The sequence below is a fragment of the Python bivittatus genome, unplaced genomic scaffold (genome assembly GCF_059951505.1).
Source record: "Python bivittatus isolate LINGU-HERP-01145 unplaced genomic scaffold, Pbiv_v1 ctg000080_np1212, whole genome shotgun sequence".
Lineage (NCBI taxonomy): Eukaryota > Metazoa > Chordata > Lepidosauria > Squamata > Pythonidae > Python > Python bivittatus.
The window spans coordinates 27986848-28100282 of NW_028277035.1; the positions used below are offsets into that span (position 1 = coordinate 27986848).

Below are 113435 nucleotides of genomic sequence, written 5' to 3' on the forward strand. Positions count from 1 at the left end.
GCACAGATGATGACCACCTATATAGCACCTTTGAAACTCTCCTCCCAAGAGGTTTTCTTGTGTTCTTTTCAGTGCTAGGTGATTTTTGCTCCTTTACTTTTTCAGGCCTTTTAGTTGTTTGCATTTACTCTGAACTATATTTCTTCTATTTGTTTTATTATTGATATTATTCTTGGTTGTACATCAATAATTTACATAAATGTGATGCCCAAATGACTGCACTTAGTCTGACATTCTAATCTTAGTGATAATAGTCTGTTATTGTAGGTCCTTCAAAGTGAAGAGAAGTCCACACAACCAAGACCAGGAGGAAAAAAGCCTTATTGTCAGACAATAGAAACATTCCTTGGTTTCTTTGGAAATTGAAATTCTAGAGAGGTTGAAGGAGATGGAAGTTGATGCCAGCTGGAAATTAAGAACAAAGTAGATGGTGACTGGGTAGCAACAGTTTTAAAAGTGTCCAGTTCCAAGTGGATTTCCATGGAACTCAGAAAAATTGGCCATGTTTTAACCAAGCCATGAAGTTTATGCCTCTTCCTACCAAATTCTGTTGCTCTTCATATTTTTACTACATCAGTCACCCTATCCACAAAACAAGTAAGAAAAGCTGATCATGTAATTCAGGACCATAAATTACTTTTCTTCAGTCAGTTCCTATAGATACTTTTCTGCCACATGACCCATGTTAAACACAGTATCTGACTAAGAGAAATATAACAGTTACTTAATTCACCTGAGGAAATTAAACTTTTCATAATAGATGGAACACCAATTATTATCATCATCATTATCACTACCACCGCCACCTAAATAATTTAAGTAGTACTTCAGTGTAAAACTATTAAGGAGGGAAAAATGGAATAACTGAGCAATGCTTTTTTTTCTGTCTGGAAGCACTAAATGTCCTGATATCAATAGACAGTTTTCTCTTATCTTACTGAATTTTGGTCTTGTTAGAGTTAAGCACTGTCTAGTGGTGTCCACTAGCAAGCCACAATGATGCCAAAATAACATGTATTTTTATTTCAGTCCAGAAACATGAAAAGAAAATATTACAAACACAACAATAAACAACAAGATGCAAAAAGGAAATTGTAAAATTTAAAATACAGAAGCAGAATTGAACTTAATGCTATGGATCAACTTCATATCACCTGCAATATCATTTGTTTCCTAACAAACCCAATCTCTGGTTTAACTTTAAATTGTATAAATTGTGGTAAGTATACAATTCCATACTCACACAAATGTTGTGATTACATATTTGCGTCTGAAAGTCTGATACAAGGATATAAGCTGAGGAACTTGCGTGATTACATCATCATGCACATGTCATTATTTGCTCCCTTCTTCCCCCTGTAGAATGGCCATGAGCATCCAAGCAAGTCAAGGAGAGGAAATAAACAGTTGTGCATGGATATGTCATCACACAAATGCAGCGGTTTACACACTTGCATTAGATGTTGGGGTGAAAGTACCAAAGTACCACCATTTGCTTGATGATGTCACTATATGTGTGTCATTGTTTTGGCAATGTCTTACTATTTCAATGGTTAGCTTGACATACTGATTTTAATAAAAGTATTTTCAGAACCAAATCTTAAATATTTATGTCACCAGCTTCTTCTAGCAATGAATTTACATCAAGAATGGGCAGTCTGTGATTCCAGAGTGCACATGAACCCACCAACTGCCTTTGTGCACATCTTGGTGTTCTCTTGAAGCCCAAATTTCAGTAGCTAACTTGCTGAAAAATCAGTGCTGTAATTCCTTTCCAATTGGAGGCTGACAATATATTAACACTTTGCTGTTATGGCACTGCAAACATACAGAGGAGTTAATCTGTGTAGAAGAGTCAGCTGTGTGGAATTTCTGGGAAAGATTATTTTTCAGCATTGGGTTAGCTATCATCGATAGGCAGATGATATTCAGTTGTACATCTTATCCCTGGGCTGAAAAGATTGCTGTCCTTGGAGGCTGTTAAGGTCTGGGTAGGGAGATCCAGCTCAGGCTGAACCCCAGCAAGATAAAATGGCTGTAGGTTCAGAAGCCATCTGACTCCATCAAATTTTCATCGCTAGTTCTAGAAAAGTTGTGCTCCCTTGTATCAAGCCGGTTCATAATTTGAAGTCCTTCTGGGCTCATGGCTCTTGCTTGAAATGAACTTCCTTGCTTGTTTTGTGCAACACAAAGTGGGGTAGAAAGCTGTTTAAATTGGGGAAATTGACATTGTCATGAGCCTGTTTTATGGTTTTAACTTTTAAAATTGCATATTCTTTTACATTTTGAATCTTGTACATCTTATTTTATAGTAAATCCCAATTTAGGACTATTTTTAATGGAAAGAGGGCTAAAATGATTATAAATGAATAAAAAATAAAATCATTATTCCTTTAGGGGCTTAAATGTAAACCTAACTAAATAAGTATGTCATTTACCAGGTTGAAAATATTACGTTGATAATTGGCAATGGGAGAAAAATTATGCATATTGGCAGTTCAAGCTCTGCTAAACCAGAAATGAAAAGTAACCATAAGAAATATTTCAAAATTATTATTACTGCATTTCCTTAATAGATCACTAAATTACAACTTGAACACTATAATGAGACAAAATGTCTCCTGTCATATTCCATCTAATTTCTAAATATGCTGCTCAGGTTGAACAGAAATATTTCGAATATATCACCAAATTGTAACACACATACTTTTTCTTGAAACAAAATGCTCCAGTTGCAAACTCAGATGGCAAATGTACTGTAATGTGTTTTCAAGTCAAATTAAAAACACATCATATTGTGTCAGAGACTTTTAAAATACAAATTGAACTCACTGATCTATTTCACACATCAAACTAAGCCAAGGACTGTTTATTAAATAAACTACAAATAACTAGGTTCATACAATATGCTTGGTCCAAACCATATAATCTATTTTTCAGCTTAGCATGTTGTGTGAACCCAGTCATTTTTTTCACTTTATGTAGATTCCACTAAATTGTAATCTGAAGGTTTCCAGAATCCATTGTACGATGACACTTTTCCGATCATGTTGTTCTGACCAGTCCCACTTAGTTTACCTCTAAATTATATTTAGGAAACAGGACTAAAGCAATTTAGTAGCTGGGAATCAAAATTATTTATATTAGCATCCTAGTTCTGTTTAAGTCTGAGCAAGTAATTGGCAATGGAATTTCCCAAAGTTATGTAGCTGCTTAAAATGGCAACAGCTATATTTAAAATTGTGGTGGTTTCTTAGCTTCCTGATTAAGACCTTTTAAAAAGGCAAGCAAGACAACGACTCAGACAGGAAAAAAAATAATTATTATATTATTATTTCTGAAATTTATATCATGCTCCTGGTGGCCAATAGGAATTCCCCAAACAGCAGCAGGAAGATCAGATAGCTAATCTACAAACATTAAGAAAATTTGTTAGCTCTTATTCAACTGGGGTAAGCAAAAGTTCATGTATGAGCGGCGATGGAAAACCAACATTTAAAATACTATCACAGACTATGTTAATTTTTAATGTGTTTTTATTTATGGAGCACTTGAGCAAATACTGAAGTCCCGTGTAGAAGATCTATCTTCCTTTCTCATTAATTCCAGTTGAGGCAATGGAATCTCTAAACTGGTACCTAGATTCAACAAGGGGTTAAAGATGACCAGTAAATTGAAACATCATTCCAGTAATATGGAGATATGAGGTAGGTGGTTCATCACAGGTATAATGTTCAATATGTCCCAGATGGGATTGAACCCAACGCCCCCACCCCCACCCCCAAAGATCAAGTTCATTCTATTCTAGGTTACTTCTGCATCTAAAGTGTAAGATACCCAAATAGCCCCTCTACCAAGGAATCCCTTTTAGCAACTCAGGCTAACATACTAGCTGTAGCTTTTCTTGGATGGAAGTAACCCTGGCCACAGTTTTGTACGTTTTCTTAAAATGACTGCTACTCAGTGTCATGTGTTTAATTATCATTTAATGTAATTTATTCCACTTTTCTGCTTACAAAGCATTCAATATATGAAGCTGTTTTGGAAGACTAGTCAGAAACTTAAATTAACTGGATCCGACATAAGCCTAGTTGCTCCATTCCACTCCAGCTGATGATCCTAGCAATTAGTGTTTAGTGTCACATTGCCCCTTATACAAGAGGTGACATGTCCTGCATGTATTGAAAGAATTTCATTACCTTCCCGTCCATATCTGATGACCCTTCAAAGTGCTGGCAATTACCTTTAAAACCTTATACAGCTTAGAGCTAAGCTATCCGAAAGAAGTCTGCTCCATAGCAATCTGTCCTTGCACTGATGCTATCTGTTGGCAGACAGGCAGTCCTGTCCTCATTTTATATTGCTCGGTCATCCAATACAGCAGAACAGTACTAATTAAGGACACCCACTCCAGAACTAAAATTTCCATTGTGACTCTGAGTTACTTTTGGGCTTACACCAAAATAGACATGCTTTACTTTGTCCCGTCTGTTACTACAAAACATGGACTCTTTTTCCAAATCTAAAACCAACTTTAACTGGGACCAAGGCCCCTTTTGTTCTGGTTTCTGTTGCAATCGTCCCCAATGTCATCTAGCTACTGTTGTTAGAGGACTATTGTCAGTCTAATTTAGATTGAAAGCATCTCACAGTGGGGATCCTTCCCCTTGCATTTTAACTTCTAGTCTCTGTTGCCAAGCTCAATAAAAAGGTGCAACAGAAGTAAGAGATAAAATAGTCATGAAGAGGAAGTGACAGCACAATGTTTTTTAAAAGGATGCAAGAACAAGGTGGGAAATTAGATAATAATTACAGGAAAGCTTTCCCAGCAACATCTGGAATGACTGAGCACTTCACATTATATTGTTTCCTGGCAACTAATGAAAATGCAGAATGCTGGCAGGATTGAATAATATTCTCAATATCTTGGTTAGAACCTATCTGGCTGCCATGCAAGTTAAACCTTTCCTACAGCATTTAGCTCCAATGTGCCAACACTTTGCAGCACTGATACTTGGTTACACGGAAGTAAGTTGATTTTATTCAGTGGGGCTGATCTCAAGTAAGTGTGTGTACATTTACAGCCTTCTTCTCTCTGTATTAAGTAGTTTGGGTGTATCAATTAAACATAAGCTTAAATAAGGAAGACAAAAACTTACCTAGTTTTAATTATAACTTAGTTGTATTTATTTGATCAATTTCTTAGTTTTCTCTCAAGTCCATAATTATCCCAAGGTAGTATTCAGAATTAAATGCAATACAGAACACATGCAGGCATTGTACTGTATTACTGCTAATTTCATTTCAGCACCTTTCCTTCTGGTAATTAACCTTTTTTCCATTAGTCCATTAGAATCTCCTTACATGGTGACACCAACATCATAAAACATGCATTGTGACAAGCTCCACCTTTTTGTGCCTGCATTGCAGATTCACACACAAATATATAACAGAATTTGCATTGTAACACCACAACACAATTTCCTCACTTCCCCCACACTCAACACACATCTATGTCTCCATGCAGGAGGAAAATTCACATGCTAAATTCTGTGAGGCTCTTTGAAAAAAAAAAGTCTGCACCCTTAACACCACAAAGTTGAAGATGTTGGCAACAATGAAGGCAATCTCTCTGTGTGGTGCTGGAAAAAATGTATCTTAATAAAGTCTCCAGAGCTTTATTAAGTGACATTTCCAGCAAGGGCTCTAAAGTTTCTATGTGATAGGCATAAATTAACAGACCAGTGTCCTGCTGTAATGCCTTTTTGTACTAAGAAAAGCTGGATTTCTGCCTGGGGTCCTGATGTTGAAAGAACAGGAAAAAATGGCAGGCCTATTATCCATTGCAAGAGCCAGTTTGGTGCAGTGGTTAAGGCACCAGGCTAGAAACCAGGAGGCCATGAGTTCTAGTCCTGCCTTAGGCACAAAGCCAGCTGGGTGACCTTGGGCCAGTCCCTCTCTCTCAGCCCTAGGAAGGAAGCAATGACAAATCACTACTGAAAAACCTTGCCAAGAAAACTCCAAGGACTAGTCCAGGCAGTTGCCAGGAGTCAAAAACTGACTTGAAGGCACACGTGTGCATGCGCACACACACACAGCATCCAGTAGAAGATTGTTGCTATATCCTTAAGTAGGGTAACTAGTATTGTACCTATAACTGATTATACACCATCAAGTCAGTATCAGTTCTTGACCACCACATAGATAGACCTCCAGGATGATCTGTCCCCAACTTCTTTTTCCTTTCACATTTCCTAGCATTGTAAACCCTAACCCTAATCCTGCACAGTATGAAATGATGCCTTTGCCGTTGTCACTAAACTGATCATCCACCTTCAGCATCTTCCTATATCACTGCTGCCTGATAAAAGTTCCGCCTTGCTTTAGTTGGGTGGTTGGGATGACCTTCATGCCTTGGATGACTCTCCTGGAAATACAGACTCTTGGCATACACTTCCGGCGTTCTTTGTTCTACTCTCCAAGGAGTATGCCCCCCCCCTCCCGCCATGGTAGCAGGGCTGGAGGGGGATCCTAGGAGCAAATATTTAGCAGCAGTGAGAGGGAAAGCAACTTGCTGTGAGCTCCCTAGCCTAGAGTGCCAGGCCTTAACATTCACACAAAAAATAACCAGCTCATTCACTAATTAATTTTTAAAAATATTTCCAATTCAAAACAATCTACCTTCTTTGGTGGTATTTTTTATTCTTTTCAGTTGTGAAAATAAAACTCCTTAATTTTTTTTTTAAGTCTCCTTTGAATCAAGCTCAACTCCTAATGACTTCATGGAGAGGTCTATGTAGTTCTTCAGGCAACAGTACAGAAATACTTCCCCACTGTTTTCTTCTGGGATGTTTCTGGGACTTCCCAACTTGACCTGTTTCCTCCTTTTAAAAACTTTACTTTCTCCACTAGAGAAAGGTCTTCTGTTCAACATGATGGATTTCTTGGTGGATTGTTTCTTCTCTTCTCTTCTCTTCTCTTCTCTTCTCTTCTCTTCTCTTCTCTTCTCTTCTCTTCTCTTCTCTTCTCTTCTCTTCCCTTCCCTTCCCTTCCCTTCCCTTCCCTTCCCTTCCCTTCCCTTCCCTTCCCTTCCCTTCTCATGCCTTCAAGTCAGTGTTAACTGCCTGGACAGGTCCCTGCAGTTTTTCTGGCAGCATTTCCAGAAGTGATTTGCCATTGCTTTCTTCTTCCTAGGGCTGAGGGAGATTGACTGGCCCAGGGTCACTCAGCTGGTTTTGTGTCTAGAATTCCTGGTCTCCCAGTTTCTAGCCATGACACCAAACTAGCTCTCTTTTCTTGGTGGACTGAATCCCAAATCCCTGACCAACAGGACACAATGAGGTATCTCTCATAGCCTCCCAACCTTTTTATGCGCATTGAAGGAAAACGCAAGAAGTATGCACTAGCAGTTCTAACTATGTCATTAAAGGATGGCAGGTATTGCTGTTTAATTAATGCCGAGAACCATGGTATGATCTTGCATGTGAGATACTTAGAGATGAAGTTGTCCAAGTACTGTATGAAGTGAAGAGCATTCTCCCCTACAGGGTCTCCAATCTGGCACCTCCAGAAGCATTAGGATGAAAACTCTTCAATTACCAGCTTTCTGGCGGGAAAACCTGGAAATGGTGGTCCTAACATTTCTGGAAGGTACTAGGTTGGGAAAACAGCTCTACATGAAGAGTACTGCTCAGCAACAAGTCCCTATGACACACCCCTTTATACAGAAGCTAATTCACATTGCCAATAAAGGTTGTGTTTATTTAAATAAAATAACACAGCAATTCTCAATGCAGTTAAAAGAACTAAAGTTAGAAACACATTCCTCTGATTACAGCACTTCCTGGCACCTGCCTCTGGCTGAGATTTGTTCTGGCGTAGAGGAATGAAAACAAAGGAAAACACAAAACTGACTTGATAAACGAGAGGGATATAAAAGGAGAGTGGATTTGTGGCTTTCACCAACAATTCGAAGAGAAGCGAAGGCAATTGTTGTTTCAGGTGTCCTTCTGGGAGGCTGCTTTCTTAGAATCTGGAAAGAGTGCATGTTCTTCAGAAAAGCATGTCAACAGAAAAAGCACCCGTGTATCATCTCATCTCCATCCTCTTGTCCTTCCGGAAGGCACTACAGTTCCAGGGAAAGAAATCCAGAGGGTAAAAAGAAAGTGAGATGAAAAGACTTTGCTCTACCACATATGTTCTGAAGCACTGGACTAACTGATTAAATTATGTTATTTAGCTTGCCTCCTAACTAAGAGAGGGAGTGGGTGTTTAGGGCTAAATAATTACATCATCAATAAATACATCAAACACTGAGATTCCCACTGAGATGCCCATCATACCAATGTGCCTGTACATATTTTGCCAGGCATATCCCTGCCACGCCTGACTGACTGACTGACAGACAGGTACCTGGATGGATGGATGGATGGATGGATGGATGGATGGATGGATGGATGGATGGATGATAGAGACAGAGACACAGTCAGACAGGCTTTAGCAGTAGGAATTAAAAGCTAGCATGCTTCGAAGCAAAGTAACAATTCTGAACATTGTAAGCATGCCTACAAAATAAAGATTGCAGGTCTATGCAGTCCAGTGCTATGTGTACCCACCTGCCAAGGAACAGACAAAGGTAAATGGTGGAGAGGGTTAGAAAGCATCCTGGGGAGCTAATCAGGTTATGGTGAGCAACCTCATCAGTTTGCCTTTGGGGAAATTAATATTATATGATGTGCTACTCTTTCCATAGCAGCCCTTGTCTGGGGATATGCCTAACATCCTTCGACATCAAGCACTCTTCATGTCCATAGATCCAGAATTAGTGAAAGAATCCATGGCAGCAGTACTACAAACACACCTGACCTAGCCAAATACACTAAGATCAAAATAACCAGAATCATGGATCTCATCAAACTCTGCCTCACTACCTACTTTCAGTTTAATGGACAGATATACCAATAAATCAGAGGAACACCCACGGGATCACCACTCTTGGGACTCATAGCAGAGACTCTAATGCAGCATCAGAAACTATAGTACTCCCACACATACAACCAAAAGTATAGATCCAGTATGTAGACAACACCATCATAATAAAAAAGGAACAATTGGAGAAGACACATGAAATAATCAGCTACATCTTCAAAGGAATAAAATTCACAAGGGAAGAAGAAGACAACAACTCCTTCCTGGATATCCTCATCAGCAGAGGAAACGATGGCAAATTAGAAATGCAAGTCTATCGAAAAACAACCCACGCTAACCAAGTGCTCCATTACCACAGTAACAATGCAACCTCCCACAAGAGGAGCTGTGTAAGAATATTATTCAGACTAACACAAATGCACTGCAGCAACCCGGAACACCAGAAAAAGGAAACAGGCTGCCTATACAACATCTTCCAACAAAATGGATACCCACGCAACTTTATCAAAAAGTGCCTGACCACTCTACCCACTGCAGCACAGCCAACACAAGCTATGAAAAGGATAACACTACCATACATCAGAAACAACCAACAGACTATTACAACCACACAGCATCACTGCAGCACACAAACCAACTAAAGCCCTCCAAAGCACCTTAAATAAACCAAAAGACCCAGTAGCCCAAAAAGAAAAAACAGGAGTCATCTATAACATACACCATAAGGACTGTAACAGCCACTAGGTAGGACAAATAGGCAGCAGACCAGCAGAGCACATCCATGAACACCAACTAGCAGTCAGAAGACCCAGTGAAAACTCCTTAATCTCACAACACGTGGACAGATTCAACCACAGTTTCAAGTGGGAAGCTGTGAGCATCCTAGACCAAGCCAGATCCAAAAACACTAGGGAATTCCTGGAAGCTCAGAGAAATCAGCCATCAACAGACACATAGAAATAAACCATATTTACACACCATTCAAAAGAGACAACAAAAAGCTAAGAAGGAAATAAAAACATCAGAATACACCCCCTCCAGCAGCCAACACCCAGATAAGCAGGGATTAACACCAGACAAACCATCCAGCAAAAAACAATGTCCTAATCAAGAAAGTACCAAGGAGAAAACCACACCCACACCAACACTGGCAGGGCAAGCCACTGTATATAAACAGGGAGAAAACCCCACACTCACTCACACTGATGATGTTACCTAGTTGGGTAATGAAACATCTGCGAGCAAACATCCAAGCCCAGAGACCATCAAGGACCCCACAGTTCAACCCTGAGCTACAGATTTTCTCTTCTATTGGATATGCCTGACATGCTATGAATGTTCTTGAGGTGCCCACACTTCAATTATAATAGTTTAAATGCAAGTGGAAATGCAATACTACAGAATATGTTATTTTAGAGAATCTTCTTTCCATGCTGTACTGATTAAGGTGTTGGTATGGGGACATTTTAATAAAAAATACTGCTTTGCATTAGTCTGTTTTAACTTATTTTTATTTTAACTTATTTTTACTTGGTTTTCTGTAAAGTAATTATTTTGTTTCTTGTAAACTGTTTCCAAATTTTCTATTATGAGGCACAAAAATCATAAGAGTGCAAGGATGTTGTTCCACAGGGCAGGTGCTTACCCAAACACCTTCAATAGGATTTTCATGCTCCAACACTTTTTCTTTATATACAGTGCACCACCCTAACCCTTACTGTTGGGTCTTTTTTTTTTTTTAATAAGCTGTAGCCTTCTGTGCTATGTGCTTATCATGTGTACCATCCAACTAAGTTTCAGAGATGGCTATCACATTATATTTGTCTTCCTGAGTTTGGATCTCTAGTTCTCCCTGTTTATTTCCTGTACTCTGTGCATTGGTGTAGAAACATCTGAGAGTTTGAATGGCACCAACTGCTGGCCTCTGTGTTGAAGGTTTCTTGCAACATTTCAAGTCCTCACCCAGGCCCCCCACTTTTCCCCTTATGGTCTGCTTTCTTGTCCCCAGTGCTTGGCTGCATATTTGGTTCTGGATTATTGTCATCCTCCCTCTTTTGTTAATGTCCTCCTGAAGAGACTGACAATGTGTCTTCCAAACACCAGTTTCCCAGCTTTGTAAGTTGTAGCCTCTCTTTTCTTAGAGGTCCTTTGTGAGAGTAGCATTGGCCATTGTCCTAGAATCCAAACCATTCTCAGCAATGCCATCTTCATAACCAGTTGTTGATTTTCAGTATCCTGCTTTCTATTCTTCTGCTGTGACCCTCAACTGGAAGGTTGGATGAAAAAAACTACTTGTGTTCCCAGTTCCTTCACCTTCCTGCCTAAGATCTCAAAACTCCAGAGATTTTTTCAAAGTAATTTCTGGTCCTGTCATTCATCCTTACGTGGATTAAGAGGAAAGGATAATTGTCAGCAAGACTGAACAGTAATCTTTCAGTCACAACATGGAGATAGGCACCAGGAAGAAAATGCACCTCCTGAAGCCTCATATAGAGTCTGCACATAGTCACTGTGGGGACTCTCAGTGGGAAACCACACACCAACATACCCTTCATAATTTTGAAAGTGATTCTTAGGTTTCTTTGATCCATGGAGGCCCAAGTATGACCCTCAGTGTTCCATGGCAAGGTTTGCTCTGGTGGCTGTCTATTACCTTCTAAAGGGACAGCCTGCTAACTCTTTCTGAGCCCCACTGACACCAACCGCATTCTGATCCTTTTGCTTTTTTGGGTCACATGTTTTCACATGTTAGCCTGGTCAAAAAGAGTTTTTCCTGTTCTCTGTTGTTCTCTTCTCTTCTCTGTCCCTCCTGGGAAGCTTCAGCTGTCCTGTCATAGAATCCAAACCAACCATTCCAGCTGAGAAGAATGGGCCAATATCTGGCAGAGGTACAATATCTTTCACGAATGAAAGGTCCTTCTGAACACTGTCATCTGATTTATGCCAATTCTCCCCTTACTTCTTAATCTTTCAGACTCCATTCCTCCAGATATGCCATTGACTCAAGAAAAATTATCAAACAGTATAGGATATCAAATCAAATCAAAAATTATGATCATAGATCAGAAAACAGTATAGGATAATGCACAGAGATGAAGAAAGATCCCTTGACCCAAGCTTTTATCCATTACAGGTAGTTCTCACATTCATTCAACGTCCATTCGAAGTTACAATGGTGCTGAATGAATGGTAGTTACAACCAGTCCTCGAAGTTACAGCCACTGCAGTGCCCCCATGATCATGTGATCAAAATTTGGGTGCTGGCAGCCCACCTGCATTTAGGACCACAGTATGCACTTCAGCTCCCCCCACCCACCTATCCCCCCCCCCATCTCTGCCCTTTGGGCTGCTCTGCACTCCACTGCCCTGGCTGCCCTGCAGTCTGCCACACCTGCTGCCCCTGCCACCCCTAACTGACCTTAATTGTCTTCTTCCTCCTGCTGCTGATGAGGCACGCCCAGCTGAGGCAGCTACTGGCCCTTCACAAGGCCATGCAAGGCCTCCCCAAGGAGGAGACAGGTGGGTGGGGGACGTTGAAGCACATGCTGTGGTCATAAATGCAGGTGGGCTGCCAGCAACCAAATTTTGATCATGTGACCACTGAATAAATGGCTATTTTTCTGTCCAAAGACTGGTGGATAGTACTTTAATACAGCTGTCTGGAAAACCTGGAAGAAACCAGATGCTAGAAGTCAAACTCTTATCTATCAGTTTGGTATCTTTTTATCCTGTTTCTCTGAGATTTTGGAAGGATAAAATATCATTTTGTTTCTACAAACCAAAAATCCAGCCTGCCCTTGACTTCAACACTCTGATTGTGATGCAAGAATACCAATTACAGCCTCATCGATTCTTTTTTGTTTAGAAAAGAATATCTTACATACATATGCTGGACTTGAGTCCTTGATGAAGTTCTGGGAGAAGCAACTTCAGCCCAAATAGGACATTCCAGGACCAACACTGTGAATCTTTTGTGTATTTGTTGTTTCAGGTGTCCAGTATCACGGCTCCCATTGGGAAGAGGAAGTGTCCCATGTCACACTGTTTTGTCCTCTAGTACTATAATATCAAAGGATCAGCTCAATAATTCCTGTGATCAGTGGATGGTGGTTTAGTTACTCTCCAATCATATCCCATCCCACCCCCAGCTGTTATGACTCTGAATGTGCCTGGCTGCCAAACATGGAACAAGATAAGGCTTTATTTAAGAAGTTTCTTTGATTTGGGGGAAAGGGGGAGGGAAGGAGGAAGGGAAAGAAAGAAAGAAAGAAAGAAAGAAAGAAAGAAAGAAAGAAAGAAAGAAAGAAAGAAAGAAAGAAAGAAAGAAAGAAAGAAAGCAAGCAAGCAAGCAAGCAAGCAAGCAAGCGGGAAGGAAGGAAGGAAGGAAGGAAGGAAGGAAGGAAGGAAGGAAGGAAGGAAGGAAGGAAGGAAGGAAGGAAGGAAGGAAGGAAGGAAGGCAGGCAGGCAGGCAGGCAGGCAGGCAGGCAGGCAGGCTTTCTATTGAAAAGTTAACCCAACTTTGATGCCTGTCAAGAGGAAGGATGATAAAAATGAACAATGCAGGAGTCTGAAAAGTAATAATTCATAAAAAAGAATCAGTAGCATTGCTGTGTAGTGATATAATTTTAGTTCCTTTCATGTGAACACCAAAAAAACATAACTCCCATCTACCACACACATTTTTGTTTCTTGGTATATTGTCCTTGCAACTGAGAAATAGGTGCCTGAGCCAGGAAACTGTGTAAATTGTTTGTGTTGATGTAAAAGCATATGAAAAAGGCTTTCTACACATGCCCACATACAAACACCCCAATATAATATGTGCCTGGAAGAGAGAGAGTCCTTGTCAACAGTCTCCTGTGGGAACAGAGCACAGACCTCCAGACGCCACTGTTACCTCTCCTTCAGGAACAGACAGGATCAGGAAGGAAACAAGGATGGTTATCTGGCCAGCTCCCTAGAAAGGCTTGAGCTTGACATTATCTACATCTACTTTACTCCATGGATCCATAGAGCCTCCTGGCAGGATTTTGTGCTCTGGTTCTTGGTCATTCAATACAAGATGCCATCATAGGGCTTCAAATACAATGAAGAGTGGCCTGAATATGGTAGGTTAAAGGTAGAGTCTGTAGGTGCATTTTATTTATTTCATTTATATCCCACCTTTCCTCCAAGGATCTCAAGGTGATGTACAGAGTTCTTCCAACCTCCTCCATTTTATTTTCACAACAGCCCCGCAAGATAGGTTAGGCTGAGAAACTTGCCCAAAGTATTGGACAACAATTGCCATTAACCCTAGCCAGCGTGTTGTCTGGCATGATGAAAGTTATAATCCTTCATATCGGGAGGCCACCATAGTGAAGACAGCTAGCATATAGCCCTAATCATTTCATTTAAACTCTGTAATGTGGAGACTCCGGTTTACTTTATTTTTAACAATAGAAACCAGTAGCAAAAGTTCCAAAATCTAAATGCCTCATCAGTGAATGAGGAAATGCAAATTAAATGCTCACTGTAGTCAGTGAGCCACTAATGACCCAACACAATTGAAGACAGATTAAAAAAAATCTAGCCTGATTGACAACAGATGTCTATTTTTTGGAAATACTTCTAAACTTACTACATTGTAATATATCCCAAGTTCGTGCAGTTAAATTTAACAAAATCTGCTTAGTTAAAATTCAGTCCCCCATTTCAAAAAAACAAATACTCTGTAACATCATAACAGTTACACTCTTCACAGTCATAAGAGCTTTAATCCTTCAGCCTCTTCAATCTCGGTTGTCTCATCAAAGTCTATTTGCGACTAACTGCCAGAGGTCATTCACCATCCTTTGGCTGAAGCCATATGACATTTTTCAGGAACACAGGAACCAAGCTCTTCTTCACAGCTATGTTAACGTGCCTTCCCCTATTCCTTGAGCCAAATGAAAAGTGTAAATTGCACTGCCACAATGCCCAACGATGGCCCTAAGGCAGAAGGCTAGTGCTGCCCTTACATAGTTAAGGTGGGGCAAGTTAAGGAAAGCAATTGGTAGAATTCCCTGGCTTCCCTTCACTTCCCTCCCACCAAGTAACTCTAATTGCTAGGTAACATAGGCCAGAAGAGGGGAGGAGTTTTGACAGAGTTTCATCGTCTGTCAAAATATGCTCCGGTTTTACACAATGGATGCATTTAAAGAAAAGTGTGAAATCTATGTTAGAAGTAGCTCAACAATCCAACAGCATCAGATGGGCCAAGCAACACCACCCTCCAGTAATGTTATTATGCAATGCAGCTGTTATTGAAGTGATAAATCGGTGATATAAATGGTATTTTTGAGAAGAGGAGCTCTTTGGCTACAAAAATGGGTAGATTCAGAAGGAAATTATATTGGATAGGACAGGGTGGGAAAAAAATCAGCTCCAGGCAGAGTGTTAGCACTGTCTTATGGAAGGGGAGGTATTCCTTTTCCCATCCTTTAATGAATGCTTTCCTTAAAATTTAAAACATAGGCACCCTTCTCCTCCCACAACCCTCACTGCATTTTAAAGGCATCTCCTATAATTATAAAATGAGAATAAGAATAATAAAACTTGTATGCCATCCAACTCGCAACAACTCTGGGTGGCTTGGAGGTAGGAGAAAAGGTTGTGGGGGTTGCAAGCTTTAAAGTAAAAGTCACAATGTCCTGTCATTCAAACAGATTTGAAAAATAGTTTGTGCATAGAACTAGTTGGTGTTCAGGGAGAAGAAATCATTACCAGCAGTAGCAGGAATAGTAGCACATTGGAATGGAGCTGGTCATTCACATCCTTTCCGTAGCCAATTTCACGGGGGGCTCTTTTGCTGCAGTCTGGACTGGGGATCTGTGTGAAGATTGTTTGGTAGCACCCTAATTAAAAAAGAGGATGAAATGTTATCTGCCACCTTCCCCATCAACCTTCAGAAGGTATGGGGAAGGGGTGACAGCTCCCATGCAAGTATACACACACACACACACACACACAAACACTAGAGAATACCAGTCCTGTTTCGTTGTATTTTAAAGACAGTTCTCCACTCTTTCAAAAAGGGGATGATCTTGTTTTTATAAGGAGCCCACAAAACACCCAAAGGATTCTTTGGAAAGTGCCAGTCAGGCATGAGATGAGAATGTGCCTCCACAGAAGCCTAGTGCCCAGTCTTCCCCAAATGGTCATGGAGGGCCGGGGTCAGGGACTGGAGGAAAGACCCTTCCTCAGTGCTAAAAATAACCCTTGGGAGCTAGGCAGAGCCCAGCCCCTAGCTGCTTCATCACAGAGACTGTACAGCAAGACTTGTGTCAGGAAATGGGAAAACACAACTTCACAACTGGAACAGCTAAGAACAAATCTGGGTGAAAATGATATCATGAGGACATGTCCTTCAAGAGTAGTTAGCGAGGCAACTTGGTGCTGTGGTTAGCCGGACATGAGGACATGACTGTAGGAATGAGAGCAAGCGGGTCTCCAGGATTTCAGACAGGCATCATGTTTCCCAGCTCTATCTAGAGATCCCAGACATTGAATTTAGGATCATTTGCAAGCACAAGCCAGGCCATTGTGCATACAAATATAAGATTTTTTAACATGAAAAATGGGGATTAATGGGGATCATGCACTACATAGCTGTAGTCTAATTAAAAATGCAAATAAAGGGTTAAAAGCTTGAATAGGAGAGAAACACACATTCGTATACAAAAACCCCCTTGTTAATTTTTTAAAATTCTATTTTGGTATTACCAGTAAACCCAATACTTGGAGAACTGATATGACCAAACAACTCCTAACCAGTGCTGCTCATATGAACATCCTCCCCACTTTTTTTCTTATTCTTGCAGAAGGAGTCCTCGTGGAACAAAATACCATCTTAGATGCAGCTCCCAGAAATTTGCAAGAAAACCTAAGAAGTTTAGTATTACAGTGTTTGGAATAATTAGGTACCAACCCCTTCAGAAACCAGGGTAGCTACCGGACCCCTTTACAGTGCCAAAAGCTTGCTACAGATGTTGTGCTTCATCTCCCAGCCATCATGAAGGAATTCAGGGAGCTGAGCTTTACCACATCTGAAAGGTCAGTAATCAAGAATATGCTGATAATCACCCATCCCACTTAGAACGGGAAGTGATTGGAAAAGACCTGTCCATGATTGCGTATGTGCATAGTGTTAGAGAAAGAAAATGGCTGTTTGCATGACACACCGAATCACAAGCTGGCCAACTCACGTTTAAATCCAGTGCCTTGTGCAAACCCAGAAAACAGAATTAATTCAGCATGTAGCACAAATACAGAGAAAGATATGTAGTTCCCATTGCTATTTCTCATGATAGGGTCCAGCCAGCCTACCAACAACTTCATTTGCTTTGTGCAGATAGTTGCCCCAAGCCCCAAACTCTGAGTTTAGATTTAGGTTATTTCTTTTCCTGGTGAGAAAATGCCCTAGTGAGAGAAAGCTGCTCATCTCAGACCTGGACATTTGGCAAGGTTACATGTATTTAAAATCATTCCACTTAGCGAACTGTTAAGGACACAGCTAGACCAAAGCAGAATTTGAACATGATGGACAGGAAAATTAAGCAAGCTGATCTTTGGGATTTAAAGCCCACTTAAACTCCTGATTTTCCTCCTTTGGACTTTGTGCAGCTGCTTCATTTCACACCCCAAGAATTCATCTTCCTGCTTTCTGACAGCCAGGTGCAACTGCTTTGGAGCCTCTTGGCTGTGTGGGCCCAGCCCGAAGTGAGTTAGTGTTCAAAAGACTTGCACGCTGCAAAGGACGTTAGGTCACATTACAAGTGGCACAAATCTCTGAAGCTCCCAAGCAAAGAGCTGTAAGTGAAAACACATATATCTGTCAGCTTGGAACAGCACTCCTGTAGCTCTGTGTACAAAACCTTGCGGAAACTATGTCAGGGAGCTGCTTCAAGGGTCAGATGTAATCAGCGGAGTTTGAAAGAAACCAAACTTACTGCTGTTTCCCATCCAGAAGGAGGAAGCCTCAGAGGAGTTTATGAACTTCAGCCTCGATTCAAAGGCTGTGAACCTCTACATCCACCAGGGCCAGAAACACTCATTAGTGTAAGAGACCCCAACTTGTTGAAGCAACTGAGGCTATTTGACCATTTAATTCCCCAAATGACTGTCATGGTGGATAAGGTCAATCACAAAACACTTGGGCTACCAAATCTGAATTGCAAAAATCCAGATGATCACTAGATAACTAAAGAGTTAGGCTCTAGTGGTCATCCAGATTTTTGCAGTCCAGATCTGGTCCAAGTGCAAAGCACCAGTTTACCTGAAGGTGAACTGATGGGGTTGGTCCTGGCCATGCTCTCCAGGCCTCCAAAACACTTTTTCTCCACCCACAGCTTCCTTTGGCTTTTTATTTCCAGGTGGATTGCAAACTGCATGGAAGGCCTCCATGGACAGAGGAAACTTCCTCTTACAGACTGTTAGCCTTTCTATGAAGAGGAGGAGGAGGATACAGAATGGAGCTAGCAAAGTATTCCTATGCTCTGACCTTGTATTTGATCAGTGCCACCAAGAGGCTCAAGCCTAAGGGCATTTGTGCACTTTTTGCCTGGTCTATTGCCAGTATGGGCCACTCACCACTTCCTGAGTGCAGGACAGATGACATCATCCTACTCTCACTCCCAGCCCATTGCAAATGCACCCCACGCCCATGTTCTCCAGCTTCAACTCAAATCTTGTTTTCCAACCCAGGCTGTCTTAAGCCCTTCAGAGCAGGAAGTCTCCAGTGCTTCATTCCATTCTATAGCATCCCCAGCTCTGATTGGCTACAATGCCTAGCATACCCCCTCCCCTCCAAGCTGGTTGCTGCTCCAGACAGCCATTTCATCCTGGGCTATCAGGCTGCTATTGCATGTTTTATGATCTTGCAGTTGATCCAATGATGGCCATAGAACTATCATCAACATTGGAGGCTCAGGCTCATCGAATCTTTATATTCCCCTTTCCATTTCTGCCTGGGCTAGTTGTTGCATGCTTTCCTTGCTTTCCTATCCCCTGCCCGCAATACTACAAAGCTTCCCTTCCCTTCATTTTTCTACATCTTTAAGCTGCAAAGTAGAAACCTTGCTAATTTGTTTCTGTGAAGCTGAACTATCAGTTCTTCCTACAGAGGAACTAGGGTCTGCATTAGTATCAAAGGGGATAATATGGGAAGGGAGTGCAAAGGCATCCGTGTGTCCCAAATATCTGGGAAAGCATAAGAAAGGTACAGGGTCAAGCGAAGAAGGAACATCCCTAAAAGAAATTGCAGACACAGGTCGACCAATCCAGGAGCCACCCAGGAAGGATTGCCTTTTCTGCATGAATGGGAAGGTCAAAAAAGCAGATATAATGGTATGGAGTGGAAGATGGAATGACCTTGGGAGATAGGAGAAAGAGCCGCAGACTGGACAACCAGCATATAAAAGATTTCTCAGCCCACAGAAGGAAAGAAGGTGTGGGAAGCATTTCAGAAGAGATCCTCTCTTGTTTGCCAGAGAGTAAAAGGAGAGGAAGGGAGAAATACTTTCAGTCTTGCAAGTTTCTGTGAATGTAACCTTTCGATAAAGATACAGTTAGTACTCACAGTTGTGCTTCTTGTCTGGACTGCCTTGAAGGGCTGACAGCAGGGGAATGACCCATCAAACCTTTCATAGTCCAAACTGAGCACAACCCAGCCGGGTTGCCAACCCTCTGCAGTCCAGACTGGATTGTCTGAGGTTGGCTTAAGAAACTGATGGAAACAGCAGGGGAGACAAGCAGCTTAGACTGCCATGCAGAATTGGCCTAAATGTATTTTTCAAGACTTGCTTTGCAGTCAATAGGTGGTAAGATCATTATTTGCATAGACAGCCATGGGAGTCGGGGGAGAGGTGGCAAGTGACAAAACTTCTGTTGTGATGTCAAAATACAAAACTTGTGACTGAGGTACTCCTGTCTGGCATTGGGACATAAAAATGAGAGGTCAGGTTTTCATTGTAACAATTTGATGCACTTTTCATCATTTTTTTCATCATCGTGGTTAGTAGTAGCGGATACCTTATGATCATTTTACAACTCTGACAAATCAGGAGAGGGAATATATGCATATGTATTTTTGAAGCATCTTAGGAAATCCAATATAACTCCATGTCTGTACTCTTTTATTTACTTTTCTGTTATGCTAATGAACTTTGTTTCATGTAATATATAACAAACAAAAAACAACTAATCTGCAAATAACCCTGAACTGTTATTGACTGAGGCTGAAAACAAAATAGTAAAAGTCTAAAAGATCCACTTCTGTTCTACACAATAATTCTCTATTTACATGTTGAAATTAAGACAGATTTTACTAATTTCAAACCCAGAAACGTCCTAGATGATTTGTAAAGACTTTTTAAAAGAATACACTGACACTACAATTTCAAAAACATTGTTTATGATCAAGAACCCAGCTTCTTCTCCTTATTCCAAACATCCTCCAGTGATTTCTTTATTTCTTCTATTCAAGCTTAGTGTGACCAAATATTTGGAAATGTCTACTTTTCCTCTCAGTCTCCTGAACAGTTCCTGAGGGTGGGAAATTATCTCATCATATAAACTTTGAACATGTTGAAAATCTAACACAGATTGTAACAGTTTACAGGGTAAATACCAAAGACTAAACTATTTTACTGAAATTAATGTCAATTACTGAAATATTTAAGACAGTGATGCACTAGTTAGTTTAGCACATGCATAACCTTTCAAACCAGTGTGTGGGTGTGTGTTCTAAACAGAAGAAATGAAGCCAACTAATTTAATCCTTGTTAACAGACAGGATTTTCTTTTTCCTCATCAAACCTGGTGCTGATGTCAGTAACTGATTTCTGGGGTGGGGGAGGGCAGTCTGAAAAAAGTAATTAGACTTCAAGAATTTTGTTTTGTATACTGGAAGATCTTTTTGAGTTCATGATCTTTCCACATAAAATGCACTCCTGGTTATCCCAAGCTTGTTTTATTACAGTTGTATAATTTGGCCCCAGATATGCAGGAGAGATGGAAGAATTTTGTTGCTGTGATTGTTAAACAATAGGAATCATAAATCTGCTGCAAATCATCCAGAGATTTCCCAGACAACTTTTGACTGTTTTAAAAAGTAAGATTCAAATTTGGGGCAGGTGTGTGTGTGTGTGTGTGTGTGTGTGAGAGAGAGAGAGAGAGAGAGAGAGTGCAGCTAAAGGGGAGAGATATGGTATGCTCAGTTATGGTAAAACATCTCAGAAGGAGGCAACGTCAAATCATTTGTATACTGTTGCCAAAGAAAACTCTTTGGATATGTCTGTATAGTTTCTAGAAATCGAGCACAATTCAAGGGAGTCTTTAGCTGGATCTGTTCACCTTGATATATGTAGGCCATGAGGTGAGACCATGGGGCAAGGCACGCTAGGATTCTCAGTTGGCCATCCCTGCACATTAACACTGCCTTCAGTAGCAAAAAACCCAAGAATATATTTTACTCCGTTAAGCCTGAGGAGAATCCCCTTCCAGCACAGCAAGCTCTGTTCTAAGGGAAGTGCAGCATAGCAAGCATAGCATTGCATTCCATTAAGTCATCCACCGAATGATTGGACACTGGTGTCCTTCTGTATGTGCTCCCTACGTGCTCATCAGAGCAACTTTGAAGAGTATGCCCAGGAGTGCAAAAGAAGAGAACAAGGGAAACTCCTGCTGCATGACTGGAAGTCCACAGTTTATGCATCCCATATCTTTCCTGTGGGCCTCCTAGCCTTCCTCACTTTTGATGGAGTTTGGATACACGCAATGTGTGAATATATGTGTGAGAGAGAAGGCTGGGGAAAGCATGTGTGCTGTCCAGATGGGCAGCCAACACCAAGAGAGAGCAAGCCCAAGCCCAAAGGCAACAGAATGTGGAGCTCTCTTAGGTCAGGTTCTGGGAAGTGCTTTGGCAGAGAAGACCCGGCGGCACACAGAGCTGCTCTCTCAACCTTTCAAGCTATGGCCTTCATTCAAGGTACCCTTAACAAACCAGGCAATATAATCCAGCCCTTTCCTTAAAAGGCACTGCCCCCAGTTTGGCAGTCATCAAGCAGGCCATAAAATGAACTGATGCTTGAGGTCTGTGTCAGGTTAAATAAACAGCTAAAGGAGAAGTGCCATTTCTTGCCCCCTCCCTCCTCTATCCCACGCCCTTGCACAGAAGTCTTTCAGGTTCCTTCTGCTTTCTCTGGGGATAGAGACTGGGTTCCAAGTGAAAAGCTGCAGCCTTGGTAGACCACCAAGCAGGCAGTACCATCAGAACATCCCCTGAGTTCAAAAAAGCAGCAGGAAGCCGGTGTATAAAATTGAAAGTTGGCTCCTGAGGTTCAGAAGCACCCTGTCCAGATAAGGAAAATGGGCAAAGGTACATCTTCAGCAACATTTCTTTGAAGGCAGCCCCTCCCAGGCTGTTTGTTTTCCACGTGATGGTGCCTTGTTTTGGTTTTGGTTTTCAGCTGTTTCAACTTAGCCTCAGTCATTCTTGTTTGTCGCTTGGGTTGTCAGGCATACTGACCAAGCTCCTTATTCAGACCTACCATCTGTGGCATTTGGTTCCAGATCATGCAGCCCGCTAACTGTTCTAGGATGGAATCAGATGCTTTTCACAGATGCTTTCCAACTGTTCAGATAAGAAGATTGTCACATTTGACTGAGTTCTTGCAAACAGTCATTCCTATTGCAAGTAATATCACTCAGGATTATTCAGGTGGCTCTTTGAATATGGCCATTGGGTACTAAAAGGATAAAAGAATGGAACGGCCATTTGGGATAATACTTTGAAGTCCCATTAAGAAGTAGCACAGCATTCCACTCCAACACATCAATTGACTTCTAATTTTCAGCAACAATCCCTTCTCAGTACTGAACAATTCGCTAACCCTACCATCTAATTCTCATTCATGCTTTGTTTCCATTTCGATTCCATCAAATTATCTAATTCAGCAAACAACCCTTGCATCCATACACACACAAAGCATTCCACAATTCAAGTGTCTTCATTTTAACATACGCTTTCCCTCAATCGACAAACATACAATAAATTTGCTTTCTCACTTTCATACATGACTTGCTGAGGAGCAACTTCTCATCTGCACATACCGCCTAGCATAAAGCTGAATTGCGCTTCCCAAATTTTGCTCATTGGCACTCTCATATTCCTTTAATCAGAATACTGCCAAACACCTTCTCTTGACACACTTAACCAACAACCCCCTTATAGCTTTAGCATTCACTCTTGCTACTTTTCTGTTTGTATAAGGGAACCCTAATGGTATTCTTCCAATCATCAGGCCCAGATAAATCTTCAAGCACACGCTAACCAACTTGTGGAGCTAGTGCATAAGCAAGTCACATTCATATTTTAATATTTCTCCAATCACACCATCTACACTTGTAGTCTTACCATTTTTCAACATTCTCATGGCAATTTTGGCACTAACATTGATAGCACTGCTTTCAGTTCCACATTTCAACATACTACTATTGTTCTCATGCAGATCTCTAAAATTCTCTTTCTGTCATTCCCTCACTTCAGTTTCATCCCTAATAATTTAATCAGTTTTCTTTTTAGTTCTATTCATTCTGCTGGAGGCTCCTTGTTTGGGCCTCTTCACCTACTTCTCCAACTTCCAAAGTGTTTTTTTGTTTCCATCAAAAACGCTCTGTATTTTCTCTGCCTCTTTTACTCCTAAACATTCCTTATACTCTTTGCCTATATTTCCAACTTCCTTTTTTTCTCTATACATATTATACATTTTTCGCTCAACCTCATGTTTTGCAGCAATAATGTCCTTATATGTATTTTTTCATCCATAGCTTTTATCACTTCATCATTCCACCAAGCTTCCTTTTTGATCCTTTCATTACTGTACAACAAATCCACATATTTCTAAGGCACTGTGTAACATAATTCTTTTCACCCTGTTCCATTCAGCTTTTACATCCTCTTCCCTTAGATCGATTTTTCTTTCATTTTGTTGGGACCTTTTCATGTAAAATAACTTCTTGCAGCCCAGCTTACACTCTCATTTCTTTCACTTTTTACTTGTCTATTTCTTGCAAAATCCACACTTGACATTACTAAAAAAATATTCTGTTCCATTTTCAGAACTTCTCATAATCATTGTATACTTCACTAATTGTGTCAATCTCTCACCATTAGCAAACAAATCAATCACACTTTTAAGATTTATATTCATTCTTTTGCCATATGTACATATTAATTATACCTAAACCACACACTTGAAACAAACCGATATTTTTCTAAGTAGTTATTCATCTAAGTGCCATCATTCTCATTCATTCTGTGGTCTCCAATTGGCCTAAACCTGTTTTTCTGTGCTCTCTCATCTTGTTCTCCCCCATTTATCTATGCCACTTACCAAAATGCTTTTTTTCATCTGGATCACATTCATTCAAAACATTATACAATTTTTTCCAAAATTCATCTCTGGTTCTTCCTATTCACGGGAGCGTAATATACAATGATCACCAGCTATTTTCATAACAACCTAAATGACACAAATTACTTTCTGACATAATTATTTCATTTATAATTAAACCTTCACTTCCCTGCATATATTCATCAGCAGCAATCTTCAAGATGAGACCTTCATTCAGATATCTTTCCCACACACATTTTTCTTTCATTTCATTTCATTTGTTAATGAATGCTTTTTACTATTTACTCTTACATTCCAAACCACAGTCTTCTGTATGGTATTCACATAATGCTTTTTAGTAAGATAAATAAAATGTAAATTAGCTTAGGGCCTTAGTCATATTTATATTATATGTTTCATTCCATACTAACATTAAGGATAGTACGTGTTAGTTTGGGCACATTTTGGCCAGTATGCCACAAACAAAACCAAGGCCCAATTTTACCCCAAGTGTTCATCATTGTATTATGAGAAAACAGAAACAAATCCAGCATGCAGAAACTTTCTTTGATCCTAAAGCACAATTTGGTAATTGCATCTTCCACTCCGTATTCCCTCCAGGTGTCCAGACAAATGCAGGATACAAGTATCTGCCCCCATAGGGCCACCTCTAGGCTAAGACCAAGCAGCTATCAGCCTAGGGGAACCATGACTTGGGGGGGGGGCACCAAAATTGAAAAGACTTCTGAAAAACCCAGTAAAAAAGCAAAAAGTAGTAACAGCACACTCCTTGAGCCAGCGTGCCTGCTTGAGGGTTAAATATAATTAAGAAACAAGACGGTGCCTTTTTGAAATTCCTAACAAAATCAGAAGATGAGCCAAACCAATGGGGGTGCCAAAATATGACTTTGCCTAGGATGCCAAAATATCTAGAGCCAGCCCTGCATTCCCAACTTGAGTCCTTTCCGTTGTTTCCCATTAACCCCCACCAGCATAGCCCAATAATCAGGGATGAAGGAAATGAAGATTAAAACAACTGGGGTGACCCAGATTTGGGAAGGTTCCTAACTCTTTACACATGCTAATTCAGTGATGAATATGTTTGGTGGGTCAAGGGATTTGGGACATGGCAATTCTGCCCACATCCAGTCAATGACACTGGAATGTATTTGGTCAAGAACCACAGAGGAGGAATGAAATTGAAAAGTGATGTGGACCGTTGGACCAAGAAGAATTAAAAAAAAACATGTTTCAGCCATCTCCCAAATCAGCATTTTTGCTTAGTATAAATGTATATCACATCACATATATTTGGACCATGGTTTCTCTGTTAAGGATATAATTGAGGCCAAGGATAAAGTGAGTCAAAGGATGACTGGATATCCATGCATACACCAAAAATATCTAAAAGTTGGAATCTGAAGAACGGTAACAAAGATGCACGGCTCATAGTCTGCAAATCTCTTCTCCAGTTTCTAGGGACCAGGTGGCTTGCACTGTGTGTAGCTTGATGTAGCTCTTTTCATCCCTGGGATTAACGGGATTGATCTGGACCAGGTAAAATATGTATGGCCAACCCAGACTTCCATTGATAGCATCCCTTGATAATACATTAGAGAAAAAAAAATAATGAAAAGTCCAGTTGAATCTGCAATCCAATTTGCAATTTTAAGTAACTTGTGGTCCTGTTTCATTATTGTTAAAATAAAAGGTAAAAGGGGCCAGCCCCCCGTAAAATTGCTTCATAAAGGAACAGCAAACAGTCAAAGGACGTTCTTTGATCCTCCCTGCAGAGAGCACACCATGAAGCATCTGTTAAGATGTTAATCCGATTTAAAGCCAGCTTTTGAATAGTTTAAAAGAGGAAATGCCAGCTTCTTATTTCCCACTCAGCAGGGATGGGGGGAAAGCTTGTATTCTCCCCTCCTATAAGTTAGCAGTGGATAGATCCAAGGCCAGTCATTACTATATCTATGCTGAAATGTGTTCCAACAGCCAAGTATGTGTATTTTTCAGGAATCCATCCTTTGAAACTAAAGCACCTAACAGAGGTGAAATGGGGAAATCCTTTTTGAAATACCATGACTCATACGAAGGAGAAATGTGGATAAGAAGGCTGTGAATCACAGTAGTTGAGATATGTTGTTCTGAAGCATTGTTGCCAAATAAATCCTTGTTCAACCCCATTATTTACTTTATAAACTGAACCAGTTTACTCAAGACAAAGTAAACAGCCTACTTTGGGGTTGTGTGGCTTTGTTTACATTCAGACAACTGCCTTTCTGTATCAGTTACCCTAAATGTCACACCAGAAGTCAGGTAAATTAATTGGCACAACAACACTATGCACGTTTGCTCAGAAATAAATTACGCTGCACTCAAGTGAGGCTGCTCCCAGGTATGGATACCTACAGTAGGACACACACAAGTTTCAGAGTTCAATAGTGTCGATAGTCTTTTCCAACAAAGAAAGAGATTTGTGGAAGCTTACATATTAGTATATTCATTGTTGCCTATGCCTGGATCTGAGTTTCTATGGTCAGCAGAATTAAGTGATATCACTTAATGGATTGTATTAAATTATTAAATCAGGAAAGAATAGCCTGTGGCCAGCATTTGCATGGGCTCTTGCACAATAACAACATATATACACACAAAGTGGCAGGCCAAGTAGAAAGAGAGGCTGATCCTTTTGCCTTGATATGTTCATTTCCTAGATATATGCACTTCTGGTATGAGAGATTTAGATATATGGTTTCACCTCTACAGTGTACAGTCTGGAAAAAAGCAATAACATTTGATTGTAAAAAACCATTTCCAGAAGGAATTACAGTAATCCTACCTGAACTTGCTTTCCTCTTCCTGTCCTTTCTCTTAGCCTGTCATTCCATCTTTTAATTTCTGCTTACCTTGTCTCCTTTATTTTTCTAATGGGCCTAGCGCGTAAGCCTCTGTGAAGCAATCATATTGAATTACTTTTCCTGCATAGACTTTTCTGACATAGATGCTGGAATTCATTGAATGACGCGATGTGCCACATAAGGACCAAAGAAGCACCCTCTCTATTCATTAGCACCAGCAGTTGTCGTTTCAGGTCTTAATATGTCCAGCAAGCTCCTCACTCCTGTTTTCAAACTGAACATGAGCCAGATAAACATGCGGGCACGTGTGTATGCAGACGCAGACAGATATCTGATTCTCATAAAGACAAATGAAGATACTTTTATAAAATGAAGATCCTGTTTTTTAAAAAAATGGAACAACCGTGTGTATGTTTCTTTGAAAAGGTCAGTTGGACACCACCCCTTCACCCCCTCACCGTTTATTTTTATTGCTTTTATCCAAGGACTAAAGTGTTAGCAGAAGCTGCTAATACCTCCAAGTAACACTTTGTGACAGGAAAGACATAAATTATCAATTAACACCCCCTGCCCAAAGCACAGCTGCTAGAAACAGCTGTGATAAAATGCAGGTCCCCCTTTCCTGGTGAGGTAAGAACAGGATCTGGCGTGAATATGCTTGCTCACTCCCACTGGACGCAAGACCTCGGAAGACGCTGTTATTTGATAACTTACGTACCACCAAAGAAATGAATACGAAATGGAGGGGCGGAGGTGGAAGGGACGAAACTGAACCTGCAGGGTCACTTTCCCTCTCTGTGTACTTCATTCCCACGAGGAGGGCCCTTTTCTAACAAACAGGACAGGAATGCTCGAGTGCAAAAACTATCACTTGGGATTCATGTATCTCAAATAGCCTTCTGGTGATGCAAATCCTAGAACTCACAAAGGGCTCATGGAGAAAATTCACTCTGATGTCACCTCACAGACCCCCAATCCCCTATTTGCAGCCCTGGGAATTCTCTCACAGCTATTTTGAGACAAGAAATAAATGAAAGATGTGATATAAATGTAAAATAGGCTTTTAAAAAGTAAATGCTTCACGTGGAACTCAACTTCTGGTGATGCCATGCACACATCCATATAATTTTCTTCACACCTTTATGGAACGGGGTTTCTGTGATCTTCTTCCATGATGTTTATTCCACTTTGCAGCTTCTAGCATATTGCCCTGGTATTTTCTGATGTCTCCCATCTGGATCTTTCCCTGCTTAGCTTTCCAGGTTAAGACAAGTGAAAATAGGTACTGTTCCTTAGCTTATTATGATTGTTATTAAACGTATTAATACATTAAACTTAATAAGTTAATAAAATATCACAAAATGTGTAATCTGCATATGCACACAGAGACATACACACATGGGGAAAAAAAGGAAGTCCAAGCTCAGTTTTGTACCTGAGTTGACCCCACCTACTTTGTGTCATGACCCCAATCAATGAGCCTTTCTCTAAAACCATTATATGCAATTCCCAGCTCTTAAGGTGTGTTAACATTAATGTGAAGAGAGGATTGTGCAAAGATGGAAATATGAAATTAGGCCTACAGTACCTGGGCTGAGTTAGGGCTCCCAATTCCCATAAGCTGGGAGCATATATACATTTGAAAAGAAATAACCAGGCACATAGGAAAACAAGCCTTGCATGGATTCTACAAAGGTAATTCCTGCTTCTCTAATGATCTGGAGTTTTTAGAGTGTCACATGGATATACAGTGGGGCAAAAAAGTATTTAGTCAGCCACCAATTGTGCAAGTTCTCCCACTTAAAAAGATGAGAGAGGCCTGTAATTTTCATCATAGGTATACCTCAACTATGAGAGAAAAAATGGGGGGAAAAATCCAGAAAATCACATTGTCTGATTTTTAAAGAATTTATTTGCAGATCATGGTGGAAAATAAGTATTTGGTCAATATCAAAAGTTCATCTCAATACTTTGTTATACATCCTTTGTTGGCAATGACAGAGGTCAATTGTTGCTGGTATTTTGGCCCATTCCTCCATGCAGATCTCCTCTAGAGCAGTGATGTTTTGGGGCTGTCGCTGGGCAACATGGACTTTCAACTCCCTCCAAAGGTTTTCCATGGGGTTGAGATCTGGAGACTGGCTAGGCCACTCCAGGACCTTGAAATGCTTCTTACGAAGCCACTCCTTCATTGCCCGGGCGGTGTGTTTGGGATCATTGTCATGCTGAAAGACCCAGCCACGTTTCATCTTCAATGCCCTTGCTGATGGAAGGAGGTGTTCACTCAAAATCTCACGATACATTGCCCCATTCATTCTTTCCTTTACATGGATCAGTCGTCCTGATCCCTTTGCAGAAAAACAGCCCCAAAGCATGATGTTTCCACCCCCATGCTTCACAGTAGGTATGGTGTTCTTTGGATGCAACTCAGCATTCTCTCTCCTCCAAACACAGCGAGTTGAGTTTAGACCAAAACGTTCTACTTTGGTTTCATCTGACCATATGACATTCTCCCAATCCTCTTCTGGATCATCCAAATGCTCTCTAGCAAACCTCAGACGGGCCCAGACATGTACTGGCTTAAGCAGGGGGACACGTCTGGCACTGCAGGATTTGAGTCCCTGGCGGCATAGTGTGTTACTGATGGTAGCCTTTGTTACTTTGGTCCCAGCTCTCTGCAGGTCATTCACTAGGTCCCCCTGTGTGGTTCTGGGATTTTTGCTCACCGTTCTTGTGATCATTTTGACCCCACGGGGTGAGATCTTGCGTGGAGCCCCAGATCGAGGGAGATTATCAGTGGTCTTGTATGTCTTCCATTTTCTAATTATTGCTCCCACAGTTGATTTCTTCACACCAAGCTGCTTGCCTATTGCAGATTCAGTCTTCCCAGCCTGGTACAGGTCTACAATTTTGTTTCAGGTGTCCTTTGACAGCTCTTTGGTCTTGGCCATAGTGGAATTTGGAGTGTGACTGTTTGAGGTTGTGGACAGGGGTCTTTTATACTGATAACAAGGTCAAACAGGTGCCATTACTACAGGTAACGAGTGGAGGACAGAGGAGCCTCTTAAAGAAGTAGTTACAGGTCTGTGAGAGCCAGACATCTTGCTTGTTTGTAGGTGACCAAATACTTATTTTCCACCATGATTTGCAAATAAATTCTTTACAAATCAGACAATGTGATTTTCTGGATTTTTTTTCTCATTTTGTCTCTCATAGTTGAGGTACACCTATGATGAAAATTACAGGCCTCTCTCATCTTTTTAAGTGGGAGAACTTGCACAATTGGTGGCTGACTAAATACTTTTTTGCCCCACTGTAGATAGAGATGATCCTGTCATCACTGCACCTAGGATCTTCAAAAAGCGTTTGACAAAGTTCCTCATCAAAAATTCCTAAGTAAACTTAGTAGTCATGTGATAGGAGACCCTGATCTTTTATTGATTGCTAATTGGTTAAAAAACAGAAATAATTAGACAATCTTCTTAATGAAGGGAAGAAAGAAGTAGAGTCTCTCAGGGATCTATGTTGGGACCAGTGTTTTTTAAAGTGTTCATAAATTATCTTGACTTAGAGGTAAAAGCAGTGAGACGGCCAAGTTTGCAAATAATCTCAAATTGTTCAAGTTGGTGAAAACCAAAAGTAATTGTGAAAAGTTCCAAAAGACTTTCTTTAAACTGGGTAAATGGCAAATGTAGTTCAATTTAAGAACGTGTAAATTGATAACATCAAGGCAAATAAACTGAATTTGACATATACACTTGAGTTTTAGGTGCCTGTAATGGGAAAAGATCTTGGAATCTATTGTGAATGGGCCTGTGTGCCAGATTGCAATGCAGACTCAGATTCACAATCCACATCCCCAAGAGCAAGAGAAAGCTTTTTGTCAGGTACCCAGCTCCTCCCCCTACAGAATATAGGAAAAGGTTTTGTCTTTATTAAGTGGGAACAGAAAGAGAAGTTCATAGAGAGAAGGTGGGGAAAGGAGAGGGCTTTTATAAAAATCTAAACTTTTTTATATTACAGAGTTCAATGCAATAATTCAGATTAAAGCATCTGTGACAGATAACTGTCTAGCCTCACCTATCTAGTGAATGAGAAAACTGCCACCTTTCTGGATAACCGGTTCCACTGGCTAATAGTTTTTCCTGTAACAGAAATCCATGGTTCCATGTCCTGCACTCTGGGATAATGGAGTATCATATTCCTTTCTGATATCTGAAGAACGCTACCATCTCCCCCACCACCCCACTTTTGTCATCAAGGCTAGATATTCCAAGTGCCTTTAATCTTCATAGGACTTATTTTCTAGCCCTGCAATAATCTTTATTGTCCTTCTCTGAACCTTTTCCAGTTTGTCTGAATCCTTCCTAAATTATGGTGCCTAAAACTAGATGCAACACTTGAGTTGGAGATCTTAAAAAATGCATAATAAAATGGAAACATTACTTCCCGTTATTTGGAAACTATACTTCTGTTGATAAAGGCTAAAAGCACCTCTCTGCTATTCATTAAAGCAGCAACAACCTGCTCTACTTTAAAAATCACTTTAATGTGCAGCTTTTTAAGACAGCCTCATCTTTTTTTCAGACTTGTGTGGATTATTAGTAGCAAAGAAGTCCTATATGCTTGCAACAGTAATGCCTGTTTTTATTCACTTATTTTAATTGTTGTATGCTGCCCAGAGTCATGGCTATATAAATGTGATGTATGTATGTATTTATGTATAAATAAATAAATACAGGTCTGAAACACATCTTCTGAATTATTTTTGAATCATATGCATATTCCTTCCAGAAGACTCATGATTACATATATGCAAAAAGAAAAGAGGGGAGGGGGTTCAAGTGACAAAATCCATAAGAGCCATCAACCTCAAAACTATTGAACTGCAATTTCCATCATCCTCATGTTGGTTACTCTGGGCAAAGATTGATCAATGCAATTCCAAAAGCTCTGCTATTTATTTGCTAGAATACAGTGTGTAACTCCCCCCCCCCTTTTTTTGTGTGTGTGTTTTAGAAAAAAAACTGTACATTCTTACCAACAGTAAGACTCTGGGGAACATATGCACTTAATATGGATCTTTCAGCTTGGGTTTTGCAGACTACGCATTCCAGACCCTAACCTAAAGGTCTCTGCAAATCATTGCAAGATCAGTTTGCAGCAGATCTTCTAAGGAATCATCAACACTGCCTCTCTCTCCATTCACAGCTTCTACCCTAAACAACTGTTTTACAGAATATCTACAACCAGATCATCCCTTGCACTCAATTAGCAAAAAAATTGCCATACTACCATAGGGTATGGCTATACAACTATAGGCAATAGGTGCTAGCAATTCTTTCTATCTCAAAGAGATCTGTAGCATCAGGACAGTTCTTTTTTTCTAATGTCCTAACCAGTGGCGGGATTTCCTTTTTCTCATTCTGTTCTATAGCTTTGATGTTAGGAACACCTAAAATTATTCCACTATTTTCAGTGATGCAGAGCAGCTGAAGCAATCAAGAATATTTCCTGTTCCGAAAATGGCACATTTCAGCCATACTGTAAACATTTATGTTACATTTGAAGGTGCCTAAAGCAGTAACCCTTGGTCTGATTTTGCATGCGGTCTTGCCTGAGAACCCTCTGAATATCAGAAGTAGGGTCCTCCAGATGGTGCTGAACTACAACTCCCAGCATATCTCACTATTTGCCATGCTCACTGGGATATAGGAATTGTAGTTCAGCAACATCTGGAAGATCATACATTCCTTACCTTTGTTGCATATAAAACCATGGCTGCCTCCATGATGAAAGAAACTGGAGTAGAAATAAACAAATCTGTTTCCAGTTTGCATTATGTAGCTACATCTTCTCAAAAGTAAGTCCTATTGGGTCCACAGGAATTTACTCCCAGTACCAGCAGGAATATAACCGCAACCTTAAGTTGCCTTCCCAAGCATATTTCACGAATCATGGCTCTTGAATATGCTTGGATTTGCAATATTAAACACTGCAAGTTCCTATAATATCAGCATTGGATCAAAACATAGGGATAAAGAAAAAGAAAAAAAGACTTTCAAGAATAGACATTCCTCTTCAAGGGGGAAGGTTAAAAATGTCCCAAAAACCACATCCAGACTCTAGAATTTTAAAGATTTAACAAGTCTCTTGCTAAGATCTTACCTACAACTGAGAGAACTAGAAAACATCTTAGGGAGGAAAAAAAGCTAACATTGAGAGATTAAGCTTCCTCTGGGCCCAAAAAAGCAGCATTTTGCTACTACATTTGAACATTGGTGCATTTACCTGAATTCATGTCTGACTGCGGCTTGATCATTTTATCAAGAGTGCTGCTAAACTCATCAGGAAGTTGCACTCACAAATATAGATATTAAAAAATGCCAATCTCAATGGTTGTGTAAATCAGGATAAGTATGTAAATTATCCTAGAGTTGCATAATCAATTATTCTGAGAAAAGAGGTATCCAACTACTATATGGGTACATTCATAACCAATTAACAGATTGTCATCCTTTAATATCTGTGTTGCAATTCAATTTCCTGCCTATGGTTTAGCACCATTGTTTGGCTGGAGAGTCAAATCTGCAATTCCTTATTGAAATGTAGGACCTATCTCCAAAATATAAGCAGGGTCAAGCGTGGTAATCACTTGGATAGGAGAGCCCCAGGAAATGCCAGGACTGGAGACTAGACTGGGGATTGAAAAAACAACCTGGAAGAAATCAGTGGCAAACTACTCCCATACTGTTGCCAAGAAAACTACAGAGATTACAGGGTTACCCTGTAACTACAGGGTTACCCTGAAGTAACCCAGACTACCTTATATGCACCCCACAGCTAGAGCCCCAGAATACACTTGCAGGCATAAAAGAACATAAATGTAGTGAGCAACCCTATGCCTATTTATTCAATGTCCTACTACATTCAGTGCAACTTATTTCTAGCAAAATATACACAGGTGTGCCTTAATTTTGACTAAATTTGCACAGGACTGGACAGCTGAGAACTGCTGACTGTCTTGCATTCAGTAACCTAAACATGCTTATATGGAAGCCAGTGTTATCAGCCAGGCTTATGTATGCCTCCATGTGGGCTGGGGAATACAAAGGGATTTTCATAATATGCCTGATTCTTCTCTGGCTTAACTTATTTGAGCTGCATAACATGGACATCTGTTATACATCTAGAGGACAGTAAGAACATATTTGGTATTTGCCATCTTTTTATTCAAAACAATCATAACATACTATATATATACATATACATATATTGTACATATACATCTCAAATTCCAACAAGTAACAAAATCAATCAATCAATTGCATCCGGCACTAATCATTGCAGATGCTTGTCCAAGAATCCACTGGCATTAAATCCTATGGTCAAGACTGAGTCCAATAATAGATTAAATATCCAGTTCTTCTATTTTCTTTTGGGTTTTTTCCTTGTTTTGGCAGTTATCTTGTTCCCTGACTTCATGTGGCAGATTTTCCTTCTCCATTTATCAACAGGCACAAGAGCTATTTCTATGCTTCTGTCAGAAGGAAATCCACCACACGATATATTCACAATCTGTTCTACAAGCTTCTTTCTTCCTAATAGCATAAACAGGACTTGTTTTAATTTCCCATTCAAAATTGGTGGGGCTACTGCAGTATTAGGCTTGCTTTTGTTAATCTCAAATTAAAAATATGAATAGTACTCACACTTGAGTTCTCTGTCATAAGATGATAAACCCAAACTGATTATCAGTTTAGATACATGAAATCGGGGGAGGGGGGGGCACTATGAGTGAAAAAGAGTGAGTCTTTCATTTTGTAGCTGTAGTAACTTAATCAAGGCTGCTATGTTAAAAAGAAAAGAGGGGCAAGACTTCATCTTCTGAAATACAGTGACATCAGCCCCAGCACACTATTTAGAAAGAGGCACTTAGAGGGCTCTCTAACAACTGAAATTATTATTGGAAAGAAGTGTTGGATTCCAGGGATTTCCTGAAGGATCTCAGCTAGAAAAGGGATTAAAAGATGAGCAAAAGGTACAGATAATGGTCTTTTTTTTTTTTTAGATTTTTTAACCCACCTTTATTATTTTTATAAATAACTCAAAGCGGCAAACATACCTAATATTCCTTTCTCCTATTTTCCCCACAATAACCCTGTGAGGTGAGTTGGGCTGAGTGAGAGTGAGTGGCCCAAAGTCACCCAACCAGCTTTGGCAGGACTGGAACTCACCATCTCCTGGTTTCTAGCCTGGTGCCTTAACCACTACACCAAACTGGCTCTTTTCTTTAATTTTAACAATGCACCATCAATTATTTATTAATAAATAACTTCATTTTGAGAAAAAATAGCAACATTTCAAGCTGAAGTTGCTTGTATTAATAATCATAGACCTATAAGCCCTAAATAATTCCTAAATAAATGAACAGTGTTCATATTAAATATTTAGATACATTATTAAATACTGCAGCCAAGTTCCTGAAGGAATATTTTTAAAGACCAACAAACCAATAAACGAACACAAAAATTTCAAATCCAAGCCCCTGTGTAGACCTAAAGAAACAAGATGGATTTTGCCCCACGGTGCCTTCTTCTCTCTTTCATAAAGGATACCATCGGCTGTATAACCTTTCAAACGATTTCAGCGCCATTCCTTCCCGGCAGAAAAACTCACACACTGTAGTGACCCCCGCCCTCTCCTCACTCTCCCCCCATCCCCCAGTGCGTTGTGCCGGATCTGGGCGGTCGGTCTTTACAAGGTGTCGAGGACAGCTGTGTTAATCTACGGTAGCCAAGAATCAGAGTCTGGCAGCGGCGTTTCCGACTAACAATTTCGTGAGTTTATGCCTTTTACTAAAATGCGTTACTGTCGTCGGAAAAGGCGCTACCAGTTTGTTTAGAAGATGTAAAGCGACCTACACACCCCGGCCCAGCAAACAGCACACAAAACGGGAGCGGAGGGGGCCCGCCGGTCTGGGGTTGGGGTTCAAAGAGCGAGGGGAGCACTCGGGAGCCTCACGGCAGCCCAGCAGCCGAGGCGCAGAAAGCCGCTGGCCGAGCGAACTTCCCCGGGCTGAACCCGGCGCAGGCGCTCTTGGGCTGCGGGGGTGGCGCAGGCGGAAGCGAAGGAGGCAGACGGTTGGGATGTTTAGAGGAAATTTACACTCATTTCCTCTCTGTGGTTTGGTTACAAATCAACAACATCCTGTTCTTTTGTGAGGCTCGGCGGCGTCTGCCAGACGGATGGCTGCAGTCCCTTAAAGCTGCAGCAGCGGCGGCGACGGCGGCGCTGCAACCGGCTGGGCCGGGGGCGGCGGAGGAGCCCTCGGCGCCCACGTGGTGCTGCTCCCTGGGCCGGCTTACAGGTCGGGAGGGGATCCAAAGACCGAGTAGGAAAGGGAGCGACCCGCTCTCGCTTGCGCCCGCACCCTCGGAACGCACGCCCGAGCCGTCTTGCGGAGGCGCGAGGCGCTGGCTGGCGGAACTCGCCGGGCGAGCGGGGGCTGCAGCCCTGTTCGCACCCTTTAGCTGGGAATCGGCGCCGTTGGCTTTACTTATGTGTAGCTCCTGAGCAACCCTGCGTAAGACCGGGCTGCTTCGGGAGCGAGGGTCTAGCCCGCCAGTATTGACAAGAAAGGAAGCCCCCCTGGGTTGAAGGGATGTAATCGCATCTCCAAACCAGGTGCGTGACAGCTGACCCGGCACTAAGTTTTTATCCGTTTATTCAACCGGTTCGCTTAGCCGTTTCCTGGAGGTATGAGGATGGGACGAGCGCCCACCACTTTCCCGGCACTCTCCTTACAGCCCCGTTTAGAGTTCAGAAATAAACTCATCTGTTAAATAGAGCTTGTTTATAATAAGTTCTGCGTTTTTAGCTTGCATGGATTAAATCCATTTGAAATCCGTGTCTGGGTGGTGGTGGGTTTTTTTTAATGTAAACCTGCCTACAATCCAGTTATTGCCATTTGAACATGGCATGGCCTACATCGATAGGGATTACTCAGCAAAAGTAAGAAAAATACCAGCTGTAGATCAAATGGAAGGAACTTTCCCCAAAATACTCAGTGAGGACTGAGCCTGTTTAATGGCCCTAGAATTCTGAAATATCTTCCTGGAAAAAAACAAGAACGAAACAAGGGGTGAGGGAGCTAGAGACCGAAATGATATACTGGTATGTCAGTCAGAAGTACAATGGAATGGAATATCCAACAGTGCTGGCTTGTTGGGATCCTGATCAGAAGCCCTTGATTACGGCAATATTAAGTGACAGGACTCACTTTAAAATCCTAATTTGAAATACAGCAGATGGGGGTTAGATATATGTTGAGGATATTTTAATCTGAATTCCTGCACTAAAAAGGGGGGTGGAATGGATGACTGAAATGGCCCCTTCCAAATTTGCAGTTCTCTCTATCTTCTAGTTGCAGAGCATGGAAAAGTTGTGCTATGTAAAACACACACATGCACACAGAACGTACTTTTTTTGCAAGTTTTCTAATGTCAGACTGAACTGTATTCTAACTTCTGGGTTAACATGGATCCCCATTTTACCAATTTTTGTGGAACTAACTTCTAAAGAAATCTTACCTGAATTGCAACTTTACTGGCCACGTTCCCCTAACCATGATTACTTAGAAAGTGCCTGTTGTTTCCCATTCTTACTCTCATGTTTATTTTAAAATGTTGAAGAAATCTAGAACAGAAGGGGAGGAAAGGTTAAAACTGTTTTTATGGTAGTTTTTTAAAAAAGCTTTCAATATATTTGGACTTCTTTATATCCTCTTGGCTAATTGCACACCACAGATGAACATTGGTGATAAAAGCCTGAAGGATAAATTCTAACCTAAAATGTATTGAGTTCTTTCCAGAAGTTGGTTTGTAGTGAAATGTATTCCCCTTCTGCACTTCTTAATCTATAGCAGTGTTTCTCAACCTTGGCAACTTGAAGATGTGTGGACTTCAGCTCCTAGAAGTCCACACGTCTTCAGGCTGCCAAGGCTGAGAAACACTGATCTATAGGAACCAGGGAAACATGGGAGATGAAAAAGAACACAATTCAGCAGGCATGAAAAATTGAAGAATGACAGTCCAAGGGAAATACAAGGAGCAGACTGAACTTTTCCATCTCATGTAATTTTGCCCAATGAAACTCATCTCATTGCATTTTGCCCAATGAAACTGAATGGCAGTGGAGTCCTATGCAAAATGGCCTCCTGGAATACTTCATTCATTTACAGAATCACCATCACGCAGTATGGAGATGACAGCTAACTTTGATTCTCTTTAAAAGAAAAGGATACTTTTTATTGAGGAAGAGCTATTGATGGCTCCTAGACATCAAGCTTAATGGGACTCGAAGGCTCAGAAGTAGAATCAGGCCAGTTTCTGAAAAGCAATTGTCTGACTCATCTTCCCAGAAACTACAAGTGAGAAATAGAACTCCTCTTCAGGCCATAAGACTTTTTTTTTTAATTTCAGCATTCATATTTATATCTCATCCGAAAGTAGCTCCCCATATATTTTATCTTTAACCCTATAGGGCTTGGAGTTAGAAGTTACAACTAGTCCTAAATCTCCTATGAGTTTCTGGCTGATTTAGGATGGTTGGAAATTATGGGAGCTACAATATAACCATCTAGTGAACAGCTTTTGGGGAAAGGCTAATCTAACCACTTTCTATACAACAATAACTCTAAGACAGTACCTCTAAACTCGAACAAAACTCATAATGGCCCAGAAAATATTTTGGAAATATTGTTTCTAGGGTCCTGCAGTCAAGAGTTAGCAGAAAATCCTACTAAATGTCTCTTGAGTATTAAAATAAAAATTCTCAATGAGATTTCCATTTTCTAATCAAGTAGATTATTAAACACTAATTCAGAACAATTTACAAACACCTCACCATGTTGCTTCTCTCTTTGGGAATATGTTAGTCATTACGGAAAGGTGATTTACAGTATTTGTACTACCTGATCCATCATATCTGCAAAGGATACAGTGGCTAGGATCTAAGGAAGGCACTTCAGCTATAACCATGTGCTGCTCTGAAAGCTTGTTTTTCAAAGAGCAGCTTTTTCTGTCCATGGATAGCTGCTTCTGAAACTGAAAAGACTTTCAAAAGCAATTTGCTATGTGACCTGAAAGCATCTTTCCATGCCCCCCCCAAAAAAAAATCCCTGAAGAAAAATTCCCTCTGGGTGTCCCAAACTCTTAGGCATTGCTAAAGTAGTTATTTAAATGCCATCAGTGTAGCACCTTAAAAACTGACAAAAGTCTATACCACAGTCCCTCTAATGGATTGTTTCTATGCAAAGTTAGTTCCACCTTCACTCACCAATTTCAATATATTTATTTCAGAAAATGTAATCAAAGAGGTTAAACTTGCCCTAAGTCTGCATAGGAAGATGGGACTGTCTTTTACCACTCCACCCTTTTCACCCAAGGGTTTCCACGGTCTGCTTAGATTCCAGCTGCACGAGTTAAATAAAGTCTCCTCCACATTTAATACCAGCACACACAAAGGATGTATTTATTTACAGTCTTTTTTTTTTTCTCTGTCTCTTGGCTGGGCCTTGGGCATTCACTGTAAATATCAAAGTTATTGCTGTTCACCAAAAATACTAGAGAAAGGTACAACATTGACAAGCATGGGAGAAGAAAAAAGATACCGATGGCTCGTCAGGCCTGATATTACGACTGTGTTATTTCTAATCTGCACAATAGCCGAAGGGCCTGCATTCCGAGCCGATTAGAAAGTAACTTGCAACACAAAGACGGTCTTTAAAAAATGGAAGAAAAAGAGCAAAACAATAAAAGGCACAGGAAAAATATGAAACGTGTAAATCCACTGTTCCGGTGTGGAATGGGCACTTAAAAACAAACCACAGAAATTCTGGGGAGGGGGAGGGAGAATGTCTTCAGTCAGCCCTAAGAAAACATGAACAGTAGTTCCCAGGTGCATCGGCCTGGTGCTGCATTCCATAAGCAGAGCCCCACAATGATGGGGGCACCCACCAGCAGGATCTTGAAAGATGACCACAGGCCCAGGGAGGAGAATTCCCTAAAACAGGGTTTCACAACCTTGGCAACTTTAAGACATGTGGACTTCAACTCCCAGAATTCCCCAGCCGGCATATGAATTCTGGGAGTTGAAGTCCACGTGTCTTAAAGTTGCCAAGGTTGAAAAACCCTGCCTTAAGATATCGCCTGGGTCTAGCCTGGGCAATTAGAGGGATAATAATTAGAGGCAATCTGAGTAAGGCATACTTGTGCATAGCCATAGTGTAAATACACCGAATCCAGTAGAATGTCGTTCCAGGTGAGCACAGGAAGGAGCTGCTAGAGCTGCAGACTGCTACACTGTACATTCCTAGTATCTAGTTTTGCAACTACCGTCATAAATTAGCAGTTGAAGAGTCCCACAAGGGGAAGCACTTCAGTCAGCAGAAACACCCCAGTAGATTTATCTCTGATTTGAAAAGGTTCCTGTTTCTCATTTCCAGAGGGGCAGCTATATTAGCCAGTTGCAGGAAAAGCAGCAAAGAGTTTTATGGCATCTTGAAGATTAACACATTTATTAGGGTGTCAGCTGTCATGGGCTACGGTATGCTTATCTTTCATCAAATAAAGGCTCATGCTGTAATGAAAATGCTCATCTTTATGGTGCCACAAGACTCTAGTGTTTTTGCTGCTGCGGACTAACAAGTTTCTCTCCACTTTTTTTTTTAAAATAATTGAATGCTTTTAAGGATTCTCTTAACTGCTGCATTTCTTAATGTTGTGGTTTCATTGTAAGTTGCCTCAACCATTCAACAGAAGGCTGGACAATTCAGAAGTATGTAAGATAAATAACTGACAGAAACATACAACTTTTTACCTGTGTTTTTTTTTTAATCCTTTTCTGCTAGCTTCTAAAATCCAAAAATAGTCAGATATCTAGCATAGGAATCATAGACTTAGAAACTCAAGGAAAAGAGCTGACTTGTTCCAGTTTACGTTTTGCCAAATAAGTGTCTTGCCCATTCTATAAAAATGCCATCTCACAGTCTATGGACCATTTATTGGTATGCATCAGCTTCAGATCATATGTAACCCAGTTTGATCTACCCCAGTCAGTCAAATGAAAGATGGGTCTGCTTTAGAAATTCCCATATTCCCCAATGAATACTGTAACATGTTGTCCCTGGACTATGTAGACTTTCTGTCTGGCATGGAAACTACCACAGCAATAACAGACTGCCCTTTTCCGTGCCTGCATTTCTCTGTTTCTGCCATGTTCAAGACAACTAACTCAAGCAATCAAGATTCAAGTTCCCATTTGGTCAAGGAACTCACTGAATAATTTTGAGATCATCATGCTCTCCTGGCCTAACCTACTTGGCAGGTTAGGCGCTGTGAGGACAAAATATGAAAAGGTCATCGTATAAGCCACTTTAAGAAAGCTGAAATATAAAATAAATAAATAAATAAAATGGAACCCATTGCGGGAGCATCATTTGGCTTCTATTCAAGTTACATGCATATTCAGGAGACATATGGGAAACAGCAAAAAATAATTTCCTGTGAATTTTTCTTGGAGACAGGCTTTTGATTCTTTAGAACAAAGTGCTGAATAACAGAAATAATACAATATGTTGTGTAAACTAGATAAGCTTACAGAAAACAGAACAAGAAATAGTTATCATAGACTCAGTTTCAATTATACTGTTCTAACTGATAGATTGTAATGGCTAAGCAACCAGTCTGATTTCTGGACCATTGAGACTAATTATTAGGTATAAGTCAGGCAATAAAATGACACCACCTCATTGAAAATAATCTTAACAACTGCACTGGCTTGATGGCAACCACTTGTTCAAAAATCAGGGTGCTTTCCTCAAGTTCACAGAGTAAAAATAAAATTACTGATTTACTAGAATGAGCTGGCGATACATCTGTTTATAGATAAAGATGATTCTGGCTTTGTCTGCAAATCATTTATTTTGTAAGCCATACACTGCATTCTATTTTGACTTAAATCAAAAAGCATACATTTGATCCACTGAACTGTGAAATTCCATCCAGGAAATGTCCATTTACCGATAAAGCATTGATTTAACCATTGGTTCCAGTAGAAATTAGCTTGGAAAATATTCCAAACTCATTGTCACTGTCCCCTAAATATCAGTTTCAGTTGTGCTCCTTGTCATGTGCTATGCTAAAGAAATGATTTCTTCTCCTAACTGGAGAAATAGAGATGGAAGCTGCAAGTGGTATGAAAATAATATCCAGGAAAGCATCAGCTCCATCCATCAATAGCTACCTGTGGGCATTCTGGACATCAGCTGTTGTCAGACTGTGTTGCTCAGTACCTGTGTTGCCATTTACTACACAAAGGTGAAAATAGTGAATCTGGATCATTGCGCAACAATAAGCAGGTGATTTAATTCATTCATTCAGAATCTGAATTTCCTTGAAACAGAACTGAATTGGTGAAAGTAGTAGATGCAATAATTGCTATAATCTCTCAATGGGACATACTGACTGACAACCTTGGTCAGACTTTCATCAGATCCACAGCCTTTACAGACATGAAGTATAGAAATGAAGATATGAAGGGCAAGAAGTGCCATTTTATCCACAATCATTCAGTTCCTGGACTCAGTGTGCTCAAATATCTTGATGGCGTAGAGCCTCTTAGGTCATGATTTCCTAGGCACAATGTGATGGGGTACAGATTTTGCTGAAGGCCTTTAGACACAAAACCATGGAGGAGGAATCAGCTTCAACTCAACCATAGCAAGACAAAATGGCTCTGGGTTTTTAGCCTCCCTGATTCTGGTTAGGTATTGTCTTTAACTCTTGCCAGGGTTGCACTCCCCCAGACAGAGCTGGTGTGCAATCTGGGAGTCCTCCTGGACACATAGCTCCTGATCGAGGAGCAGGTAACAGTTGTCACTAGGGGAGCCTTTGCACAGATATATCTTGTGTGCCAGTTTTATCCATTCCTGGACCAGGAGGCCTTGCTTACAGTCACTCATGCCCTGGTCATTTCCCAGCTGGATTACTGCAATGTGCTCTACATGGGGCTGCCCTTGAAGACCATCCAGAAATTAAAGCTGGTCCAGAATGTGGCAGCACATACAGTTCTGGGCTCCCACAGTTTGTCCATGTTATACCACTGCTGTGTGAGCTGTAGTGGCTTCCATTTTCTTTCTAGATGTCATTCAAGGTGCTGGCTATCACCTTTAAAGGCCTGAATGGCACAGGGCCAGGTTGTCTGTGGGACCACCTCTTCTCAAGGTATCTGCTCATTCCACTACTTCTGATAGGGTGGGCACGCTCCAGGTTCCTTCTCTCAAATGTTGCCATCTAGTGGGACTGAGGTAGTGTTCTCCTACCTTTTGAAACACCTTACCCGCTGAGATCTTCAAAAGCTGTGAAGACCTAACTTTTCCCAGAAGCATTGGGATAGTGTGAGGCTGGAGCCCAGAAAGGGTTTTTTTGTGGATGTGCAAAGATATGTGGCAGTTGGAAGCATTGAGAGTTTTCTGGATTCGTATTTATGTTTTTATTGCTTTTATTGTTTGTGAACTGCCCAGGGTTATGTTACATAAGATGGATGGCTATATAAATCAAATAAATAAACAAATAAAGTATCAATGTCCTTGATACACTGAGACTGTACAAAATGGAAGTGAAGGGCACATTCAGTTATGATTAAATATGAGAAAATAGGTTACCAGGACTTTAAACCTATCTTCACAACCTTGCATTCTAGCTGACATGAATAATAATTTCAAACAGTAGCAAGAACGTGAGTATTCAGTACTTTGATCACAAACTGAAGACTGCCCTATGCCTGAACACTGTGATGACTTGGAGGACAGGACAGCTCCCTCAATCCACACAGGGCTTTTGCCCCATGAAGTGACAGTTGAAGGTTGGATCATTGTATTACTTTCTTAGCATGCAGTATGAAACTGCATCAGAACATGGAGGGAGACTTAATGGAATGTCTACACTCAAAATCATAGCCATTTAACCAACCTGCTCCTGTAACAGATGGATTCTTACAAATATGCAACAGTTCCCCTGTATTGGAAGGGTCTTTGGCTGAAAGGTGAGGGATGTCAATTTGCACGGGGTGGGGGAGGTCACAAGTCAGAGGAGAAAGAATCTGGCTAGTTAGTGGAAATTTGGGGACATAATGTTTTGTGCACATTTGTGTGCATAGGAGAATATCTATCTATCTATCTATCTATCTATCTATCTATCTATCTATCTATCTATCTATCTACCTACCTACCTACCTACCTACCTACCTATCTGTCGAAGACATTTAAACTCAGTTTCCCATTTTTGAATAATGGGATAAGAGGAAACATTTAGATGAGAGAATGTGTTTGTTTTTAAGCAAAGTTGAAGAAAAGAACTGAAAGGAAAGGAAGGAAGCTAAACACACAGCTGATATTGGCTATGCAAAAACTAAAAAAAAAAAAAGTACCAGACATGAGTAATTCATGGAGGATACAAGTACCAGGTGTTAGTGAGGCAGGAGGAAAAGCCAGAGGTTTCATCTACGTACATGACAGTATTTGTTCTACTCTCTGGTTTTAACCTAAATTAGGGAAACTGAAACATGTGTTCCCCCCCCCCCCCAAAAAAGCTAGGTTCACAGAGGACTGCAGAAAAGAAAAAGCAGCTCCATTGTTAGCTGCAGTTTTTATTTCTTTGCCTTGATAGTGAAGAAATGTAGGATAATATGCATGAGGTGTACATTTTCCACGCCACAGTCTGAATCCTCCATTGCTTATGTTGCCTTCACTTAGGATAAATCATACTTGGTAGGGTAGAAAGAATCAAGGGGGAGGAAGAAATGCTTCCTTAGACCTCTCTCCTTTGTTCTACAAACAAGGCATTGGGAACGCAGTCTGCCTTGACCAAAACTCAGCATTGTTGAAATGCCTGGGCCAGAATTCTGAATTATACAGATTCTGAGGTTATCTTAAATTTATGTTTCCAGAATTAGGAAAGAAATGGCACTTTTTATGGTCCATACTTATTATATCTGAAACTACTGTCTAGCCAATCCAATTATTGGCTCTGTCAAGGGCATATTTTCTTTGAAAGGTTTTGTTTAAGACCATAGGCTGTGGATCTGCATGGTAGGCCAGAAAATGGAAATTCCAAATGTAGCTTCACTTACACATTTTCCTTTTTCATTTGGTGCCCTTCTTGATCCTTTATGAAGAGGATGCCACATCCTATGCTGTGCTTCTATCCCTTCCACCCACCTCTCATTTGCAAAGTTGGCAAAGAACTAAATTGGGATTCAATCTCCCAATTTAAGGGTCAGGAAAAGGCAGCCTGCTGAAAACACACTATCTAAGATAGATATCATGCTGAAAGGAGGAAAATATTGCTATGCCACTCCTTTTCAGGTTTTATTTTAAGGTCTGAAGGCCTATTGATAAATTTAAGCAATTCCATTATAGAGATTATGACCTGCTCTGGCAAGGAGCTGCTGCATACCTAAAACTGATGCAGAAAAGCAATGCCAACACAAAATGTTTTCCTGCCCAAATATCAAATCTGAAGCAAACAGAGAAGCAACAGATCCATATTTCATTTCTGGTGATTGGACTGTGTCCTCCATACAACTAAGACAATCTGATAGCATTGAGAAGCTGAAGAGTTAGCACTATGTATCATCCAACTGCTTGACCTTCTCTGCTCTTCAGCACCCACTGCCTAAGATGCACTCACTTTGCCCAAGTATAGAGCTGGCCCTGCAGGAAAATGAGAGTTCTTTACAGAAGCTGTTCCTTTACTTACATAGCTGTTCTCAAGCTTCTCCCCTTCTCAGGAGCTATCTACTATGTGACTTACTTTTCTGCTCCAGAAATTAAAGCACTTCTAATATTACGAGTATGCCTTTTAAAATAATGTTTTGGAATACACATGAAGTTGGTGTGCATTAAAATATGTGCATGGTCGGTTTTTGTTTTTGTTTTCTTTCTGAATTTTCAGGTGAAAAAAAGTCTCTGTAAGCTGAGAAGGAAGCAATTCCCTTTTGCAGTCCTTCACTTATACAAACATACAGGCATTAGCTATCAGCTAACAGAATGGTTACTATTCCCCATGCATCAGATGAGGTAAGCTGCAGCACATGAAAGCTTATACCATTTAATAAAATGTGTTAGTCTGAAAAGGTGCTACCAGACTCCATTTGATTTTATTCTCCCCAATATCCTTTATATATTTTCTAAGAATTTCATTTCATCCTGTTTCATTCTTTGCTGTCCAATCAAATAGCAAATTGTATTTCTACATCATTTGGAATATTTAAGGGCCATTTTCAATTTATTCTATAATTCAGAAGAATACTGTAAGCTCTTCCTTCATGAAAAAAATGTTTCTGAATCTCTCTTCCTGTCTACTTCCTCTGTTAAAGTGAATGAGAGGACACCTGCAATTAACAATTAACAAGGTTTCAGGAACATTCAAATGTTATTAGATTACTGAACACGGTAACAAGTTAAGTCTTTCACTGTTTCACCGTTACTTGAAAGATCATGTCTGAATGTGAATTTAATTATATCCCAATTTCCTGGAAGTTTTCTTGGGAAATTAATGAGATGTATTTTTGCTTCAATACTAAGAATCAAGCTTGACTTGGACTTTACATTCCTACATTTAGGGCTGTGCTGCAAAGCAGGATCAAAAGCACCACAAATTTTAGATAACTCCTTGCCCCCATGGGGCAAGAAAGAGTTCCACATAGAAATGTGCATTCTGACTAGGATTACGTTGAATTCAGTTAAACAGGATCATATAGCTAAGATCTAAGTTATAATGCAAGTGTTTAGCTAGAAAAATATAGATAAGGCTTTTATTGGCAATTAACCTGCTTCATTGATGGAATTTTAGAGGCAATGTAATAATTTTATCTTCCATTTTTCCATCCCACTGCCTTTTCCATCTTTTAGTTTTCTTACCAAAAATCTGTTAAGAAAGTATGACAGAGTAGCAGTGCCATGTCTTTGACTGGTAGTACAAAGAGCCCTTCACCTGGGAACATCCACAAAAATAAGGGGATCTTCCATTTCTTTCTTTATCTATTTCCCATGATTCACACAAATGAAGAAATACCAAACTGTAGGTGGTTTGAAGATATTCTTTGAGCCCTTCCACTGGGTAAAAGTAGGAGATACATTTTGCTTTCCCAGAACACCCATAAAGGTGTTGCCACACATTGGATTGCATTACTTGGATAAACTATTTTGCTGAGACTCATCTGCATTTCTGTCCCATTCTGGCCTTCTCCCAGTCTCGGGTTTCTTTGACTGCCTCTGAACCTCAGTGGTGATGGATGAGACCAAACGTGATGGACTAACAGCTTTCATTATCCCCCATGCTGGGTTGGGTGTGGAGATCATTGTAGTCCAACACATCTGGAGGTCACTGAGTTAGAGAAGGTTGGCTCACATGGTTGTCCTGCTCTTCTGGATGGTCCAGGCTCTGCTTTTGCTTTGGGAAGAAGTTCTGGAGAACCGAATGCTCCACATGATTAAATTTTGCCTTCACCCTGCTTTCTCGCTCAGCCTCTGCAAATGCACTGAATGCAGCTATTATATCTGATCTGTCCTGGGGGAAAAGAAGAGGAAGCTGGTGGGGTGGAGGATTAAGGAATGAGTATTGATTTCCAGCTCGGCCGTGGCCGTTTTCCATCGATTAAGAGGCCTTTTCTCAAACACACCCCTTCCTTCCCCCTGTCCTTAAGGCTCACAGAAATGCAGGTCATGTCCTTTAAATGAAAAAGACAAACTCCAGTACAGGGAATTCCAGATTTCTTCTGAGCCACTGACGTAGTCTTAAGGCCCTACAAAATTTCCAGCTTTGTTAAGTGACTGGGGAGGGGGCATGTTCCTCCACCCTCCCCGCATCCTCTTTGTTTTTTAAAGGCTTCCGGAAAGCCTCGGCTTCAAGTTAACAACCAGAAATGCCATCGCCCCCGTAAAAGAACGAGAGCAGGCACCGGCGCTGCACCGAGATGCCGGGGGACGTCCAGGTGCTCGCTACAGTCCTCGGGGAACGCAAGCCCAGCACCAGCCAGGAAAAATACCCGCGAAAGGATCCAAAACAACGTTCAACCGCAAGCAGCCTTTCCCTTACGCCCTCTCCACCTCCTCCCTTAATTACTCATGAGAAACGCCATCGGCCGCCCTCGGTAGCAAAGACAAAGGATATTTTTCCACTACGACCTATTTCCTTGTCTTTCACTCTTAACCGCACATCCACTCCCTGCCTCTACTGTAGTTAGCTTTACGATCAACCCGAGGCTGGGGGTGTGTACTGTGGTGCATGCGCAACTGCCTGCAGCTACCGCGTTTCATTCATAAAAAAAAAGGAAAAACACCCGTCTATAGTCATCCTTAACTCTCAATAAGTTCCCTTCCGGCCCCCCATTCATAAAATGAGAGCAGAGCATGCGCCTTGGAACTCCAGTGCCCACCCATTCATAGAATTGGGAGGACAGGCATGCGTAGTAGAGGCCCTTTCCCTCCCATTCATAAAATAGCCATTTTCCCAGGCAGCAGTTGTTGCAACAGCGAAGCGAAGCGAAGGGAAGCGACGGCTTACGCCGCCGCCGCCGCGCCTGACAGCGCAGCACTTGTAGGTTGCTCTCTGAGCCCCGGGTGTGTTTCGTGCCGATTTTAACCTCATCCTTCACCACCCACGTGCAACTACAGCCGGGATCTTTCTCGGATTTAGGATTAACTCGCCTGTTGAGATATGATCTGGACTGGATTGTTGAAAGTAAGTAGGAAAATCATCGCGGGGGGCGGGGAGGAGACGGGGTGAAAGAAGGGAGAATCATTCTACTTCCTCGTCTGATCTTCTGCAGGAAAGGCGCGTGCCCTTAAACTTCTTGATGTATCTTTTAAAAAGAAAACAAGACAAAGCTCTCCTCTTTTTCCATGAATTGTCTCTCCGGAATGGACTGTAATCTAGCCTGATGCTCCTGCGACACAGGCTCGCCCCCGCCCCCCCTCCTTACGCACCCGCCTTATTCAGACAGTTTTAGTCGTACCTGGGCGGTCGCTGGGATTAAGGTCGATCTGTCGGCCGCAGCCCCGCTGTGTCCGCGGGATCAGTCCATACAATCCAAGGGACTTGACTCCCCGGCTTGTAGCCCGGCTGCGCGTGTGAACGTCGAGCTTCTCCCTCTGCGTTTGGCATCTCTGTCCTCCCGCCTCGTTAGCTTGGTGCGGTTCCGGAGCCTTTGCCGGGATCGGAGCACTCGCCCAGCGAAGCCGCAGCTCGCTGCCGGTGACCTTTGCTCTTTTCACTTGCCTTTTATTTCGGGGAACGATCCTGCAATGCCGCCTCTTCTTCTCTCTCTCACCCCCCCCCATTTTTGCTTCGCTACCCCTCGTCTCCGTTCCCTTCGCCTCCCCCCCCACCCCCCCAGCGGCTTCTGGCTTTGAACTCTGAGATTAGCTGGGAGGATCGCGCTGCGCTCGAGAGAAGCGGCGCCGGCTGGGTGTGCCAAGGGCTTTCTGTACCTGTGCGCAGCAGACGTGGAGCGAGAGAAGGAGAGCCAGAGAGAGGGGGGAAGCGTGAATCTTGACGGGGCCTTCTCCGCCTATTGCGTCGTGGAGATCTAGGCCAGGGCTGGAACCGGCCGGGCCTCGCAACGTTGCAAACGAGAGGAGAGCCTAGAACCCCTGGTGTGCCTGTCTGCACGTCCAGGGCAGAAAATGGCAGGCGGCGAAGGAGCACAGGCTGAGTCAGGAGAGGAGGCCGCCAAGGAGGGCCCCAATATCTGGCCGGGGGCGAGAAAGGGGCCTGAGCTGTGGGGATCGGCCCCCACTCCCGTTGGAAGGGCAGCCTAGAGATGGTGGCGTTGCAGCCAGCCGTTTCTTGCAGCCCCGGCCCCTGAAACGTCAGTGTCAAAAATCTCTTACCAAATTTAGAAGGGGTAGAAAGGCTGGTGGATTTCCCATCCTATCTTTGAACCTGTTTGGTTTACTCTTTTATTTAAAAACACCCGACAATCTAAAAATTGAGCTAATGCTCAGCTTGACCCCCCCCCAATTTTTTAAAATAACAACAATATCAAATCCAGAAGGAAAGTGAACTGAGTATTTCAGTTCTGACGTTGACTCTCTCACTCCACTCACTCTCTCTCCAACATTTTTCTTTTCTTTCTCTCTCTCTCCTCTCTCCCACCAACATTCCTAATTCCTGTAGTATGTTCAATATTTAACCTAGCTTCCTTGATCTGGAGTTGTTGTAAAAGTTGTTGGGCATTGAATCACAGGGATCTCTTCAACTGGTTGCCTTCTACCCACCGTCTAGTTCCCATAGTATAAATGTGAACAGTATTGAAATTAAGGAGGTATTAAATCATTTTCGGGATATTGGAATACTGTTGAAAATGTCTCCCTTTCCTAATTACTGCTTTGTGCAACCTATCAGTTGTGCAAGGAGTCTGTATGGGATTCCTGCATTCCAGTATCTTTTTAAACAGCTGCCACTGATCTTTTCACCTGCATAAAATGAAAAGGTTTATACTGTGCCACTTCTAACTCTGCCCGTGCAAAGCCATGGTTTTGTGTGACTGGGCTTTGTAAAATGGCTGCAGAAAGAGCCTTTCCCTTAGCAGCAACTTTCCCTACCTGGTGCTTTCCAGACAGGTTGGACTACAACTCCCATTGTTCCTGGCCACCAAAGCCCACTGGGAATTACAGCCCAACACATCTCCAAAGTCCCAGGTTATGAGACGATTGCCTTCCATTACCTTTATGTTCCCACGTATGGCACCTATTGAGTATAATGTTCACTAGACATTTTGAGAGCAACGTTGCTTTTCCCTTTTGACAGATGGAATTGTGGTGGTTGTCGCAGTCATAAAAGACCCGAAGCCTGATCCTAAGCATGTTTACTCAGAAGTAAGATCCACCGAGTTCAGTGTGCCTGGTAAGTGTGCTTCTGTGGTCTGTATAGCACAGTCTCAGGTGCTCAGCTCAGGAATTATGGTCAATGTCTAAGAAAGCTCAGACTTTTTTTTCCCCTAGAAATCAAGCAATACTGGTGAAGTGTAGAACAGAAATGAATTCCCAGGGCGCTGGATGCCTTTCCTGTAAAAAGTCCGGCATTCAAAGGGAAGAATTTGAAGCGCTTGAAGCATTTGATCACAATCCTAAAATATTGCAGTTTCACCATCCCAAATTTAGAATTTAACCATTTCACCCCATTTTATGTATTTCACTATATCAGCGCGGCACCTTTTATACCGAGGATTTACTCCATGTAGTCTAATTTATGTATTCTACTCCACCAAGGTCACTCCTTTCATACAGGAGAGCTTGAAAATTTGAAGGAATTTTACAGAGGAAGGAATTGGAAACCAGTTTCCTGAAATATGAGATCCCATTTAAATCTAAAAAGAGATATCGTGTGGAATTGGATGCTGTTGATCGGTTTCAAGTGTTCTCTTTAGTGTAGTTTGAAGTCTTTTGATACTATTCTGTGTTAAACACTACATGTTCCATGGGGATTACAAGTAATTTGATCCTCATTAACTAGCGTTCCTATCCTCCTGCCAGTTTGGTCAATCCAAGAGAAACTTTTTCCTTGTTTTAGCAAACAGGGAAATTCTTCTGAATGTTCCTTCACTGTGATCCATCATGTTCTTATCATCTGTCTCTTTAGCGAAGGTTTGGTTTTCAAGTAGTCAGGCTGTACTGTCACTTTTCAAGCATTTTGGAATAGAAAATGCTTCTAATTAGGAGTCAGAAAACCTGTGGTCCATCAGAAGTTTCATCATTCCTCACTATTGGTCTTGCTGGCTGGCACGGCTTGGAGTCAACATCTGGATGGCCACAGGTCTCATACCCTTGTTTGAGATAGACCTTTCTGTCTGATCCAGCAGGCCATCTTCATAATTGAGACATTTACATTCACATTTATCAGATTAACTCTTTACAGTTGCACAAATGACCGCCCGGAATATAGAGCAACAGAGACAAGGCCTGGCTGTTTGGTCAGATACTTTATTGAAAATGTTGCTGATTGGAAGCCAAGCAATTCCAACTAATTTCCTTCAGAAGATTTACTGCTCAGGCATGAATGGGAAGCCCAGCGTTATGTCTTACTGAGGTAGTACCTGTCTGGTTTGTGTACATGAAACTGCTGTAACAGGATCTGGTTTCATATTTCTCCATACAAATTGAGAATTGCATGATCCTCTTGATTGTTATCTACATATGATAGATCATCTGCCCCATTTCTACCCCCAAGATGGTTGCCCCCAAAGTAAGAGTTTCTCTTCAGATTCTTTCACTGTTGCCTTGCCTGCTTCTAGAAGTCTTTTGTCTGAGAGGAATGAATACTTTCTTATTCTCTCTCAATTCATGCCAAGATTCTCTGGAACATTCAACAAGAGCAGTTAAAAGTTCCACAGCTATTGCATGTTTACTCAATTCAGTAGGCTTCTGCTCTTTCTTGAACGGCTCTTTCGGGGGAAGATTAAAGTTTCCCTTAAAAAAAAGTTTTGTTGGCAGTGAGGAAGACCAAAATCTGTGTTGAACTATACCTTTTGTAAGATTTATAAAATACGTATAAGCTTCCAGATTTTCAAATGTGGACATTTGTTTTCTTCATCATCAAGATGGTAAAAAACCAGAACCAAAAGTGAGGGGAGAGAAACAGAGAGAGAACATTGGCTTGTATTCGAGCCAGATTTGTAGCAATTTACATTCTTCAATGGGGTGAAGAAGAAACTCCAAATTGTGTCCTGTTGGTGTGTCCTGTTGGTACCGTTCCCTTACATTTTCCACTGCTCACTCTGCAAAAGCGACAGATCTATATGCTTTGATCTATTCTATAATCACCCAATCCAGTCACACCTAACTGCATGTTTAACTCCCCAGTTGAAATCAACAGGACTTAGAAATCTCTGGTGAGCTACTGTTCTGCAGTTTTTCATTGAATATATATGTAGTAAATTTATAGATCAAGAAATGTATGTTTCTAGAGATTCTAGATGGGGATATTTATTTATTTATTTATTTTATTTATATGCTGCCCAACTCCCAATGACTTTGAGCAGCTCGCAAATAAAAGCATTTTTAAAAATAAAAACTAAAAAACAGCTCACAATGAAAAACAAAAATAAAGAATAGAATAGAATAGAATAGAATAGAATAGAATAGAATAGAATAGAATAGAATAGAATAGAATAGAATAGAATAGAATAGAATAGATAACTTTATTGTCATTCCACTATATGCTATACACCAAGTGCATAATAAAATGAAATTCCATTGCAATTGGCTTACAATCATGATAGAGATGATAAGAACCGGACAGGAACGGGGAGAAAGAAAAGAAACAAACCCACACAATTCAAGGAGACTTCACTCACCCGCACCAAAGGCCTGGAGGAGAGCCGGGTCTTCAAGTCCCTTTGAAACACCAGAAGGGTTGAGGGCCTTGCAGATCTCAAGGGGAACCTCATTCCTAATATGTGGCATTGTTTAATCGAAGGAACCCAGAGCGCACCAACCCAGCCAGATCTGATCAGCTGGGCAGATACAATGGGAGACGGGTAGTCTCTCAAGTAACTAGGCCCTATGCCATGAATAAAATGGGACAGGGAAATCGATTTACGTTTTAAGATTATCTCTAACCCTTTAATCTAAATGTAAACTCCTTTTAGACTATACATCTCATTTCTTCTGTTATGGACTACAGCTACTGTTCTACTTGGGAATGAATCCCACTGTATTTGGTATGACCCATTTCCAAATAACCACCCTTAGAAACACAGCCTTAATACATTTGCCATAGTTATTTTGAAGGAAGATATACTCCATAGCTATCTTCCATTTTTCAGGATGGTGGTCAGATAGCCCCTTGATAAAATTTGCAGTTAAAATGTAAGAGTAATTAACTGAGGCACTGTCTTCCAAGGCTCCTGTTCGTGAGGTGAATTGGTCTAGTTCAAATCTCCATAGCTTTATTCTCTTAGTTCAAGCCTGCCTTTAACGGGAATCAGGCAAGGAGTTTCATGGCTGAATGGAAATCTGAATCCAAGTCTCCCATGCTTTAAATCAACCACTAGAATCGTGTTCAGTAAATACTCCATTCAGAGTATTGTTTAGATGGCCTCTTTTCAAGGTGCTCTTTCTGAGTTGTTTTCGTATTTTCAAATTTCAGTGTTTTCAGATTGATACCTGAAAGAGCAGATAGCGTTGCTTTAAAATGCAGTATTTTCTAGCACAGGAATGAATAGACTGTTTGAGCCTTACTTACCGTGATCACTAGCTCTTGGCCATGCTGACTGTGCTTGATGGGAGTTGAAGGCCAAATCACAGGATTGCCTATCCCTATTTTAGAAACTAGAAAGAGAGCACCCAGCAGGCTCTGTGTAGTATAATAAAGGCTGTGTCCCAAAAGTGGGTGGGGCCAGCCCCCCAACAACTGGGAAGATTTGGGTTTCATAAAGGGTGAAATGGGGCATTAAGACTCTCCAGTGTGTAGTGATCCAAGCGATTGCTCACACCTAGAATTTCCTGTTCTGCTCTCCAGACTCAACATGGGAGGTCAATGAGTAGAGCTCCTGTAGAAAGGTAACCTTGCTTCTGTAGCTCGGTGTGACTTACATATGAATAAGCCATCCAAATGCATGTTGTGGACATGTCCAGCTAGGGGGACAAGAGAAAAGGGAAAACAATTATCTTAATTTCCTGGAAGATTGCGTGCAATGAAATATTACTTCTTCATGATGGTACACTATGGATTTTGCTGGAAAAAATGAAATGGCTCCATTCCAAATCCATAATTTATCTGTGTGTCTGTACCAACTCTCTTGTTCAGTTGTTTTTATTTAAAGACTCCAGTTTACAGTGCTGTTGTACAGATTTAAGTTTTACAGGGCAGGGTGCTTATGTTGCTTATATTGTTCCTAATAACAATAAGAGAATTCCATTCAGAATGCATACTGAAGGCAGCAACCTGAAATCCCTCTTACATTTGTAAGCCTCATCTCTCATCTTTTCTCTGGGCTTGAGCTTGGATGCTAATTAATACTGTAGCATTTTGGATCAAATATTAATATGAAAGGTTATGTTTGGGGAGCATGGACAGAAGCATGTAAGATAAGTTATTGAATTATATGTCAAATCCCTAGCATCTAATTTAACATCCAACGGCTTTTCTTCTTGCTACACAGCATAGGCACTCCATTGATAGGGCCCATGGGAAGACTGAATTATGGGATCCAAATGTTAGCAATCAAACACGCATGGCCACATGAAATTTGCTTTGGTATATTAGTTATTGTTGAAAACTCCTGGGTGGTGAACTCTTAAAGCTGAAAGCATGATTATGGGATCACAAGTTACTTAGTTCCAGCTGTAATCTCACAAGCTCACCCAACTTTGTATGAACACCCATACCAACATTTCATGAAAAGCCAAAATCTTGTGAGTTTTGATGCTATGGCATGATTTTCACTGTAAAAAAATCTGTATTTAGTTTTGTGGACATCTTAGTCATGTTGCTTTTTGTGACAGCAGTATCAGCTTTTGTTTTAAGATTCCATCCACCTCAAAAAAAACTTCACTACCTGGCCTGAACAACTAGTTCTTTTTATTTTTATTTTTAAAATTTCCTTTTTGTTTGAGGCTAATGGTTGTAAAAACAAGGGGAAGAGGTGTTGCCTGGTCCTAATCCCCATCAGTCTTATTAAAAAATGACTTTAGTATTGAATTCTACCTTTGTATGTCCGCATCAATCCCTATACCACTGTATTATATGATCTACTGAATTTATTTTAAATATTTTGCTTTTCTTTTATTATTGTCCATTGGATGCAGTTCAGAAGTAAGCTTTCCCCACCCTGGGGGCAAATCCAAAGGATACACACACGCGCACACACACGTGCACACACAATCTAGTTCCCAAGGGTTCTGAGTCTATTGTTGGCTCAGTTAAATCAATGGGACACTTATGGTATATAGAATGTGGTTTGGCCAGATGCATTTTTATTTTTATTGTTTCCTATTTTTTTAATTATAAGCCATCAAGAGTCATTCTGAAGTTGGGCCACCTCTAGTCTACTGGAGTTGGGCGGCCAATAAATTTTAATAATAATAATAAGTTTCTTGAATCCCATTAATTTTGATTGTTCTACCCAAAATATTGCTAACTCTTGATCCAATTCTATACCTTATTTTTGTCTTCTGTGAACAAGAGCCCCACATCTTCATTTGGATCTTGCAAGTTTTCCAGATACTCAGATTCTGCAAATGCTGTTAATTAGGGATGTACAAATGGCTTTGCATTTGAAACATTTGAAGTTTGAAATGCTCTGTTCTGAATTCAGACCCTCTGTTCCTACCATTCTGGATGGGTTTTGCCCTTGAAAGGGCCTCATTTTGAGTCCAAAACACCTGTTTCAAACTCAGAAGAGTTGTTTTGAGGTGAAAGCACCTCCAGAATGGTCAGAACAACACCAGAACAGTTCCAGTAAGAACGGATCTGTTCATTTGTTCAACATCAACTTCCTCTGACTTCAGCAAACTAATATTTAGTTAGAAATAACATATTTCACAATATTATTCCTACCTGAGCCCAACTCTTCTGGTAGAGCTGAAACATGCAAATTGCAACAAGATTGTGTTCCTACTTCATATGGGTGATTTACTCCATCCCATGTCATCTTATACTTTCAAGCAGAACTTGCCATGCCTGACTCGTCTCTCGTGGGCTCCTTGTGTCCTTGGTGCCTTTCTCTCCTTCCAGTGCTGATTATTGTGACCACCGTAAACTTCTCTGAATGACCTGAAGGTTCCTGATATGGTTTCACCTCTGAGGCTAAGCAGGCCTGAACAAGCCCAAAATCCTCCTGCACTTCTCTCTGAGTTGTTTGAAGGGAAGGGTGGAATTCAGAGGCACCAAATAATGCATAACATAATGCCTGTAACTGAGGTGCAAAGACACATTTTTCTTGAGACAGATTTGAGAGATCTTCGGAGAAAGCCACTGTACAAATGGAAAAGCCTTCATTGTCATGAAAATGATTTAATGCATCCTGTTGCATATGCTGCTTCAGATGTATTTCATATGTGCAGAAACAATATAATATGTAGTTCCTCCCAAATGATCATACCTTCAAACATTAATACAATGTTCAAATACACATTCTCCCACTTCTATTCTAAAATAAGTGCAGGCCAAGAGAAGATCTAGTATGTGGTGTTTAATCAGCTCTTAAATGGCTATAGTTTTCAGTGTCCAGTTCATGCTGGCTATAAGAAGTTATTATTATAAGTTATTATTACTAGTATTGTTAATGTAGTATGCATTTTATTTCAAACCCTATCATGTTAAAATACAAAATGTATGTTAAAGTTACACACTCATCTTTTTTTAAAAGCTTGATTTATTGATTCTGTCGATGCTGGAATAGAGAGCAAACAGCTGTCCACCTTAATTTCAGTATTTTTATCAATCTCAATCAACATTGCTGTCATCAGTGATCAAGGATGAAAACCAGCTGTCCACATTTACAATACACATTTTCAAGTTTTCAAGCTTAAAAGTCTCCTTTGTCTGACCAAGCAAGCAATTAACCCACTCTAAGACCCCATCTTTTATCCTTTAGGAAGCAGGTCAAAATCATCTTCTTCCTTAGGGCACTGGGTGATGAGTCTGAATGCAAGACAGCAACAAACTTTTTAAAGATTTTATTGCCTCTATGGATGCTTTTGTGTAAACAGGTTGTAAGCTGCCTAGAGTCATTCAAATCGGAGGCCTGCACAAAATTGAAATAAATGCTCATAATAATATAATTACCTTAAAAAATTCTTTTGAGATTGGAACTTGCAGCAAAAGGAAAATGCAAATTTCTCTAAACGCATTCTATTCCTAATGAACTTTGGGTTGTGAGTGTAGGATTTTACGAGCTTGTAAGGGCTCCTGAAGAAGACAGTTTTAAAACCCATCACTTTAAGTGATCTATTGGTTCCTGATAGTTAAGGGATTTATATCGAATGGCAGAGAAAAAGTCAAAGTATTGTTAAAATCTGACATTGTCAGAAAGGGCAGTGCCACTAGCAATTTCTTCACTGTTGACTTGAGATAACTTTTATCTTGTTCCTCCCATTGCACAACACCTGCTGTTACCGAGTTCTCATTAGCCAGTCTGGTAATCCAGAAAAGGAATACGTGACGTCCACAAGCCCAGTTTGATTTCCTACCTTTGGCTCCTTCCTAGTTCAGACTGGAAGGGCCCAGCACTCTAGAGGATGAGCCCAACATTGCTGCTGTTTCAGTGCAAATGCTTTTACCGTCCTCAGAGTCAGCTACATTGATTTACTCTCTGCTTCCTCCGTCTCCCCCACTAAGTGAGTAGAGCTGAACACTGAGGTCAACTCAGCCTACACGCAGACACTCTGGTCAGTGTCACCAAAGAAGCAGATTTGCCATTCCGTGTCATGGGATAGAACTCCCTCCCGGGGCCCATGCAGAGGAGAAACCAGTTCGGCCAGTTTGCCGCAGAAATCGGCTATCCTTTGCTCTGATTGGCTGGAGTTTGCAACATCACAAACCCACCCACTTGAGCAGCTCGTCAAAAATACATGTTTCTTTTTCTAAATTGGGGGAGTGTTATTTGAGGGCCAAGCAAGGGCTTCAGCCATCCTGGCTTTTTTAAGGGCTGGAGCAAAGGGGCAAGGCCAAAAGCTGGAATTGGCATTTGAATTGCTGGTAAATATGCCTGGTCCACGCAAGGCAAGGGAGAAGAAGCCCGGTTCACAGCATGCAACAAAACTGAGTTTGGATTTAATGGGATGAAAATCAAGACCCAGCCAAAGCAAGGCACTTTTAAGTCTCACTGGATATTGAATGGAGTTATTGCTCTTTCTCTCTTCCCCCCATTACTTCTCATGTTTACTCATTCTATCCCTGAACTGGTGTTTCCCTCCAGTCCTCTCTTTCGGCTCACAGATTTCAACAGCTTCTCTTCAGTCTTAGCTCGGAATGCTTGGGGTTGCTTGCCTCTTTAAAAAAAAAACATAATTAATAAAGAATCTAAAGGTCACTGCAAGGAAGTGGCAACTCCACCAGAAAACAATGTGTACTCTCTAAATTTGAACCAAGCCATTTCCGTTCTTTGATTTAAGTTTAGTTGCTTCCTGTGGTTTCATGTCCTCCCCTACAGTTGAATCTCTGGATGGGCTCCAGTATAAATTGCACTCTTCCAATGAAATTAGAGACTAGCAATAGAGGGATTGGCTAGTAAACAGCATTTAAACCAAATATTATGCGGCTTGGTGTTTGGATGAAAAATAGTCTGAATATTTTAAAGGATTTTGTGTCCTCTGCTCTGATTTGTAGCTCAGTCATTACACTCCCTTTTTGCAGAACAGTCAGAGGACTAAGGTTGAGCCTAAGAAATATGCTTTTAAGGAATTTCTCTTTGACTTATTTTTACTGGGAAGAGAAAATGTTTTGCCTATGTTTGCACTTAAACATTAAATTATGGTTTCCCTCCAAACTCAGCAACCTGTGGCCTTCCAGAGGTTCTTGGGCAACAACTCCCATCTTCCTCCTTCACCATTAGCTGGGCCAGTTGGGGCTGATGGAAGTTGGAGTATAACCACAGTCTCTCCTATCCTGGTTCAGCATTGCAAGAACAAGTTGCAGCAAATGTTAGGGCCATGCACTCCTTTTCCTCTGATGCAAGCCCAGAGAAGAGATGGGAATTTTCCATTTTAGATTAACCACATTTGAATGTACTTTCCAAACTATAAACTCTGGTTACTCAGGGATGGGGTGTTGAAACAAGCCAATTTCATAAGCAGTGGCTTCAAAAATACATAGTTAATGTTACTGACAGTTTAGGTTACATAGGTATTGCTAATCTGTGAATTATTCTAAAAAGTAAGTTTCCAATCTGCTCTTGGCCATACTGGAGCAAAGAGGGGAGGAGAGGTTCAAGAGCTCAAAGCTTGGTGTGGCTGAACCTCTACCATGGCCTCATTACTACACTATAACATAATCATGATATATTCCTGATCTGTGTGCTGAGAATTCTGGAATTCTTGGGGAACACACTAAGGATTCTTTAATTTTGGAAGTTATTGAAGATCTGAAGTTACATGCAAACATAGTCACCGTGTACTATGCAACAGTAGGCTGACAAAGTTTTTTTATTATTTTTTTTTTTTATTGAGAAGAAGAAAAAACACATAGAAAGTGCTTTTACAAAAAAGTGAAAGAAATCCAGCAAAGAAAAAAACACGTTAATATGTCATTATAACAGTAAACGGTTACAATTCCATATATACTTATCTAAGGCAAATATTATTCAAGCATGTGTGTATTTCCAATACATTTATATAACTATCATTTTTTTAACCTACTGTATTTTGCATAAATGAGTCCCATATTTCATTATACTTGTCCATATAAAATCTACAACTATAGGCAATCCACTTGTAAGTAGCAACTGCAATCAGGTCGTCGATCCATTGAATAAATGGGGGATACAAAATTGAGGGAAAGGGTGGGAGGGGGAAGGGACCATTATCCTGCTGCTCCAAAGACCAGTGCCATTCTAATTCCAAGGAATGAATGAGGCATTCTGGAATAAAAGCTGATTTAGAAAATGGCTACTCTTCTAGCTATTGATTGATTGATTGATTGAATGAATTATTTCTAGCCCATCCTAGAGCAGTAGAATCTGAGGCTGGCACAAACTTCTTAAAAAATCAAAGTGATCATTATCTACAATCCATTCAGTCTTCACCAAAATGGAGAGCAACGATGCAAGCATTACAAAGTTGCAGGCCACGAAATCCAAAGGTTTGGGGACAAAGCTAGAGATGACTTAATGTTGAAATCAACACTGATGCCAAATGGGCTTGTCCAGTGAGCTCATTTCAAGACCAGAACCCCAGTCCAGAGATGGCCCTCCTGTATGTTTTGGCATAATGAACAACAACTGATAGTAGGATGCAGAGAAAGGTTTTCCTGGCAGATCTTAATACTCTGGCTATTGCTAAAAAGAGGCACTGTTATTTTGGGATGTATTAAGAGGAGCATGGAGTCCAGATCAGGGGGAGTAATTGCCCCACTCTTCTCAGCAGGAGTCTTGCCCTACTTGGAATCCAGGGTCCAGTACAGGGCACCGCCGTCTAAAAATGAGGTTGGTGAATTGAAGTTGGTTGTGGGGGGCGCTAACAAGATTTCAATGGTTGTCATATGGTGAAGGGAGTGGACTTATTCTCTGTTTCCTCAAAGGGCAGGATTAGAACTCATGAGTTAAAACGTCAGAGAAATAGATTCAGGTTAGATATTAAGAGGAACTTCCTGACAGTAAGAATTCTTAACCAGTGGAATAGGTGGCCTCATGAAGCAGCATGTTCCCCTTCACCAAAAGTTTTCAAATTGAGACTGTCCAAAATACTTTAGCAGATCCTTTAGCAGGAGGTTAAACTAGATGACATCTGAGGTTATCCCAGTTCTTTGATTCTATGAGTCATTTAGAATGAATTGACATTTGGAGGTATAAAATCTAGGCTCGAGAGTATCTGTACCTTGATTTGTGTGGAGGACCTTTCCTGAATTGGTGCCCTCAAGATGTGCAGTGATTACAAGCGCCAGTCTTACATGATCACTATGTGGAAATTCTGAGAGCTGTAATCTTAACATATCTGGAGGGCATCAAGTTGACTAGCATACATTCATGGCCAACCTTTTTTTTTTAACCTGTGAATGAGCTAAAGTGATGAATGATGACATTATTCCCCTCTTCCATTCACAAATATTTCTGAATAAGTTGGCAGCACTTGTTTTTTGGCTGGATTTTAGGCAATATTTATGTATGCATTTTAACATTTGCTCTTAATTTATCATCTTCTACTTTTGGATCTTCAGAGACTGGGTATGGATTCAACAAGTGAATCATCATAACTATTCTGCCTGTTCAGAGACTAGAAAACTGAGGCTGACAGATGGCACTGTGGGCAGCAGGCCCAGAATTTCTGTGGCATGAATCAGTGTCATTAACTCAACAGTACAGTTCCATTTCAGATTCTTGTTTCCAATTCTGTGCTCCAGGTTCATAGAACAAACTGGTCCTATTCCACCAATTTTACTGAGCTCTGCAGGAAACTATTGGCAATGTCTGTGTTTGTATACTTCCTTGATTTCAACTATCCTTAAAGAACATGTAGCTTTCCATTTAAGCCTCACACCCACTCTGAGATGAGCCACTGTCTCTCTGCCTTTCCCAAGAACAGGTTCTAATCTGTTCCTAGTTCAACAGTGTCATCCCCAAGGCATCCACAGTTATATGCTACAGTCCACAAAAAGTTTTCCTACTCTTCTAGGTCATGTTTGGAGAGAGTCCTTATAGAAATTGGGCAAATTCCAGAAGATCCCTTTTAATCCCAATGGATATATAAACAACCCAGGTTCCCTAGAGAAGCAACCCCGCTCCAGTCTAGCCTATAATACTGGGATTTCTCAATGGTCTCCCATCCAAATACTAACCAGGTTTAACCATGCTTGGCTTTTACGAGATCAGCCAAGGTCAGTTACATGCTGCCATTTTCTGTTCCTATTAATTTGTATACATTTACTTATTTATTCATTCATTAGATTTATATTCTGCCTTTCCTTCAGGAGCCCCACATGGCATACATAGTGCTCCCTCCTCCAGTTTTCCCCACAACAATCCTGTGAGGTTGATTGGGCTGAGAGAATGACTGACCAGTGAGCTGAACCAGTACTCCTAGCCCGGCACCTTAACCACTATGCCACACTAGTATTTAGGATCCGTACAGAAATTTAAAAATTATTTGTTTGTTCATTTGATTAACTAATGAATTAATTAATATACTACCAACTCCCAACAATTCTGGGCATCCAGAAATTTAAAAAAACAACAACATTAAAAACAAGGGGGAAAAACCCTTGCAGAGATCATGAGGAAAGTATCCCCATGGCCAACAAAAGATTGGGATCCCTCCATGCTGAAGCCTCATTGGCTTGAAGTATCCAACAGAAGGTGGATTTCCAGGTGGACAGCTCCTAGTGCTGCCCGCAGAAGGCATTCATCTTAGCTACTAATTTGTTGGTACTCCATTGTCCCAATTTTTTCACCACCAGAACAGTCCTGTGATATGTTTTGAGAGAGTGAGTGACTGGTTTGAAGTCCTCAAGCACAATTCCCAAGACTGAGGGAGGAAGTCAACTTGGGTCTCTCCAGTTTTAACCTCTGCACTACACTGGCTCTTTTATACCATACTAGTCATTCCATCTTTTTCTCCTGAACAGCAATAGATATGATTTTTCCCCCTTTTTTCCCCTTCCCCCAACATTTAAAAAAATTTCCCATGGAGGTGGGGTTGCAGTTCAAGTTCTTTGGGATGCCACCATAGTGTGTGTGCAAGCCCTTCCAACTCCACTTGCACACCCACACTGTCACTTCTCACTTATGGGACTGGCAACACCACAAAGAGTTGCCCTGCAAATGGCCAGGGATGGTCTTGGGACCACCCCTGCCAGAGGAAAGGCTCAGTCCTGTGGATAATGTCTCAGTTGCTTCTCTCCTCTTTCTCCTTTTTTCAGGACACTTAAAAGCAGGGTTTCCCAGTGCTAGACAACCTGAAAAAAATGGAGCCTCGAATGCCTCACAATATGACTGTGGTCCCCAATTCTATCATGGTACAGCCTCTTCTAGAGAGCCGGATCCCTTACGGCAGGCTGCAACATCCCCTGACCATCCTGCCAATTGACCAAATGAAGACCACACATATGGAGAACGACTACATTGACAATCCCACGCTGGCTCAACTGGTTGCTCAGAAACCCCCCCGGGGCCACCACGAGCCCACCCTTCCACCACGGTGTGAGCAAGATGTCACCCATCCATGGATCTCCTTCAGTGGGCGGCCCAGCTCCATCAGCAGCAGCAGCAGCACATCTTCAGATCAAAGGCTTTTGGACCACATGGTCCCAGCTCCTGTGGCTGACCAGTCCTCCCCAAGAGCAGTTCGGCTTCAGCCCAAGGCAGTTCACTGCAAGCCCCTGGATCTGAAAGGACCCACATCTCTGAAGCTGGACAAGCACTTTTTGCTGTGTGAAGCCTGTGGAAAATGCAAGTGCAAGGAATGTGCCCTGCCTAGGACTTTGCCCTCATGTTGGGTGTGCAATCAGGAATGCCTGTGCTCAGCCCAGAACCTGGTCAATTACTCAACCTGCATGTGCTTGGTGAAGGGCATATTCTACCACTGCACCAATGAGGATGATGAGGGCTCCTGTGCAGACCATCCCTGCTCTTGCTCCCACTCGAACTGCTGTGCCCGTTGGTCTTTCATGAGTGCTCTCTCCCTGGTTTTCCCCTGCTTGCTGTGCTATCTGCCAGCCACTGGTTGTGTGAAGCTATCACAGCGGTGCTATGACCGAGTGAGTCGGCCTGGATGTCGGTGCAAAAACACAAACAGCGTGATTTGTAAAGCATCCCCTGATGGGAAAATTGACAGCAGACCAGAGAAACCTTTTTGACTGCTGGAGAGATGAGAGTTGGGAAGTGCAGGGTGAAAAAAGAAAACAGGAAAGGTGTTTTGTCACCCGTATCAAAGTATAACATATGTCAGCCTTTTGCAGGGAAGGAAGGAAGGAAGGAAGGAAGGAAGGAAGGAAGGAAGGAAGGAAGGAAGGAAGGAAGGAAGGAAGGAAGGAAGGAAGGAAGGAAATTGATATTTTGCAGTGTAAGAGTCAAAACAGACTACATAGAGCAATTTGAAGATATCTCCTCTCCTAATTCTTAGTCCTGGCAGTTAGCTCAATCTAGAGATTGCAAGAATAAATCAGAAATAGGCTTGGCATGTACATCAGCAATTGGAAGCAGGACTTCAGTTCAGGGCCACCATCCTCTTAACATATTTATAGGTTGTGGGCAGTAAGGGTTAAGTTTCCCTCAAGGCTTTAACAAGAAAGTTCCCTACCACCTCATTTTGTTGTTGTCACTGTTGTGTCTGTATGTTGTGAGAGTACTTCTTTTAAAAATAATCTTTCTGAATATGTAGAAATCAGTAACTCTTCTCAGATATTAAGCTTCCACAGTGTATTTAAACTTGAATAAAGGATTCAAGGCTGACTAGATGGGTAGATTCAGGGGTAAGGCATTCTGCCCCCCAAAGAGGTTTAAATGCCCTGGATGAGCTTAACACCTGGGTTAGCATTGCCTTTAACTCCTGTTGATTCTACTGCCATTAAGACTCAGTCTTGAAAGTCTGAATAATGAGCAAATGTCCCAATTCTCCCTTTTCCAAGTCTACCTTCTCTTTCTCTCTCTCTCATTCTCTCTCTCTTTCCCCTTTATAGAGTGATCACCACAAACAAATATATTCTAACTAATGGGTTACTTCCTCATTAGTGTCACTTGGTCTCATGTAACAGAAATAGTCGGAAGGGTGAACTCCCTTTTGCCAGTTCCACAAAGAATTCAAATCAGCAGCCACCAGCTTGAACTCCATCCATTAATGTCAGTAGGGGCAAATGGTAATCTAAGGCTTTTGATGTTTAAATGCTGGAGCAAGTCTGAAAGCTACAGCCTGGCTTGGTCAGAGAATGTCCACCAAAAAGAGTTCCTAGAACTTTAAGCCCCTTTTTGCATACCATTTCAGACACAGAAGATTCTGAGTGTACATTTGAAATAGTGCATTATGTTGCTTGATCATTATTGCACATTCAGAGTATTGCACAAATAAGATACTGCTATGCAAAAGAAGAAGAAGGAAAACTGAACATAAATCTCAAGGGCACTAATCTCACCAGTACTTTCAGGATAAATGTAAGTAGTTCCATTCTCCTGAAATAAATTGTACTTTATCAAATCAGGTGGTACACATGCTTGAGTTGAAGCTTAAGAATTATCCTCCCCTCTGCATCTGAAGGTTTAGTTCAAACCAAGCACAATATATTTGAGTATCTTGGGCAGTTGGAAATGTACCAAGGCAATCCCAAACTCTCTTCAAAATGGACTTGTTTTTGACAAAATAGCATTCACTCAGTATTTTAATTCTCACATTAGTCAGTGGCTGCTTAATTTTCTGTCCTCTGTAAAGTAGCACGCCTCTGTTCTTACAGAAGGCTTGCTAACATGTTTTAAGTGCTTTGCAGAAAGAAAAGCTTGAGGGGCATATTTCTGATAAAGTGCCTATAGCTTTGGTCAGCCACCCCTTTCTAGGTCTCATCTATCAATATCAAACTTCCTCAAACTGGTGCCCCCTGGGTAGGTTGGATTGCAAGTCCTATTGCTCCAGTGCTGACTGGGAGGGATGGAAAATGGAGTGGAATATATTTGAAGGGCTTGAGGTTGGCAAGGTTAATCTCTGTACTTGGACAGCAACAAAGGCTGTTAAAATGCTTTTTAGGGGGGAAGCACCCCTACTCAAGGCCAGTGGATTAACCTTATTACAAAAAGCTAAACAGAAAGTCACTGATACTACAGAACAAATGGAAATGACGGGCATGTAAAAAGCTGGTCTGTAAAAGTGAAGAGTACTTCTCTGTTTAATTAGAAAAACCCCATGGCACCTTCTCAACCAAATATGATTTCTGGTACAAAATTAATCAACTATACAGAGAGAAAGGAGCCAGTTTTATTATTATTTTAGGGGTAGGTAGGTAGAGGAATATGCTCACTTTTTATTTTTTTCATGATGGAGTGTTTGTTTAGAATGGTAGATATTTATTGGCTGGAAACTATTTTTAATATTTTTATATGTTCTTCTATTTTACAGGAAAAAGAATTTAATTTGTTTTATGAGTCCTTGATCTTTGTAGCTTAGCCTTACCAAGGAGACACTGGGTGGATTGGAAACCTCTGTCCATTGAGATGAATGGTGGGATTGATCTGCAAGAGTCTTCTTGTTCTACTTCCATTCATTTCAGTGGAGATTACAAGTTCCTGCTGGATTCTGCTCAGTATGTTTTATGGATGTTCTTCCAAGTACTTGAGAGAATCACACGGGGAGGGCAGAGTGAGGAGAAAAGATAATCTTAGCCAACATATTGTTGAATGTATCCATACCTGTCAATATTCAGGGCAATGACATAGCACTATCCATAACCTAAATGCTTTATTACAGCATTTCTCAAAGTGGTGTCCTCCAGATTTATTGAACTTCAGCTCCAACATCCTCCCGACAGCAGGAGAATTGATGTCCAAAACATCTGGAGGTCACTAAGCTGGAAATGCTGTCTTATTGTTTCTTTTGTTCCTATTAGTGTGCAGCAGTACTGATCAAGCAATACTTTAAAAAAATTCTAGCAAGTGTGGTTGTCCATAATGAGACAAACAAACAGAACATCTAAACTGGTGGATCAACATTTTGACCTTTCACATTTGTCTATATTTCTTAGACTTTTTAAGGAATAAAACTTGGGGCTTTTACTTTTACTGTACATAGTTGAAAACCACTTAAATTACTGTGTGGGTTTTTGAAACTTGTTTTTAATCTATTGATATCAACGTATTGGAAATGGATCATGTGTGAAAAAGTCCATGGAAAGGAAGACTCTGAAAATGCAGGCGGAATTCAGCTGCCAGCCTCCACTGCTTCCCCCCTCCTCCCAGCCAGCCCTCCTGTGTAGCAGTCGATCTGCATGTTTCTACAGCAATTTCCTCGAGGCCTAGCAACACTACTGACAAGTTTCTTGCTGAGTATTGAAAGTTTTCTGGGTTAGACCAACCTGAACCACATCACACTATTCCTTTGAGATGGTCTTCTTGAATGCTCTGCTTGCACAGTTCCTCCCCTGCCACTCCCACTCTTTTGCCCTTTCAATTCTATGGCTGATCCTCTTCTCCTCTGCCCCACTCACCCTTTTGACCACCACCCTCTCAAGAGTTACAGAGACAGAACCGCCACATCCATGTGAAATTAAGTGCCAATCTGACTGGCTAATCCAGAGAACTTCCTTACACTCTCCCAGCAAGTCAGGCTGGATCCTGATTCACAAGGAAATTGTTGAAAAGGATCAAAGTGCAATCTAGACAGATGAATCCATGGAGAAAGCAGGGAACCTGCGACCCTCCTGACAGAGCTGACTATCAGCCCCAGCATGGCCAGGGTGGAAGATGCTTGAAGCTGTTGCTCAGCCACATCTAAGAAACCTCAGATTCCCTGTCCTTGATCTCTTTGCTTCCTCCTCTTCCTCCCTTCCCTTCCCTCAGTGATTCACTTGTCCTGAAGGCTCCTCTCAGGTGGGTAGCACCTTCATCTTTCAACAGACAAGAAGAATGCACACCAAGTCAGGGATACAGCAAACACACTACTTCTTCAAAGAGATGCCCTGCAGCATAATTCTATACAAAGCAAGGAGATGGAAAGTGGGCACACAGGGGCACAGCACTTGCTATTTCGGTCTCTCATTGCTTTAGTAAAGTAAAATAGCTGCTCTTTCTCCTACCCAAGTTACTGTCCTGAGCTCTGTGCATGGTTAGGTTATTTTTATTAAACTTTACAGAGAGCAGTCCAGGTTTCCCTCTTCTTCACTTCTTTCCTCAACTGAAAAAATTACCACAGAAGTTTTCCTTTGTATAGAATATTTATTTCGAAGCTCTATTTTAATAGTATTTATTTTAGAAATTTACTATTGTAAGAGTTCTTCTGTTTGTGAAGAAAAACACATTAAACTGAATGTACTGATCTAGAAATTATATATTAAATATATATTGTTAAATATGTGGTGATCGTGTGGTTTTGTTCTTGAAAAACATTTTTGTTACAACAGCACTAGAACCCAGATCTTGGAAAAACACTAATAGGGTTGCAGCTGGTTAGTGCCCAAATAGGAGACCATCAGAAATCCCAGGGCTGTAGATCAAACTAGGAAGGCAGTGGCAAGTCAGTTTTGTACTGCTACTAAGAAGACTGTTTAAATGTGTTTTGTAAGCCACTAGGAGTCAAACTCTGCTCAAGGAGCACCTGACCTTATACACACTCTGAGATGCAATAAGCAATGTCTATCAGTGGGACCCTCCCATGGCGTGAGTACAATCCACCTAGAGCAGGGGTCCCCAAACTCTTCAGCTCATCGACCCATTCATGAAGTTTCTGATTGTTCACTGACCCCCAAACATTTATTCTATGAAAATAATTTAATAAATACTATTGTAACGAATAGTGTTATGAATAATGATAATAATAATATTGATCCCTTTGGATAGTCCCATCAACCCTTGGGGGTCAACACTGACCACTCTGGAGAACCCTGACCTAGAATATTTCTTAGAGGGAACACTGTGGGTTGTCTTGCAAGAATTTTCATACCCCTATGGAAGAGTACACTGAATTCCGATTCACCAGAGATACAGGTGTTTTTTAATGGTTATCCTGTAACCTGACCATTTCCAACTTCAAGAAATCTATTGCAGGATTGTGAAAGATCCAGTCCCAACACAGCTTGCTGGTGATGAGTTCGAGAAAGATTTTTAAATGTTCCCAAAGTCCATAAGCTACATACCACTCCCCCTCCCTCCCTCCCTCCCTCCTCCTCTTCCTCCTCCATTCCTGTCTCCCTACTTCCCCTTGGGATTTCTTTCAGTTTTTATTAGCTTTGAAACCTTGATTGCCTAGGCAGTATCACAGCACTAATTTAAAAAGCGTGGGCAATTCCCGTGTGAAGGAGGCAGACACCGCCTTCTGGAACTCTTCGTCATTCCAGAATAATTTTCTGCTTTTCTCTCAAGTAGCTGGAAAAAGCAGTCCTATAGCTCTTGCTAGGTGATCACGGTTTTCAGCACTCTTTGTATATCAACCATCCCCGCCCCCCCCCCCCCAAGTTATTAGCATTGACAATCACAGGAATGCAAGACATATTTCTGAAGAGATTGACTTGTAAGGCAGTGAGAAGCCACAGCCCACCATGACTTGTCTGTTGTTAGGTGTGGTTGTGAGCTTGTGAGTGTGCCTATACACAGCATCTATACATAAGCACCCAAAGATACAAATATACGTGCCCAGTCACATCACTTCACAAACAGAGAGGAAGCTGTATTCTTTTGAGCCAGGCCTTTGGTCCACCTAGAACAGGGCTGGACCTCCTGAGGCCCCAGGATTTCAGGCAGTTTCAAACTCTTGGTTTGTGGTTTCCCAGCATCAGGCTACAACTGTCAAAATTGGGCAGCACTGTTTACCACCGTTTGGGGGTAGGAATTTTTAAAAACCCCAAACCAAATATAGGCCTTAAAATAGATGAAACGTGTTTTTAAAGAATCTAACCTTCCACCAAAATCCAGGGAAAACCCCAGAAAACTTTGGTCTTGCCATATGTGTCATAGCCCTTGGCATTTTGCACCACTCACAACCCACTGCAGCCCTTGCTTTTCCACAGTCTTCATATCACAAAAAATTCATTGCAGCCTCTTGATTTAGCCCAAGATTGTTGGCAAAGAAAGGGGACAGTTTTCCAGGGTTTCTTATCAGAGTTTGGGGATGGGGATTTAGCTGACCTTCAGCTGCAGGAGGGGTCTGCAAAAAAAACCAAGATGCCAGCCACAGGCAGACAATTGAAGCCTGCCTTTTATGTGGCCCTCTCCCAAGCCTTCTCACTGAAGGTAGCTTCTTTGGGACTTGGTTTTTCAGATGGAAAATCTAGTGTTACATGCCAGGGTTTTCCATACTGGGTTCTGTGGGAACTTGATGTGGTTCTGCGAGAGACTAATGCAGAAAAATGCAGCCAGTTTTTCTACCACTAGAGCTTTCCTCTTGATCTGGATTCTAGGATTTTTTTTTTAACTAACAGGTTCTGTGGCCTGAAAAAGTTTGAAAAACCCTTCTCTCTTGAGGCTATTTAAACAACACACAATGTGATAAGGGAGGGTGCTTGGTTTGGCTTAGCAAGTGTGGACCCAGTTCAATTATGGTTTATTCAGCAAACCATATTTGGGCTAATCATGGTTTAGCCTAGTGCATGAACCTACCCTTGTTATTTTAAATAAGAAACCTGGTTAATTGTGCCACAGTGTGTGAAAAGTCAGGCTTGGTTCTATACTACAACGAAAAGTAAAGCTCTGGCATAACCAAAGACACACAAAAGACCGATATCTGAAGTTGAAGCTCGGCCATATTTTCAGGAAGGTTTTCTTCAGAGGCTCCCTTGCATTGCACAGCTTCTTCCACCTCCTTCTTCAATTGTGCCTTCACAGCAAAACCATTACAAATCCACTTGAAATGTGCAGTCACGACAAATGGCATTCAGGTAAGCCCGTAGCTTTGTGATGGGGGTGGGGGGGAAGGCAGGGGACGTCTAGGACATCTTGTTCCCTTCTTTCCACTTCTTTCCCCCAGCAGCTGAAAAGTTTATTCTTCCCCAAGTTTAATGAAACAATATCGATGTGGCCTGAGGCAGGTGCAATGTTGGTAATTTATGGGTCTCAGAGACAGGAAGAGAGCTCTGAGGCTTATTGTGCTTGTTCACTAAATGACATTCCAGTTGTCGAGGGATCATTCTTCCGTGCTGGGCTCTCTGGCAGGCATACAAGCTCCTTCGGATCCCACCTGGGCCTGCTTCCCCTCGGGCCAGGGATGATTATGAATACATCTGTATGTGTTAAGCAGGAGATGAATGAAACATTCTCCTCATTTCCCCTTGTCATTAGAAGCAACTTCCTGTATTGACACCTATATTAGCATGTAGCAACTACAGGCTTGAAGCAAACCTTCTTGGGTTTGTCCATTAATTTTCTTTTAACATTTGTCTTCCCTTCCTGAAATACCCCTGTGAATCCACTCTAGAAAAGCCACTCCCTATGCATTGGAAGAATAACTGTAGAGATTTCTTTCAGATCAGAGGGATATGATTCTTCCTGTAGAAGCTTCTGGAGGGTTACCCTTTGGGGCAAGCTGAACTCTGTCAAAGCACTATTAATTGAACTCTAAAGTGAGTGTGGAAACTGGTGCATAGTCCCACTGATACAGTGGTACCTCGGGTCACGAACTTAATTCGTTCCACGACTCTGGTCGCGACCCGAATTGGTTGCGACCCGAATCAAATTTTCCCATAAGGTTCAATGTAAATATGGTTAATCCGTTCTGAACCATATGTATTTTTTTTTAAAACCACAAAAATATGACACAAAGTACAGTACAGTACACTATGAAGAGAGAGAACGCTAACCTTGCTTGAGGTGTGGAGGACAGAAAGGCGGGTGGGGAGGCGGTTATTGTTTGGAGGGAGAGTCCCCCTCCCTACAGGAAGCCACGACCGCATGTGTCAGCAGGGAAAATGGCCACGGATCCTGTTCGTCACCTGATGTGGAGTTCGCGAACGGAAGCAAAATTTTGCGAACGGTGCTATTTGTGAACCGAATTGTTCGTGAACAGAAGCATTTGTGACCCGAGGTACCGCTGTATAAGATTTCCAAAAGTGATCTGGGTATGAGTTTCATTCACCCCAGTCTCTATGCATATAGGATGGCAGTTTTTTCTCTTGAAATCAATACTGTTGGTGAAATATCCATTTGCAAATCCAGATTTGATATGAAGTCTCTAGAAGATGAAATTTCAGCTTTTACATTTTGGAACAATTTAACTTTGGAAAGTTAAATGGTATGTGGAGATCTCTAAAGTTTGCATATCTTTATAAACCTCTGAGATGGTCTAACTACTGTACTAGAGTTCTTTCCATTTGAAACAGTAGTTTCAAAAACTAATAAAATCATTTTTCCCAATCACATTGTATTTAATCAACAATTAACAAAAACCTTCTGTTGTCAGTAAGATAGAAATACTGTCACTTAGAAAAGCAATAAGAATGTTTTTTGTTCATGAAAATAGTATGCATGCAATTCATTTCCTAAGCTATTAGGTTAGATTTATCAGATCATATTGTCAAAATTTTATTCTGCTAAATGACAAGAGTTGTAACTGGTATCAATAGGACAGAGGTGTCCACAGCCTATGGTCAAAAATATCAAGATGGTAGCCACAACGGTGAGATTGAAGCTCTGTGCATTTTATGTATGTCCCACGTGACACATATAAGAAACAGGAAGAGCTTCAATCACATTGTTACAGCTACCACCTTGACTTTTTTGGCTGCACTCTGCAGACATCCCTGAGTAGCAAAAAACAAAAAACAAAAACCCCTCTGAAGATTAACCTTATTCAGTCTCCTTTGGTAAAGATTCGTTGCTTCCTAGACTACAGAGTTCCCCCAGGCACCTACAGTTCATTCAAGATGGTTGGGACTAGGGAGAAAGAGGAAGGAGAAGGACAGGAGAGTATCCAGCCAGTCAATAGCAAAGTGAAAAAATTAACACTCCAATCAGAAAACCCTCCTTTTCTTTCAGTATCTACCTTTACAACAAGGAAAAAGACTCCATGCCCATAGTAGTGGACCCACCCCTCTGATTGCTCCAAAGGAATAGAAAAGATGGTGGCAAGGTTCTATGGCACCTTGATTAGGCAGAGGGCAGGAAAACCTAAGGAGGTGGGAGTTCCTTCCAGAGGGAAATTGCCTATTTCGTAGCTCCAGAGGAAGCATTGCAAAACTGCATTTAAAGCAGCAGCTGAGCCATCATTTCAGCCTATTCAGATCACCAAAAGCCCAATGGCATTGTGGGCACACAGGACCTTAGCCCTGAGGCACCACATCCTTTGTGTGTGGAAGTGACCTTGCTTTTTGAAAGTTACCACCTTTGCAGTTTTGATCAAAATTTTCATTTCATTTAGCTACTCCCCGATGCTTTATCTTGCATTTATATCTGTTAATGTGGCATGTATGCATGCTCTTGCTCAATGGGTTAGGGTGAAAGTGTAAAATGTAAATGCAGCCATATATAAAAACAGACTCCCTTTGTCACAATTTCACGAGTGCCTGCATTTCCTCCCTTGCTTTATTTAAATTGGATGGGACGTTCTAGGCTTGATCCCATTATGAGTTGGAATGAGTGTTCTCAGAGATGACCCCTTGCGACTCATAGCTTTCACTCCTTTTGCATGCCCACCCCTGATGTGTCAGGTACTGAATGATGAGCCAGACCCAAGCATAGCCTGTGAGAGCAAAGCTGCAGCACAGGAAGCTTTCAATTAGCTTGGATCGAGTTTCATGGCCCCACTTACAGCTTCAGCTGCCTGACTCAGCATTTCCTCTGTAAATAATTTATAACAGAAAGAGCAAATGGCAGAATTATGGCAGAGAATAGAAGAAGGAGCGGTGTTAATGCAGGGAGGTATGGAAATGAGGGATTCCTTTGGCTGGGTGGGGATGATGGCTCCTCTCAGGCAATGCAAAACCAGTGTCTGTCACCTCCAGTAAAGGATGTCCTAAAAGCATCAACCAAATGGCTAGCAGAGAGAGCAACTCTCTCTGGATTTTGCTTTACTTCTAAAGATAATAACCTCTTGAATGATCCAATGATTTGCCAAGGCCCTTCTGCCTCAGAGGAACCATAAAATGTTATAGATTTAAGTTAAAGAGTCTCAAGTAACAGCTACAGCTGAAGGCAGGTACTAGTCACTGAGTAAAAGAGCAAATGTTTCTTCTAATGCAAGTATATGCAGGGGGAGGGTGGGGGCACATGCCTGTATGTTTCAAAAGTCAGGGTAGACAGATGTTTAATTTGCACTTTTGCAAAACAGTAAAATCTAGGCAATCCCCAAATTAATCTAAATGGAACTCTTACCCTGAAACGATCAACTCATTCTATGGTATTTCCTTATGCATCTTCTTTAAACAGGAAGAAAAAAAAAATAGAAAATGAGGAAGTGGGGAAAGAAGGACTCAGTCATGCATCCCTTGGAGGGGACTCCATAAACACAGAGCCACTACCAAAAAGGCCCTATTATTGGGTCTGCCCATCAAATTTGTTAAATGACCGGTTGGGCGATCTAGTAGGTGAACCCTCCATATTTTAGAACTGCCCTTGCATCCAGAACTTTATCACAGCTCCCTGAGCAGGACAGGAGGCAAAAGGACAATTTTAGCTTCTCTTTCCAGCCTCCAATGGAAAAGAACTGACTAGGACAACTTTTGGACCAGCAAAGCTTCTGCTTGCAGCATTTTGGAGGGACTTTGGAGGCTTTGATCCTTTAAGTCACCAGCTGCCTTGATGCTCTGCTGAATCAACCCCCTTTTGGCCTCCTCACTATGAAAACAGAAAGTCCTTCCTCTTCTTCTTCTATGGGCAAACCCCATTATCCATCCATCAATGGGACGGAAGGTCCACATCATTTTCATTCCCTAGAATACTCTCCCAGAGACCACAGGATTGCATTCTTGGGATGTTTTTTAAAAAAAACAGGTATGAACTAGGAGGGTGCTTGCAAATACCAGTGATAACACAGGCATGGAAAATAATTGACAATATTGCTCCAGTCTACAATATTGTTATTATTTACAATCACTGTTGTAAACTGTTGTGAGTCGCAAGATTTTGCAGCCTCTAAATGCAATAAATAAATATCAAAACCTGAGCTCCTAGAGATATTTGGGGATTTTAGTAAACACTCTAATAACACAGAACAACCAGTTTCCAATGCCTTTTCAAACAGATAAAGCTATAAGTGGATGATGTGGGGCAATAGCATATTTTGTTTTTCACCTTCCAAGCTCAGAAAGAGGAGGAGATCTGATATCAAAGTCATCCTCTTGCTTGCCAGCAAGCTTCCACCACTGAGTTGCTGTTGTTTGTCTGATATTGGAGAATCCAACATTGCTATATATCAACTATTCTGTTTGCACTGTGCTGGTGATGTGAGAGTGGTGAGTTTGACTTCTCCAACGTAGTATCCTCCAAATGTTTGTAAGTTCTATGAGTTGGTCCAGCACATCTGGAGGATACTAAATTGGGAAAGCTGGCCTATATCCTATAAATAAATGCATGATTTCACCAGAGCAGTGGTATAGGATAGTTCTACAAAGCATGGTCTCTCTCTGTTCAAAAATAGATTTTAGCTGTGAGCTATACACTTCCAATAGGATGCTAGATGCAAACAATTATAGGAACATGACAACAGCAAGATCCGGTGCATTCCTTCGGAAGCGCAACTTTAAACTCCTCCAACCTGTCTGGCCAAGAGGAAATGGATAAGAAATAGCAACCTAATAACTTTCAAGAGAAATGTGGTGTTTTTAAAAATGAGTGGGTCTTTAGACTTCTTGATGTTGCAAATGTGCTAGTAACTGGACATGCCAGCAACCTCTGAGAAAAAACTGTTCAATGAGTTAGGAAACGTAGGGATCTCCCACTCTGAGAGAGTAGGCAGCTAGAAGAATGGCTTAGAAGGTATTTGACATCAGCCTTAAAACTGAAATCTTTCCTGGAAATGCTTGATATTCTTCAGGTAATTAAATATTTTTTTGAAAGATCCAGTAGCAAACGAGAAGAACACATAGAGAAATGAGATCCAGAGATAGGAGGATGTTAGCATCACACCATTAGCCATGGATCTATTTTAGGGAAGAGTGCATGCCTTCCCACTTGGAGGTGGACTTCATCTCCCATCATTCCTAGCCAGTGTAACCATTACTTGCTGGAAATTAAGGGGAATTGTAATCCGACACATCTGGAGGGCATCAGTTTGGAGAAGACAGATACAGCTGCAGTCATGCATGTGCTGGAAAAATTACCCGCATTCAGTATGTCAGGATGTGGTGTAGTCAGAAATCTCTATCATTTCTACCTTTCTGTAAAGGAACCGCCTCAAGGCAGTCAGCAACATTTCTCGTGTGTGGGAACCACACACAACGGTGTCCTGACAAAATGAAAGCATGGTCTAAAATACACAAACATGACTGAAAGAAGGAAAACCATGGAATTAAGGATTATAAACAACAAAAAAGAGAATCTGTTAGTGTTTATGAATCATCAACATCTTCTGGTCTCATCTTATAAAGTGTGGGAGTCCACAGTGGTACATCCTCTTAAACTACTGAGGTGCTATTTTGTTCCCAAATCAAGTAATAAAAATATAATGGATGGGAGCAGAGTCCTTTTGTGGAGCTGGTTTTAAAAAGCTGCCTGTCTCTTTCTTTCCATCTCTCTCTCTCTTCCTTTCCTAAAATGGGAAACCAATTCAGAAGGTCAAAACACTGCAAAGCACATAAATAGCACCGGCTTCACAAGCTTGATGGATAAGCTCACTGTATTCTAGCCCAGACCCAGCCTAGTTTTCCAACAGCAAAGATTTAACACTGGAAAGGACATGAAATGAGGCAAATTCACAGAGCAGGGCGTACAGCATTAATGGTATAACTTTAGTAATTTTCTTTGTCCACTTATTATATTATTTGAAACCATATCTTTGTTTTAAATAAATAGATGAAAAGGACATGAAATGTGAGGAAAATGCAAACAGCTTGGGACGGTCTTTTCCTCAGTTTATCGTGTAGCCATCGCTTGTGGGAAAAAAAATTCCTTCAACCCTGATCACATCATAGAAGACCAAACTTCACTTCTGCAGACTTCAACTTCCATCACCTGGGCCAACATAGCCAATGATAAGGGATGATGGATATCGTAGTCCAAAATCTGGAAAGCATTAGATTGCTCATGCCGCGCTTCTACAGAATCTCACAACCAGATTAGTTTGCTGGGCACATCTGAAATAAAACAAGATCATTTTAAAGCCAGAACTGTGGTTTGGTAGTATGGCCAGCCCTCGTGATAATCATATTGCCACTGCTGTGGGAAACTTTTAGCATTTTTAAGTACAGAAGTCTGAAACAGTGGGCAGATATAACATGGAAAATAGTTGCAGCTTCGCTCGCATTTCCCATCTCTTTAAAAAAACCTCAGCATTTCAAGCTTTCAAACACCATCATTTAGAAATTTACGATTTAGCCCACTAATGTTCTCTGATTACAAAAAGAAATTTAATGAAGAAATTTAAAGTTTAAAAGGACTTGTTTTGTCCTAATCTGGTTCATTGCTAGATTATGCCCATGAAGGCCGAGCACTAATTACAAAAATTGGCAACACTTCTCTGTGGCCTTTCCCAGTCCAGATGTTATTTATTTTATTATTGTGCTATTTATAGTGCATCTAATAATATTTGTGTGATTCCAGCAGTAGATAATGTTGCATCAGAGTAAGATAAGTCTCCGTTTTTAAAATCTGGGACTAATTACCTCAAACTGGAAATAAAAAACAGGTTAAACCAACCAATGAAAGTTCATTTCTCTATTTAGTAACCCCAAAACTTTTAGGTTACAACTTTCCTTGTCCCAGAAATAAAAAGTTGCCAAGGGAAGAGCACAATTAATTACCCCTAAGGTTATTTATTTATTTATTTATTTATATTTCAAATTTGTCACCATCCATCTCACTGTAGAACGACTCTGGGTGGTTTACAATAAAAAGGATAAATATTAATTAAAATAGAATAAATATTTAAAATATATTATTAATTATTTAAATTATTAAATTAAAAAATAAAAATATTAATTAAAATTATTAATTAAAATACATTAAAATGCAACAAGATTCCTCTATAAAAATAAATAGCTTCCAAGGAACTGATGTTAACTATTAGACTCGGGGAGCGAGATTAGCCTTCCACAACATAGACACACAGCAACTCCATTCCACCATAGGTTATTTGGGGTATTTGGTTGAAACCCTTTGGTGAAACTGCATTATTATTATTATTATTATTATTATTATTATTATTATTATTATTATTATTATTATAATAGACAGAGGTAGGAAGTAATAATTACTACCATGTTTCAAACCAGTAACCTTTGACTTATGAGGCAACAATTACAGTTAGTCCTCGTTTACCAGCTGCTTGTTCAGCAACCGTTTAAAGTTACGAAGGTGCTGAAAAAGGAGATTTACGACCTGTCCTTGAACTTGCGGCTGTTGCAGCATCTCTGCGGTCATGTGATCAAAATTCGGGCGCTTGGCAATCGGCATGCATTTATAATGGTTGCAGCATCCCACAGTCATGTGATCACCATTTGCTACTTTCACAGCCAGCTTCTGACAAGCAAGGTCAGTGTGGAAGCCAGCAGAAGGTTGCAAGTCGTGGACACTTGATGTTGCACTTAGCGACTGTGGGTGATTTGCTTAACGACCACAGCCAGAAATGACATCATAAGTCGGGCACAGTCACGTGATGTTTCACTTTACAACCATGTCGCTTAGCAACAGAGTTGCCGGTCCCAATTACAGTCAGTAAGTGAGGACTACCTGTTTACTGATTGTGAGCTTACAACAGTCATGTTAAATATGAGTCAAAAAAATAATTAGAAACAAATATGGTAGTAAGGAAGGTTTTTTTAAAAAAAAAAAGTCATTTTTTTGTGTGTTGTGCCTACCTGTATGTGAATTTAATGCTTTAACTTTGTATACACAGTTTAAGAACGAGTTCCATTCCCAAGTCCTTAAGTCGAATTTGTATGTAAGCTGGAACAGTATTATTATATAATATATAATACTGTATAAGTAGTACAGTGTAATGAACTTGAACCATTGCGTATTTAACTCGAATCATATATTTAACTCAAAATTTGCTACAATAGGCTCCATTCTTAACTATGGGTTGTCCTTAAACCGGGTGTTCTTAACCCGGGGACTACCTGTATAAATGTAATTGTGTGTGTGTGTGTATCTATGTGTGTCTGTGTTCATACACATAAATTTATCTCTCTCAATCCCTCTCCCCAAGAAGACCCGCCCACAGGAAGGAACTGTCAATCACTTTGCTGGAGAAGAAAAATGAGAGGGGCACCACAGCAGGGGGATTCTCCTGTGGGAAGATCTAGTGGCCTGCAATGCAGACTGAATACCTTGCAAGCTGCTGGCAATGTGTATCAATCAGGATTTTCTTAAGCTAGTTTACAGTCAATCCATAAGACCATTTTAACCATTAAGTACAGATGTGCCCTGAGAGAGATTTCCTATATTTTATTTTGCTTGATGCTTTCTATGTTTTTGTTAAAAATAGATCTAATATTGAATTCAGTTCAGTTTGGAGCACAATAGCTGTCTTCTCATGACACATTCAACTATGGTAGTTCAAAACTTAGCCACTGTGTGCAAACCCACAACCTCCATAGGTAGGCTGTTCCACTGTCATACAGATCTTACCACCAGCAAACTTTTCCTTATTTTGAAGTGAAATCTAGGTAGCTACAATTTGTGCCCATGACTTCTGGTTCTAGTTTCTGTGACAGTAGAAAATTTTGCACCCTTGTATGTACCTGAAAACTGATATCATCTTTCACCTCAGTCTTCTATTTTTCTGACTGAATTTCATTCCTTCAGCCTGTCTTATAGGGCACTTCCTCAAGTCCTTGTGTCTTGGGCCACCTTCCTCTGGATATGTTCTAACCTGTCAGTATCCTTCTGGAAAGAATTGTATGATCTCGCTAGTGTATAGAAGAAATGAATAAAGACTTCACACATCTTTGATGCAGAACTTCTTCTAATACAGCCCAGAACTTCATTAGTCCTTCTAGCAGCTAGCTCATACTGCTGGCTCATGTTCAGCTTGTCCACAATGACCATACCAAGTCCTTCTCTGATGTAGTGCTTCCAAGCCATGAATCTCCCCATCTTGTATGTGTGCCATACATTTTTTTCTTTCCTAAATATAATACCTTACATTTCTCCTCGCTGAAGGACATCTGTTTGCTCTCTGCTTAATCTGTCAACCTGACTAGATTAGGCTGCAATCTCGTTCTGTCATTTGGGTTGTAAGCCAGATCTCCCAGTTTTGTGTCCAGACCTCCCAATTTTGACAAGCAGCATATCAATCCCATTATCTAGATCATTAATAAAAATGTTGAATAATGAAGGTCCCCAGGCAGATCCCTGCCTAATGTCCAACTGTTTTCCAACTCAATGTAGAGCCATCAGTGCTGAATCTCTGAGTCTGGTTAGACAGCCAGTTGTGGACCCATCTCACTGTAGTGCCATCCAAATCACACTTTAACAGCTTGTCAAAGAGAATGTCATATGATAACCTTTCAAAAGCTTTAATATTTATTTTATACTATATCTGCAGCATTCCCCTTGTCCATTACAGTAGTTACCTGTCAAAGAAGGAAATAAGATTTGGCTTACATATAGGCTTTTAGCAATCATGGCATTGGCTTCCAAATTCTTACAAACAGCCTGCCTTATTATCTGCTCTAATATCTTTCCAGGTATTGGTGTAAGGCTTACTGGGATCCTCCTCCTCCTCCTCCTCCTCCTCCTCCTCCTCCTCCTCCTCCTCTCCTCCTCCTCCTCCTCCTTTTCCTGGACCATATTTCTCTTCTCCAGCCCTCTGGCACCTCCCCTGTTCTCCCTCCCCTATTCTCCAGGTCTCCTCAAAGATAATTGACAGAGGTTCCAATAGCTCTTCCACCAGTTCCTTCAGTATTCTACAGTATATTTCAAATGCCCTAGGGAATCTGAAAACATTCAAAATTAGTTAGACATTTATTTACTGCATTTATACTGATCTACATCCTCCCTGCTGTGTTTCTTCCCAGACTATGCTGCTTAGGTCATCATTTCCTTTGGATATAAAGGCAGGGGCAAACAACAGTTGAGTTCCTCTGCTTTTTCTTGATCATGTTGAAATTTCTCTGTTGGAGTAAGCAGTGAGCTGACTACTTCCTTTGTCCTTCTCTTGCCACTGACATATTTGAAGAAACCTTTCCTCAGATTTTGCCTCTCTTCCTAGCCTAAAGGCTTTGATTGATCATTTCCTTTCTTCTTGTCCTTCCTATCTGTGCAGAGAAGGCACACTTTATTGGCTGATCTCTGGGGGAAGTCTACCAGTGTCTGCCTTTTCCTTTTAGAGATTGTTCCCTCCTCACTAGTTCCCATTCTTTTCCTTTGCTTTCCTAGATGCATGCATACATGGGTATCTTCATACTCTCTTCCCTGGTTCTCTCCTTTGACACTAGTTTTGACTCCCCCACCCCCATTGTACTATGGTTGCTTCAATGCTACACCATGAAACGTAAAAGGAACATGTTCATTCTTTCATTCCCCTGAGAGTCCATAGAAAATTTGTGGCAATGAAGAACTGATGATTTGGCTTCATAGAAGAAAGTAGAAAAAAGAAAGAAAGAAAGAAAGTGAAGATGGAGATGACATTATTCCAGCTGAGTTATTTAAAATACTAAATACTAAAAATACTAAAAGATGATGCTGTTAAAGTGATACACTCAATATGCCAGCAAGTTTGAAAAACGCAACAGTGGCCACAGGATTGGAAAAGGTCAGTTTACGTTCCAATTCCAAAGAAGGGCAATGCCAAAGAATGCTCAAACTATCGCACAATTGCACTCATTTCACATGCTAGCAAGGTTATGCTCAAAATCCTACAAGCTAGGCTTCAGCAGTATGTGAACCAAGAACTACCGGATGTACAAGCTGGGTTTCAAAGAGGCAGAGGAACTAGAGATCAAATTGCCAACATTCACTGGATCATGGAGAAAGCACGAGAGTTCCAGAAAAACATCTACTTCTGCTTCATTGACTATGCAAAAGTCTTCAACTGTGTGGATCACAACAAACTGTAGCAAATTCTTAAAGAGATGGGGGTACCAGACCATCTTACCTGTCTCCTGAGAAATCTGTATGTGGGCCAAGAAGCAACAGTTAGAACCGGTCATGGAATAACCAATTGGTTCAAAATAGGGAAAGGTGTACAACAAGGCTGTATACTGTCACCCTGCTTATTTAACCTACATGCAGAGTACATCATGAGAAATGCCAGGCTGGAAGAATCACAAGCCGGAATTAAGATTGCAGGGAGAAACATCAACAACCTCAGATATGCAGATGATACCACCCTAATGGCAGAAAGTGAAGAAGAACTAAAGAGCCTCTTGATGAGGGTGAAAGAGGAGAGTGCAAAAGCTGGCTTGAAACTCAACATTAAAAAACTAAGATCATGGCATCTGGACCCATCAATTCCTGGCAAATAGAAGGGGTAGAAATGGAAGCAGTAACAGACTTCATTTATTTGGGCTCCAAGATCACCGCAGACGGAGACTGCAGCCATGAAATTAAAAGACACTTGCTCCTTGGGAGGAAAGCTATGGCAAACCTAGATAGCATATTAAAAAGCAGAGACATCACCTTGCCAACAAAGATCCGCATAGTCAAAGCTATGGTTTTTCCAGTAGTAATGTATGGCTGTGAGAGCTGGTCCATAAAGAAGGCTGAGCGCCGAAGAATTGATGCCTTTGAACTGTGGTGCTGGAGAAGACTCTTAAGAGTCCCCTGGACTGCTAGGAGGTCAAACCAGTCAATCTTAAAGGAAATCAACCCTGATTGCTCATTGGAAGGATTGATAATGAAGCTCAAGCTCAGATGCTTTGGTCACCTAATGCGAAGAGAGGACTCTTTGGAAAAGACCCTGATGCTGGGAAAGATTGAAGGCAAAAGGAGAAGGGGACGGCAGAGGATGAGATGGTTAGATAGCATCACTGAAGCAATGAGCATGAAACTGAGCGAACTCAGGGAGGCAGTGAAGGACAGGAAGGCCTGGTGCAATATGGTTCATGGGGTCACGAAGAGTCAGACACGACTTAACGACTGAACAACAACGAAAGAAAGTAGCAGTCATTAAAAGTTGGTAGCTTTGTTCCAATGTGCCTAAGTTGCAATGTAAAGATCTTTTTAAAAAAGGTTAGGAAACAATTCCAATACAAGTGGGCACAGGATGGAAAGAGAGCATGCTTCACCTACCCAGGGCAGAGGTTCCCACTGGAAGGGTGGAACAGAGATGTGCTGGCAGAAGAGATGGGGGAAACATGGACTCCATGGTCCATGGGCAAGAAAACATGGACTCCATGATCAAGTGGAAGAAAAGAGAAAGGAAGCTGAGAACATAGCAGCCCAACAGCCCAGGATAAAATGGCCATACAGAGTGGTGACTACCTGCTGGAGGGGAGGGGGCATGCCAGACACGGTAGTCCATTGGAGCTGGGGATGTCACTAGACTGGAATAGGCACAGTGGACTGACAAAGAAGGCTCGGAAGGCCCCAGATGGAAAACAGTACTTTGAAAGCAGAGCTCCAACACACAGGTGGGGATGCCTTTCAAGTGGGCTGGAGAATAAAATTAACCATTCCTGCACTCAAGAGACAGTGGGTAGCCCAAACTGGCAGTGAAGCAAGCAGAAAGTACAGACCTGGCTTTAGTCTTGCAACATGTGGGATAGCTGAAATCTCCTCTCACAACACTTCATGATTTTCTGAGGCTTCAGTTATCTGCTTTACTCTTCATCTATCTCTTGTAGTATGTTCGTTTGTAGTAGATTCCTGCAAGTTATTCCTCCTGTTGGCTTGCCCTTTTATCGTAAGCCAGATATTTTCAACATTCATGTTATTCTAAATCCAGTGGACCTCTGTCCAGGTATATTCAATCTTGATATGCAATGCTAGGTCACATCCTCTCATGAGTTCTCTTTTGCTCCCTCATTACACCTACTTCTTTGTTATTAGGCCTTTGTGTTCTTTTGATTCTATAAGCTGCTTTGGGACAACTGGTGGATTACATGCTCAGATAAATATATTTACTAAAAAAATGAATTTATACTCAGAAATAGTCTTTCTGAGCAAGCATCTTTTAATTTCATGGCTGCAGTCTCTGTCTGCGGTGATCTTGGAGCCCAAATAAATGAAGTCTGTTACTGCTTCCATTTCTACCCCTTCTATTTGCCAGGAATTTTTCCTCTTAGGCGCAGCTGGGTAAATTAATGAGCTAGGGAGGCTGGAGTTTGATAGACATTATTTCAGATGCAACACCCAATTAAGATTTCATTTCCCCTATACACATTCACCCCAACTGTTCCATGTTTTCCAACTCATTCTACATTCCCAATATTTTAAAGAGAAAAAAAATCATGTCAAACTATGAGCATGTACTTTAAATATTCTTAAATCATAGCAAAACTTGCTTTTACCTCTGGTTACCAAATGTTTTTTAAAAAGTTGACACCATGACTCCCCCCCCCACACACACTTTGCTTCATCAGCACTATCCTCTGAATAGTACACTAGATCACAGAAGCCTGGCTATGGTCACTAAGAATCATTTCTATTTGCCCCAGTGAAATCTGCCTAGGTGAAGGTAAAGCTCACTTTTGTTTTTATTGTTATTAAACAAGAGGGAGTTGGAAATGTTGTAGACAGACTAAATTATGCCTGGAAAATTGACTGGTAAATCCCGATCTACATTCTCATTTGACTCTTTGGTAAGTTACACCAGTTAAACTGGTATGACATCCATGCTTACAGTCTCTCTATTTCCTGTCACATAATTTAACTGACACTGAGATGTAGAACTGCCTTTTCTAACTTTGTGCCCTCCAGATGTGTTGAAGTACAAATCGAGCATCTCTCAGTCAATGTGGCAGTGGGAAGCAGACGTGTGGGGAAGGGTGCTGCTGGAGGATACATTTGCCCTGGCATGTTACTATCACTGGAAGGATACATTAGCAGACATTGAAACGTTTAATAAAGCAAATGAAAATACAAGGGGATGAAAAATTATTTATGTATTTATTTGCTTGCTTGCTAGGTTTATATGCTGCTTCAATTAATGAGTGACTCTGAGTAGCTCATGTAATTCCTGCAGTAGTCAAGTTAAAAAGGTACAAACTCATGATAATATTACCAACCCCAATGACAATTAATCTAGAACAAAAAACATAGTGCCTTGAGATGCCAGAATCAACAAATGTTCCCTTACAGGAGGAACCAACCCATCGTGCTGAAACAGGTTGGCCTTAATGGCCTTGTAGAACACCAAACACCTAAGGAATAATCTGATCTCGGGGGGCTGGGGGGGCAGATACTGTTCCAAAGAAGGAGATAACAACAGAGAAGGCCTGCCTCTGAGGTCCCTGTTAATTACATTCCCTAAAGATAGGAACCTGGAGGAAGCCCACCCTCTTAAATCTTATTGGAGGGGCAGAGGCAACAGGGAGAAGGCACTCCCCAAAATATCCACATCCCAAACCTTAAAAAGCTTCACATGTGACAACATTGACTTATACCCAGAAGCGTACAGATAACTAATGCAGCTATCAGAGTAGTGACATTATATGACTAAACCAATTAGTACCTCTAACTCTTGAGCTAGTGCATTCTGGACTGACTGCAGCTTCTGAATGTTCTTCAAGGACAGCCCCATTTACAGGGCACTGCAATAGACCAAGTGAAAATTGACTAAGACCCAAGTGACTATGAGTATGGCTCCAAATCTAGAAAAGTCTACAATTGGTTTATAAGCTGCAACCATCCAAAAGCCCTCCTAGCCACAGCTGCCTCCTGCTCCTCAAGCAGGAGCTGTGAGTCCAGAAGGACTGGCAGATTTTGGACCAGTAGCACTGGGATCAGAAGTCTTCACAGTAGATTCAAGCCAGAAATCCCCTCCACGCAAACCTTCAAAACTTCCATGTCAAAGTGTCTACTGGAAAAATGTTATATATTGTCAGGCCCAGCCCAAGAACAACGATAAGATAGTCTAGCTGAGTACAATTCCTTTATTTGCTTACACCTTATAGACAGAATCTTGCCAAACTAAATCTGTACTACAGCAACTAGTGGATATACCCTGGGAGATTCTAGGGAGTGGCAACCCTGAATCTCTTACTCTTCTCACGCTCCCCCTGCAGACTGTGTTGCCTTTTGTCTCCTTTCCCCTGCTGGAATGCAGCCCCTCCTTCCTGATAGCCTTGATCTCTCACATCACCCTCCTCTTTGTAGATACATTCCATCACAATATCTAGTTGTATCATCATGTCATCTTGAAGGCTGAAATAGGTTCTTTCCAAGCATGTACATTTAATAGTGCCCCTCACTTTGGGGTTACTTTTAAAAGTCTTTAACAAGGGTCAGGAAATATTTCAGAATTCATGTCATTCTAAGTTAATGGATTAATAGCATCTCTGTGATGTTTTGTGATCCATGCTCTATGGATTTTGCTTTACAGCAGGAAAATGGAACTGGGGCTCCTCTCTCTAATGCTTAAAGGTCTCAGTGAGCATAGCTTTTGAGCAGGATTAACTAAAGTTGGCAACCAACAACACCTGAAGAGCCACAGGATCCCCGTGTCTGATCATGAATTAATACACAGAAGAATTGATGCCTGTTATCTGAGTCATTTCTGCTTTACTATGGGCTTTTTTGGACAAGTAGATGGTATGTTCTAAATACACTTAGGCCTGGAGCTAGTATGATATAACCTTCCAGATGTTGTCAGAGTACAGCTCCCATTGCCGTGACTGTTGGCTATGCTGAATTGGATGGAATGGGAACTGAGGTCCAACAACATCTATCTTGGCCTGATTATTGCTTCATTATCCATTAGCAGTGCTGACATGGGCCTATCCAGCTATAGCAATTTCACCATTTTGGACACAAAACTTGCTACTGTAGTAACAGGAATGCTTTACAAGGAAAGAGGAAGTTGGATTTCCTTTCTATGTACTTTGATGCAGTTGGAGTGCTAGCAAAATGCATATTCGCCACAACAATTATGCTTGCTATAAAATAAAGATGGGCATGCTTCCAGCCATAGCTGCACTTTCTCATGTAATCAAATTATCATCTGAAAAAGCTCAGAGACACAGCACCAAGTTCTACTCTACAAGAAATTTAAAAAAAAAACTGAACATGAGAGCACTGAACATGTGGTTATAGATTTTCATATTTAATATTTCATTGCTTTACTCTTTTCTCATTCGTATGCAAAGTAGTTAATCTGTCTTTATTAAGAGCTTGTTTTCTTAATGTCTCCCCCAGTATAATGCATTACTAATCAGGAGGGCAGCTGGGAGACACAGGATAAGTCAGATTAAGAAAGGAGATGGCTTGACAAACGTGAAACTGGAATGCAGTTGAGCCCAGACTGAGCACTGAAGACGTAGTATCTTGTGCTATCTAGGGAAGGAAACTAGTTTCAGCCCATAAAGAATCCCTCCAAGATGCATGAACTGAGCAAAAAAACCCCTTTCTTTTAAAATAATAAAAACTTAAGAGGAGGCCATGAGCTCACAAGAAAAGTTTGGTGCGTTCCTCACTTCAAACTAGTGTGCCTTCTTGCTCCTTCTGTGTGGTAAGCATGCCTCTTACCAGCGATGAAATATACAGTTTGATAACATTCAACTTGAGGCATAATTTCAAAGTCTGACTGCTCCTTGTTATAAGGGGGTCCTAGACATTTACCCAAAGTCTCACCCCAGTGGCACATCTGCAGCTTGTCTTCAAATTGTCTTCAAATATTTTGGAGTTACTGGGTGTGGGATTATTTCCTCTCTGCTCTTCAATCACTTGTTCTTCTTATTCAAAGAATTTGTTTTACTCAAGAGAAGGAAAGCTGCCATAGGTGATAGGGAGATGGGAAAGAAATTGGTCCTGGCTTGGTCCTACCATTTGTGACAAATCACTGAGCAAACATGCTGTAGCCACATCATTTTTTTCTGCCTGGCCCCCTTTATATGCCTTCATCTTGTCCCCATCTCATGAACAAAATAGGCTGTAATTGTCCTTAGCTGTACCCACGCTAAAGTAGCATTTTCTCCTTATTCCAATTTTGCCCAATAGTAGCCTCAAGATCTATAAAATCCATTTGGCTTTGTCACCTATAACCTTTGGGGAGTCTGATGATTGGCAAGAATTGGGAACCAACATAATAGAGGGAGGGTAGGAATCAGCAGTGGGGACAGCAAATTGAATTCCAATATAGTTTTCTGCTGACTTAAGGATGGCTGGATAGTGGGAAGGCCCATGGTATTGTCATGAAAAGGCACATGACTTAATATTTATCCATTTTTCAGCCTGCGTATAGTGGTTGCTAGTCCAGATGCAAAACAAATGTAAAACAACATCTTCTGAAGTGACCAAACATTGCTGAGGCCAGGAGGTATGGGGCTACCTTAGTACAAATGTCTGAACAAGAAGGAGTATGGTGAGTCACAGGCAGCTTATTTCAATAGCTTAAATAAACCATAGAAGCCATCACTGTCAAATGACATAGCTATGATAGGTCATCTTGCTTCATTTCTGTCCCAGGCCCAGAGATCTGTTTAGCATAAACAATCATCGCTGAATATATAAACTAGTTCATTCAGTTGAGAAATGTATAATGATGCATCAGGCTTAAGCTTGCTACATTCCTGTCTGTATAAGCAAACCCCATCTAGTTATCATATTTACCTAGCAACCCTAGCATACTGATCTTTTCAAAAGAAGTCTGAAACATTTTCCACACTATGTCTCTGGTTGTTATTAACTACTGTCTTCCTTGTGTTTGTCAAAAGTACGCCTGCTTACAAAACCCATTTTGGAGATTAACACTCAGTCAGAATGGGCAATGGCAAGAAATTGTGAGAGACAGTGGATCAAATCCTGAAGTCAAGCCTGCCTTGTTGTGGCAGAGCAGCTGGTGACCCACTGAAGAGGAAGTGCAGCAAAGCCAGAGGAATCCATCACTTGCTTTGCTTGGCGTATGCAAATGGATTAATGTGAAAATGGAAGCCAGCCATTGTGCCTTACTGCAACCTAGCCAGTGTAAGCCATTCTGGGGCAGATGAACCAATGGTCTTACTGGGAACAGGCCCGCTTCCAGTGTTCTTCCTGCTCTTTGTAAGTCTCTCCTGTCGATTCTCCAGTGAAGGATATGTTAGAAAATAAAACAAATGTTTTGTTTATCAGGGAAAAAAAAGTATTTGTACTGAAACAATAAATCAGCTCTCAGTCCTCAGTTGGGCAATATAGGTTCTGGTCCACGACTGCTAACTTCAAAAACCTCCTGTTGAAAGAATGACTAGAAGAACATCTTGAGCAGTCAAGCTGGCCAATGGTTGTGCTGGCTGGGATAAGAGAAGGTTTAGTGTAATAGATGTGTAAGACACAAGATCGGGAAATGTACAGAGCAGAAGCAGAACTCATTGCATGGATTCAAGCACTGGCATACAAAAGAGTTAAAAATGTGCATTTTTAAATAGTCACCATCCTATTATTTCAAGCTAAGTGCAGAGTGCAAGCTATCTTAGTAAGCTATTTCTAAAACTCAACTCTCCATATTCTAAAACAGTATTAGTTAATTTTAATCAGAGGAAAGCAATTCTCTGGCCTCTGTGGTTACATTCCATGCATGGCTGCTCTCCAGCCCACATAATATCTCCATGCAGCTACACAGGAAACAAGAACCAGGGACTGGAGAAAGTCTCTGAAGAGCCATAAAAGTTAAAGATAAGGTTCACTGTGCGGTAAAAGCAGCCACATGACAAGCCCAGTATAAATGCACCTTTGCAGCTGTCTAAGACATAGCATGACCCGTATAGATCAGATGGACATCTCACATAGGACAGGAGCCTCTTTACGTATCTATTTATAGAGGATGGACAATAGGTGAAAGGAAATATACAGACCTTCTGCTAGTTTAGTCTTTCAGGAAGGTAGCATGATGAATAGGGGTGACTATCCAGAAGAATGGTAGAATTTATTTCTCAGTGAAATAGAAAATTGGTAAACTCCTGGTGGAGGAAGTGAATGATAATTGTGCGATTTGTATTTTCACTGATACATTTTTGCCTGCATGCAAGTACAACCTGCCTGTGTATTACTTCTTTTAGTGTGGTCAAAATGACTTTGCCTTGTCTAAGCAGGAATATAAGTCATCATGATGTAGGCATATAAGTTTTGACCAGAAAAGTTGAGGTGGAAGTTAAGAATATAGGAGAAAGCATGTGGTGACAATGAATTTGGTTGAAGTTCTGGGAAATCTGGATATTGTAGAATAATATGGAGTCTAATTCTCCCAGCAAGATCTGGAATCATTACATAAAGACCATAGATAACAGCCTGTCCTTGCATGCTGTTTGCTTTGTATTGTATTTCCTCCATTAAAGGCTGCATGGCCCACTTGGAAGGGGTTGGAATGGAAGTGTAATTCTGATGTCTTTTTGTGTGACATATTACAATTTGAGATAATCTCAGGTAAGAGGTTTTTTTGTAGGTTGAGGGGAAGTTATGAGCAGTTAGAGTTATGTTAGATCAATTTGTAGAGAGCCAATGTGGTGTATTGTTGAGGTGTTGGACTAGGAGCAAGGAGACCCAGGTGTTAAACTAGCCTCAGCCATAGAAGTTGGATGACTTTGGAACTCATTCTCTCTCTCTCTCTCAGCCCAAACTACCTCACAAGATAGTTGTTGTAGGGAAAAATAGAATGAAAGAGAACTACATATACTGCCTTGAGCTCCTGTATAAAAGGCAGAATATATATCCAATAAATAAATCAAGTTTTCAAGTCATTTGAGTTGCAGGGGGAATTTGAATTGCCCAATATTGGGAGATGGCAATATAAAACACCCATTGGTTTTGCAATTTTAGGCAAAATCAGGAGGCCTGAATGCATTAACAGCATATAAAATTCCCAAATTATTATCAGTACTGGAATGGACTTTAGATCATCCTAAATGTATACTATTTTTGTTTTGAAACAATTATAACTAAAGTGGATTTTAATTATTTGCAAGAACTCTGAAAGAATAAGTTGGGTTTGTCCTATGTTAGAATCTCAGTAGCAAAGGGTTTTTAAATATATCAAGAATATTTATTGTGATCTTAAAGTGAAATTAATGAAATTAATTTTATTATGAAAATTATGAACATATTTTTATTAATTTTTCATGTTTACTGGGCTCCCTAGAGAGCATTTCAGAAGGGCTGCTTATCAGCTTCATTAAGATGGAAGAGTAAAATGGATGAGGGGACATTTGATACCCATGATTATGCACTTGTTGGTTTGACATCCATAAGATTGTTAATCAAGTGTTATAAAGTTCATTACAGTTTAAGGATATGAATGCATTTTTGAAGTACATATATGCCAGGAATTTGGAATATCACTCTGTGAAGAACTGTGGATTGATCCAACACAGGGAATAGCAAAGAAGAGCACTGTTCAATGTCAGAAAGTAGAGATTTTCCAGATTTATAACCTCAGGATGATGTGTTCCCAACACATAATTTTGGATTTGTGTTTACTTTCCGTTGACGAACTGGCATTTTACCACTGTATTGGAAGGACTGATGAATATTATCTAATGTGGTTAAAGTTTAATGATGTATAGAAAAATGTGATTCAATTATTATACGTACCATACAATGCTTTGATTTTTTTCCCTTTTTTGTTGTTTTTGTGTTCTTTTATTCTTTTTTGTACATTAAAGCATAACATGAAAGAAATGAAAAATGTTGCTTGTTTCAAAACTTGTCTTGCTTTCCTCGAATGTACAGTTTTTGGGGGCTACAAATCCTGTTTTCAACGTGAGATCAACCTACTGGTGATCAAGCCATATTATAACTGGGACTTGCCATTGTAAACATTAAGGAAATGCTATTTAAAGGCAGCACAAGAGAAAGGGAGAAAGATGCTCAGACTTCCTGCTGGGTTAAAGTAGGGTCCACAGTCAAAAAGTATTCCAGTCAGAGAGTAGTCAAAACAACCAAGATCTGTCTTAGTGCCTTTTAAAATGGATTCAGCAGTGTTGGGAAATGGAAAGATTGATCATCTCAGTATGGTTTTGACAATATCGTCCCTTGTTCCAGGGTTTTCCAAGATAAAAATCTGGTCTAGCAGTACCTTCTAGAAGTGCTGAGATTACTAATTCCAGAAGTCTAATCTAGTTTTCCCAACACCTTTGGGCTGCAAATCCAAAAATGTTATCCAAGAACTCCTAGTTAGCATGGCCACACTCTGGAAATCTAGGAGGTGAAATTTCCACATATCTGGAGTGCATCATATTGGGGATGACTGATCTATTTCGAACAATACGAGATTCCATTGACTCGTTTGTTGTGTAGATGTGCACACACATACATATTGCCCTATACTGCTCTGAAAAAGTCTATGAAAGAGCTGTATAACCTTATATAAATTTACTCTTTACTCTAGTAAGCTCTATTAAAGTCGACACAATACATGCTATCACATGTGCTTTGTAAGCTAGATGGTATAGATACAAAGAGAAAAAAGACATAATTTTGTAGGCCTGATCCTGGATCTGACTGACTAACATTAAGTGATAAAATAAGCTTTAGCATAGACCAAGAGAAGCTTCATCTTCTTATTTTTTGTGCTGGTGGTGGCATAAGGGATGAGCCAGAAAACAGGTAACATGTTTCTCACCTTAATTTCATATTTATACACTCATGGATGAAGACTCTCTTTTCAGGGACACTAGCTGAAGAACTCGGTGAACATTTGATCAAGCAGGACTTGGTTTTAAATAATCATGTTAGCTGATTTTCTGACAGATTTTTTTTAAAGATCAATACAACCTCTCCCCTATCTGTGGTGAAAGATCTCATGGAGATATTTCATGTTTCAAGACTCCATTTAAGAAAATATGAAACTGCACAGTACTATGTGGTTTAATTTCCACATGTAGTCCCTACTGCTGGAATAACAAAGTGTATTTTCATTTTGTGTGGGTACTGCTCTGTAGTTCAGTTTATATTGTGTTACATTTAGAAGCCTACGTAGACTTCTATACAATTCTCAGGACAGAAATTTAAAGTACTAATGGAGAAATAATTATATTCAAGCTTGGCCCAAGAGGCAGAAGAAACATCAATAATAACACTACAACTATATTTAAAATTAGCATTTTTAAACAATCAGAAAAGAGGAAAATAGATGGCAGTTTGGGATACTACATCATTTTCCATTTCATTTTCTTAAGATGTGAAAGATTCTCAAAAGTGTGTTTAGACACATAGATAAAAGTAACTATCTGGGGAGGGGGAGGTAGGCAGATGGATGGTTTCTAGTCTGTTGTTCAAGGAAAAGACACAGTAATGCATGTTTAAAATAAGCACTGAAGTATTCTGCACTAATGTCCAATTCACATCATTATTTACACTTAACCTTGTGAGAAGAAGAGAAAGCTGATAACAGCTGAGCGGTCTTCCTTACCAAAAACAAAACAGAAAATCCAATTGTATGAAGAAGGAGAAGGAGAAGGAGAAGGAGAAGGAGAAGGAGAAGGAGGAGAAGGAGAAGGAGAAGGAGAAGATTCCCTTCCCAAAAATTTTTTAAAAAATGTTTGCTTTGTTTTACTAGGATTCATGCCATTATCCCAAAACCCGCAATGCGGAAGGAAGAAAGAAAAACATGTTTTTCATGAAAATAATCAGAGGCATTTTGGCAACTACTTCTGAATGCTTTTTATTACTTGGATTCCTGATAAATAGATCTGCGGAGCAGTTTGTACCTAACTGAAACTTGAAGTGGTGAGACAGCTCAAAGCGATGAGTGCAAACTTGGTTAAATCAATGGAAGATGCTTCATGTTTGATAATATACAAGCTAATTATGTGAATATTCTTTGCCATTCTATTCCAGAACAGTTCAAAGTGACAAAGAAATGCCAGTAATAATTGGCTTGTGCATTACTGAACCAGAAACAACATCCATTGATTCAACCAAGTTTGCACACATTCCTGTGAGTAGTGTTTAGTATGTATGTATGTAGGCAGGCATGTATTTTGGTTATTATAACAATTGTTTTTTATATTTTAAAGTAGCTCAGCTTCAGACCATTTCCTTTCCCTATTAACAAAGTACAGAGGAATTTCATATATCCCAACTCTGACATAACTTCCACTCTAAATTTGGAAGAAAAAAAAGCAAGACATTCTTTTCTTCTTTCAGCTCATAGCCTGTATGATCTGGCTTTTCTCAAGGAAGGTTTAAAAAAATGCAAATAAAAATTATCTCAAAAGTGGGGGGGGGGGGGAATTTAAATTCCAGTTGTAAGCTAGATTTACCTAGAAGTAAGTCTATTGAACTCAGTGGATTTTACTTTAGAATTAGTATTGGATTGCATTATTACTTGGTTATGAGCTATAATGACAGATGTGTCTCATGTCCTTCTGCGAGTAATACAGCAGCTTGTCAAAAAAGTATTTAATGGGTGACATTTTTTTTCCATTACGTATTTCCTTGTTGTAATCCTTAAAAAGGTACAGAAGAAGACATCCAAACAAAAGGGCCACAGCAGCTGTTCCATGAGGAACCCTTACAATGTTTTAAGATTTTTTAATTTAGGAATCCATGTGAGTAGGGGGCATGAGGAAGGGCTGCAAAATTATGTATGGTATGTAGAAGAATGATTTGGAAAACGGTTTTTTTTTCTTCTTCTTTCATACAATAAAAGGTGAATGCTGAGCAATTCAAGACAGACAAAAGGAAATGTACTGGTGACCTTCAAAATAGCTACGGAGGTCCCTAGCAGAGAGACCTTTAAAAATAGTTTGGATAAATTCACAGAGAAGAAGACCACTAGTCATGAAAGCTATATGCAGACCTCAGCATCACAGGCTTGGAAACAGAGGTAGGAGATTGATCTTTTCTTGCTTTTTGGCATCCCCAGAACATCCAAGACTCGACCAAGACAGCACAAAGGAGACAGGGTCAATGTGATCTAATCCAGCAAGATTCTTCTTGTATTCTCATATTTCTATAGAAGCATTTCTTGCTGCAGGTCAGGCTAATAATGACACAAAAATGGAGACTTAAACCATATGCCAGGCCCGCAACCAAGATACCTCTCCAGTGAGTCCTGGGAAATGTTCTTAGCTGAAATCTGGAAGGCTGCTGCCAGTCAGTGTAGGCAATGCTGAGATGGACCAAATCTATAACTTGTGATAAGGCTACCTTCCTTTGCTTTCAGCCACACCCTTCCTAGTTTTCTGCATCAGCCACAAGAATCTTTCATCGCGATATCAATTGCTGCTTGCCTGAACAGGCTACTAACACACCTTCACAAGATTGTCAACACCTTGTCTTAAAGGGTGTTCCTCCTGTGCCCAGAAAGGCAATAATAATAATAATAATAATAATAATAATAAAAAAATTGGCAGGCATGACTTCTAGCAGGTGGGAAGCACACCTGCCTAACCTTCTTAGGGAAGAAGTTGCATACTGCCAGTATGTATTCCCCTGCTTTCCAGCTGTGTAGACCAAGAACCTACAGAAGCAATTGGATAGTATTTTTTCAAATAAAGATCTACTATTCCACACAGACAGGAAGAAATAAGTACTCCAGTTTAAAGAAAGTGAGAGTGAAAATATTGATCATGCACAGAAAAGTGATGCAAGAAATGCTGCAAAAACTGGGCACTCCTGTCACCATTTCTGCTCTCCAAACTCTCAAAAGCAGTTTAACACTGACCAGTGAATGCCTTGATGAAGACAATAATGTTGACAGCAAAGAATGAAAATCATTGTGGCTTCTCTAGTTGCCTCTCCTGGTCCAGCAGTGATAAAAACTGCTTCACCCAACCCCCTTCACACAAAAGAAAAAGAAACTTTTTTTAAAAAAGCATCTTTTGCCCAGGACTAACGAGAAAAGGGAAACTGATGGGTTCTTATCAGTTTCATGCTTCCCTCTTTTCCTCTTCTCCTGAGAGAAAGCTATGAAGTAATTGAACCAGCATTCTCTTGGCAGGACCTCCTAGGGGACCTGGAGCTGAAGATCCATGCAAAGTGGTGAAACAAGAAGTCATTCCAATGGACAAATGGCTCAAGATCCACCAAAGCTCCAATGTTACCAGGGTTCCTCATGAAATTCCCTGAGCCACCTCATTTCCTTTTAATCTGCATCCTTTTTTTCAGCTGGTTTACCAAATAAAACTTATTCTAGGAAGTCAACATATGATGGACCACTTTCAGGAAGAATTTAAATACTTTTCATGGTGACAATTCCTCTTGGGATGGGAAAAGTAAAGGAACATAGCTTGGTTGAACTTTTCCAGGTCTGCTGATGATTCCCTGGTGTGTTGGACAGACCTCTCTCCTTTCCTTTCCTTTTCTTGTAATCCCTTATAGACGAAGATTCTTTGGGCTGTTTATTTTCCATCTGCCCATATGTTCCCCACAACATCCAGCCTATCCTCTGTTTTAAGTTTAAACTTAGAAGCCATAAATGTAGCAGATGAACAAATGTCTGAAGCCAAGCGGAAACAGCACAAGTGAAAACAAACACCATATGTCTCAGGGTGCCTTCTTTCCCCATGAAGTAGAAGCCAAAGGCAAAGAAGGGTTCATATGCAAACATTTGCTAGATTTTTCTCCCTTTGGTGACTGCCATTAATATTCCAATCACATGTGCAAGACATAATGTGATGCTGCTTATATGAAAAAACAGCATATGTGCGCATGAAACAATCTTGTTACATACATATAACTATTGTGTTTTGGTTGTGTTGCCAGGACTTTAGCAATCAGAACAGTTGGTGAGAAAGATGTTGAAAGCATCTCAGCCTACATGGCACTAACCCTCTTAGGACTGTTTCTGATGCCTACAGTAAGGTGCATTCCACACATGCTGCCCCCATGGCTGAACTTTCATATATTTTGGCACTGAGAAGTGCCCTCCTTACTAGTTTAACGTGGTACTGTTTCAGAGCAGAGAACTGGTTGATGCTCCAGTTTCTTCTCCTCTTTCACTCAGTATCACTGACTGGCAGATAAACAACCACCCATCCCTCTACATAAGGTATCAGGGGGATGGATTGGAGGACTCCAGCAAGTCCTTGAGATTAGGGATTGAGTTGCCTTTCAAGCTGCCTGAATAAACACAGATCTACTGGAGGAGGAGGGGCGATGTAGGAATGCCAATATTCCAGAAGATGGATATTCCCATGTCCAAAAACGTTTTGGCTGACAGGCTGGTGAGGCAGAGGAGGGTGCAAGGTGGAACAGGAGAAAACTTGCAAACACAACAACGAAGTTATATCTTGCTTCAGCATGTCAGCTGGAATATTTTTTTAATTAATTAATTTATTTATTGACATATTGCCATGGTACTGCTGGTTTCCCAGAAGATTTATAGGCCTGCATTCAGGAAAAGTGAAAAGCATCTCAACAAGTTCAGCCTCCTCCCATATATCTCCAACTGGAAAGTGCCACACTAGGATGGCATTGCTGCAATTACCTGCAATCAACAGCACCCAAAAGTATCTCATGCAGCAAATAGAAAATGGCCTTGGAATAGGCAAAATGACAATATTCTCTCAAAAATTAATTTAAAAAGTAATGCAAAAATATGGCCATACAAAACCCCTGGTTGACCCAAGCAGTAAAACGGTTGGCAGAACCCAGCCTTTACTGGGTAAATAGACCAGTTTCTTCTTTTTTAAAAGCAGGTTTACTGCTCTTCCACAAGACTTTTAAAAGCAGATTTATTGCTCTTCCACAAGACTACTAAACATGTGGTTTTTTAAAAAAAATGTACTGCTCCTCCAGAAGACTGGTAGACCATAGAAATAAGGAGATTGTGTAAAGCCTATCTGACATTTTCCCAAAACACAGGTGAGGAGGGCCAATCTTCTGACCAGCCAGATATCCATTCTTCCTTGCAGCTCAAACTAAAATGACCATCTGTGTCCTGTAGGTCATCTGTGTCCTGTGACTTCAGGTGAAGAACTGCCCAGAAGCTTCAGATGGCCAATCATCTCATGATTGACATGATCCACAGGATCACAAGGCACTGTTAGTAAGAGAAGATTTGTGATGAAAGAAGAGGGAAAACACCACTTTAATAGTGAAACAACCAAAAACAATTTAGGTGACTCCACAATTGGTTGCGAATGAAACAGAGATATGTCATCAGGATGAGTCCTTTAAAAACAGTTAGAAAGGCATCTTCATGCTGCAATTAGAAAGACAATGAAAATGAGTCCAAGCAATAGGCAGGTTTGATATCATCAGTAGTATCTGGGTAAGCCAAAGAGCCTACCTGTTATATGCACAAAGATGGAAGGACTCACATATACCTACAGTGGAAGAATGGATTATCAAATTAATAGACTTGGCTCAAATGGTGAAGTTAACAGCTTTAATAAGAGATAATACTGTTTCTAAATTTGTGTCCCCATGGCAACCCTTCCTAGATTATGTGCTTGGGTTTGGAAAAAATGAAGCTTTGATTGTGGGATTTAATGATTAGATGGTTTGTGTTGATAGAAATAATGTGAATTTGGATTAATTAGTGGTAAGAGATTAACCTTTTTTTAATTTGTACTCATATCTGTATTGGAGATAGTCGGAAGTCACTTTTTGCTTCATCTTTCTATCTGTTCTCACTATTTTAGTTTTTGTCTTTTTCTTTTAGTTCTATTTTTTCTTTTTTTCCTATACTTTCTGATTTGTATTTTAACTCTGCTTTTTAATAAAAGTTTTAAGAAAAACAAACAAAGAGCCAAAATGGCACCACCTCCCATTCAAATACAGAATCTGAAAATTCATCTGGCATGGATCATGGGACATCTTCCACTGCAGTGGAGCAGGCCTTGCAGCAAATAGTTCTGTGTCCTTCAATTCCTTGCATCTCCATCAATGAAATTTCCCATAGGGCTTAAGAGTGACATTATGGAAAACTAAAACAACTAACTCCTGGACTCATTTGTCTGATACTAAGAGAACAAGTAGCCCATTAGTGTAGACAAAAAATTGGTGATTGATTGCCATAAGGTGGCAGAAAATTCAGTAGAATAGTAAAGTCCCTCAGGGCAGTGAAAAAGGTGGTGGTGGGGGAGGGGGGGTTCAGAAGTTAAAAGTGGTAAAAAATTATCCCAGCATTTCTCTGCATCCCTTCATGCTTCATTGCCACACAGCATAATTATTATTCATCCATCAAAAATGTATGATGAGATTGGCCAGGATTTTCAAGAGCCCAGGACAGTCCTCACTGGCAAAATTAGCCACTTTCCAAGCATTATTGATGTTCCCTGCCACCCTCAGCTGAAGAAGGAGGCTCAAGCCCATTCTTGGGTTCATGTTCCATTCACGCAGGACGACAACTTCCAAGGGGCCTCATTGGTGTCTTGTGTGAATTGAAATATCCTTGGAAAGGGAGGCAACATCAGGAAAAAACTGTTGGTGGCCAAGAAGGAACAAAAAGTGCATCCTGCCTGACAACATATTGGAGGCAGGTGACCCACCCCAGGGCTGCCAGTGCTTAAAAAAATATCCCAAATCCTCTGCAACATAAGATGTACCACTAGCACTATGGAAAGAACAGAGGTGGGGGAAAAAAACCCAAAAGTAGATGATTGCTATTCCTTATTTCATTAGTAAAAAGTAGAGGCAAACTGCTACTAATACACGATGTAAGCTGTGAGTCTCCAAGGTTTTCAGGAAGTGGTCTTCTATTCTCTGGACCCACTGAAAGCTCTGTGCCAAAATCAAGGCAATTCTTTTCTTTTAGCTGGCATACAATACCCAGAAAACTTAAGACTGACCTGCAGTCAAGAGGATTTTTGTGTCAAACTAAAATAGGAAAAATATTGCTGAAAAATTGTTGAATACTCATGGATGCAAGCTGCTATTCCCATCTGGCACTTGTTCACGCCAAGATGGAACGAAAGACGGAAATAACCCTGTTTTCTCCATTTCAGGACCTTAATTTAATTCTGATAGCTTGCACAAACGCACCAAAACAGCTGCATGTGGTCTGTGTTGCTAAATAATGCTTAATAGTTTCCATATTTGCTTACATGTTGCCATGTTCCCTATGGTCAGCTGCTCATCATTATTATGCACGTATGGCGACAAGAGAACTACAAAATGCTCTGTCTCACAGGATCTACTGCAAAAGTTCAATCGCAAGTGCGCTTCTCAGAGCCAAGTGCTGGTCTGGGTCTCAGCTTAAGTCAAGAGAAGGCAAGGAAGGGATTCCAATTTCTCTTGGCTAGGGGCTGGATCTGAAATGGAGATAATCTTCTGGTCTGAGGAGTAAATGCTGCAATAGCCAAAAACCAGCTCATCATTTACTGGGCAACACACTACGTTTATTGTTTGTTAATTGATTTCTGAAAATTTGAGCCCATTTTTCTACTAATAATCACCTCAAATTAGCTATTTTGGGTGGAAAGTTGGGAAATAAATATTAAAAATAACAGTTGTTTTATTTAGGGCTTCAACTAATTCCTGTTGAATTAATTGGCTGGGCCAGTTGTTTGGGCTAGGGTGTTCACATGACACCCTATCCCACCTCATGACCCAGTTAAGCAAGTTATACAAAAATCTGGCCAATACCACCCACTATAGGAAATGAAATCTTTCGCTGAAAGTTTGCTTCAGGACTGTAGAGGAATAAGGAGATAACCTTGAAGAAGGAATGCAAGGGCAATTACATTTACATCAGCTTAGCCCTGAAAGACAGGAGAGGGTGAGAAAGAAACTCAAGATCGCTCCACCTTGATTCTCTTTGGTAGAAAAGTTGGGGAAAGAGAAACTCTGTCAGGTTTTCAAGATTCTTTTATTATACCCTGCAGTAATAAAGTAGAGTTCCAGTAATAATTTTGGAGTCTGTTTCTGGACCTGGCCTGTTTTGAAGAGCTGACAAGGACCTAAATATTAATGATATTTGATTAATGTATATGAGGACCAATGTTTCTCAGGCATGTTTCTGCAGCTGTGGAACACCCTTGCTGAAACAATCCATCACAGGACATGTTCACTGTACTTAGTGTGTTTGAAATAACAGGCTTGGGCCAATTTAGTATCAGTTATTTCTTTACCTACAGTTCCACATGATAGTCTTGTGGTGAGTGTTAATCCATACGTCCAATCTTAATACAACTAGGTTCAAGTGTGCATTATAATTCAGAATAATAAGCTGATATCTTGGAAGGTCCCCATCTGAAGGAGGAACAAAAAAATAGAAATTAGTTCTAGATGAACCTGGACACACTCAGGAAAAAAACTATCTGAGAGTCTATTAGAGGACAATCTGTTCACTTCTTACTCTGAGAATCCCATACATTTGATGATGTATCAGAATGTGTTATCCAAGATATATTGTGTTCTGCATGATATATCAAGGAGTAGAAACAAATGATCTCTTTAATAACTTTTACCTTAAATAAAAAATAGTAAAAGCCAAAAAAAAATTATCTCTAATCTAAATGTATAGACTTACTAACTTTGAAGCTGCCTCTGAACATATCTCACTCATTGATTGATTGATTGATTGATTAGGTTTATACTCAATCTGGCAGGTACTATTGTTCAGTCCCCTGACAATTCTGGAAATTCACTATTCCTGAATGTTCTCTGAGAAATTCACAAGTACCTATTCACATAGTAGGACCTTCTATAGGTAATATTTCATGAATATAGTAGTATTTCATGAATTATAAGTTAATACAGTATATTGGCCCTGCAATTCCCCAAGTGAGAACATATTTAGAGCTAGAAAGTTATGGGCTTATGCCTGCCTTAATGACCTGATACTAAAAGAATCCACCCGAAGTGGAGTAAAGCAATTGGCAGGCAGTAAGCATGGTTGACACTGGAAGTTGGCATTTTCTAGAAGAGTGGGGATTTCAACCCCCAGAATTCACACCTAACATGGATTCCATGCTGGCTAGGAATTATGAGTTGTGATTCTAACATAACTGGAGAATGAAGGGATGGGGAAGGGTGCATCATGGTATTTTTCTCTTCAATTCATTTGGTAACAGAGCAAGTGCGTTAAAGAGAACAACTAGTCACAGTCAACATTACTTATACAGTAATTAACTTTACTCTGGAACAATAAAAATCTTCTTGGACAGATTTCAACTGTTTGTCATATTGCTGAGATCTTGTGTAAACATTACACTTACATTGTTATTCTGGAAGATGAAAACTGACACCTTGCCAAGTGTTGAATCTAGTTGGTTATATATTATAGGTGTAATATAGTCACTCTTTGTTGGAAAAAATTGTTCTATGATGACCTTGTGATATTGTTTTTTTCTGTCCCTCATTTAAGCTATTCTATGAATGAATGAATGAATGTACACACATACACTCACACAGTATACACACACACATACACATATATGAATTTTTATGATAATAGTAAAATCTAATACAAACTACACTTAAAGAAAGAAAAGAGAATAGAAAGGAGTAAAAAGTGCAAGAAAAAAGAGAGGAGAAAGAGAAAAGTAAGAATATAATAAAGAAAGAGAAAAGAAATATATAAAGAAGTGACTTTCAACCTTCATTACAAGTATAAACAAATTTAGTGACTCTTCACCCTTTCTAAGGTAACAAACAATTATCTCTTCATCCCATATCCCATCCCTTATCTATAAAAAAATCCATAAAACATAATCTTTTCACATCCTGGTGTCAGCAGAAAGTCCATAAAGGGTTGCCAGAGGTAACAACCTATCTTGTTTTAACCTTGATTAAATACTGTAAACCAACTTTATATTTCTTCCTTTTACTTTTAACAGTCTTAATCTTTAGTTCTTTCAAATATTGTCGTAGGATTTGATTTCTCTTCATTTCTTCTTTGTCCCATTGCACAGAGTTCTTCAAGACTTTAACAAGCCTCTTTTGAAATCTAGTAGGAAAAAATTATCCAGGTCACTCTCTTGGTTTGTCATTTGTGTTTCCCTTTAAAATTTTAAAACCAGTTTCTTTTGTAGATCCAGTGAAACATCCTTTTCTAAGTCATTCTCTTGGCCTGTCAGTTGTAAATCCTCTTTTGATATTATCTCTATCTTGTCAGATAAAATTTGTTCTACATCTGTCATTCCTTCAATGACAACTTTTGGACATAGTCTATCCATAGAAACAGAAATCATTACTGTTATTGTTAATATTGTGGCTACTATTTTCTGATTCCATTCTTCAAAAGTCTCCTTCAGTATTGTTATAATGTTTTGTAACATTTTACAGGTTTGTGAATCTTTTATGTACCTGAAAACTTTAGTCCCCTCTAGCGTCCAGTTTTTGAAATCATGAAATTGCTTATATTTGTTTTGTCTTGTAAAAACAAAAACAGAATCTATTTCCTATGAGAAGCGGTTTGTTCTCTATGATTAATTCCAGAATCTTATTGTAAATGTTTCAATATTCCAACTTTATCTGGACTCTTAGTCTATTTATAACTTTCTAAGATCAAAATCTTATTTAGCTTTTTGTTTATTTCTGATTCTTTAAATCCTTAAGCTTATGATTAAAATTTTCTTTCATTCAGGATTGAAGGCAGACTCATCCAACATTTTCAAACTTGTCATTCCAAAGGTCTCTAATAGGTTAGAAGTAGTTAATGAGCAATTTCTGAAAGTGATTAGAAAGTGAAGTTGGCGAACTTAGTGTCCTTTAAAAGGCTCCACTGCAGTTGCAAGCAAGTTGGCTAATCTCATCATATCCTGGTGCTCAAACCTATCGAAAACCACTGTCCTGCAGTCTCCTCATGAGAAGCAGCCATCCGGAGCACATGTGGGCAATCTCCCATCTTATCTGGAGAGGTTCCAAGGAACTGGCCTACTCACCGATTCCTTGGTCTTTACTGCAGTCATCGGCTCCACTTTTGCAGAGCCGTCTTCAGTTTGCCATACCTTCCCCAGAAGCCTAAGCTATCCCATGAATTCTTGATAACATCCCAAAAGTAACTGCTTAAGCTCTGAATCAATACATAGCTTTATCAGTCAGTTTATTATTGACTAGCCATTAGGCCCTATCAGAATACAGAACATATAAAATATAGGACATTAATAAGACCATATTAAGTAGCTTTATCATTAAGTTTTAAGTCCAATGTCAGTTCTTCCTTTTATCTGGCACATATTTATGATGTGCTTGACTAGCATTGTTTAAATAATTAAAATAAGAATCTTCTAGTTTCTGGAAAGGGGTCCCAAAGAACATAACTTACTTCCTTCTTTCCTTTCCTTTAACTAAAAGAGAGAGAAATTCCAAAGTTTCTTTCCAACATCAAAACAATACCAACAGAAAAATCCCCAGATAGATATGCTTACTTGGCCCCACACGATATGCTGACAAGAGCTATCAATTCAATGGATTTAAACCCTCCCATCTCTCACTATAATACTTCAAAATTTACATTCTACAGCGGTCCTGGAGCAGATATAATAACTCCATTATCAGACAATGCTTGACCCATTCAGTAAGTACATTGTAGTTGGGAAGGAGATACATATTATTTTATAAGGAGACAAATTTGTCCTTATATGGAGAGATTCTTACTAAATCAAAATATGAACATCCTCACTGGGCTTAGGTTAAAACAGAATAACATATGGTAGTAAGTAATGTACAGACTGAATTTAAACTCTGGTTTTTCTTGTAACTCACAAAAGAAACTGTAATACAAATAAAGTCCATATTTAAGTTCACTGGTAACTGTATTTAAATAAAATAACAACTCTGTGCAATATCCATTTTATTTGCTTTTTGAGCCTCTGAAAACATTGCATGAAAACAGAACAGAGAGAACTGCAAATTCCCTGCAAAAATTAACTCTAATAATGGAGATGGTGAGTTATAGACCAGAATAAAGAAATGAGAAGTCATCAAGTTATAGTTTGGAACAGAAATTCCCAGTTTGGTTGTTGAAGTTTAGCACAAATAAAAAAAGGCCAACTGCTAAAGGAAAATGCAGAACGTCCACAAAGACTAAGAATTTCATCTCTGTTTTTTTAGAAGAGCTGCAAAACCTGTGATGAATGCTTCAGCTTATCCTTCAATGCAAAGCAAAGACGGATACCCTCTTGAGACCCCAACATTTGCAGGGAGGAACCCATAGCTTCAGTCAGAATAGACACAGAGAGAGGAGGGAAGAAGATGATTCTTGCAGGAAATTCATTTTCCTCTCCTAGAACAACCTCGCACTTTCAGCCAAGTATTCTTGGCTGTACATGCTTATTGTTTCAAATATGTATGAGGTAATTCGCAGTAAACTCAGGAAGTTTGTGGTCATAAAGCACTCCTTGCTCTAGATCTCCAGCTGGATAGGGACTGGGTAATGAATTGTTCCTGTCTGATAAATATCCCACTACACAACAGGCAGGGACAGACAGGCCAAAAAAAGAGCAAGCCTTTCTCACAAATGACATGTCCTTCTGCTCGTTGGGTTACCTTTCTTGCCAGCACTGCAGCTATGAGTCAATGCCCAGGCCAATTTATTTATTTATTTATTTGTTTTAAAATGGCCTTATTTGCTCATTCTTCATTCCATGGGAGTAATTATTTAGATACTTTTCCTCAGCAGGCTGTACTCAGGAAAAAGAAGGGACAGGGAAATGAACCCAGATGGACCCAAGCATGTGCGCAATGGAGGAAAAAAGAAACAATAACAAAAATGAGTACAAAGCAACAAACAGGGAGAACATCCGCAACTCAGTGAGAAATTCTTTCCCCAATCCGAAGATAAACTCTTTAGCAATGATATCACACACCGTATGCTCCAATGGTCCTTTTTTTACCAATTCTTGACAAATCTTTGACCCTTGGATTTTATTGGGGAAAGATCTGTGGTTCATTGCTCAAAATGGCTAGGTTTGTGTTTCCGCTCAGATTTCTCAGAAGCTAAGCCCCTTTTCCCTCCCCATCCAGGCAATGAGCAATTAGGTGATTAGCTTTTAAAAAAAGAAATAGCCAACATGGAGAGGTGTGTGTATGTGAGATGCTGGTGGGAAGTCCAGGAGCACAGGTTGGCTTTCAGCTTTGCCTCTGCTACAGAAGGTGATGCCCAAGGCTCTTTAGCAGGTCTATGGAAGGAAGACTTCTATGAGTGGGTTAGCATGAATAAGAGCTTTTCCTCCCATGGAAGCGGATATAGGTCTCAATGTGAACCCAGAGCACAATGGAGCGGGAGTGAGGGTGGTTTTAAAGTTCCATTCTCTTAGTCCCAAACTGCATTGCATTTCTTCATGGCCGCTCTCAGATTGTTTAAAAACATTTATGCAATTAAGCTCACTTTGTTTCTCCCCGAATCTTGAACAAGAATGGAGACGTTCAGTTCTGCTATATGGCATGTGAGCACTGTTATCCAAATATTGGGGCTATAATCTTGCCAGCAGCCCTTACAGTAAATTTGGTGGGATCCTAGTAAACAATGTCCACAGGATGTCATCTAATCCCTTGCTATGATGGGGTAATGGCTATATTGTTCTTATGCGATTTTCTTCAAAAGAAGGATCTACTAGTCTGTAACATTTGGGACAGCTTCAGAACAGATCTAGTGGGAGCAAATGAGCTTCAGGAAACTTTGATAGGGAATTTGATAGGGAATTTTTTCTGTAGGGAGTTTGTCCTACAGATGTGAGAACAATCTTACAAATAGAGAATAGCAATCTACTTTGCACCTTGGAAATGATGAAACATGCACCATTGTGGCATTCCAGCATCATTTTTAAGGCCATGTTATATGTTATTCAAGAGCTGGCCTCTGCCCTGTTCATTTGGCACCTTTCTTGCACAAATGACAGAAGGCAGGGGTGAGCTGCTAGTGCAAAGGTACTTGTTACGGTTGCCAAAGGCCATTTTGGGTATGAAAGCACTCTTTTGAAATGTTCTGTGGGAGGTAATTTTAGTTCACAAATATTTGCGCAACATTTCATAACCATTTCTTATTAGCTCTGTCACGGATCCAGCCTCCTACTTGAAAGTGAAATGCTTAAGCAATTTCATGAAAAAAGGGATATTCTTCAGCTCCCATTCACCAATGTCTTTCCCATGTTCTTCTGAAATATCTCTGCCCATTTGAGGGGCTACATAGTGGTTGACAATGATGTATATAAGGAGCAATATCAGTGGAACAATGCAGGTTGTAGACCAAGGACAATGAGACCATGAGCCTAGGATTCTAAGCTTCACTTCTACTTCAGAGACTCCACAGTCCACATTAAACCATAAGAACAATACATTTAACTCTTCAATATTATAAAGCACTGTTGTGATGGAACACAGAGTACAGCTAAGTTGGTTGGTTGGTTTTAGGAGGAATGTAATCACTATTTTCCTGCTTGTAATAATTAGCAATGTTGTATTAGTCCATTTAAAATGTCATTTTCTAAAAATATCAGGAAAATCATTGGAAGGGTTATCCTAACATCAGCTTCTACCGATTGAACAGGAATAGAATTATTGATGAACCTGAGAGCTATACCAATAGAAATGGTCTAACTCAAACTTGTGCTGAGCTACTTAGAGGTACTGATGTTAGCCTAATGAGCTTCCTGTTTTGATTTTGTACTCTTCCCCAGGCATATAACACAGTCATTTGCAAAATAAAGGAGTAAATTGCTTAGATAGCAACAGTACTGCTATCCGATGAGTGTGTTTAATACATATCCAACATGCACAGCATCAATAACTGGTGATAGTGGCAGTTTCACAGGAAGTTGTGAAAACATCTGTTGGTCTCATAACACTAGCACTGATTCCTGCAGCTATTGTTGTGTTTGTGACTTTTCTCCTAATCAAGCATTGGATTGTGTCTATAGCAGTGTTTCTCAACCTTGGCAAATTTAAGATGTGTGGACTTCAACTCCCAGAATTCCCCAGCCAGCCATGCTGGCTGGGGAATTCTGGGAGTTGAAGTCCACACACCTTAAAGTTGCCAAAGTTGAGAAACACTGATCTATAGCATGTCACTAAAGTACTGGTGGGCATCATAGTGGGATTGCCCTTCCCCTCCCACTGGAAATGTTGGGATTCTCAGCTTCCTTATCACATGGGCTCCAAAGGGATGAGTTCTTATGAATTGTCATTAGATGGGCCCAGTCCTAGCCTACTATCTTTGATTTTAGAGAATAAGGTGTTGGGCTGGCACTGGGAGACTCAGGTCCAAATCTACCATTACCCTCAGAACCTCACTGGGTGACTTCGGGTCAGATGCGCTATCTCTCGCTCATCGAGTTTTTGCTGTGGGATGAGAACGGGAGGAAGGAGTATGATGGACTCCCTTGAGCTCCTGAAGGAAAGGTGGGATAGAAATGTAACAAATAAACAAATACATGAATAAAGTATGTATTGTAACCAATTTTATTTTAGTTTGAGAAATCAGGGCACATTGTTAATTCATAGTCATTTTCCCCTAAGGCTATTTTTCTGTTGTAGGAATACTGAGTTACATAGGACCCAAATTCACTTAAATGTCATTAAGGATCATTGATTCCTATGTCACAGAGTGGTTTTCCCCAAACTGGTACCTTCTGAAAGGATCGGGAAGAATCTCCAAAAGAGTATGAAAAGACTCCACTTTTTACTTGTCTCTCACTATGGAAAAGAACATTCCTTTGTGGCCTTGAGATGTAGGGGCTTGCTTTTTTGGATGTTGCCATGAAGCCTGGTGTGCATTTGTCCTTTAGAGGTTTTGGAAACCTCAGAAACTCATTAGGAACCAACAGTTGGCAAATATACTGAATCACTTTCCTTGAACGATGTTGAGCTACAGCAATCCCTTTCTAAGGGGTCAGGCGCTGTCCTTGCTGTCTTCTGTGCTGCAGCCAGGCAACCACAGAATGCCCTATCACTGCCAGAAAAATATTCAGATTAATGGCTAATGCTCAGATGCTCTCCTGGCTGTAAATCGACTTTATGTAGAATCATGAATTAGTTTTCCTTATTGTCTGAAAAGCAGAGAACCTTTGCTTTCATTATGGCACTCTCAATATCAGTGTCTGGGAGCGTGTGTATATTATTTTGTAATTGATAGCAAAAAGGGGGCAGGGGAAAAGTCCTATTAACAGAGTAATTATGATCTGATCAACTTTGTACATTCCTTTGAGACATGATATGCACCATTGCTTCTTAAAAACAAAGGGGCAGGAGGGTGTATAACTTCCTTGAATAAGCTCTTGGTGTTCAGAGGTCTTGTTGAGAGGATGGTGAGAGAGTGATCATCTGAGCCTTCTGTTTGGATGTTACTGGCAGGCTCTCCTTGCTTCTTTCTATTTTCTTTTCTCTTCTTAAGCACTCTGATCCTTTTTATAGTTTGTGGAGAATATTTGAAAGCCAACCTGTTTGAGAAAACTGTTGCTTTTCCAATCAAGGAAACTGTTCCATGTCTGATGTCCCAGATCTAGCAAGCCAGTCAGAAATTATCAAATGGCCTAATCTACTTTCTTAATGGCCCTAAGTGAAATAATAAAGGCACCTTGTGCCAGTACATAGATGGGATAATTGGGGGAGGAACTTTGGGAAATCCAAAGTTGAATTCAGGCCTCTCATCATGCAGTCAGTTTATCAAATGCTTCAGAGGGCAGTGTTGTGCTGTGCCAAAATAGGAGTTTCTTGCAACCCTTTTTCATGTACAGAATATGACTAGACTGGAATCTTCTTTCTAACTTGGCTAAAGGATAGATTAGAAGATTCCAGGATGACAAGAAGGAAAGGTTTAGAATAGTCTTGAAGAAATGCCAACTCTTACACAAGATAAGAGGAGCACTGGGGATCCTGGGTAGAGTGGGAAACAGAAACAGTTATAGAAGTGATTTCTTATCCGAGACACAGATATAAACATGGAGAGCATCCTTTGATTGCTGAACGATACATGTTCAGCAAATGCCATCTACTTCCCAAGAAGACCAGATCACTATTATAGTTACAGCTGTCTTGATAAATCACTGCAGTGTAGATTACTTAGAAGTTCTAATAGAAAGCTACACTGTGAAAGCTATTGAGATGCTTCAGTGATAAGGGAATAATGATGAAGTCTCCTAGAAGTCAAGCTTGATTCGTGGTACCCATATGGGGGCATCCATGAAACCTTCTTGGTAGCAGGACAAAAGTGGTTTGTCACTGCTTTCTTCGGCAATGTTTTTCAGCTTTCCAATCTAGTGTATAACCCTACTTATCTTCCAAGTCCAGGCAATATTAGCCATATGCCACTGCCTGTTTAGGCATAGGTGCTGACATCATGAATGATTAAATAAAATCATTAAAACATTATATCAAGCACTGAGTAGCCAGGGGCAGCATGTTTTCTGTGGACTCTTAAAGAAGAATACACATTCATTGATTCTAAGACCTTAATTGTCCCTCAATTATGAAAGTTATCCTGTGAATGTTGAACTAAATAAAACAAAAAATCCATCTGTTGGATGTAATTGTACGGGACCCAGACAGATGAAGGAAGGTAGACAGATTTTTCATTGTTATAGGATGAGAAAGAAAGGAAGATCTAGGAAACGTTAATCTGTGATAGACATCTAGCAGGTTACAGAATGCTTTATATGAGGTGTGGCTAGCCTTTTTCACTGAGGTTCCAGGAATAAGGCAACAGTAGCATTTTATCTAGAAACTAAATTGCTGGGTATAGCTTGAAGCCATTGCCCAATCACTCTGAAACAAACAGAAGATAAAATAATATTTTTATTTTGCAATATGCCACCTTTGTGGGCAATGAAGACAAGTCCAAGCTATATATTGTTCCTTTATACTTTTTTCAGTTCATACACAACTTATCCAGAGGACTCTACAGGATAATACAAAAAATAATGGCTTCTCTGCCTGTAATAATGGCTCTGTTATCAATGCCCTTCAGTAGTATAGAATCCAAGGTACTGGCTATTCACCAAATACAACATCTGATGGCCAAGCATTAGGAAAATAAGTTACATCTGGGGCTGTTGTATTGTTATTTCTTAAGGAAGACTTAAGGGAAGACAGGATTACTTAGTATATGTCCCAAATTCAGGTCATTGCTTTTTAAAGCCAGCTTGTATGCCCTTTCATGCCATTAAAATATTAAAAATAATTAGCAACATCTGATGAAATTTCAGAATCAAGAAACATTCTAGTCATCAAGAGCTTTTCAGCCTCCTATATACAACGTTTCTTAGCTTTCTTTGTAAAGATGTAAAGTAAGGTGTAGGAATAAGAAAATACAAGCATATTTTGCCTAATTGATTCATGTTAACCCCACCCCAACATAGACACACAGAAACAGCTAATACAAAATATCTCCATACTGCCCTCATAGATTTTTTTTTTTTAATTGCTGTCCCATTATGTAATCGCTAACTTAGATGGCTTTGAAAGGGATTTGGAAACTTAGTGGAAGATAATCTATCAAAGGATAAGGAACAAATGAAAATATCCAAGCATATTCAGGAGTCTACTTCCTCCAAATGCCCACCCCTAGGGAGCAAGGATAGAAGAAAGCTATTATTTTCAAGACTCGCTTACAGGCTTCCCAGCTACCACTGATTGAAGCAGAATAATAAAGTAATAGATTAAGCTGATCCATCAAGGCTCTTCTTATATCCTTATAGCCAAACATCCCTTTGGTTCAGGTTTTAATATATACTTTATACAACTACACAAACACATAAAGCATACATCAGCAGTAACCATTCTACTCTTTGCCAGTTAGTTGGTTTTGAATAAGATTTTTTGTTCCAAGGGCTGGTCCTCAACATCTCTGTCCCGTTAGCAGAAGGCTATTTTCCCTTCAAAACAGAGCCCCTCCCCTTTGCAACCCTCTCTCTGTCTCTCTCTCTTTCACCCCACTGTGTCTCCATGCATGCAGAGACTGGCACAGTAAGTGACAACCATAATTTTTCCTACTTTATGCCTTAATTATACCATGAGCAAACCTGGCATTTCTGGGCCACTCCAGAGCAACCTTGAACCTGTTCTTCCTGTTTATGTTCCTGCAGTCATGGGACTGAACCAAGCAATGACTGGAGTAAGGATGTCCTCTCCATCCACATAGTTTGGGATGTAGTAAAAGAGTGGCAAGAAATGGAGACTATTAATTTTCTATCAGGAGTGGGTCGTTGCATGGAAAGATGGCATGAGCTACATTCAGTTCTAGCTGTCAAAACCCATTGATTTCTGTAATGTATTTCGACTTTAAAAGCACTCACCTTCACTCAGAATTCTTTAATTCATAAGTGAAGGCCTTAAATAAGAAGTGAAAAACAAAGTGGATGCTGCAAAATCTGAAGTCAGTTTGGTTATATATTATGGAACCGGAAAAGGCATGTGGGTCAGCTGACTTCATTATTTGCTTTTAATGCTATGCGCGTAAGAGGAGCACGCTGAGCTTTACAGCTGCAAAAGTCATATTCAGGCAATGCAGCTTGTGGTTGGATGCAGCAACCTGCTCTTTCTGTTAATGAAAGTTCAGGATGTTTCCAGTAGGAGATTGTGAAGTGTTTGAGTTTTCATTAAGAAAGCTTGGTCAATGTTCATGCAATGCAAATAATGCCTTACAAGCTAAAGCCAAAATATGAACAAAGCATTTCATAGCACAAGACTGTTCAGGTTATAGATTTTTAAAAATCTCTTTTACCATTCTTGCAGTCATCAGGAAATCATTAACTTTATTATCACAAAAACACCGCCTCTTGATTGGCCTATTAATAGTCAGAAGAAAGTCTGATTGTCAGATGAATATACGGTTTGA

The 113435-nt window shown here is 40.5% G+C and overlaps 1 protein-coding gene and 1 long non-coding RNA gene across 2 annotated transcripts; one reads left to right on the plus strand and one right to left on the minus strand.

Annotated features, from left to right (window-relative positions):
- Positions 1-7173: 7173 nt before the first annotated feature.
- Positions 7174-49914, minus strand: LOC148216649 (uncharacterized). Its single transcript, XR_015794748.1, has 3 exons — positions 49283-49914; positions 15673-15803; positions 7174-8125 (listed from the first exon to the last, which is right to left on the minus strand). It is a non-coding gene; the product is annotated as an uncharacterized LOC148216649 (long non-coding RNA).
- On the plus strand, positions 48772-68958 carry SPRY4 (sprouty RTK signaling antagonist 4). The gene is made up of 3 exons (XM_007428616.4): positions 48772-49008; positions 51079-51174; positions 63844-68958. The coding sequence occupies exon 3, from the start codon at positions 63889-63891 to the stop codon at positions 64777-64779; it is 891 nt and encodes a 296-aa protein (XP_007428678.1). The 5' UTR covers positions 48772-49008; positions 51079-51174; positions 63844-63888; the 3' UTR covers positions 64780-68958.
- The last annotated feature ends 44477 nt before the right edge of the window (positions 68959-113435 follow it).

Coding starts and splice junctions, on each gene's coding strand:
- SPRY4 (XM_007428616.4), top strand. CDS start 63,889: ATGGAGCCTCGAATGCCTCACAATATGACTGTGGTCCCCAATTCTATC.